Raw genomic sequence first — 144,179 nt, forward strand, 5'->3', positions numbered from 1 at the left:
AAAACAACTTTTCTTTAAAAGGGCATGTTAGATGTTTTGCCTCTATATACGGTTACTTTTAGGCTTGTTTTAATCTGGTGGATAAGGCCGCCTAGATCCTGAGCCTATATATTTTTAATGTTCTGCTCCTCAGTTGAAAACTATTCATAATTTGTGTTGTGTTCACACAACTATGCGCAAGCTCTGCACTGTGCTGATGACAGTAGTTTATCTGCAATTCTCTTCCCACCATTCTGTTACCCCAGCATTTTTTTCAGGTTGCTGTTTTATATAATTTTGACTCAACAGTGTTTTTCTTGGCTATGCAAGAGGTAGCCATCCAGGAAGCAGGGCCTTATTGCAGGACCTCAGCTGACATTGTAGGTGATGCTGAAACAAGAAGTACTGCAGTCAATAAAAGAGAACTGTACTGACTGGAGCTGCAGAATAAAACCCCTGAATGGACCCAATGCCAGATTTCGTACTAGAATATAGATACTAATTTGGAGAATGTGGTGGGTATGGACTGGTTATTCCATAAGGTCCACGGGGTCTACAGCAGTGACATAAAAAAGACAATCCTAACAACGAAGCAGATATTCTTCAAAAATAGGTTTCAGAATAGCTAGCAACAAAACTAAAAATTCCTCAGAACCAATGGAAATTTCCATTTAATATTTAAACCCAGGGTTTGATTCTGGATGAAGCAGCTATTCAACACCCCCAGCTGTATAAAACCATGATTCTGAATCAGATGAAGGGTAACTGTGCCCAAGCGTCAAATGGACTTATTTAAACAGCACAGCAAAGCAGGAGGGTGTTCGTTCAGGGGGCGGCATTTCTCTTGGATTTTTTTTTTTTTTAAATTGTGCTAATAAAACCTTAAGAACCTTTCATCCCATAAAAGGTTATGTTTTCATTCATGCTGTTTATGCTTTCAAAAGGGACAGTATGCAAGTCCCGATACTTCATCATATAGGAAGCACTTAAAACATCCAAGGCTGCCTCTGAAACAAGCTTTCAAGAGCAAGAAGTTTTGCCAATCCCATTAGAATTTTTCTTGAGGAAAGTGCTCTTTTATTAACACCCTCCCCTTTCCTGGAGAGGGTAAAAATGGCCTCAGTATTCTCATGGGAAAAATGAACATTCCCCCAAAGCTTTGGAAGATATAGCAAAAAACAGTGCTTCTTGCCAAGAATAAAATTGAGCAAGTCTGAAATGTTTAGAGCTTCTGATTAAACCTTCAGTGGCATGTTTCCCTTAGACAAAGCATTTGTCATAAGTAGCATGTCTGCTAGAGTATGATTTATGCCACTGGACTGAAATTGGCTGAATAATTTATGCTGTTTATTGTTCAGTAAAGATTTTTCAAAAAAAAGTAGAACAAGCAGTGCGAAAAAATGAGAGAGGGACAAAAGTATGTATTGAGGACTGTTGGTAGTCTTAGGGAAAAAAAAAAAAAGTTATTTTCTGCATTTAAAGTTAATAAAGTGAATCTGAGGGGAAAGCACACCTTACCGTGTGGACAATTCTAATAGGTGAACATTGTCAGCATTTTCAATGAAACCAATTGGCTAAGAAAAGCTGCCAAATAGGTGTGAAATGAGGTGAAATTACTAGGGAAACACTTTCTTTTAAGGTACTTTGCTTTGTTCCTTGCAGTGCCTTGCAGCAAAAAATTTAATTTAAATACTGAAAATGGAAAGGCAGCTATATTGATTTAAATTTGCTAAGAAAGTCTCGGAATCTATTTCCTCTTTCTCAGAATAAGTACATAATGTATATATAAAGATGTACATGTGAAAAATAGATATTACATATATAATACCTTCAACTTTTCTACTCTTTATGTGTGAATCACAGTTTGTTAGAACCTACCACTATGTGTATTAGCATAAAACACATAACTTGAATTGTCAGTTTATAAAATTTTCAGAATGTATGATTATGGTTCTGCTCTTACTCTAAATTTTTACACAGCTTGTATGATTTATTTTATCTGTGGAAACACTGGTTTTATGTTAACACATTTTTTTTTTTCACTTTTTTAACACATAAATTTAATACCCCGAGCCTATTGCAGAGGCAGACTTGCGGACAAAAGGATGGATGGATGGGTGGATGGATGGATGGATGAGTGTGCAGAAGGGGCGGGGGGGAAGCATGTGGCTCAATTCAGCTGAAAGTATTTCACTGATAACTCACTGTATACTGTGGCTAAAAATATTTGAAATGTTTACAGGCTGCATAATATATATGTTTGACATATTAAAGCAGACTCCTATCAGCTGCTCAGTAACCATTCCAGTGAAACTCCTTAAAAGAAATCAAGCAAAATCACAGCCACCAGTCTGCTGTGCTGTTTCTAATTTGAAGGCAAATTCATCTCTGACACACAGCAGATTCCATGCAGGTGGAAGCAAGCCCCTCACTGCTCCTCTCTCTGCCAGTCAAATTATGTCATCAGTGAAGGATCACTGGTTTTTAATGATACGGTGGCCTCCATACTGAGAAGCAGGTCCTCGCAGAGCAATATGCATAGCCAATAAAATGGCTGTCACCAAATTACAATTGACACTTAACATCACTAAATCTGCAGTGTAATTCCTTGTGACAGTTGTGTAGGTATATTAGAAGAAAATAATTTACTTCAAACCCAGCATGTAAGACATTTTCCTGAGTGTAATTCATGTCACATTTACAGTAGCCAAAGCAAGCAGTCTCAAGGCAACCTTAATCTGTGAAGAGATCATAGATACTAACATGTTCATTGAAGTATGATTATTTATGCGTGCAATAAACAAAGCTAGAGCAGTTGTTCGTTGTAGGTTTTAATTGTTATTGGGGATTTTAATTGTTATTGGGTTTTAAATGAATATTAGCCTCTTTTGCTTTAGGGATTAAGAAAACTATAAATACAAAGCAACATTTCAAACGGAAAACTGGCATCGGCTGGCAACGTCTCGACTTTTTTCTGGACCAGAAGCCAAATACAGGCATACAATTCCTTACTTCCCCTCCTTGCTTTCCCCACATAACCCATGGCCGTATGTGAATGTGAGTATCTGCATGCTTTAGCATGTGTTACAGCATTAGCATACGCTATGGGCATTTAACTCCAGAGATGCTAATAGACACGGGGAGCATCAGCACCACAGTGGACTTCCATGCCTCCTGTTCCTCTGGGTGATAGTGCTGTTGAACAAAAGGTAGGAGAGACAAAAACACTCTCCTCCAGCTTACCTCTTTTGGTACATTCGAATGGAGCGGATTTAGGGGGGAGATCCTGCTCTGTCCTTATAAGCATATATAAGTGTGACAGAGTTAAAGGTCTTCGCTCCTCAGGATGAAGTGGTTTGAATGCCTGGCAAAATGGGACTGCAAAAAATTCATTCCAACTTTGTCTCCAGGCAATTCACCTTTGGCCCAGTGATGATATGAGTCTTTCTGCTGATGGGGAAGGTATAATAAGTCAGGTCAGGCAGTCTTCGGCAGGCAGAGCCCTATTTGTTAACAGAACGAAGCAGGTGTAGCATTTTGCACTAGATTAGCTCATCCCAGCATGAGAATTACCTTACTGGAAGTCCTCAAGGTTACACATGAAATATATGAGGTGAGTGCTCGTTCTGCAAACGGCCCCTGTGCACAGGTAAGCAGGTTTGTTTTAAAAACCCAAACATGAGAATATGAATCAATGGGTGTGAATTTCCCCCTTCTTACACACCAGCTGAAAAAATTGCCTCCAAATGAAAAGGTTGCCGAGGTCTCTGCTCGCGTGGCTGCCCTCCTACGCTGGAACGCATCAGGCCAACACGAGGGTGTCCTTGTGTCATCCTTTGCTTTACAAACCATCAGACAAAAACTGAAGACAATTAGAGGCCAGCACTCAGAGCCCCCACTTCTTTGTCCCATCCGCTACCGGACATGAAAAATTAGTAAGGAAAACAACCAAAAAAACAAAGATGCAGAGTGCAAAACTCCTCCAACATTTCCAAACAAGGCTGAGAAAATGCCCAGGTCTTTCAGCAGCTTCCCAGTAGCTCAGCAAGTCTCCTGTGAGGGACTGTGGCTGGGAAAAGGGTCACTCTGAGGGTATGGGTTTTCTGCTGCTGCTGCTCCCACCCGATGTCAGTGGAGACGAGGGGCATCCTCAGCCCGCTCAGCTGCGGTTGGAAACTCTTTGGAATACACCAGATCAGCAAAGATGACCCAGAAATGTTCTCCATAGCCACTGGCCTTTGAGCACCCCAGTGTCAGCCAAGGAGGCGTTAAGTTTTGGTGAGGCTCTTTTAGGACTGCAATGTTTGGAGGTCGTGGAAACCATATGAGAGTGGTTCCTCGCGGGGCAGTGGCTGCCTTTGAGCATCCTAGTGATAGCATGGGATTCCGCTGTTTCAGCGAGGCTGCTTGGTGCTGCAGCCCGACATGGCTGTCAGCGTAGGCAGCAAAATAGAGGACTCCATGTGTTTTGAAATTAGAAAACAGTGTGGGATGTGGTGGTGCATATTTTTTTTTCTTTCTGTCTAGACGGGCAGACCTGCTTCAGGAAATACCGCTGTTTCCGGAGCATCTCTGGAAAGACCTGGCTCCACGGAGCTCCAAGGGGAGTTAGAGTGGTGGCATAAGCTTGGGAAGAGTTTTATTTTTCATTCCAGCAAATCACTGGAACAATTTGACAACACAGATTCTGAAAACAATTTAAGTGGCACAGAATTACAAGTAATGGCACTTTGCAGAATGTAGCCCTCAGCTCTTGAAGTCAATACCCACCAGGGTCCAGATGTAGTAACTTTTATGGAGCATTGCATACCAGTGGAGGCTTTTTTTAATCTGCTGCCTTTGTTGTGTTGAGCACAATAGCCTATTGTATTTAAGATTTCATTATAACAGTTATTTTACAGCTGGCTCCCAAACTATCTATGAGCATCTCTTTGGAGCTTTTATAATTCAAATAAGTCAATGCTCCATAATTTACCTGCTTTTTCAGAGCTACTGAGCAACTGCAACTGGTATTGAATCTAATATACAAAAGTGTCCAAGTGATATAAAGAAGGTGAATTTCATTATTTGTCTGCATACAGTTTGAAAGTTTCCTCTCACAGAGGGTTGTCCTGTAAAGACATTTGCAAGCGGGGCTGTCTGTGGATAGCAATACCGAAACTGTGCACCCGCAGCAGTGAAGAGGCTGTCATCAACGTCAGACGGCCAAAGCCCACTAGAAAAGAGCTACAGGAGTGCATCCCTGCTTGGAAGGATATTTATTCACATGCCTAGAGACTAAACACAGGTGTGAAGCGTGAGCCCGAAGTGAGATGAAGGGAGATAAAAAGGCAGAGTGGTATGAACAGGTACCTGGAGCATCTGCCTGGGACCCATCACTACAAGACCAAAAGAAAAATACCATGAGCCAGAGAAAGATTCAGGAAGTGCACTTGAGTGTGAATAATTTAGCCGTCAATAATGAAATGCACCATAGTCTTTAGCAATAACTGAAGAACTTGGACTAAAACCTTAATAAACTCATCATAAAATGCTACAATCCAGTTTACAAAACACATATTCATCTTTTTATTGGCGTAGGCTTGTGGATATCCTGGCAAACACAAGGAAAATGATGCAAAAGCTTAAGTGACAGCAGGTGGAATCTAATCTCTCTGCCTTCCCATGCTGCCAAATAGGGTCATATCATCGCTGCCTTCCAACCTGAGCTGATTTGTCACACATTACCTCATTACCTCCCAAGCCTCATTGGCAGAACTTCTACCCAAAGATACCTTCTTCGGTTGCTGAGATTAGTAATGTTGCAAGAGGAACTTGGGAGATCTCTGGTGGGAATACTCTCTTTCTGAAAGATTTTTATTATCCGCTGTCAGGGAGAGGGTCTACTGTGCGTATACATGTATACACAGGCTGCCATTGCTTCTCCATCTCTAATCTGCCTTGTTAAAACCCACAGACACTCTCCTGAAGTCACTGATTACACAAAACTGCTTCTGACCTGCTCCCTAAGTCTCGGTAAAACAACTTGTCCCACTCTTAGCCGGTATGTCTTCCTCTCTTTCCCCCTCTCCCTTCATATTGTAAAATATGACTCAAATTGCATTCCCTTTACAGCCTGCTATGCCTGACTGCACCTCCGTGAAATCAAAACTGCTCCAACATGAGCTTTTATACAAGTTTAAACATGGATGGTAGGTGGGAGTTTTAGCTTGCTGTTGGTCTACCATGCATATTTCTCTGATTTTCTTGTACCTCACCTTGAGTTAGTGACAGTGGGTGCCTTGCTTTGGGATGATCAGTTTCTGTAGCCTGGAAATTACAAGGCTGGTCTGAATTTCCTAACTGTTCTGTGTCTATTTCTCCTAAAAATAGCAACACGTCCTGTTGGACAGTACGTTCATATCATTGAGGGAAATGGCACTGTTTCCCAGAAGATATTGAAAACTCGCCAGAGACACGGTACACCCTAGAGTAACAGAATTTGAAAAACATGGGAGCATAGATGAATGTAGTATTAGAAAAGTTTGTGTTTCTGCTCAGACTTACAGAACATGGGGGACAAACAAATTACGCCTCGCTCTATAAACTCAGGGTCATGAGTTTGGTTTCATCTCTAAAACTTCCCTAGAAGTTCAAACTAATTTTACCACCTCCACAGACAGAATGGGCATAGCAAAGCCTACTAGTCCTTCCAGTTCTAATAGTCTTACCAGTTTTACTAACCCTGCTAATCCTACTAGCAGTCTAGGTTATGCCTGCTCAGCCCTACAGCCCTGCTGCATCAAGTAGCCTTATAATAACCTATTTTTATTTTTATATCAACATCAGAACAGATTTTAGAGGCCATTCATCTGATATCACATGAAAAACAGGCTTAAGTGCAATTTGAGTAACCAAAGGAAGACTATGCCAGACTAACTGGCAGATCTCTTGGAAAGGATAACTGGCTCGCTTGGACAAAAGAAATGAGAGAAATGGCAACTAACTAGGCTTCGACCAAGTACCTCATAGTGTGACCTGCAAAAATCATTGGGGAAGCTGGGGGGGGTTAGGGCTAGTGTAAGAAGTGCTTCTCTCTGTTGAATTCAAAGACTAAATTGGTTTAATCTGAATTATTGTTTTGGAGGGAAGTTGTTACTGAAGTTTCTTAAGACTCTTTCTTAGGAACAAACTTACTTAAAACTCTCATTAAAGTTTAGAGAAAAAAATCGGTATGTGTTGATAACAGATGCTTTGGTGGCACCTCCAATGGGAGATCAAAAGATAATTTTGAAAGATCTGCATGGCCCTGCAGGCTGCAGTGAGAATAATGGGATAAAATATGGTAGGAGGAGGTGTGAGGTCACAGGGTTAGGTACTTCACAAATGAGTCTGTTCAGGGAAAAAATACGGCCACTTGTTGAAGTTTATGTATACTAGACAAAAATTCATTATACGATATATTGGTTGAATTTTGACAAAATATTCCTGCATTACAGTCAGGAAGAGATTGTATTGCATTAATAAATGGCACCAGTTGTGCGCTGGGTGTAGCATGGCGGAGAGAGGGGCAAACCCAAGATTTGGCCTCAGCCATCCCTGTTCTCTTTGCAACTCACTGCAATCTGCAGCGCATTTTCAAAATTCAGGAGCTGTCATTCCAGCAGCAATGGATAAAGGTTCTTTATACTCTTTCTCTCATCCTACTGGGTTCCCACATTAGCACAAGCTGGAATTTGGCACAGAGGGGCTGCTTTTTGCAGAGATGCTTACATCTATTTTAGGAACATCTGCTGTAATAAAAAAAGTGTGGCACATACTCCATGACTTGCCACATAATCCTCATGTGGCAAATAAATGAATATAAAATAAATCTGACAAAACTAATAAACTACAGCAATGCCAGGAATAATAATCAATAATGTAACTCCGCTTTTAAGGGATGAAACATGAAGGTCACATTGTGGCTAATTGCAAACATTGCAACCCAAAACATCACAGCTCATTGTGAGACTATAATTTTAACTTCATGCTCAGTCAGATCACATCAATGGTACGAGGCTCAGTGACCTTCTGCTAGTTGGCCAAGATCTCAGACAATAGGCCAATGTAGCCATCATTATACCTTCTAGCGCAGTGGCTATTAAGGAAGGCTTGTTTTTCTCAGGAGTCATCAAACAATAATTGCTAATTGAAACTACATCACAAGGAAGTGAATTCTGATATGTGACAACGAATGCAAATATTTGACTTAAACACATTAAAGGCAATTTAATAGTTAGGGATATATCTGTGATGACAGATATTAGAGGATGCTTTAAGACCTGTATGTGAAGAAAATTCAGACAGCAAGTTTCCAAGAACTAATACTGCAGAATAAACGAATGTGCTTTCGTGTCTCAGATCCTTTTGGCCTATCTTAAAATCTTGGGGAAGCGGTTCAGCAAACAGAAAATGTTCGCAGAATCTGTAGGCACTCAACATAATAAATATTAGATGAACAATGCACCTATGTTTCTGTCTTTCACCCCTGCAACCTCTCTGACCCGCTAGAAAAAATAAAGTCAAGTCATATTTTCCTTCAGTTTTACAGAATGTGCTCTGTACAGTATGGGCATAAGGGTTAGCATATATCTAATAGATAGCTGAATGTGTCAGATAGATGAATCAGCCTTCTGTGACCTGATGCTATAGTGAATTATTAGATTGTATGATATAAAATGTTCAGACATCCAAGGAATTTTTGACTATTCCATAGTAGCAGCAAAGAATGAGAGAAGTCTTTTGTCATTACCACTAACTGCAAAAAAACCCTGGGAACTGTACGGTATACACCTATTATTTTGTTGCATTCTACTTAGAGAACAGGAAGCATTAGTTATACAGCATGTGTCTTTTAAAGTTTCCCATAAAATAGCTCCACACTGTGATGCCAGAAACTTAATCATTAATTTTTGGTTTTTAATTTTCTGTTTTGTTATCCTTCAGAAGTCATGAAGACAGCTTGGTCAACGCCAGCTAATAAAAGGCCGGTCAATTAATGTTACATGTTGTTTGTATATCATTGTATGTCTTAAAGGTGATGTTTGCAGTAAGCTTTCTAGCAAGAACACACGGCTCCACACTGGTGACCTGTTCTCTGTACCTGAGCACCCTATTCTGCATTTCTTTACACATCAGCTTTCTATGGGGGTCCACCAACCTGCTTGTAGATTAGATAAACATCTCCTTATTTTGGCTTGCTTGTAAGAAGGCTGAGGGAGCTGGGGGGGTTTACCCTGGAGAAAAGGAGGCTGAGGGGAGCCCTTCTCGCTCTCTGCAGCTGCCTGAGAGGAGGTTGTAGCAAGGTGGGGGTCAGTCTCTTCTCCCAAGTAACAAGCGATAGGACGAGAGGAAACGGCCTCAAGCTGCACCAGGGGAAGTTTAGGTTGGATATTAGGAAAAACTTCTTCACCGAAAGGGTTGTCAGGCATTGGAACAGGCTGCCTGGGGAGGTGTTGGAGTCTCCATCCCTGGAGGTATTTAAAAGAAGGGCAGACGTGGTGCTGGAGGATATGGTTCAGTGGTGGACTTGGCAGTGACAGGTTAGCGGTTGGACTCGATGATCTTAAGGGTCTTTTCCAACATTAACGATTCTATGATTCTGTGATAAAGGAGTTGTCAGAGGGAATGAGTAGATACTTAGACAACGGAAACTCAGGGAAGACCAAGGGCAAAATATATTGCACCAGGCAAGTAACCACTTAGCACGTGTGTGCCTTGCAGTCTCCTCTGCTCTCCTGGGACTGGGTCCTGCTCGCTGCTAAGTTTGCTCTTATTCCAGCAAAACCTTGGCATCTGCCCAGCCTTAAGAAAGGGAAGAAGCATGGTAAAGTCAAAGGGGCGGTATTTACATGTTAAAACGTAACCTATAAGACATAAACATAGCTGTAAAATAAAGAATTATTTGAATCAGGCAACTGGATGCATACCTGAACCTTCTCAAAAGAAAAATAAGGGATATCTTTATTATTAAATCCTTGACAAAATCGCCCCCAGGGTATAGAGCAAGGCCAGAGAGCTCTTCCATGCCATTGTGGGGATCTACCTTTGAACTCTCCAACAGCTGGAGTGATGGGGGGTAGAAGTGCATTTCACTTGATTACTTCATGTGAAATCTGTTCCTATAACTCACACAAGTCAGAATGGGGATCCTGCTTGCTGTGGTTTAAAAATCATCCAAAGGCTTAACAACAACAACAAAAAATAGAGTATAATCCTGAGAGATAGACATCAGTTCTCTGTAAAATTGTCCAAAGTGGTACAAAGGAGAATGTAAAGCCTGTTTCAGATGGTGCAAAAGAACATAACTGGTAGGTGGGGATGAAGATGAAATGGAAATATTTAACATTTTTTCCTGGTAGAAGCTCTCTGTGAAGTGCAGGAAATCCTCAGACTTACTTTTTCAAAAAATTAAGGAGAGAATGGGTGCACTTCTTTTTAATCTCATCCAGACTTTTCAAAATCTGCATTTTTTTTCCTCTTTCTTTTCCTAATAATTTTAGAATTGATTAGTCTTATTGCTCTTTCCTGCCTGTCTTGCTCTTCATTTCTATTGTGGAAGAGATCTTTGTGTGACGCAGGTAGTGCCCCGAGTGTTTGATCTTTGACCTCCACTCAGAGACTGTTTTATGTAGAAAAGCCCCGTGATTATTGCCATTACTTTCTTTAACCTACTTTTTCACCTTGAAGTGTAAAGGGTCACAGCTAGGGCCTGTCTCTTATTACAGTCTTTAGATGAAGCGTATACTATGAAAAGAACTCTGTTTTTATTTCTTAGGAATTATGGCTTTCAAGCCTTTGAATTCCATGAAGATAATTACTGTTTTGGCCACCTTTTTGTCTGATATTTGATGCTGCTGAGTGGAATAAATTACCTATCTAACAAGGAGGGTTAATTGGTAGTTGCAAGCCAATGTGCATGCTCTTTGCTAACTCCCTTATTATTTTTCTTAAACCTTCATGTGAACTATCGCCCCACAGACCGCCTTGTTGTTTTAACCCTTCCCCTCATAACAGCAGCTGCGGATGACTATTTAATTTCAATTATCCCAAACTGGACTGGGGTTTAAAACATTTATGTGCCCATAACTATGGGATTCGTAATAATCTGAGCCTATCATGACGTGTGTAAAGGGAAGAAAGTGGGACTTCAGAGAACTAAATATTTTCGTTGGGGTTTTTTTTCTCATTAAGGTCCGTGAAACAGGCTCGCCACCTGTATGTTGACAAGGAACAAGTATGTTACTTTTTTAATTATTCTTGTTATTATTACTGTTATTAAATAAGTGGAACCAAAAGCGCTTCTCAGAGGTAAAACACCAGTGCCAACTTTTGCAGACAAGTGTTTAGCAGGAATGAAAGCTTTTTAGGAGCTTAGCCCCAGACAAAAATGACCTAAAGTAGCTCAGTTAATGCCATGAAAAGCAAGATACACATATCAGAAAACGCGCTTGGGGTGCAGGCTGCCGCCTGCGTCGTTGACGTCATTATCTAATATTTCCATGTTTTAGCAAGCGCCTGCCATAGGAAGGGTGGATGGTTGGCAGCAGTTTCATGCTGCACAAAATGAAAAATGCCCCACGCTTGGGTGTTCTAATAACCATGATATTATTAAAACAATTACAGCATTTAATATATGGGATTAGTCCTTCTGATAGCGCCATTAGCCATCACTATACCCTGTAATAGGTGGCTTCATCTTTGTTATGACATGATCTTTCCTACTGTTTATTGACTTTTCAATGCAAGGAGGAGGGAACATTCCCAGCCCCCCAAACCTTTAAGAAGCTACTGTAAAGCTGTGGTTTTATTCTCAGCTGGAATGTTTAGAAACCCTCAGAGCTAAATACCTCGGTGTACTGCTTAAACACCAACAACAGCCTTATGGGGCCTTGCCCGACTTTAAACACATCTTTTTTTGTTGAGAATATTGCATTCTGCCACAATTCTGTAGGCTAACCCTGGGCTCACATTAAATATACCAGCTTCATTGAAGCTTACTGAATTGGACTGAGTTGCTTTTTGTTTTATTCTCTCTTTACTTCACCCCCGACTGAGACTGGACAGCCTTTCTTCTAGTGGAGCGTGCTTTAAAGCATCCCAAAGAAGGGAAGGGGGTGGAGAGCCTGGGGGAGGGGGGCAGGCTGGTTCGTAAGGAAACCAAAAGGTGCAGCTTAGGCCCATAATTAGTCTTGATCCTTAGAGTCTAAAATATTTTAACGCCAGGTTTCTGATTGCAGCACTGCAAAGTGGATTTGGGAATGCAGAAAAGTAATTAGGTCTGTGCATTGAAGTGTGGAGAGCATTTAAAAGTGAATGGGTGGTTACTACATTCTTGGCAGGCTGTTTTTTATCTTTTCATGCTCCGCTGTTGTTAGAGATGATGGGTTTATTGCAGTTTTAGCACTTTGGAGGTGGCTGTGTTTTTCTTAACCGAGCCTTTCACTTTCTGTCTCTTAGTGGAATACTTGCGGCAGAAGGAAGAGCAAAGAAAATGTGAAATCATAAATATAACGTCACCCTGAAATCCCCCAAAATATTGTTCACCCTACAACGGGCCACTTGCAAAGAATCCAGGTTTAATTAATGACTCATTCTGTATAGAACCAGCTGGAGACAATGGTCACCCCAAGGAGAAGAAAAACAAAACATTTGATTCTCTGGCGGGGTATGTTCACATCGTCATCGGTACAAACCACCAGGCAGAAAGGGCTGGAACCATCCGCCTGCTTATAACTCCTGACTGGTTTCTCAACGTGGGTGAAACCAGCAGGCAAACAGTGGGATAGCGTCTAGGAATTAGCAGCTGTGCAGCTACATACCCATTGCAATTCTTAATAATGTGTATTATTATTATTATTATTAATTATTATTCTTAATAATATATACCATTAAGGATATATACACTTAAAATAGCAATATATCAATATATACATTTTCTTGTAAAATGTGTCATCTTTACAGGCCTGGCTGTTGAATTTGCTCTTCAGAGGGTCACAGCTGCTAACCTGAGATAGTCGAAACTTCATGTTAAAAAAACAAATGTTCTAAGAATGAGACAGGAATCTGTGTGTTTCCAAAGGGGGAAGTACCTTCACGGGCTCTCTTTGCTCCAGCTGCAGACTGCTGCATTAAAAAGCTATGACAGAAATAAGAGGAAATACTGGACTATAGAAAAATACAGGAAGGGCACTTACCAACTCAGAGAAATTGCTTAAAATGTTGGGAAGGATCTGCTGAGGTATAAGGAGAAGAACAGATGGAAGGTGTACAATAGAAATCTGATAAACAGATAACCTTGGGGTACCATAATTGTATTTTTTACCAGATTATTCTGTTTAACTAATTCAGTTCTCTTTGTCAGGGACTCAGATGGTTTTTGAAAGATATTTTAGGCTTATTTTCTTTCTTTTTTCTTTAATCAATTTTTAACTGATCCACTCTTTTTCTTCTGTTCAGGTCACCTAAAAAATGTCATTTCATCTTTGGGTTCACTAGATACTTATTCGCATAAAAGCTTTGTTTCATTTCCAGATAAGCTTTTAGAGGGGATCTAGTATATTTTACTTCTCATTGGTATGATGCCCAGGAAATGTTTGATTTAAAAGTTGGTCCTTTCCTGTAGGCAATATTTGTTTCAGAGGTCTCTCGCGTATGTGAATACATGGTAGAAGGGGCCCAGCTCTTGCAGGATATACTTGCTACCTCTTACCTCTGTGCTGGGAGGAAGGACAATGCTCTTTCAAACATGGCCTAACAGGTTGTCTGCAACTAAGAAAAAACCTTTGCGTGATTTTGGGTTTGCACATGTCTATTGGTAGGTTTTAGCTTTATAAAACCAATGTCAGTTTCAGAAAATTTAAGATCTATCTCCTACCTCTGGGAACCAAATATCAACACCAAAGATATTCCTGTGTTCTGGGATGAGGGGGGGTGATTTTGATTTGTTTGGAATTAATGACATTAGTCAGGAGATCTCAGTGAGTGCGGCTTTAAGACCCCAGTAAGACACTGGGTGAACCTTTGCTGGATGACATTGGAAAGCAATTTTCCTGGTTCCTTTGAAATGCATGCATCTGAAGTTCTTCTGCACTTCTCACTACTAATTCCATGTCTGAATCCTTTACACAAATTCTGCATTGCACATATTACTTCCAGAAACGCCGAGCCTTATGAAACAGGTTCCAGGAACAACGTTATGCGCTGGTGAAACAATTGTGACACAACACTTCCAGCTCTGAAGCATCAGGTTTCTAAATACTGTGTCTGGACAGATGAAAGAGAAATGCAGAAATGTCATGTTTTCATGAGGGAGATCTAGTGGTATTCTACCAATTCCTGGGAATTAGTAAAGCCCAGGAAGCACCTGCCTGGCAGTCATGGAGGTGAGTGGAGTGTGCTCAGAGCCGGGGTACCCGCACTCTGCAAAGAGGCACTGACTGCCCTTCAAGCTCCTGAATGATTTTTTTAAGCTCGGTGACACACTCATTGGCCACATTTCAACCTCATCTGAACAGAAAAGAGGCACATAAGTCTGTTGGCTCACCCCTAATTCAGAGCTTACTAGCCTAGAGCGCACTTTTGCCTCAGTATTTCCCATGTCATATATAAATAAATCAACTAAAGTTTTGAGAACCACCACAGCAAAATGGCTTTTGTTGGTCTCTAAACTTCATCTTCATTCAAATTATGTCCTGTTCCTGCAAGCCAGATGAAATTCAGAGGTGGCTGAGGTCCTGGTCTCCAAACAGCAGCAGGACCAGTAGTAATAACTGACACCAACAGAACAACACTTGTCAATTCTGCACCATTTTTCCTATTTCAGTGCAGGTGCCACAGCTCCTCTGACAGTGAGGACAGTCACCACTGGAATAATCTCCCGAGGGAAGTGGTTGACTCGGCCATGTTGGACACCTTCAAGAGTCGCCTGGTCAGGGTGCTGGGCCATCTTGTCTAGACTGCGCTCTTCCTGGAACAGTTGGGCTAGATGATCCCTGAGGTCCCTTCCAACCTGGGATTCTGGGATTCTGGGATTCTGTGTGTTTTTAACTTTATTTTATCTATTAAAGCAACAGCAAAGCAGTGCTCTCACCTGGCTGTGATTTGGCCAGAAAGAAGTTGGTACAAATTACAGCCATGACATCATCAGTTCCCTGAGTCGTAGAAGTTGAGGACAACTTTCTGACACAGATGCGTTGGAGAGAGGGAGGAATGTGGTAATGGAGCAATACAAGGGACATGCTGAGATCTGCACTTCTTGGTTGTACCTCCCAGTGCTGAACGTCAAGCGGTGGAAGCAGGAATCATAGTGACCCATGCACCAGATGACCTCCTTCACAACTCCAGGGACAAGCCTGCGTGTTCCTTACAATGAGGTCCCTTGCAATAAGGTGCTTTTCCTAGAAAGGTTGGACGAGATGATCCTTTAGGTCCCTTCCAACCTGGGATTCTGTGAGGTTGGAAAGAAACAAAGACAAGTGTGCAAGCAGGCTGAAAGTCTGAGCCCATCAAAGGGAAAGACCCAGGAGCAAAGAAACTGGAAAGATATGACGGTCATGGAGGGGGGAATGAGCATTTATTTCTTACACCAATCAACATGATGTAGCACGTGTGAAAACTTGCTTGATGCTCTCCAAGCAGACCGCCAGTAAAACCTAAGATCATATCAGCCTTTCCGTCCCTTGACAGCTCACACCTCCGGAGGCCACAAAAGCCCATCAGAAATGGGTGAGAAGGAGGTTAGGCCTTTCAGCGGAGCCGAAAGCCAGTTCCCTTGACTGACTGATAATCTATTGTTACTGATGTTTGAGTTCGGTATGGGAAAAAGGAATTAAGAGGGACAGTTTGTTAAAATGCCAAGAACAAAAGAAGACAGCGAAGAAATAGTGACCATTTAGAAATGTTTGAAGAGGACACGCCTTGCACCGCACTGGAGGTCTGTATCGGTGCTTTGTTCCGGCACTGTTGGGATGAAGGTGCACGTGCCTGACATGGCAATGTCGTGCAGGGTTCCCAATCAGGTCTCACCCACCTTTACATACAAATAAAAAAAGTGGGTTAACGTATCGAAACATATCAAAGAGTGCTTCCTCAGACCTCTGCTCCTACCCTGACAAGCGAGGTACCCCAAAAGTGGTGTAGCAGAGTGGTCTGATGCCACCTTGGGTACACAGGACAGACCAAAGTGCCCCTTGGTGACACAGGCTGTGGATACAGATGTCCCAAACACAAAATTCCACATGTTTTGCAAGTCTCGGAACTCAAACCCAGAGTCTGATTTCACACCCTGCCTTTCACTCTACATCAGCCAGAGCCAAATCCCGACTCCCAGCACTCCTAACCTTGGAAGAATCAGGCCATATGTCTGTATTTTGCAGGGGCAGCCTGTTCGATTCTTTTTAAGGAGCCATATGTTTTGTATTATATACGGCAAGTTATAGAATAGCTGAAATAATTTATCATTTTCTTTTAAGTTCAAAATTAAAAAATGTCTCATAAACAAAACTTCGGGTGTTAATTTAACTTTTACATGACACAAAATGTGACTGTAGGATAATATTTCTAAATTAAATGCACACTTGTACATAAATATTATTTTGCAACCAGGTGGTTCAGAATAATGTTCAGCTTTAAATTGCTCAATGTATTTATTTATAGAACTTTTCTGAATTGTGACATCTGTTAAAAATGAGTGATGTTAAAATAAAATAGTTTTAGGAATGTAGGAATGGTAAACTTTTTAAAGTGATGGTTAATTAAGGAAATTGAATTTATTAGACTTGTGATAACAATCACTAAGCTTAAAAACCCTGAAATCCTTCTTAGCATATGTAAACTCTGAAATATTTTGAAATAATCAGCAGCAATTTTCCAATACCTATTGTTCTAATTACTTGCTACTGCGGAAGCCCAGGTATTAACTGGGTTCTGAAATTATACTTGAAAAGTTAGGAAAGGGAAAATATTTTCTTATGCTATTTTATGTTGGTGTAGCGATTACATTTGTAAAGGGGTCAAAACAGAGCTAGAACTTCCAAGAAGCCATGAGTTTCCCATAATTAACTAACTTTCCTTACAATCTAGGCAGAAATCCTAAAAATTATTATGATTTCTTTGTGCAACCTCATAGATTTGCCTGAAACTACCATAATCATGACAGATTGGTTGCCCTTGCAAATTCTGTTACAACATCAGTTGAATATCTTGTGCAAAATGATCATCGTCAGGTAATAGTAACCCAAAAATCTGAAAATAAAAAAGAATATATCTTTCCACTCTTGCTTTTAGCTATTTCTTCACCCTGACAGTTGAAAGAAAATCAAGTTTCATTGATGACTGTCATTAGCCTAGGATGGCTAGATCGCAGTTTTGTGACAAGTTTCAGAGAAGTCCCCCAGAGAACTTCTATTTTTGCTAAGATGCAGAACCTGAAAAAAGATCTTCTCACTCTTTTTATTTTCTATCCCTGCTCAGCAACTCTTCGAGTCCCATGAGAATTTCTGTGGTTTCTTCTGTCAAAATCTCAGGAATCTGCTCTTCTTTGCCTTTTTTGACTTCCTCACATGCAGGGTGCTATATAAGTGTAAAGTATGATTATTTCTTTAAGAGACATGAACAGAAGTTCCAGAAGACTGACTCTTTTCAAGCCTTTCACAAGGGTTTGGTGAGGATGAATTACATGCTTTTTTTAATCTCTACGAGAATACAACAAATAAGGAAGAGATTCCCACATCACCCTGCATCCACAAACACTCTTAATCGTCAAATAATTAAAAAATAATATTACCTGTGATTTGACCAAATCCAGATCTAGCAAAAATAGAGAATTACCAACAGCTTTGAAGGTAAATTCTATAATTCAGTTTTGATGCCAATAGCCAGACAACAGGAAAAAGAGCTTGCTATTGGAAGTCTAGAAGTTAGGGCTGACATCTGGCTAGAAATACGCTGGTGCCCAGCTACTCAGACTGAAGCATCAAGTCAGTGCCGTTCGGGACCTGGCATACTCCTGTCGGCGCGCCCCATCTTGGAACTTCCTGGACCACATTTGTAAACTACGCTGAAATCGCCGCTTTTTGAACATGCTTAAAACCACAGAGGTGTTAAGACCTTTCTGAAAGGGCAGATCTGGGTGTACGTTTAAATGACTTTTTGAATTAGCGCATAATCATGAAACTGGATAATGAACTGATTTCTTTACGGAGAAGAGGCATAGGACTGCACCACCAAACGGAAAGCTGTATTTCATCTGCGTGCACCAATGATGATCAGATTAACAGCCCATGTGCTGCACGGCTCTGAGTGGGCAGACTGCACGTTATCTGAAAAAAACCCACAGAAGTCACCAGAAAAGTGTGCTGACCAACGGTCTCCTTAAACTTCATGCCTACTCCTCTTCCCCTTTATCATCATTTCACTTAAGTATTTTCTATTTTTATTGGATTAAAAAAAAAAAACAGCACAATGTGGTGACACACCACAAGACAATGTATTTTTTATTTCCCAAAATTCTTGTGCCAGACCCTGCTTTAATTGACAGTGGCGTAAGTCATGGCTAAGAATTAATTGCTTAGCATTTGTGCTGAGTAGGAACAGACCGCTCAGGATCAAATTCATCAGCATTAAGACTTCTAGCAGCCACCTTTTTTTAATCATGTCTTTGACAGTTCAGTGGCAAAATTGTTAAGAGATGTGTGGAAGGACTGGGATTGATAAGGTACATCTAAAGCCAACCAGTTTATTTGCTTTAATTTAATTGTTATTGCCCTTGTCACAAGTTAGCTGTGGAATATTAAAATAGTATAAAAATTTAAGTAAATGCCAGCATCAAAGGAATCCCAGCCCATGATTGACACAAGATACTTCCCTTGCGTGACTTTCACTTCGTAAACAGCAGAAAGAAGAAAACCTCCCGAGAACGCTGGCAACTCCTATAACTCAGAGCAGCCGTCAGGATTCTCCAGTTTAAACTGGAACAAGATTAGCACTAAATTAAGTGAGGAGCAAAGGTGGTTTACAGCTATGTCATTCCCTCCCCTGAGCCTCGCTGCATTCCAGCCAGTTGCAGCCTATCGCTGGTTTTGATCTTTTTCCTTGTGGCTTTGCTTTTTAAACTAATTTGCAGCCCATTGACAGGGAATGCCAATGGATACAAAGCCCCATTCCTGACTTTTTACCTCCTCAGTCATTAATTCTTCATGTGATGTCACCAGGCACAGAGAATATTCCCAACACTGGTGGTGCCAAGAGTAGGACATCTTCTACACCACCAGCAAAGGATAAAATAACCTGGGCTGAAATCAACAGCACCCTGAATCTGTGACATCCACACACCCACACGCATTGTGCCCCCAAAGCTCATTTTCCCAGCTTATGCAACGCTGTATCATACCAGGCTGAGCCCATGCGGTGGCTTCAATAACTGGAAACAGAGCTAAAGGCAGGAGGGTGATATCAGGTCTTGACTTCATTTATTTATTTACTGTTACTGTGCACAGCAACTATACAATCAACCTTGAAGTTTCTGTAATACAGGGCAGCTCAACAGCATTGCGTGCAGTGGCAGGAGGACAATAACCATCCCTTCTGTTGTCAGCTTTGTGGCCTGATCATAGCAGAGCTGTAGGCTGGGTAAAAGGCCTGTTTACACTTGAAGTGCAGATGAAGAATGACCTGCAGTGTGCACTTACCTTTTAAAGAGGTGATAACTTATTCTTCTAATGATAAAAGGTGATTTATTTGGATATTTTTCATCAGTTGAAACTAAAGTTATTTGTTTCCTTAATAGTTACTGGGCTGGGAGAGGCCTGTGCATTAGCAAGCTACTAGTTGCCAAAAATATTTGCTACTGAATGCAAAGAACAAACCAGATTAAATTGTACATGTCTGTTCAAAATGAATTGCACATCAACAGGGGTGTTTTAGGATGATTGAGCTTTAAGTTGGAAAAGGAGGAGATCAGCTCTCTGTATGGAAAACTGCTCATGCTACTCTCCGTATCTCTGTGTAATATCTTACCTGTCACAGTTTGTGTCACTCATTTTTGCTGTTTAGTCCCATTTACAGGGGCTGGGACAATATTTGCATGGTGAACCCCTAGGACCCATTACTGGGACATATGCTCATGCAAATGGGGGCTCTTTGGCTCGTCCCAATGGCAGGAGAGAAGATCTGTGAACAAGCCCACGGCAAAGCTGGTATAAAGTTTGAGATAAACAATCAGATTTAACCACCTCCTGTTTACTCCTAGAGCAAAAAAAAAAAAATGCCATTTTCTGGATCCTGTATTTTCTCCTGTAATCTTTACAAGTGATCTTTCTGTTCTCGCTAAGTGAAAAGATTAAAAAAATACAAGGATATGTGGGGAGGTGAGGTGAATCATACAGAGCCTTTCATGTATGTTATGCCCCAGGTGTGTAATACAAAATGCTTTGCAGAGCAAGCACTTCAGATTTGGATTTCAGTGTGAAGGCTGCGCATGTATACTTTACTGAGGGTTTTAAACTCCCCGTTTCAAAGGAAAATTATTTAAAGCTTGGGAATACAGCAACATGTTAGCCTAAGGTTTAAAGAACTGCCACTCCACATCAGTAGATGGAGATTTGGCCTTTGGTCAAAGACTGACTTGTAAATAACCTATTCTTCTATTACTATTTTTTAAACTGTTTCTGTGACTTTTATGTACATTTCCAGAGGGGATGATCAGTTAGGGTTCCCGTTTTTTAAGAAGCCTCCATCAGGACATTTACTGACAGTGAACACCAGGGTATTTCATATTTGAGAAGTTGTCCTGAGGCACTGGGTGACCTGATCCCTTAATCCATTTTGGAGGACTGTACTCAGCTAACACGCCATTTATTTTATGTATTCGCTCTGCTAGATTTACTTTTATGTGGGTTTCTTTTGTTCAGATCCCCTGCCTTACTCTGACAGAAGCCAGTGAAGTTTTGATCAGTACAAAATCAGGACATATTGAATCCTTTCGCATTTGAAAAATGGTGCCTCTGTTTAAATCGAACGTATGATTCATTCACTGCTGATGCAGGGTTTTACTGGACCTTGGGCAAGCAGTTCCTCTACCCCATGCAGTCAGAGGAATGCACGTCTGCCGGTCCCATTAAAACATCAGGCCTTTGCAGCCTTTCCCACAACCACCCTGCATAAAACTTCAGGTCGCACAGCTGCAATAATTCTTCCTTGCGTTTAATAGGAGAATAAATATGTGAATAATGAATCTGAGGAAAATATTTTAATAATTACTATACAGTAATTTTTTTAATAATAGTTTTGCCTAATGACAGACTTAAGTTCAGGTAGCTGAAGCTGTAGTATGCAAGATCCGCTTTATTAAATGTTAATTAAAAGCAGATATAGAAACCTTTCTGTTACTTATGATGGGTGTCATAGAGGGCAGCAGAAACACAGGTATCAACAGAAAGCAAGTTTATTTTTAAATAAAGTGATAAAGTAACTAAGTTTATTGCAGTGTTTCCACTCTGCTATCCCCCTGCAAATCCTGTGTCATACTCATCAACCTAAGTGGTATTGTTTTGGGTTTATATTGGTGTTACTGAGGTGGTATTTGGTCAGAGGTGTGTGTAAATCAGGCAGTTTGCTATAATCTAGTGTAAGGGAAAGTCCGTGGGTTTGTTCAGCAGCTGAGTGAGTTTCCGAGGCTGCACCAAGAACAGTCTTATCAGCATTCAGCATCAGTAGGAAGAAAAACACCAACCTGTGAGAAAACAATGAGTACTCTGAAAGGGAGAAAAGGGATTTCTTAAGCGAGCTGAGGATTTTCTGGTTTTTCTGTCACTCTTCCTTTTCCACTTGTAAACTGGATCACTATCCCAATCCACCAAAAGATTGCCTATCACTATGTGTGTGTAGTTCCTCTTAATTTTGGCAGAGGCTGTACGCATGAAGGAAGTGAAGGTTAGACCTCCACAAGAGGTAATTGGCATGAAGGGCTCATTACCTGGATCAGGGGCTGTTGTCAGTCATGCATCCCTTGGCCACGGCCGTTTCAGCCAGTATTTGCTGCTCTGCAAGCAGCTAACCTGCACGGGCATGCGGTTCTCTCACGTGTCATCTAGTAAAAATACAGACAGACAAAACTCTGCTACTGACAACGAATAAAATTTGCCAAGTTGCTGTGGGAGGACCCCAGTGCAGCCCTGGTAGTTATATACTCGTATGTAAGTCATGTAAGAAGTGGATAGATGGGAATTACCGGCTTTCTCATAAAGCTTTGTTCTGTGGTGGATGCACAGTGAAGGCTGTTAAAGCTAAGTATTTCCAGGTGACATATCTACACATGCGGTACAAATCTCTCTGATTGTCTTCTAGACTCATCTTGGTCTTTACCAAGCTGCAGGGGCCCATACAACAATTGAAATTAGACTGGCATTTGCTGTAGCTGTGTTACATTCAACAAAGGCTGATGGATCAAAATTTCAAGTGATTCTAATATGTCCTAATTAGTTCCCCTGTGTTTGGATATGTCTGATCTGGCACCTGGGAGAGCACTGAGGGCCTTCATTTTGAACATGTTCCTCCAGTAATCCTCACCTACTAGCAAGGTGTTTAATCACATCCACACCTGAGATAGTCCATTAACAGCTTCAACAAATCTGCCCATGCTTTGGAAAAAATCAGAACAGTTATTGTTCATGAAAGGTCTCATCTTTGGTAGCCCTGATGGCTGAGGTCATCCAGGTAGGTATGGCAGAGCCATCGGGAGTCCAACATTCCCCAACTTTGTACTAACGCAGTTCTGGCCTTCTCTTGAATTGAACTTAAGTATTAGCTTGGTTGCAGGGAGAAAGTCCCTTGTTTTCTTCTGCCATCACTCACAGTGAAAAAGGTGCTAAAGAAGGCCTTTTCATTCTGGGATGTTTCTGTGTTGAGTTATTCAGACCTTGATGACTGATTTTCCATTGTGGCCAAACAGTCACTGCAGATTTGAGTGAATATGTCTCCAGCAGTTGGTTTGCTCCCAGTTACTGCAATACTCAAATGATACACAGTCATTTCTAAATGTATGTTTATACAGTCATTTCTACAGTATCTTTGTGAAGTAAGAAGGTATTACTATTCTAACATTCTAGATGGAGAAATGAAATGCAGAAGAACCCCAGGTTAATCACAGAGGTTGTAGCAGCTCCAGGAACTGAGTCCAAGGAATACTTTAAGGTCAAAACCACTGCGTTATCCTAACCTAGCCAGGTTAAAGCTGGAAGCTTCATGTGAATGTAGTGTAAACTGGCAAAAATTCAATATATCACTTTAATTCACTAGTGCAACTTCTGTTTTATTATCTCCAAAGATAGTTCTCATGGAAGAAACCCTTATGTTTTGTGATATCCTTTGTATATTAAGGCACTTGTATAAAAACCCTCATCTATCTCAATGCATACTTATTGCATAATTCTTAAATAGCACTTTCTTCATCAAGTATATATTATGTCTTCAATGATGGAATGAAATTATATAATTCTGCAATACAGAACAATTATGAAAGTGGCAATGTGATCAAGTAACAGCACAATATCGTGTGCTCTTAGCACTGCAGTAGACCTGAGATCAGGGAAATATCCATTTGTTGAGTATGTCAAAGTTAACTTGAATGGGGAGCTGGTCACATATAAATGAGAGTGTGTAGCACACAGTTGTTCAGCTTAGCTTGCAAAGGGACCAGGACAGTGTAGGAGCCTGAAGCATATTGACAAAAATGAGCAGGGAAGAAAAGATCCCAAGTTTTGCAATTGCTTTTGAAAATGTAATCAAGAAGGACATTCACTGTGCCACAGAGAATAGGACTTGGCAAAGGGCACAGTGAAAGACTGCTCCTAGCTTTTGAAAGTCAGGCCACTTGCTTAGACTCCAGAGCCTACTTCTGAACCACCAGCTTTTTGAGCCTTGTCCAGTATCTTTAGCCAACAAGTACAGCACAGAGTGGGTGAGAGTGTTGATACGTTTGAGTGTAGGAAGGCTCTACAAAGGGACCTGGACAGGCTGGTTCAATGGTCGGAGGCCAACTGTGTGAGGTTTAACAAGGCCCAGTGCTGGGTCCTGCCCTTGGGTCACCCCAACCCCAGGCAGCGCCCCAGGCCTGGGGCAGAGGGGCTGGGAAGTGCCCGGCAGAGAAGGCCCTGGGGGTGCTGGCTGACAGCCGGCTGGGCATGAGCCAGCAGTGCCCGGGTGGCCAAGGAGGCCACCAGCCCCCGGGCTTGTGTCAGCACTGGCGTGGCCAGCAGGAGCCGGGCAGGGATGGGGCCCCTGTGCTCGGCCCTGGGGAGGCCCCACCTCGAATGCTGGGCTCAGGTTTGGGCCCCTCGGGACAAGAAGGGCCTGGAGGGGCTGGAGCGTGTCCAGAGAAGGGCAGCGGGGCTGGGGCAGGGTCTGGAGCACAAGTGTGCTGGGGGGCGGCTGAGGGGGCTGGGGGGGTTTAGCCTGGAGAAGAGGGGGCTGAGGGGAGCCCTTCTCGCTCTCTGCAGCTGCCTGAGAGGGGCTGGAGTGAGGGGGGGGCTGGTCTCTGCTCCCAAGTCACCAGTGACAGGGCGAGAGGGAACGGCCTCAAGCTGCGTCAGGGGAGGTTTAGGTTCAATAATAGGGACAATTTGTTCACCCAAAGGGTTGTCAACGTTGGAACAGGCTGCCCGGGGAAGTGGTTGAGTCACCATCCCTGGAGGTTTTTAAGATGTGTAGACGTAGCACTTCAGGACATGGTTTAGTGGTGGACTTGGCAGTGGTAGGTTAATGGCTGGACATGATGAACACAAAGGTCGTTTCCAACCTCTATGATTCTATGGGATATCACACCTATAAGAGCACTGCAGGAGAAAGCGTCATTCCTCCTGGTCCCAGCTCAGCCATTACCCATGTGGAGTCACAGTGATGAGACACGGAAGGTGCAAAAGAAGCTAATAATCACTCCCTGCCACCTACAAAGAAACCAAACAGTGTTCATCTTCTGTGTGCTGCTACAGTAGTCAGCTGGGAAGGGTATCAAAAGTCATATTACCAAACCTAGAAAACAAGCTATAGATTACTTATTTTCACGTCTGTGTAAACATACGTTCTCTTTCCTGTCAGGAAAGTAGTTATAGCACTTTGGAGAGAGAAAAAGCTCTTCTTGAACATACAGTAGCCCTGGAAAGGCCCTCTGAGAATAAATTATAGAAGCAACTAAGTATTAATTTGATTTTGAGAAATTTAAGCCAACTTTTGAAGATGTAGTGTTTACTGTAGCAGCTGTTTTACTATTACAGCAACATACAAAAGGTGCATTAATAAGCTTGCTTAATCCCAGAAAGAAAAATAAATATAATATGGCAGGAGCTCCAGACCTTGCTTTCTGTGTGTTTTCTTCAAAGTGTGGGGTAGCTCTGCTTTTGCACTCACCTTGCACAGGTGCTGAAGCCAAATGTCATGGGAATGAGGTCCGTGAAAAGGTGCAGATGGGAAGGGGAACGGTAGCACTCAGGAACATCGCTGTTCCTACGGCAGTTCAGGCCCAGGGTTGTGGTACCACTCTCAGATGGTCAGAGCTGTCAGATCTCCAGGTTCTACCATATTTTGCAAGCTGACAGCTCTGCTCAATCACCTTTGCTTGACTCCATGCCGGTCTAACTGGGCTGCAGCAGGTGAGGTTGCTTCATGTCCAGTAGCATCAGAGTACCAGCAGAGCCAGCCCATGTCTGCCTGTGAGTCTCCATGCAGAAATACCTTCAATAATAGGGGTTGGTGTAAGGCTTGAATGCAAGGCTTAATAGCCCTTCTGAAATGTTTGGTATCTTTAATTATACCCCTGACTTTTCCAGATATGCATATAAATGTCTAATCCTTTTTAAATCCTATTACTTTCTTGTCCTCCAAGAGCCTCTGTGATAAGGAGTTTCACAGTTTTTATATATCTTGTGTGAAAGATTTTTTATTATTTATCTTTCTTTCATTTTCCATCTTTTGGTTTTATTAAATACCCACTCACACTCTCCTGATGGCCTGAAAGAGTGGAAATGCATCAATCTGCATGTTCCTGAGCATTTATTGCTTTGTGTGTTTGTACAGTGTTTCTTCTCATGCCTCTCCTGCCTAAGGTAAACAGTCCCAACCATTTTCATACTTCAAAACAAGTTTTTTTTTTCCAAGGTGCCATGTAATCCTGAATACCCTTTTTGGGATCAACTGGACATGACCATACCTACCTCCCATATCAGAAAGGTGAAATAATTCAGTAACAAATAAACACCCACAGAGCAGCTGACCCAGAGTAGGTGTACCCAGTAGATATAATCAATTCACCTCTGGCAAATGCATTTATTTGCCATAGCTCAGGCACTTGCAACTCTATATTTAATATAATACATAAATATATATATCCAGATATTCTGTTACTTAGGCGCTACACAGACAGCCAGGATATCCCCACCAGTAGTGAAACTGATGCTTCTGGCAGGTCAGTTGCATCTTCCCTAAAAAGCCCCTAATCAATCTCGATTTTATTTTTATCCTGTACCAACTTCAACAGGAAGCAAATCCAATTATTGTGATTTTTAAAATTGTATTACAATAGGCCTGGTTAGACAGGGCAATTAGATCTCACTGGAGACACCACCGGGTGCAACAGGCTGGGAATATTGCCCTGCTTTTTCCCTTCATGATTGCTATTGCTATTACTGTGGAGTTAAAGTTGTTGCCTTGTTATTTCCAGTCAATCACCTATGTCTCTTTATTCATAATATGCTGCAGGCAAACCTTCTAAGACTGTCCAGGCATTTTGTTTTTATAGCATCAAGTTCTACGTTATCAGAGTTGGTAAGTGAAACCACATGTAATAATAATAATATTGTCTTCTACAAGGAGGTGGGGACTACGATGTTGTTTGAGAATAATAATTTTTTACCATATGTGTAACTAATCAGAAGCTAATGTGACAAAATGTTGTATCCCTGAAGAGAAACAGAGATAACAATGAGAAGGTCATAGTTCTCTCTTTATTCAAAGAGTCGCTCAGAAATTTTGACCTCTTACATTCATACTAGTCTGTTTTATCTAATCTAATATTTCCTTCTATAAGGTTATAATCTAATGTATGAAACTGAGTATCATAATACACCGGACAAAAATTCCTCAACAAAATAGATTTTTCCATTGTTTCTAAATGACTGGAATTTTACTCTTATGCTTTGATCTGTTTCTGAAATTCAGTATAATTTATGATGTTGCCATGAATTTAAGATTCTAATTACCATGTTCTGTCAATAAACAGTTGTAATATGAAGTATTAGTTAAGTTTCAGACATCTGCAAAATATATTAGTGCCTGACTACCACTATGTTTCACATGGAAGTAGCAGGTTTGCATATAAAATACTCAAATTAAAAATACGATCAAGTACAGTAGTGTTTATATCACTTTAAAAGTTTGGATTCATGTGTGTGACTCAATTGGACATTCCTCCTTTTTATGTTGTATTGAACTGTACTTTAAATTACAGAATTAAATGCTCAAAGCAGAAACCTTGTCAGTTGCAATGTCACTGAATCAAATGCTGTAAAGATGAAGTAGCCCTGCTGTTATTTCTGTCAAAGCCTTCTGGCTATACTTCACATTTGGTGCCTTTATTTGTTCCTCTATTTCTATTTTTGCTAAATAAAATGTTGAAGCAACAGCATACACTGTGAAACACAGACTGTAAATATAAGCAGTGAACTCAGGCAGAGGTTGAACATATGAAACCAATGCCGCGTGATTTGGAATTTTCCCCAATTTAGCAAATAAAAGTGGTAATAATTTCCAAAGGAATACAGGAACATGTATATCAAGACCAAACTAGTGCTGTTTTGGCATGTGGGCTATAAAACAGTTATAAAGCAAGGTAATGGAGTCTCAGACTAACATCCCATGCCCAAAAGCCTCACAGGAGTTACAGGATGATTTCTGGAGTACTTTCTGGTCTTTCATAGGTCCCTGAGTCTTTTTACCTCCCAGAAACACAATTGTGAGTTGTTTATATTTCTGTTTAATGTTATTCTGAATATACACAGAGGCAGTACTACTCAGAATGAAAGAATATCTTAAGATATTATGTTGTTACTGCATTATATTTTTCTTAGGTTACAAAATGCTCTTTTAGAAAATGTTCTAAATAATTATGCTTCATTTTGCAAAATAAAAATAGCATCTTGCATTCAGTTGCTATGATTTCTTTCAAGAGAAGAAGCTGTTGTGTAGTAGTCAGTGAACAAAGAGCTTTGCAGATGAGCTGATTACTCTTTTACTTCATTTTTAAGATGTACTTCTTCCAGCCCTGGACTGAAGTTTTAAACACCACTGGTCTGCTCATGCCTGAATTTCACGGCCAAACGACCTGAGATTGTACACCAAAATAATCACGCACACCGTAGGATACCTCTGCTTGGAGCTCCTTGTGCTTTGTGGGGTTTGGCACTGAAACACTTTTTCCTGGCAAATTTGCCATAGTCAAATAGGACAGATTTGAGGGGCCTGCCTGCCACTACTGTGGATTCTGCAAACAACCGCATTGCACAGGTTGCCCATAGCATAGCGTAATGCATAGTACGTGCCCCCCAAATTCGCCTAATTGCGTGTTTTATCTGTATGTCCCAGAACCTTCTAGTAAACAGGTGATTTGTCCAGTCCTCCTGTTCCCCTGGGAAGCCAAAAACAACATCACTGATTCTCAGTGGTCTGCCTGGAACTACAGAGGAAGAATGCCGTACTAATTAAATTGTCCCTTGTCCAATTTCTCCATCTCTAACAACCTGGGACTTCATATCAGTTGTGGTTCCTGCTTGCTAGTGCTAGCAGTTTCTCTCAGGAAAGCAGCTTTGGATACCTAAGCTATGCATCTCGCATGGCTTCCAACCGGTGGGCTTCAAAAATAGGTGATATTTTTAATCTCCATAATTATTGTTCTAATTTAAGATGGTATATTTGACTAAATTACAAACAAAGCTTGCAACATGATAGCTTCAGTACTTCATCTCTGTTGATGGAAGCCTTTAATATTAAATGACATGGTTTCCAAACTTAGAACTGATCCTTATTTTATACCATGCAGTCTGCAACATTTGGCTACCAGGTAAATTTACCTCTGCAAGCTAGGTGGAACCTGAATTTTCCAAAATCCTTGTTTATCCTATACTTTTGAGCATTACTCATTAAGAGGCATGCTTCCTTTGAAAACACAGGAGTTTTTTTTGTGATTGGACTGAGCGTCACTTCCCCAAGAATCTGTTGAGATAATTTTTCCCTGGATCACCTGAAATACAGAACAAGGCATTCAAAACCTACAGCAGCACTTTTAAACCCGGCCTATTCTTGTTTTCTCGGTGCTAAGAAAAATTTGTGCTCAGGAAGATCTCAGACAAAGGGATAGCTTAAAAATATTCTCAAGCATGAGAGATGGAACTGAATGCACTTAAAAAGAAATGAATTACAGAGCAAAACTCCTGCCTACATTTCTCAACCTAGGAAAGTTATTGTGATTCAATTCCTATTCTACAAGCTGGCTCAGCTATGACCTTGACCCCTTTATCTGAAGCTTTAAGAACTGAATGCATCTAGAGTGGATGTGGCTTTCTGCTGGCCTGGTAAATTAGACATAACCCCCCAAAATATATTCAGGCACATATTTAGATAGATGCAGAAACAGACAGATGGCTGTAACTTAGCCTATGATCAAAAAGCAAAAAAGAAACAGTCTCAGAAAAAAATATATATTTTATTTTTTAACAATTTCTTCTCCACCATTATTCCTAGCCAATTCTTATTCTATATGTTCAATATTCCACAGTCTTCAAATACAATTATAATTTATTAATAGTTAATTGATTCTTAATTCTTTTGCGTCTTCTGGCATTCGTAATAACCTGAACAATAGCGATATAATCGTGACCTGGAAGAAAAGAAATCTCTAGTTAAAAAATGTTTTATTTTAAATTTTAAAAGGATAGCTTCTTCAAATGAGAGATCTTTATTCACTGCTCAAGACACTCTATGGTAGCACGTGTTATTTTTAATCAAGATATCCTTTTATATTTGCATTATAATCTTCCGGCTCTTACGCCGTGAAAAAGGACCATAACATCAGCATTTAGTGGCTGCGCTTTGTCTTCATTTATACATTTCACCTTTAAATATTTACTTGACAGCCTGCTTGAATTCAAATATACCTGCAGTTGGGGAAAATAAAGTGTGCCATATAACTCAAGCCAGCCATGATTTGTGGAAAATTTACATGAGCAGATTGACATAATTTATGTTCCAAGTTTAACCCAGAGTCAAGAAACAGCAGGTATGAGTCACCCAGTATTTGCCTGCGTGTGGTAATGCTCAGTGCAGAAGACATGATCCCAGAAGGAGTTTTCTCTTTTGATGTTGCTTTTTGACCTCACGGAGTGTGTGAAACTAAATCCTTTATAAAATACAGTGAATCTATAAAGAGTTCTGAGTGTATTTTATATGTGTCCAGTTGGTGTTTGACAAGCAGACTGTATTTCCCTCCCTCTTTAAAAACTGCTGAAAGAGCTTACACAACGGAAACTCTGCTGGAGGGGAGCACATCACCCTGTCAAGGGCGGTGTGTATATATTAAGAAAGAAGGCAGCTTCCTGGCAAAGTCCCGGTTCTCCACTCGTCCTGCTAACTTTTAAGGGGACGCCCCTAGTAGAGCAGCGCTTGCGAGGAGCAAAACCCATGTGCAGCAGGGGACGGAGAGCTGTCGGCGCTGCCTTCTGAGTTCATCGTTCTACTGACATGGGCATCGCTTAGGATGTGAGGCTTTCCAAAGCCACCTCTCCTTGTGCCCGGTTATTGCACCTCTTCCTGTCAAGGGTTGTAGCAGCAAGTGTTTAAGAGAAGGCGGACAAATTTTAACATGAATTGTTAATTAATATCCATATCGTGGATATTTTTAGCAATATTTTGTCTTCCTTCTTTCATTTTTCCTCTCCATGAAAGAGTTGATAGAAAAGTCAGCAATGACAAGTAACGTAGGCAAGTTTGTATTTTTACCTCAGTTATGATGCACTTTTAATAATTATTTCTATATTGAGGAGTGTCAAATACATAATCTGGCATCAAACTCGCAGAAGCATTTTTCAGAGCTCTGAAGCTTTGGAAACTGGATGCCTAAATATGAATTTAGGTGGTTAGTTTCAACATGCAAATTTGGGAAATGGGGGCAGGAGCTAGGGTATGTATTCTGCTCACAGTGCACAAGCTCAGCCAGCTCAAGGAGCAGAGGAGATGGGGATTACTAAAGTGCATAAGGAATCAGAGGAGGAAGATTATTCTTATGCCTATAGACTTGTAATAAGTAAGTACAGCTTGTTCCTGTTTGAAAAGAAGAATCAGTTCATCTTTTCTTTTTTTCCCCTAGATATGTTTGTGAAAATCATAATGTAGGTAATGTCACTGCCGACACAATGCCGGCATCACTCTTTTGTGAGTTCTTCAGACCCAAAGGCACATTAGCATTTCAGTATGTTGCATTCAGATTAGATCTGCAGAATTATTTCTTATTACAGCGATCTAACTGAAGTATCGCCTTGGAGTTTTGAATCCTCCAAACTCGCGGGCTGCTGGCACACCCTGACCGTTTGCTGCTCTGACTCTCATTTTCCACCGTAAGCTGCGCTCACTTAAGTGCTGCCAAGGTTCTTCAAAGCATTTGAATGAAACTCTTCATAAAACAAACAAAAAATCCATTACCAGCAGCCACCAAATGCTGTGGGCTTGACAAACGGCCAACCTGGAAACCTGAAGGAGGTTCGCCAGGCTGAAGAGCGGCTCTTGCGAAGGTGCTGTTTACTTTAGCGACGTCTGCGCACGCTGCAGCATCACCCTTTTGGAAGTCCAGGATCAGCCGGGCTGCTAATTAAAGTACAGCATCAATCCTGTGTGTTTTAGAAGGGATTTGTAAATCCAGCGCTGTCAGCCCGCTCAAGATCTGAATTCATTATTATAATGATGCTTCAAGTTGTGTTGCCTGAGTCAGCCGCCTTGGCCCATCCGAGCTGCTGCTCCGTGCAGCTCCGGCTTAGAGGCACTTGCCACTGAAAGGCTCAGCAGCAGTTGCTCTTATCGCAGCGTGCCCCAGCAGTAGTCACCCACCGCAGTCACTTTGCTGAAAATTGAAGAGAGGAGCAGAGCGATAGGAAAGTCAGAATAAATTTTATACGTATTTAAAGCTGAAATTACAAACCCTCACATACATATGCAGAACTCTAAGATATTGACTAAGTAGATTAGTATTGGAAAGCGCCTTAATAAAAGAAATCTTTGGCAAGTTGTGTCGAGATGCTGCAGAAACCCACAGGGGTTAAAAACTTTTTAAAATTATTATTTAATAAGAAGGCTGTAGCCTTTCCTAAGGAAGTGCTCCCCCCTCACAAGCCACAACGGCTTAATGCGTTCAGTCTTCACAAGAACCCTGGCCTTTCCCTACAGAAGGTTGTGTTGGTAATGGCTGGTATCGGGTGCTTTTTAGCAGCAGGACTAACTGAATGGCCACTAGTCTCCATCGCATTTCTCTGTCAGTACCAGGCTGTGCGTGGGGTTGCCATTTTCCCTCTTGCTCATTTAAACCTAGGTGCTTCTCTAACTTCTCTTGTAGCACCACCATCTAGCACCGCTTGCAGACCTCTAAATATTACCATTTTAACACTGGCCCTGCCAAAATGAGGCAGTCAAGTTTTGTCTTCAGGCAGGTAACATCGTAAACGTGAAGGTGGTTGAAAAACGCGACTCCTCCGATGCCTCTATGTTTGGGGAAGAGTAAACCAGCCGCATCTCCAGAGCCAAAACTGCTGTACAAAATTGCACCACTGTGAAACCCACACCTGAATGTTAGCAGCAGTTAGGACTAGGGGAAGTTAATACAGTTTAAATTTAATGTATGCATCTATCTCCCTGGTCTGTCATTGTGCAAAACAAAACTGCAGCAGGCAGAAGTAGAATAAAGAGCCGAACCCCGTCTGCTGTATGCACAGCTCTTGCCTCCTTGAAGGTGGTAGGACTAATGGAGTGAGTAAGGTGAACAGAATGTAGCACAAATATTTTGCTTTGAGTTACTTGCAAATACCATGTCATGAAAGGGGAATTTCACACCTCACTTATTAATATTGTAGCCAAGAAATAAGAAATACATTTGCCTTCAGCGGACTCAGTTTTCCCAATTGCTGGTTCAGCTGAATCTCCCCTAGAACAATATTTATATAGGCCCTACAGATGAAGAAATGTCTTATCCAGTCCGGATGTATGAATTTCAAGATGCCTTTAATACCCAAATCAAGCTGTGTGTCTTCACAAAGAAAACTATACTATTTATGATGGCATATATGTGGAATTTAAGGAACCTAGAGATTTGTATGAGGAAGTGAAATGATGGTAACACCTCTTTCAGTCCTTGAAAGACGGATTGTATGCACAACAGATGTCTTTTCTGTGAAACATTGTTCAAAGGAGCATTGTACTACTGGGCCCCATTTGATTGCCTCTAGCTATCACCCTAGCGAACAGGAAAGAGGGGCTGCGAAGCAACTCAAGCATGTATACACCAGTAGTAGATAAGTATTAATGAAACCAAACCTTCCCTTTGCAACATGCAAAAAAATAAACAGTCTTATCACATTATTTTAATAGGAAATTATCAATTACATTGGGGTTTGGGGCATGCTAGTTAAGACACTGACATGCCCACAATCTCACATTTTCTTCCATGCGTTTTTTTAAGATGTCACAAAAAATGATGTGTGTGTCAGAAAATGGTTTTATCCTCATCCCCCAGAGATAAAAGAATTAAACCTTCCTTTAAGCACCAATGAAATCTGAAAGTGTAGGAAGAAAGATCCATTTGCTAACAGTATATTTTCCATGTCAAAAGTTGTGTTAAAGAAATATATGTATGTATATATTCAGCCCCACGAACCTTTGCAGATTTTTGTTACCCTAAAGTATATTGAAATATTAACAGAAATTGCCTCTGTCATTACTTCCTGTTAAAATGCTGTAAGGTTGCTCATTCTTCTGGTATTTTAGTGAACAACAGAAGATTCTCCTCCTGGAAAGGAAAACGATTCTGTTTAGGTCTGTTAGCATCCTAAGGGAATCATGCATGATAATATTTATTTCTTCTGGGAGACTTTCTAGATGCAAAAGAATGGGGCTTGGCCACTGGGCAGTGATAGATGGGCAGCGCTGAGTCCAAGCACCATGTTTTATGCCACTTGCTACAGTAAAAGCATTTTTTTTTTCATGTAGAGCAGCTATTACACAGTGTAGAGAGTAGAGAGACATGCAAAGCTCTCTAGCTTACTGCCTGACACTCCTCCCTTCCATTTCAGCCTTTTTCAAATTGTTTGGATGAAAACCGGGTTTTTTTCTGCTTGCAATTTTTGCAATTTTCAGTACTTGAGAAGGGGCACTAGAGAATGAAATCCTACCAGTTTCATCTATAGATCAGGTACAATATTGTAAGCTTCACCATAATATTTTTATATTGACCTGGAACACATATTTCTGAGCAAGATTTGTCTCCCTTTAATACCTAAATGATTTCCTCTCTTTTTTGCACCTTTATGTAAAAATTTCAGGGTTTTAAAGTACTTTGCTGATTCCCTGAATGCAGGTCCATGGAACAGTAGTATTCAGCAGCTTCTCCTGGTAAGTGGTAATTTCCAGCACTGAACAATTTGTGATATAATTCTGGGCTGAAAGCAACCTCTACTGCCTGAGTCAACATAAAAATTTGACTGATAACACATTAAAAGGTAGGTTGTCTGGGACTTAATTATATAATGTCTGTCTTTCCTCTTCCTGTTTGCTGTCAATTGTAATGTGCTGGATTCTAAGGTTAATGGTTGTTTTTTAAGTCTACCTTGAGGCTTTTGTAGTTTTTCTCATATTTATGCTGGCCTTTTCCCTTAATTATCTGTAAATTATTATTCTTGGCGAGGCTGCACTTTTCCATGGTGAACTGTTTACCTTCCAAACAGGCTTTGCTTCCTCCTTATCTGTGCTGTCTCGTTGATACTTCCTACTCCAGCAGCTCTTTTCCTCCCTGCATATTGTGCACGAACCTTCTCCTCCTCACCAGCCATATCCTCACCTTCACAGCTCACTTCTCTCTCTTTCTCTCTCTTTTTCTGAATAACAAGCCGTTTCCTTTCTCGTTTCCTCCCACAGAAGACATTTTTGGTTCCTTTCCCAAAAAAAATCCCTAGCATTGAATAATGCCCATTCCTGTCTTTCCCGTGGGCAGGTTTCCAGATGTGTCTCATCTGGCCAGTAATTCGGGGGCAGGTCTGGATCAGGAAATCACGTTCATTGCTCAATTGGCATTGCTGGCGTCCCTGGGCTGTGGGGACAGGGCTGGTGGTGCTCGTCACCCCCAGCAACAGGTTCTCTGGTTCATGTTTTCAAATCGATTGCAAGAAGTCTGTCGTATAATATGAAACCAGGGCTTCCTCTTTTTTTATTGCAAGTGAAAAGGCTATTAAACTGGGAAGGAAAATGCTGAGTCAGCTATATTTATGCAGCTAAAATACATTTCTCAATTTATTGAATGGTAAATGTATTATCCAATTACATTCATATTCTTAACAAAGTTACAGGTCACTTGGAAACAAGTTCAATGGTTCTGGACAAAACCAAGAAAGGCCTCTGAAGTAGAGGATTTCTCATAGATAGAGCTAAAACATACTGTCTTTCAAAGTGTATACAGAATAGCTTTGAAAGAAATTTTGTTTACTCTGCTTTATATTCTTTTAAGTAGTTCTGGTTTGGCTTTCATTTAAAAGGCCAAAGGGAATTAAAATTTCCTAAAAATAGAAATAAATAAAGTACTTGTTTTCTGAATTCTGGTTTTGAATTTTTGCTTAAGTTTCCATCTTACAGGAAATGTTTAGCTTTTTTCTCTGTTTATTTAAATGTGTTAATTTACTTAACAATACTAATCGACAGTGACTAGGTAAATAAACAAATAAATAACGCAAGGATCTTACACAGCCCAAAATGTACCTTTAACTTGACTGAAACGTTACACTCGCAGCATTAAGCTGTTTTGATCTTCACCTTCAGGAAGCCGACAACGGAAGACCTGAGTGTATGAATAAATTATCACCAGGTAGACTTTCCTGTGAACTTCCAGTGCAGCAACCACTCCATTGCAACCGTGCCTGTACGTGCTCAGAATATAATACAGGGTGATTTGCGTTGGTTCTTCCCCAGAAGAAAAAGGGAACTCTTCATCCTCCCATTTACTGTTGGCTAAGAGTAGACATCCAGGGGGAAGTTTATCACCTAGGTCAAGAACTTGCCTCCATTTGCCTAACCCTTAGGCTTTGCCCCACAGCCAGCACCCTGCTGTCAGCACCGCTTGTTGTCCCCAGCCCCAGATGTCCCCCCACCCCAGAGCACACAAGGATCTCCCTCCTCCCGCTGCTGGTCCAGCCTGCGCCCAGCAGCTCTTCTGAAACACCATGACCCTAAACTAAAGCATTTCTGAGCAGTAATGCAGTTTGAATGGTAGCGAGAACTTGTAAAGAAATGCACTGATAAAAGAGTCAGCTCGTGGGGAGTTTGGGTCAGCTTCTGCTGTGCTAAAGGACAAGGTTTTTTTAGGAGAAGAGTTGTTGTACTTCCAACATACGGCCAGTGGGCTCTACCCCCCAAGAAGATAGGCACTGAATTAATTAATATTTCTTGGAATGAGGCTCGTTCCCCAAATACCGTCAAAGATGGCTGCTTCAACTGGAACAAGTTTCAGACATCCTAATTAACAAGAGACCTGGGGTTAACGCTCATTTATCAAATCTTACAGTGTTTAAGACTGAGTTGGAAACAGCTCATTTTAATAGATAAAGGAGAAGCAAAGACCAGTCAGGAGGCCAGCTTGGATCCCATGCTAACTCAAATGGGTTACACCCTTGTAAAACCAGTACACCAGCATCAGCTCAGAGCCTGTAATTCAGTGAAACTATTTTTTTATTTATTTAAAGAAATTACATATCAGAATGACATGAGTTCTGATGAGTGATAAGTTTATGTTTCACCACCTGTTTTCTCACAAATAATATAGATTACCTTGTGTAAGTCCTTTTTTCTCCCCACAGTTTTCATGGTATCATTACCATGCATAAACCTTAGAAACAGCCTGAGATCCCTGAAACTCACTGTAGACTTGGGTCAGGTTTGGGCCTATATAATATCCCAAACGAAGCATCCTACACTTTGCCCAGTGTAATGGCTAACTACTGAACTAAGCAGAATTTCAGCAGGTTTATACAGGCCAGCTGTTATATTCATGCTGGCTCTGGGTTTAAATCTTGAACTAAGAAATACCTCCAGTACCATTTGTAAAAAAAAATTACTATTTTTCCATTATTTTTCTGGCTTGATAATTGCACTGAGGACCATTTATATCTGGATCTTGCATGACTTTTCTGATTATTCCAGAAGACCAGGGCTTGCAGCCTTTAGTATGCTCACATGGCTTTGGTGAAGAAGTTGGTTTCACAAAGACTGCAAAATCAGTCCCCCAGTGCCTGCTGTGTCCTATTATTTCTAGATGGGTTTTGTTCTCTTTTCTTTTTGTTCATAAGCAGGGTTATGTAAAACAAATTATTTAGCATTGCAGATACTAAAATCGCTTTTAAGCAGTGCTTTCACTTTCAAAACGTGGTTTTTTTTGGATGCTCAGTTGGTTATCTCAGCCTATTTAGGAGGATCTAAGTAACACTCTGCCTAAACTACAGATTGAAAGACAGTGATTTGCTTATACTTGTCAAAAAATCCTGACTATCAGCATCATTTCCCACAGGACTAGTTAAAATGAGACAACTTCTGTGAAGTTATTCTCCACCTCTACTTTCTGATTACACACAGGTCTAGTGTTCTGACTGCTGTACACAGCGCTCTGAAAAATGTTGCCCTTGCCTTTGTTTTACACTGTCTAGGACTGGATGCATTCACTTTAAGCATACTGGCCTTTATCTACAGCTAAAGAACAGTGTGTCTCATCAGCTGTTTAAACACATATTTCATCTGTAAAGTCTGCATATCATCTCCTTCTTGCCCTGTGCATTCAATCCCCTCTCCTTTAAAGGCTGTCAAATTCTAAGAGCTGTTGGTGGGGAGAGAAAAAAGGGAAGCAGAGACCTTGTCCAAAATCTGTGAGCAAGTTATTTAAGGCCCCTTCTATCATTTCAGGCCTATAGCTTCACATGAGGTAACACATTCTCTTCAAGTCTACTGTTGCTTTCTGCCTTCTCCAAATTACCCACTGTGTCACTATTTCCCACCACTTGCTCGTTCCTACCAGACATGGTTCCACCTATCTCCCTGTGCAGATTCAGGTCTCCGTGGACTTGCAAACTGCACAAAGTAAGAGGTTAAGAAGGACTGTACAGACTCAAGCAGTGTGCAGTTCCTCTCCAAGAGCAGCCAGACTCCTACAGAAAGGCTCTAGCAGAGTAAGGAGGGGCACCCTTCACCACATACACACAGGATCCAGACTCCAGAATCACCTGGGTGACTCTGAGACCTGCATATTTCAACATCTTATAGCCATTATCAAGTCAATCCACTGCAAATTTCACAGAATCACAGAATCCCAGAATCCCGGGTTGGAAGGGACCTCAGGGATCATCTAGTCCAACCTTTCTAGGATGAGCACAGCCTAGACAAGACGGCCCAGCACCCTGTCCAGCGACTCTTGAAGGTGCCCAACGTGGCCGAGCCAACCCCTTCCCTGGGGAGATTATTCCAATGGTGACTGTCCTCACTGTGAAAAACTTCCCTCACGTGTCCAATCGGAATCTCCCCAAGAGCAACTTGTGTCCATCCCCCCTCATCCTCTCCATGGGACTCCGTGTAAAAAGGGAGTCTCCATCTTCTTTGTAGCTGCCCCTTAAGTACTGGTACGTGGGGATGAGATCCCCTCTGAGCCTGCTTTTCTCAAGGCTGAACAAACCCAGCTCTCCCAGCCCATCCTCGTATGGCAAATTTATCAAATTCTACTCTGGTTTCCATTATACCTTTGGACTTCCCAACACTTTGTAGCAAAGAGTTCCACAATTTTGTGGAACAAAACAATTGAGATGCTTCAGTAGTTTCACTTTAACTAATAGTTTAACTATTCTTCCTTTCTCCTCCCACAAAAACAATTCAAAAACTTCCACAGTAAGATTTTTATTAATATAATTCCAAAGCATTATCACCACCTTTTTATGTGTCATCAAAACAAATCATTTTTTTATCCCCTTTGATGAACAAATTACACATGAAAAACATTTCTTTGTGTTAAATGTTGTAGGAAAAAGATACTTTAAAACTTTATTGAGCAAATTTAAAAAGGGAAAAATCCAAAGACAATAACATAATGTTTTATAGGAGACATCTGTGTTTCTGTACTCTAATTCCAATGTCCGATTCAGATGTTATTATCCCAATGACGGGAATAGGCTGTAACAGTGGTTGTACAGAAATACCTGGCTGTGTGGCAGTCCCACACACCTCGAGCAGTCTTACACATAAAATCCAAGTTCCCGTGACACCAACACAAACCAACAGCTTTCAGGAGTTAGTCTAAAAACAAAAGGTTTCTGTAGGAGCCAAACAGGGATGCATAGAAAAAAACTAAGAAATAGCAAGTAATTCCCATTATTACACTTCTAGTTCTGGTATCTGCCATACCCCCTGCTCTCAGTAAAGGGGAATAAATCCATTGTACATAAACTATCTGAACAGGACAGAAAAGAACACTGCCCACTGACTTTAAGGATACTTGAGAACAGGAGATGATAGATGAAATTGTCTACTCAGGCCTTGACATGGGCAAGACAACCAAAGTTGCAGGAAGTTTCAAAATAGACAATTTACCTTAAGAGTAGCTTCTACAAAACTCTAGGCTGTTTCTACACAGCTCTAGGCTTAAGTCGTGTCCTATAATATGCTGATTTTCTCAGCTTTTAGATGTTTTTATTTAATGTTATTGTGGATATCCTTACCTTTAAAGTTTTCTTCCTTTTTTTGATCTGTTGGTCTTTGTGCAGCACTGAGGTTTTGCATAAGGACAGGAATTTCTCTGTTTGTTGTAAGTTCTCTGCATTGCAGTTTCACTGTCAGGCCACTTACTTACCTTAAGGGACTGACTTCCTCTACACCATTTATTCTTGTATACATGTTTGTACTTTCTGGTCATCCTCTGCATATGGATCTTTATGCTTCATAAAGTCAATGAGAGTTTTGTCACTGACTCCAGGGAGAACAAGATCAAGCTTTAATTCATTTTCCCTCTAATCTAATCGATCTTTTCAGTCTCCCCTCACACTGTCACATCAGATCTTCTGAATTCATTCCTTTCTCATTATTTTCACCGCAGCTTTGTTGCAATTAGCTGCCTCTGTGATTAGTAGAAGAAAAATCCCCATTTATGCCTTGCAGAGGTTCAGTAATCCGATCCCAGCTGGTTTTATGGAAGTAGCACCACTTTGCTTTTATTTTCATGTCTGAACCACTTTCCAAAATATTCTGGAATTTTATTGTCATAATTTTAGAGAAGAGAAACTCAGGCACAGAATAGTTATGTGATTGATCCAAAGTTTCTCTGCAAGTCAGCAAATCAAATAGAAACATATCCACCGCATCAGGTTTACATCTTCTCTAATCTTTTAGAAACAGGACTATGTTTCCCTGAATATTTTTCCCCTTCTACTTTATGGATAAAAGGCAGAAATAACACACTTTCAGCTAAATCAACTAAGCTAATTTACAATGATGTACTAACTAAACTGACCCCTGACTCCTTCTCCTCCCACCAAATATACAGTGAGTTTTGTCTGTGGCACTGTGGCAGCAAGAAATTGTGACAGAAGAAAACTGTCCTCTAATTTCAGTATACATTAAAAAAATTAAGGATTGTATGACAGTTTTCTGTGCACAAGGAACTGCATAAAGCTTTTGTCTTTAGACTGCATGTATCTTTTCGATCTTAAAATTTAGGAAATGTGTATAATGTGGGCTTGGGGCAGAAGGTAATGAAGTGCTCAAATTGTAGTGCAATCATTTTCCTTATCACCAACTACAGAGTCAGTCCATTAGTTGACTGCCAGCAGGGCCAATCATGCTAAATCCATGTGTATTAATGGATTTGGAGTAAGGGGTCAGGAATCACAGACATTCAGATTTCTTCTTTCCTACCCCCTCAGTGATTAGTGTGGATTTAGCACCTGGGAAAACATCCTTAGCTTTACACCAGTTTGTCTCGAAGGGCAGCGTGGCACAAAACACGGGCAGTAAAAATTGCTTGGCCTTTTCAAATGGAACATAATTTACAGGAGCTTTATGCAGCTTACCGAAGGTTTTTACTTTAGTTTTGTTCACAAATAGAGCAAATGCAGCAAAAGAGGTAAGAAGCAGCATCTGACTGGCAGTTCTGCCCACAGCTCTCTCCTGCAGCGACAGACAACGCCTGATAAACGTGTGGCTGATGGCACAGTAATTGGGTACCGGTGCTGGTAGCAGCCACGGGATGCGACGAGAGGAACCACAAAACACGACCCATGGGAAATGGGACTAAGCTGTTTATGATAAATCCACTGCGCAGAAGAATGTGAAAGTATGCATGTAACTAAAAATATTTTTAATCAAACCCCAGATGTTGTTCAGTGTGGTCCAGGATTACAGTGTGTTACAGATTCGTTGACTTGGCTTCCACCCAGCGCCTGAGACGGCGATGCCTGAGTACCGGTATAGGTAACTGCTGACTCGGTTTCTCCAAAAGGGTTTGCTCCAGCTAGAATTCCTAAAATTTCTATGAATGTGAGTTACTATCACCAGCATCTCAGATTTGGGCTAAATCACAAAAAAAACCCACAAGTGTAATGTGTGTTCATTCTTTCCTTTTAAAGCATGAGCAAAGGAGAGGTGGTTTTCCCCATCGCTGCAATAGCTCAGTGACGATGTTCACTGATGGGGTCGGTGATGACCCCCTCTGAAGTCTGTCTTCTGCCCCTTGTTTTTAAAGCCCTCCTCCCTGAAAAAGTGTCTTATCTATGATGCAAACCCTTATTCAGGGTATTTTCCTCTCTCTTTATGGAGGTGGGTCCATCACCCAGAATAAAATTAATCAAACCAGAGGGTAGGTGGCAAAGGGTGACTCAGAAAGCAAAGAGGAGGAATTAGAAACACCCAAATAAGCTCACCCATTAGGAAGATCTCTGGAAAGGATCCTAGTTCTGTCCATCCTGTAAGGAGACTTTATTTAGTTTACATGAAACAGTTCGGGGATTACCATAATACAAGCATTAAATTGGCTCCAAGCTCCTCATCACTGTAAAAACGAAGGAACTTGTGGTCAAAATTGAAAGCAAAATAATAGTCTCGTTAGGAAAATATAACATAAAGCAGTTACAATTACAAAACTCAGAGGTGTCTAGCTTCAGCTGAAACGTTGGCATCAATTTCAGAGCCAGAAGTCTGGATTCAAGCACAAAAAGAAATCATAAATTTGCTGTTTATGAGAGAATTTTAAACACAAATATAGAGAGATGCTGGCGGGCCACCAAAAACCCTATTTACCCCCTCACATTGTTTTTTTTCAGTTGATATTGGTTTGTTGATTACATCTCCACAGATAGCTGCAATGGAGAGATGAAAACTGCAAAAGGGAAGGGAAAGGAGAGGAAAGGAGCAGCATGTCATTAAATGCATTTTTACTGAAAACAAGGAATGTTTATTTGGAAGTCTTATAGTAGGAAGCAATGCAATAGATTTCTGGGAAGGGAAATGGAAAGAGGAGTTAGGAGAGAATGAAGTCAAAGTGTTTGTAAATACTTCAAGTGCATCCCCAAAGTAAGACAAACTATTTCTATATCTGTCTCACCTGCCCTTAACACTTCACCATGTTATGGCTGTAGTATCTTCCCATCACCACCCCCAAAAAACCTGGCCTTTTCCCAGTATCCAGCCTGATTCCGCCTTTCTGCATCTCAAGCTTAAAACTAACTTTTCTGCCCTCTGTGCTCAAGGAGGACAAATCTCTGAGCTCTCTTGCACCAGGCCTTTCAGTAGCAGAAGACTGTGGTAGTGTCCCTTGGCAGTCTTCACTTCCACAGGCTGAACACCCTCGGTTCAGGGTTTCTTCATGGATCATGTTTCCCTGACCTGGTCCTTGCTCCTTTCCTCTGGACTTTCTCCAAAGGCCCTCAGTCATGTAGGGACTGAGATGAGATAAAGGGCAACAGCAGAAGCTTCTTTAATGCTGGGTGGAAAGATGGCTTCATGGGAGGGATCCTAGATGTTTAAATCGTTAGGTCCCTCTCGGAAACTGAGTCTCCAAATATTTGAGGTTCACTCATTGCAATTCATGACAGCAATTTCAAAGGCTGAAGATAGAAAGCATTTATATGCATGTGTATGTTCTGTCTGATATGCAACATACAGCTGTTCTGTTTTATGTCTGAAATAAGGGGAGAAATCATAACAGAACTACTCCCAGCAAGCATAATGAATTCCCTGACACACTGGGGTTTTTTTCTGACAAATAGGAATTTAGGAAAAGATCGTTTATCAGACTTAAAAAAAAAAAAAAACAGCCTAATTAATTTTACCAACAGAAAAAGTCAGCATGTTTGCGTGAACTTTGCCAAGCCTGAATAGAGCTACTAGTCCATAAAACCAGTTTAGCGGTTCAAGAGAGGCCAGTTTAGGACTTTACGCAGAGAAGTGTTGCCATGAAGGTAGAAGTAAAGCAAGACTCCTCTGTCGCTGCTGCCTGTTAACCTTGCAGTCTGTTCTTCTTTGCTACTTATTTATTATTTACATGGTCTGTACAGTCTTTCCTGAAGATTTCAGAAAAGTCTTTGTAACTTCTACCTCCTTGGAGGATTGTTTCTCTATATTTTCTCTTCATATGTTGTGACCCACTCTGCTTTCATAAGGTTATTCTTTCATTTCAGAGACACAAGTTTTCTGTTTTGCTTATTTCTATGAAAAGCAAAACATGAAAACCTTTTCTAAGCTCATCGCCCTTTCTTTGTGTAAAATAAAAAAACAAACCAGTCATTACTTCGGATATCAAAGGGCTTTGATTTTAGCATAGCAGCATAGGCGCTGTCACCCAGTAGAGAAGGGAAATTTAAAATTAAAGCACAAAAAGTAATATGGGCCCAAACCACCACTGTGATTAAGCTTTCTTGCACTGAGCACAATTCCTGTAGCAGTACAGCTGCCCCTGCTTAACTCAGTTTAGGAGGTATTATTCTGAGTGCGGTTAAAACACTTTCACCTAAATTCAAATTAAGGGTCTCAGTGCTGCAGATTTTTGAGCGTGCGTCCACCCCACATCTGCACAGCGCTCAGTTCTAATTATATGTTTGGGGTTCGGCTTGCGCTGCTTTGTCAAAGAGGTGGTTACCTCATGCACGTGTTCAAACCGAGGTTCAGTCCTGGTGCTCCGCAGAATAACAATGTGAAAATTTACAGGCTAAAAAAAGGCCCATGGAGTTTTAGTAGGAAATTTTCTCTTGACATCACTGTCTTGAGAAATCCTTTATGCACCAAAATATAGTCCCAAAGAGGCGGAACGATAGCGATAGCTGATGAACATTTTTTTCCAAATGCTAGTTTTCTTGTTTCAAATATGGATGTGCTGTTGTTTCAGCTACTATCAAATCTCTGTTTTCCATTGTGATAGCATTAAGTGTTAATGTGGGAATAGTTAAAGGAAGCACTTTTGTTTCCACAATTAGAAAGTTCCCAAAGGCAGATATAATCACTGTGGTCTTCTGGGGACTGATGTTCAAAACTAGCGAGGTCTGTGGCTTCTCGAAGTTGGACTCACAATATTGCAATACATCTTAGCCAATTTATTCTTTTAATGTCCTCTGAGATTCAAGAGAAGTTTTCTAAGAATTGAAAACAGAAAGAAAGCTAAATTACATTTCTAAAATCTCTATCATTGAAAGTGATTTCAAGGAGCGTGGAAAACAAAGTAGTGCGCTTACCCCACTATCAGATGAGCATGTTTCTCTACCACATGAATATCTTGACTATGTGAGTATGTAAGTGTCTGAGTATGAACCTCAAAATTCTGTTTTTTTAAGAAATTTTATGTGAGCTAATGAATCCAATATGCTGCTACTTTTTTTTTCTTTATTTTTAGGTGTCATGAAGAAGAAACAGTGTGTGATCCTTATAACCCGGTAGGAAAAAGTTCCAACAGCTCTTTTGGCTCAGTTTTCCTGCTCAGCTGCAGAGCAGGTAGGTTCTTCCACACTCGCAGACCGGTCCTTCCTGCAGCATCCACCCCTAAACAGGGTGTCACTCTCTCTTAATGAGTGAGATCTGAATGTACAATCCAAGCTCGGTTGACCCTTGGCTTCCTTCGCCATTAAAGCATTCAGTTTCATGAAGTGGTGGTGGCTTTGAAATGTGTGCCGCTGATCTTCAGGGACAGGGGAGAGCTCATCAAACTCATTGCACTCGACAGCCTATTCTAATCGGAAAGTTGAAACAGAGTCTTGCTGCCGAATTGAAATGTCTGTAAATTGCTGTCTAACAACATACAAATAAATAGACATATAAATAACTGATTTGTTCAGGCCCTCCAGTAAATCACTAACAAGCCTTAATTTAATTTGCATGCTACTTTTCAGACTTCTCTTGATGAACCTCATCACAGACAGGAATTAAAAGGGATTGTTGGCAGAAGAGAAAAAAAAAAGAAGACTTCTTCAAGACACTCAAAACGCAGGAAAAAGCTTGAAATTTCATATCTGCAAGGTATGTCTGGTACTCATGCAGTGCTTAATCCAGTTGAAATAAGAGGAGCTCCTGAAAGTTTATTACCACTAAATGTTCTTTAAAAGCATGGGCTTATTACGTCAAGAGACAGAAGAGGTGGAGATTAAATGAGGCATCTGGTCTCCTGGGTCTCCGAAGTCGAAGGGAAATGCCCTCATCCCGTCAACCACTACCAGCAAAATACACCCACACAGAAAAAGAGGCTTTTTATTCTTGAGGTAAATATAGATCCAGTTTTCTCTTCATTGTTCAAAATGTGTGGGATTTTATAGCTTAGTGCTAGACAAGCTCAATACCTGACTGAAATAACCTTAGAGAAAGATACATATTGAGGGCTGAATTCAGACTGCTCTGTGAAAGTACATCTGTTTTATATGAGACACACAATCTGTCTCATTCCAACCTGCATTTCTGGGTCACTTGAGACATTTAAACTGCACTTATAATTAACAGCTATTTTTAAACAGCGAAAAAATAGAGCACTGGTAAGGTACAAAAGCATTAAAATTGCCCCAGTTTTGCTTTTCAATAGGACACACCACTGCAATATGCTTCAAGATCAAAGAGAGCTCAGAAAAAAGAGACAGGCCGATCAGTGGGGATAAATTGTTCCCATTATGATGGTGTAAGAATAGGGTTCTTTCAATTGAAACAATTTAATAACCACATTCATTACATTGGTGTCCACATGGTTTTATCTGAGCAGTTTTTGCATAACTGGGGAGCAAGTTCAATTGAGCTTATTCTCTAGAAATTAAGATGTGCAGGGTTTGACATTCAGAAATTAGGCACTAATAGTCAGCAAAGCAGTTGTCTTGAGATTCCCCCTGGACGTAGCTGGATCTGCCTACCACTAATTATGTCAAATGCAAATGTATTCTCTAAAAGACACACCAAAAAATTTCCTTAGCTCATTTGCAGACAGCTAAGGTTATACCAGAGCAATGACAGCTATCAGAGCACAGTCTTTTCCGTGTTTATAAAATCACTTCAAGAAAAGCAAAAGTCAAGCAAGTGCAACACTGCTGTTTGTAAACTTCTCCCTCCACCACCAACAGCAGAAGTGCTTTTAAGGGCCAATCTTTAACAGTCCTAAGCAAAACAACTAAGCAATGTCTCCAGGGTGACATTTCCAGTAACATTTTTATAAGGAACAAGAGAGTCATTGATAGATTTCCTTCTTCCTCCAGTGCTGACTTCAGCAGCAGGCACCTATGTTTTAGCAGAGAGGGAAATGCCCTGCCAGCCACCTCGGCTGACCGTGATTGAGTTTGCCAGTTCTCAGCTGCACGGCAGAGCGTGATGCGTGGGGCGAAGCGCCGCTTGGCTTGAAATACGGCAGGGGTATTAAGAGCAAATCCGCACAAATGCTCCTGAGAAGAACCAAATGCGGAGCTTGCAGATGATGTATAAAGCCCACCTTATCCGTTTCCGTCCTCTAACCTCGCTGGTAAATGGAACATAGGCAGGAACATTTAAAAGACATTTCCCAGTGTACACTGGAGCCTTTCTTGTTTTCTTGCTGCTGATAAACCCGTGAAGGGTTAAGGACTGTTGAAGCATGCATTGGGTGGCAACTGCATAATAGCAGCATTTCTTCCCTCTCCCTCTGTCCCCTTCTTTTTTATCAGAAGACAAAGTGTAAAAACTGCAAAGTTATCCTTGCCTCGGTGAAAGCTTTTAAATGGATGGCTTTTCCAGAAGCAACAGTGCTTCTCTTACTTGGCCGTTTCCCCAGATGGGATTTGCAATATAAAACCGTGCATGGGTCCGGTGTTGAGGAAAGGGAATAGACTTGTACAAATCACTGGAAAGATAAATATGCCATATAGATCAATAAATAAAAGCTAGTCCCCAAAAAATCAAACTCCGGCATTCCAGGCCAATTAAGATGTTATTTACTGCTTACGTGATTGCTAGTTTGATGCTCACCTTATTCATTTTTACACTATATGCATTTGTTCTGTTGAAAGATATATAACTGATTTGTAAATAGAAAATGATATAGATAGATTTTATGTCTCATAAAACTGTTAATCTGTGCTCCATATTAAATATATACTGTAGTATTTTTTTGTATTTAGACACAGCTCTAGTATAATTAAAATAAAGTATGCTGGCTTTATTTTTTCAGTAAGTCGTTTCCAAGCATAGAGCTCAAATAACAGTGCAACTGCAGCATGAAATGTGGTTATAATAGCCTGAGACCACATTTCCTGAAACTAAAACATGGGAGATAATAGTGTGAAGGTACAAATTAAATGCAAATAAAACAGATTCCCCATTGTTGCTAATCCCTGGATTGGATTTCAGTGAGGAAATTAGCTGTAATATTTAACCTCTTTGTATAGTAATCATTGACATATTATCAGTTACATTTTCGGAGTTTACATAGGAATTATTGCACAGGAATTTAAGAAAGCTGCGCATTCACCTTTTACACCCTGAACGGACCTGTTCTGTGGTAAACAATATAAAATGTCTGACACAGAGACAGACAGTCAGTTGTGATAAAAGAAAAATAAAGGGATCACTTGGTAATGGATATGCTTTTGGTTGCTACCACTTCACTTTCTAGATGTATCCTAACTTAGACCTTGTCTTACACTAAATAAAAGGTGCACTGGTGCAACTGCCATTTTAAAATTAATTTATCAGTTTAATAAGCTTATTAGGAACTCACTTATTTTTATAAAAATCCAGCAAAATTTAGTAACTAACCAAGTTCATAAATCAGTATAAATCCAGAATAAGTTTATTTAAAAGTCCACATGAAACATTTGCATCATTTTTATGAAATAAATGTACAATAATTTAGGTAAATGGATACACATGTAATTGATGCATGGACAGCACTGTAAAATTTGAGGCAAGCATCAGGATGTTTGAGAAAGTTACACCTATCTCTTTAGGAGTTCATCTAGAACAGCTTATGTTAGCAAGTACAGCATCACGGAACCATGTGATGTGATAAATTTGTTGCATAGCTTGTGACTGTGGGGAGTTTGATGTACAGTTGGAAAATATACCCAAGGGAATTGGGCAAATCACTTTAGAGACCCCTCTGTCAAAGATCTACATACTAATATTTGAAGGGGCAATTTTTCTCCTGTGGCCTTTCAAATGGAATTACACAACAAAAAAAATACTACAGGTTGCATTTTTCTTATTTATATTGACAGAACAAATTGCAATTTTATTTCTTCTGGTTGTTAGGTTTTTCCTGACATTTTTGTTTGTGGTTAGGTCAGATCTATGAAATTCTGAAGTTTGACTTTGACCTGTTGCTCCAGCTCTAACGTGTAGACTCAGTTCTCATGTCCATAGGCTACAGATGACAGGTGAATCTTGCAAATATGTGTTTCACCCTTAGCTGAACTAGTACAAAAGCACATTAAATACTGCAAGATCTCATTAGAGTGAAGAAAATATTCTTAGAAGCGTTTTAGGGAAAGTTTTTCCATTCTCCCTTTCTCTCCCCTTCCTTGACACACTAAAGATCTCAGATCATTAGGACCTTAATGAATTATCCACTGTCATGTTCCCACTAGCAGAGAAGAAGGAATCTGGTCTAAATCCACTACAGTCAATGTCTACTGGCATCAGTGTGATCAGACCACTCAAGACATCTGCTTCAGTTCAGCTGAATATTATAGTGTGAACGTCGGTAACTGAGAACAGGCAGGGACTGACAGATCCCCTTGCACTTTTCTTTCGCACCACTGAGTCATGTATTGTCTGCACGAGCATGGGGACAGCTGCCTTGCAACCTTTATGTTAGGTCCCACAAAATGGACCTGGTCGCATGAGCCGTGGCACAACATGGCTGTGATTATAGGCTTTGGTTGACTACAGGATGTCACCAAATATTAATTACATGTCCACTCTCTCTTTTCACTTTAAATGCAGTGCAGATTTCACAATGCAAAAATATCTGTTTGAAGTGCCTCTAAAATACAGCGAGTCTTTTATTTTTGCCTTTCATGTGGAAAGAGCAGCTAGCACTAACATCTGAGGTAGGTAGGTGACATACAGAATGATAAATAAAAGCTACTCCTGAAACATCAAGCACTAGCATTCCAGGACATTAAAGATATTATTTGTTGCTCAAGCGATTGCTAGCTAGAGCTTCTGTCTGACTTGCAAACCTACTGCAAGACCTTCCCAAGAAAATCACCGTATCAATGATGCCATTGTTATTCATATGAAGAAAATTCCCCACAGATAGATGAAAGCATGTGAATCCTGCACACAGTGAAAGCAGAAATAGTGGTTTAGTTGAAGAAAATGGCAGTGCCCAAACAAACAGGGTGTTCTCCTCCCTGAGGAAATGTATCTCAGCAGTCCTGATGCCAGCCGAGATGACAAAGGAAGGACAAGACTTCGGTCTACCCTAGGGATGCATGGCTCAGTCTCCTTGTCATCTTGCTGTCAAAAGCTTCTCATACACCAGGACAGGTCCCAGACCACTTTGATGACAGAAATCTATTAAATCACATGAGTTAGAAGCCTCCGGTGTGCTCCTCAGCCAACTCGGTTTCTGACTGAACTTGTGGGTCTGGCCTGACTCCAGGGCTGCCCCATGGACATCCAACCCACAGTCAAATTACCCACAAGCAGAGGCAGAGGAGCATTCACCCTAGGTGCCATTGCCTCTCAGAATAAATTTCCCTGATGTTTCTTGCAAGGTATCTGCACCTCTTGTGTCGATTGAGGTGTTGGTCTTTTCCCAGGTTCCAGTATACCCAGTCACCTTCCAGTTTCATGAGGTAGACACCGATGATTCCCCTTCTTTCTTCTGCTCACTCACCTCTTCCTTCTGTACGATAGGATGCACTGTGCTTTTTATTGCTCTTCTGTAGAGTGGTTTGTAGTCTGTTGCAGTAGGTTGTGTTCATGGATTTTTTTTTTAGTTAGTGGTAATCATTTACACATTATCTCTACTGTCTGCAGTTGGTGCAATTGGTTACAGTATGGTTTTTTACATATGCTTTTCTACCATCCTTTAAAAGTAACCATGCCTCCATGCCTGTGAAGTAGTAAGTGAAGTGTTTTTGAGCGAATTCAAGCCTAATCTTTCATTTTTACGACAACTGATAGCATGAGGCTGAAACTAGTCCATTTGCTGTGAGTGGTGCTTGACTTGGGTGAAAGAGGAAGAGAAGGTAAAGGGGCCATGGGCAAAACCAGTGATCCAGAAGTGATCTGTAAATAAATGGGAAAACTTCTGGCAGCTGGCTTGGATACTAATAAGTCAATTGGCACATTATGGGAACCTGCCACATGCATCGTTTGGATGTACCTGACCATGGTGAGGTACAAGTGCAAACAGTTTCTCGCTCTGCTTCTAGGTTCACAATCTGTTCCATACCTGTAGCAATTCAGCTGCAATTAGCTAACAAGTTCAAAACTTATTAGGATTAGGACAGCCTTTCCATGACCAGAAAAGTTCTGTTTCTTGGAAACTGGGGTAGAAAAAAAGCAACAAAAGGGATATCCTTGCTGTTATGCTACTATTTTTATAGGCAGCTGTGGCAGTGGTAGAATCTGGACGCATCTACAGCTCTCACAGAGGTGATTACACCAACCAGCCTCGCCCTTACAGGCAAAAGAAACTTTGTTTTAAAAGTCTGTGACTGGAGTTTCAGACTCGTGGCAAATAGCTGTGTCATCATGTTCCAAAAGGCAAAGGAAAGTCAGCCTAAGTCACCTGACAATATATAAAATATGAGGTGAAAGTTTTGAATTTTTCTTTTAATGTATATTTTTCCTTTTTTTCCTTCAGGTTTTGTTTCTTCCTATCAATCATCACAAATGTCTCAGAACAAAGCTTTCTGATATTATTACTAGTAGTACCAAACTGATATGGACTTACATCTCATTAACCTGCTACATAGCTCTGCTGAACGCAAGGGAATTTGGCATTTAGATTGTCTCCAACCTAGGGACAGAGGCTGTGAATAGAAATGTCTTCTCCACCACTCAGTGTCAGCTTCAATGTTGTGGCTGTTCAGTTTTTGGTTTATTTCTATGTGATTTTGAATGTTTTTAAATGGTAATGTGAAGACAGGTTTGTCTACCTGGACCTAAATCATGGTGCCTTAATAGTTTCAAATGCCATTAACATAATTCTTTTAGTTCAGGCCTGGTGCTGTGAAGCATTCACAAGCCTTCTGTAAGGGGGAAAACATTTAACAGGGACAACAAATTCCCCCAGAGAGGTAGCGTGCACTTATGCAGCTTTCCACTGGCCATGCTCCCTGCCTACTTATAAGGGAAGTGTTTTTCAGGGAATATGGATGGAAAACAGCTAGCCCAGCAACGGAGAGGATATGAACCAAAAGACTGGCTATGCATAAAGGTACAGCATTAAAATAACATTTTAGAGGTCTGAGATGTCCAGACTGTAGACTTCAGTGTGGGATGAAGGATAGCCAAGCTAGTTTTCAGTGGAATTATTAATGAACCAGCAACAGCTTATTCCCTGCAACGCTGAGCTAAGGACTCACTTAGCCAAGGTGCTTCCCACCCCTGGCTTGTTGGCAGGGACTTCACCCTGCATGGGGCTGCAGGAGGACATAGTTAGAGCTTGTCCGCACCCCAGCTCAGACCCCTTCCAAGCTTATTTACCTCCACACCCTACTGCAGTCTCCTGTGAATTAGGTGTGTATGTTACTTGCTGGGGGGAAACCAGTCCTTTCAGAAAAGAGAAAAATGGAACAAAAACTGTTGCACAAAAAGCAGAACCTGTGTGAACAAATAAAAAAGCAGTGTAGCAAGCATCACGGCTTTGGTTGCATGAAAAATCAGTCACTGAGTTTTCATTTGTCACAAATAAATCCGTCATACCTAAAACTCACCCTCTCTTTTCATTTTCTGTTTTACATAGATGTTTCCCCAAAAGAAAAAGACCTTCCACTGTGGAACAGAAAATCAGTGTCACCTCTGTGCATGCTTGAAAAATATTTACCTCCCTTTTGGCCAAATACTTATGTATAAGTAATGAGGGGACAAAGAAATCCTGCTGCCATAGTACTTAAACTCATGGAAAATACATGACTGTAATTAGCTGTGCTGAAATACATGACTGCAGTCAAGCTGCTTCCTATCCTTGCCTTCCTCTTAGGTGTTTGCATCTTTTTGCATCTCCCCAGCACACAGCAAAGCAGGCCACTCTGAGGTCTTTTGAATTTGTGATTATCCATTCATTTTCATTTCAGGGCTCCTGCCGCTTCCCTTGGTGGTAGATACAGCTCTGAGTTTCCCATCAAAACCCTCTTCAGGCCAAGAAGCAGAAAGGCATGGGGTTTGAAAAGAGGAGGAGACATATGCTATAAACACAGGACGACCTGTCTTTATGGGTCTTAATGACCCATTTCTACCTCCTTCCAGCACACCTTTCCTGCTCCCGCTACAGCATCTACTAGTTGACCATGCAACAAGCTAGGAAAAACTAAGCCTGCATGCCCACGGTTGGAAAGTGTTATCAGGATTAAGTTCAACTCACTCTTCGTTTCTTCAACTGTTTTGGCTCTCTTACCAATCTTGTACAAAACGAGCATTCGCTGCTGGTGTTGTCCCTCCTTGGATTGCTCTCTGGAGTTGGACATACTTTTTCTCTGTGGGTGCCTTTAAATTTCACCATCCAAAATCTTCAGTATATAGAAACCTCATAGCCCTCATCCTTCCCTACCTTTCAGTAGTCCAACCACCCATACATAATTTAAGTGTAGTTAAGTTTTCCACTGATTCTAACATAAATTTGAGCAATATATTTTTAAAACCCTCTCCTTTTTCTCCTGTTTTATGTGTTTTGCTATGCCAAGGTTTGAAGCAGAGTGCTAAGGAGCATGACACCACTCCAGTAAAACTTTCAGCCATAAACAAGCCCACTGCTTTAGCCACAGGGTAACCACTGACTGTGTGTTTAAAACTTAATATGTACAAAGTCAGTGCCAAAATGCTTAGCATCTTGCAAAAGTGAGTTGTAGCCCAGTTGTTAGGAAAGCGCCCACTTTTTCACTTGATATTGTTGATCACTCATAGATTGGCCAGTCTGGAAGCCGTCCTGCATGCTGTTCTGTCTTCGTAGACCCTGGGAGGCAGCTCCCCTGGCACTGTTGCTGTAGTACTCCTAGAGTGACTGTGGGTAGGCATTACCTTCAGGAAAGGTTATACCTTTGCTCTGAGAAGGTGCCAAGATCACGAATTATTGTCCGGGTGTCTTGTGGATCAAAGTTACTGAACATCTACCCGCCGATCTCCAGGGGTGACAAGATTAGGCACTCCATCTTCGAATCAGTGCAAAACACTCGCAAGACCTTGGAATTTATTTTTTTTTTTCTTGGACTTAATCCTGAGGCTTTTAGTGGAACTAGATAGAAGCGATATTGAACAAATAATGCCAGATAGGCCATCGCATACATGCTGTCACTATATCTGTGCACATTGTTTATGTACATCTGGATGTTGTAACTACTGTATCTGTAATTGTACTAATATTTCTCTTACCAGTGGTCATTTTAGGTGGAAACACTTACTAACTTATATGGCAGATGTGGGGTTGACTCCATTAGGTGCTTTAATAAGCTGAGTTTGACTCAATCCTATGCTGCAGCATTTTCTACCATTATGGACTCTTGGTATTAGTGGTTTTGGATCATTGGTCACCGTGGTTAATAGACAGATACCTACTCTTTAAGTTAAAATTCAGAAACTTCTCCTTTTCAGAGCACTTTAAATCAAATTTCAGTTTTATAAGCTTTTTTTGTTTGCTTAATTAACTTAAGAATTGTTTTCAATAAAGAATTTTACAGGTGCCATTGTGTAACAAAGTTGTTTAAGAGTATGGGAAAAATGCAGTACAAGAGAAATGCAAATCTGCATAAGCCTCATTGTGGTTTAACCCTTTTGGAGCTGAGTATAGCATAAAGGGCTTGACTTCTTTTTTTTCCCCCCCTGCAAATGTATATAGACTGCACACAGACTGAACCCCTCACTTATCCTACAGCCTTGGCAATAATGTGTTCAGTTAATCTGCACAATGTAGAGTCATCCCCTCAAAAAAGTAATTCACTTCTTTAAAAACTAGGAGGAAAATAAATATGGCGCAGTAAAATTGTTGAGTAGAGGAATCTATCTGGACATTTCACAAAACATTTCATTATGCTGATAATTCCCAGAAGTGCTCTCAAGAGTGCTTTAAGCTGAGGATTACTGCACTGGATCTGATGGACTTTTTTTGTAGCCCCTTTAAAAGGCAGTGAACCGTTTTTCTATTTTATTTAAATAATGCCCCTTAAAATGGATTTTTAGAGGTATAATAACTCCTTAAGAGTCAGTTATGCTAAACAGTTTCTCTTGATAGAAATGTTGTAAAACTCGTTAACTGCACAATTTCAGATGCCGGCTTGGTGAACACTAACTGACATGTGAATGGCCAGAGTTTGTAAAATAAATTGAAATAGTTGTTGTATCACACAGCTAGCAATGCACAAGCTGTAGGCCACAAGGGGCTCAAACCTGACAGAAAATTACTTCAAGATGAATGAAAAGTGCTTGTTTCTCTTTATTAGTTTTTAGAGAACAATGAAAATGTTGAATTGTTTACAGAAGGGTTGATTAAATGTGGTCAGTAGGGCCATGTCCCTACTGCTAACTGTTAGCCTTCCCAGCCCCCAGCCCCTTCCCTCCACCCCATGCATCTTCTTATAGACTATTATGGTCACACATCTGTGTGTGAAATGTGCTCATTTTGACATTCCTCTGCTGCTCTGAGCTGTTGAGGCCTTTGTTAGGTAAAACACTGTTGTCAAGCCTAACAAGCAGGTCATGCAATTTGCTGGACACTGCAGCAGAGAATAGCCCTGCTATGAATTGCTTCGGCATCTAACAATGCTCGGTTCAATATCGAAATACATATGTATTTTTTTCCTTTGTTCAGCCCTGATACTTTCAGTATTTTGAAGAAATACATATTTTGGTGTTTTTTTTTTTTAAAAAATGGGTTTGACATCACAGCACACTGTTTGTTTTATTCCTTTGTTGTTAGATATATTACAATGGGAGGGGGAAAAAGAGACTTTAGCTGTCCTTTTTTGACATAAATTCACTTTCTACGTGGTACTAAAGGCACAAAGCGGAGATGCATTGTGCCATACCATATTCTACCAAATTATTTGGTCTTCTTTCAAAGCAATTCAAATTAAGGCCACTTTAGGAGAAGTGATATTTGCACAAGATGGCAACAACAGAAAACACCCCTTTGAGGAAGTGACTTTAAAAACAACTTCTCAACGTTCAGGTTCATTTAGCAGCAATCAGGAGAGTAAAAACCACCGGATATGTTACTATGGCTGTTGAACAAAATTGTCTTCTTTTTTTCTCTCCACCCTATTCCATAGCCTTCATCCCTCCCCCCTCTTCCCCAGAAGAAAAATCAACTGCTAATGTGCAAGGGTTTGAATGCTATTTGTGGCAATCTGTCACTTTACATAGTGTTCCGCCCTGATGTGAAAGCAGGATTTTCTTTTTTTTCTATCTGCAGAACATGCTTTTCCAGGCCTATTATGTGTATAAACAATGGCATATGTAATTACCTTTCTGGGGTGGCAATTATTTCTCTGCATCAACAACTGAAGTTAAGGCAATCCATCCCGCTGCCCCCCACCTCCAAATAAAGGATATCCTAAATATTAAAAAAAAAAAAAAAGCCAAAAAACATTTGGGGATCAAATCAAGGCTGCTTATGTCAGCCTGGGGAGGGACAGATACTATCACTGCAGCCTTTAAATGTCAGCATGATCTTTTTTTTTCCTAGCAGTAATTGCTTTACATTTTGTTTCAGATTGAGTCATTTCAACCTTTGCCTACAAGCCAGTTTTTGCACCCCACCTCCTTACACTGAAAACTTTTGCACTTTTGCTAGGGCGGATTTCCTTGGCAATTCTGTGGGTAAGAAAATACCATACCTGTCATGTCAAAGCTGTTGGAGGGTGCGAAATGCCGACTTTCTTGCCTTGCTTCAAGCTACAAGAGGTTATGCAGGGTGGTGGGTTGAGAGAGTGAGGGATGGAGCGTTTTTCTTTTCTTCCCCCCATTATGTGTCCATCTTGCTGTGTATGATTACAGTCCTCGGTGTCACTGAGGAACATCCATGCCTTCGGCCGGACATCCATGGACAGATCTGTCATCGTTTCACTGTATCTGACAATTTAACCTACCTCAAGGTTTCCACTGTTGCTTTAAATCAAGGGTCTGATCCTACGAAGCGTTATGGCTAGGTCTGTGCTGAGAGTTCAGGTCAGACTACCCCAGACTCCTTAACCACACTGCATGAGAACCTCTGTTCAGAGACCCTGGGATGCTTCCCACTGCCTCCAGTGAGACCCATACATGAGTAGGGCTGGCATCGGGAGCGGTGCCCCAGCGGGGCAGGTAGCTGGGCACTGTAGCATATGTAATTCAGGATCATTAAAGCAGCTTCATCAAAATATCAGTGCAGATACCACCCAACCCTATGTTTTCAAAAGCAGTCTAAACTACCTTTTATACCTGGGGAAGTGGAGGGAATGGTATCGGGGCTAACATTAAAGTCATACAGCAACATGCACTTCTTTTTCACTATTGATGCGAATTAAATCTACAAAATGCAAAGTCTGTTTATCAGGAGCAACATATCCTTATATTTAAATGGGTGTCTTACATCCTTTCTCAAAGAGCTGTAAGTGAGGACTTCCCTGAGCAAAGAGAGTCTTAAACATATGGTTAATTCTCAGGAGCTAGGGCCAAACTGGAGTCGATTCTTGTAAGCTCCTTTTGCTCCTGACAATGTTGTCGTCAGTGTACCTAACAGGGAACTCGCAACACAGACGTGGTTAAGCAAAAGGTCTCCTAATGATGGCTCCTTCATTCTCTTCCCTATGAACACCCTATGCACTGGGAGGCTAGCTGGTTCCCGCTCCTGCTTGAATCTCCTCTGTGTGTTACATGCTTATACAAATTAAAGAACTAAGGGAGGAGTAGGACCAAGGAGAAGCATAAACAAAGCAAAATCTCAAAACCTCAGAGCACTGTCCTCTTGCTTATCTCATACATACAAGCATTTTATTGTTCATGAAGGTGTAAACTGGCACGCATCCTTGTTTTCTATTTATCTGGCAGAAGAGGCACTGCACAGATAGAGGAAAGCAGATGAACAGGTTAAAAACTTCATTTCCTTCCCTTCTCTGCTCCAGTTCCTCCGCTGAAGGGACGGTGAGCAGCAAACATACATAGTTACACGCATTCTCCAGTCCAGGGACAACACCAGCATATTAATTGAACCAAATGCTGCACGCAGCTTTCCCAAATTTATATCTGGTGGTGATATCAATGGAGGTAAATAAGAATTAGTAGAAGTCTTTGGTTTTGTCTGCCTGGTAATGGATAAAAGAGAAACGAAAATCTCCTACAGAATGGAAATCACAAATAGCTCTGCTGGGGAATACAAACACAGCTTTGAAACCTTTCTTTTTTTTGCTTTCAATAGCCGTGAACATAAATCACAAGAGCCAAGCCAGGGGAAATATTAATCCTGCCACCAGGATCTGTCTCTAACTCTCTTCCTCGCCAGTTTGAGTAGGTGGTTTTGGAGTTACCCCAAGTGCTGATTCCATCGTTGCTGAGACTGTTAATGAGCTTTCTCCACAAGAAAACATTTTCTTTTGTCTCAGAGACAGTTCTGAGCACTGCGCTCACCTCCCCGTCTGTGCAAATAATATCTTTATAAGGTTTGACCTGAAGTCTGTTAATGGAAAGGGGGAAAGGGTATACTGTGAGGTGGTAGCATCACCCTAAGCTGGTGGCACTGTAAACTGGTGTTACTTGCCAGCTAATCTCCAATTACAGCGTTCCTTTTCTATACCTCTTCTCCAACAAGGATCTCAAAACACTTTGCTTGCATGATTCAAGGCCCTAGCCTCAATATGCAATGGAAAAGTATCAGTATGCTTGTTTTCAGGTGAACACACTGAAATGCAGGAAAAAAAATAAATGTCGTTATCAAGAATAAGGTTGCTAAACCTGGAACTAGAACCAGAGGTCCAGACTGCAACTACATCGATTCCCTCTTTCTCTGTTTCATGCTGTTAGGGGGTAAGGAGTAGTACTCAAAAGTCACAGTTATACTGCTTATATGCATTTAGTTTGATTTGTTTGCAGGATTAAGAAACAACTCTGAAGCTATCCTTCTCTGCAAAAGCATGTAAAAAACCCTATTTTTCTGGCTTGTTTTTTTTTTTTTGCTAAAAACTTTTGTAAGAAAGAGAAACAAAAAGCTCTTAGAGACTGAAGGATCTCTGGTTCTGCCCAGCACGTTGTTTACTCTGACACCTAACTGGAAACTTCAGGTTACATCCCAACTGGCATATCACTACTGAACCTTTTAACAGAAATGTCAGCCTGGTCAGGAGCTTTGTGTGCAATACACAGCATTGTTAGTAGTCCTGGGTGAGGATGTGATGACTTCATCTTCCCTAATCTGCCCTCTAAAACTGGGAGTGGCCCCTGGTTTTTTTAAGTAGTGATTTTTTTTTCCCCCAGTCAATGTAGTATTATAAGGTTTTGTCTGGTGAATAGAAAAAATACTGTTTCTCACTCGTTTTTACAGTTTCATCTTCCATAAAACACCACAGGTGACAGTAAAGCTGCATTCCAGGAAGACACCAAAACTTCTCCTATGAGGAAGCCCGTAATAAGCACAGACACCTCACTGCTCAGAGTACGTCCAATTCAGCAGTCACTGAATTCAATCTTATCTGTCCAGATGATGGGTTTTGACGAACTGCATAAACCTGTCATTAAGGGGAGGACAGGTTATAGTCACTGCTCAGGATGTCACAGCTTTCCTCCTTGTTTATTGCAGATGGGGTAGCATAGCACAAGCAGAGGCAGAGAAGATGAAAGTAAGGTTAGTTAAACACTGAGCTACTTTGTGATTAAAAAGAGTGATAGTATCAGGCCAACAGTTCAAAGGTTCAGTGTAAATATTGTTCGTCTGTTTGGCTTTTCAGTTGTGACACTGGTTAGTGGAAAGATACCAAACTTCCATGTAAGACAAACTCTGATTTTACAGAGGAAAGCCACACACGTAAAAGTCGCCTACATTCCCTGATACAATAACAATTAAAAATTTAAACCTTTGACCTCTGTAAACATTTTTATTTCTGCTTTCCTTTTCCTGTGACCTGCAGGTGCTTTATGTCTTTCCACAGCCCTTTTACTCCAGTTTTCTTATCGGCAATTACTTACACAGTAATTCAAATCCAATTTCAATATTGACTACTAGGTTGTAAGCTCTGTGTCAAACGCTGGCTCTCCAGCATGTTCTGTTTCCATTAAGAACTTCTTAAGACCTAGGAAAAGGAAAAAATATCTAGCAAGTGATGGCGGTGAGTCAATTATGTTTGTGTGGCATGGTCCTCCAAGCTCACATTAAACTCATATTGCTCCTGGTACTTAAAAGGGAACATTACTATTAAAAATTAAGAGGTAAGCAGTGTCTACAGTGCATAACATAAAATTTATCTTTTTTTTTTTCATTCTGGCAGCAGATCACAGCTTTGTCCATCTGCACAGAGCATGTGTCCCTCTTTGAATGATTCACCAGCATTTGCTAGGCCAACACTAATTAGCCTTCTTTGGGACTGGTCTTTACCGGTCTTTGCAGGAAAGCCCTGGCTGAATCACGGAGGTCACTTGGACCCAGTATTCAGCCAGCTGCGAGGATGGTGCCTGGAGGAGCTGCTCTGGTGATGCTACACAATGGCGCTTTACTTCGCGTGCAGGACCGGCCCCGGCCAGGTCAAACTCAGAACCAAATACGTGATGATATGAGTGTGTGGATGCCACTGGAGTGACATAAGGGATGAATTTTTACCTCTAAAGTTCAGCATCACTGCCAGCATGGCCTTAACAGGATGATAAAGGTTCTCCAGTGAAGTCCCTGTGTTGTAACCTCTTGGACAGAGAGAACAGCTGGTTTGGTCCTGTCTTTGTAGGGCACCTAGCACAGAGGGATGCTGGCCTCAGGCTGCTACAGGGTGTCCCATTTCAAATATTTAAAGTAGCAGATGAGCTTCTCAGTTTGCTGGTATTGCAGAAAGTTAACCGCTGACAACAGCTGACAGACCATAATTAAAAATCTGTTCCACTGATGGCCTTAATTTCTGCTGTGGGGACTATGAAGATCCACCACATCACCAGACTGTCTCCCTGCTCTGTTCTGTAGCTTTCTTCTGTAACGCAGATACTCCTGACTATGAAACAGAGCTTATTTTGTGAGTTGGGGGGTGTCTTGCCATCTTCTGCTCTTGCAATCATTTTCTGCCTCCCCAGAGGTGCCTTCAAAGAGAACGTCCTTCTGCTTCTACATCACACCCCTCCCGGTGAATGCTTTCTAGTGTGGTCTGAGGGGTTTCTCAGATACCTTCTTCTGATCGCTTCAGTTTTGGTTAATTGTGGGGATTTAAAAAGAAAACTGTTCAGGTGACCAACATGTGGAAAACATCTCATATTCTTCTGCTCAGCAGCATCAAGGAAGTTGGTAATGGCATGTTGTGGTCTTGTGTGCAGCTGCTTGGCAGGCAGTTAGGAAAATAGCCTAATATGTTGGTATCACTTGTAAGAAGAAATAGTTTCATCTGTCAGGTTTGCAAAAAGTGCTCTGCTTTCCTTTCTACCTGGACACTTATTAGTGACTGCCCAGGTTATTTGCGTGTCACTAACCTCATCTGAAAACATTGGATTTTGTGTTCTGCATCTGCAATTAAAATGCATTTATATTGATAATAACAGAAAAAATCAGTCTGATCTGAATCTTGTACAGACATCCATCAGATGGCCTGGCTGCTGCTGCCCTAAATTCCTAGACTACTTTTCTGCTACCTGTAAGCCAAATGCCTTCCTCACTTTTAGAAGTCCTTATGAGAAAGGCAGCAGAACTCCACCACTTTCCAAAGAGATTTTGCATTAAAACTTTATGTGTTCCCAGAAAGCAGTACTTTCCTTCTCAGATGAAAGTTCAGGACCTCGTGGCATCTCCTCATGCCAGACATTAAGAAAAATACAACAATATTGTGAGACCAAGCACCTGGGTCCTGTAGCTTTCCTGCCATCTGTCCCACTGATGTTTTAAAGACAGTATTGTTTATTCATCTGAAGTGAAACTAGTTGTAGCACCAGCCAAACAAATACCCAGGAAAAATTTTTGTATTATTTGAGTAGACAGCCTAATAGATTGTACTGCATGTTAAAGTTTGTCATGTAAACAACCAGAAATTTTTTAAATTAAAATTATGAAGGAAGCAGTGATAATGATAGTCTGTCAGAGATCTCCAGTCTCACCCATCCTTTTTTCTTTACTAAAATCATACTCGGTGACTCCACCACCCCTGGCTGCCATTTCCAGTTTACAAGGACAGGGCTTGGGTCTCCTTCAGATACCAAATCTGTGCCTCATTTTGCCAGGAGAGTAGGCTGGACCCCTCGTAGACCCCCCTGCAAGGCAGCCTGCTCTGCCATCCCCTGCAAGGCTCCCGGCCTCACTGCCCTGCTGATCTGCTCCTCGTCAGGGGCGGGATGCTCGGCGTCTCGCTGACACCAGGAGCCACAGAGACAGGCCCTGGTGACAGCGATGGGTGGGCAGAAATGAGTGCCTCACAGAGGATAAAAAAACGCAATTTTATTTAAGAAAATAACCGTTTATAATTGGGCCTCTGTCACTTTAAATTTTAATGGTAATAGCGGTACTGGAACTTTAAATTACAGCTTTCAGTGGCTTCACGCTGAATCTCTCAATTAGTCTTCGTAGCTCCCTTCCCGAAGCATTCGTGCCATGACACTGATATCGCCGTTCAAATCAAAATTCACACCCAGGGGCCAGGCTGCGAGGTACGCCGTGCACAGACCCTGCCTGGCCCCATCGCTGGCAACCAGGCAGGTGTAAGGAGAGGTGTCTCTCCCACGCCTGGGTAAATCCTGGTCGCCTCGTGCAAGAAAATTGCACATTTCTGGCACTGAGACGGTGTCCAGCCCACCTGCCTTCTTCTCATGGTGTGGGCTGGGGGGTGCTCCTGCAGGCACAGCTTTTGGTGCACGGGGAGGCAGCCCTGGGGGAGGCGAGGTGACTCCGCTGGTAATTATCGCAATTCTTATTATTGGGGTGGCTGTCGGGGTTGCCATCACACAGAGGTGCTGGAGCAGCCCGAGACAGCAAGGTGGTGGGTGTCTTGCAGCTGAGGTGCAGAGGGAGAATGGCAAAGAGCGCAAAACTTTATACGGCGCAACCCAAGAGGATGGGGAAAAAGGAAGAAGGGAGGATGTTTCAGGTGCGTGGCATTCTGATGTAGACTAAGTCCGTATTAGGGATTTTTGCTGTTGTTTTTACTGCAAGCTCTGTTTTATTATTCAACTTGCCATCGCAGTATTTGTGCATACCCGATGCCCGGCCCCTTCACTGGCAGCTTCAGCCCTTAACCTAGGGACAAGCACAAAACTGGCAAAGGAAACGCTCAGTTCCATATAACCTGAAAATACGCTTTTAAACTCTAGAATGGAAAAGGGTCTCAACAATTATTGCTGTAGAACAGGCTGTGCGTGTAACCAGCCTTGAAAGCGCACGGGATCACTGGTAAGGAAGAAGGCAAATGTGCTGGTTGTAGCCTACATTGATGGGATCCAGAAGTGGCTGAGCCTGCAGTTTACAATAAGTGGGTGGGAACAAGAGACCACTTTGTCCTTCCAGTAACCCTGTCCAGATAACTGGAAATCTGCATACGGTAGCTTAAAACCAGCTCAGACAGGGCTCCTATCTATTCCCTCTTCCAGCCTGGATGAACAGCACAGGGATGGAGGTCACATAAACTCACTCTGTTCGTGCAGTTCAGAGCTATTTGCATAATCCAAGCTTTCATTTTAAACAAATTAAGTGCCTGGCACTTTATGGTTGTGAAGAAACCTCCCCGAGGTGTGAGTGAAGTATGGAGCCACTGAAAGCAAAGTCCACTGCAGGTCGAGTGGGAAATGGCAGTGCAGAGGAATGAATGCTTCATAATGTAAACAGAAGTGCAAGAGACGGGAAATTTTTCACATTTTATTAAATCAGACTTTTACAGTAGTTGTTGAAAGCAAAAAACACTGAATTATATTTAGATAATCGTTCCATAAATAATGTGTGTTTTCACAGCAGTCACAAAGTCTGGAATTTATGTGCTAATTACAGACCCCAAATCATCTCTGCACAGATTTGCAATTAAAACTGAAATATTTTCATATACAATGTGAGCCCTGTATTCATAGCAACAGCTAAGAGACATGCTGGTTACAGTTTGCTCAGTAAATCTGAATATTTTATGTTTGAACACAATAGTTTCACTATTGTTGTCCTTAGGTTCGGTATTTTAAAAGCTGAAAGAGTTTAAAGCAGAGTGCCATATTGTGGATTGCTATTCCTTTTAGAAAAAATATTCTCTATATAGTAATGTATATGCTGCAACAATCCAGGGCAACAAATGATTATTGAAAGACACAGTGAAAGCAAAATTCCTGCGTATGGTTATCTTAATAAATATTGTAAAAACACATACTTTTAAAACCCTGCAGTGACAGCAAAGTGCAGGAAGAATGCAAAATTAGGGAAAACGTTGAATAATTCAGTAGCTTGTTATGTGATTAGATCTGATTGGCCCACACTAAGATGCTGCCCATAAAAATGATTTCCCATGGTAGAATTGGTCTAGGGGTGGGGGGTTTATGATGTCCATAAAATGGGAGAACAAGGCTTACTGGAACTAATAATATCATGGCTGTGCAGAATGATTGATGATCTTTAAAAAGGCCCAGATTGGTTTCATCTTTCTTCAGATTTTATCACTCACTCTTTCTTAGTCACGTGCAATCACTAAGGCCAAGAGAGGTAACAAGTGTTTGATGTATGATACTTGAGCCACTTTTGTCAGAACTGCATTTATTTTAAACTGCTCTTGTATTTGATACTCCCAACATGTAGATGTTCTTTATGTTTATTTTTCCTCCAGCTGATGAGAACAGACACTCCTGGGGTTGGGTCAAGAGGTAAGCCAAGCTCACGTTAGAGCAACGGTGCCAAAAATCACAGTAAAAATTAAACAGATCCTCCTTCCTTGCACTGGGACCATTTCCATTACTGATTAAATGGACAAAAAGCTGTACCAGGCTGACATCTTCTTGGGAGAACCTCCTATCCTTTATTATTTGCAGTACGCACACACCTTTCAGAATGTTACTTATGCTTCTTGGAATATATTATCCGTTTCAATTCACTCTATCCTTCACAATCTGCAGAGAGCCACAAAAGCTCCTTTTATGTCAGAAGAAATTTCAGATGAATAGGGAAAAAAATACTTAATTTAACCAATTGGGAAAAAAAGGGTCATTTCCACTTGTTTCTGAAAGCTTACACATCTCCTCAAATACGACAAATCAAGCCAGATATCTTAATCATTTGTTGGAAACATCCTTATCAGTAACTTATTCATAAAGATTGCAGATGTGTGAGCTGAAAAATGTTTGGCAGGGTCCCAAAGGGAAAAGAAAGAGTATTAAAGGGTTGATCAAATAGCAACATATCGGAGTCCCGCTCATCTGGAGAACTCTCCGTTATCCCCGTTTGTTCTAGCTGGAAGAATAACAGATAAATCAGCAGGATGTCAGGTTTCCGAGAGCCATCACTGAAACACAAGCATATGTGTGTATGTATAGGTACGACTAGAGGACTGTACGCATACCTGTGCCACACCTGTATGCTTGTGCATGGCTACACGTACGGACACGCGGGTCTTCTCACTCGCGATGATCTTGTCTCCTGTAGAGTTTAATGGTTTTCTGTTTTGACAATTTAAACACTGTCTCAACACTGTTTAACAAAATCAAGAGCGGTTCTTGGCAATTAATTTCTGCCATCAATAGTATTCTCGAACTGGGCAGCTCCCCTTGGAACAGGGAGCAGTAACAGCAAAGCCTGTGCGAGTGAAAGAGCAAGACAATTCATTAGACGACTCTGCAGCAGCTAAAAGTGGCGGGGGATGTCAGCCCGTGCTCCTGTGCTTCAATACTAATGAGAGTCATTGCATATTCATAACCCTAAATACAGTCAGCTTCTGATAAAAACTTTTGTCATCGAAGCTTCACAGCAAGAGCAAAGCATTGCATTCCTGGTGTCGTGGCACTTCCACCAAGCCAGCGCAAGAGCAAGATTGATTGTTTTGCAACGCAGCCTGACAAGGAACTGAGAGATACTGCCCCAAGGGTCCCGAAACTAAGCTTAGTTTGATTACAAGGCTCCAAGTAATCAAAGAAACAAAAGAGAGGGGGGAAAATGGGGGGAAGAATGTTGTTTTGTCTCGTTGGTGGGTTTTGGGCTTGGTTTCTTTTTTATTATTTTTTAAAGATAAAGGAGGGCCTAAAGATGTAGCTTTCCTTATTGAGTGTTGAGAGTAATTATCTGTTAGGCGTTTAAAACAGTTCATATCAATTTTTATCACGGAGGAAGAAGAACGGCAGGCACTAGCAAACTTGTTCCCGTGTTGTAGGAACACTGCTGCATGTCTTAATAGATACAAATCTCTAAAACTGTATGAAGTTTCATGTCAATATGAATAGCAAAGATTAGTGAACTCAACCTGTCAGATATTAAAATCAGCTCTGCCAAGTGTTGCACTACCCAGAATTCACTTCTTGCAGGTTCCTTTTCATTTTTGTTGTCAGTTCCTTCTTCTTCTCATCACTGTTGCTATTTTTATTATTAGTTTTGAGAAACTACCCGTCTACTTTGCTGGCAGTCAAATCCTGAAGGTACACAGCCCTGCTAGCCTTTGACCTCGCAATACCTGTCTGCTGGGGCAGCTGTTAGCATCCCCTGGAGTCAAAGAAGAGAAATGTATGTTTCAGCACCCACTTTGAAAAAGCCTTGAGCACTTTCTCACTCATAATGATGTCTTCAGCTGGAATGCCAGCACATTTCCACATCTTTTTGACAGGCAAACAGACTATGAAATATACATAAAATTAAATAAAACAGGACATTAACACAAACGTTTCAAAATCTGATTATAGTGTAAGATTGGGGTTTTTTTTTCCCCAGCACTTATAAAATCATGCATTTGGGGGAAAAAAAAAAAAACCAAAGAACTGCACAGCTCAAGAGAAATCATGAAGGATTAAGGATGGGGAGGTTTCTCTCAATTGTTAAATATCTCAGTCATATGTATACAGGCTTTGAAAATAGAGAAATCTTGTAGTTATGATTGATTGAGGTAACTGATTATCCACAGATATTTTAAGTGTTGAGACATTAAATTGTCAGCCATATCAGTTTGATTGCAGTAAAACATGAAAACATTGACTTTTGTCTAGTTAGAGAAATTTATTTTTCCCAGAATGACAATCCTTTAAGTAGAAACCAGGCAGCTTGCCAGCTCTCCATGTCATACATTGAAGTTTGCAAATGCAACCCATATTTTCAAATGTTTTTCAAGGTTCAATGAATGGTGCATAGGTCTTTGGCAAATAGTCTTGTAATAAACAGATTTCCATACACTGTTTCAATCTTCCTTAAGCCTGGTGAGGAGTAGTATTTATTCATTACGAATAAATGAATGGCATAGATGGTGGTTTGCATTCAAGGTGTATACGTATTCAGAGCTCTTCACTTATGTAAAACATTTCTCTAAAAGAAAGAGTAACCCTCCTTGGACTGAAGCTATAGGAACAAGTTTGATTAATATGTTTTACAAGCCTGAAGTAAATGCTCATCATAACTGTCAGCAAGCTGACAGCTTTCAAAAAAGAGCCTTTGTTCCCAGAATGAGTAATTTACGTGATCTTCTTTAAGATACCACACTCAAAACCTTAGAGGGAGAAGGTGTTACATTCAAGCGAAATCTACTCAAAATGTAATTGCTGTTAAGTCTGCTTTATATTCCGGATCCTTGATATGCACACAGTATTTGACAGGATAGCGACTTCTTTTTTTAATTTGTTGTTCTTGCTTGTCAGAACACCTGTGCCTTCTCATTAGGCAGAGGTGTACTCGACGAGTTTTGTACCCATGTGCACGGGACGGCCGCCGTTACCCAGTGCCCTGCATCACTTCTGTGCTTGCTTGTGGTTTAATAGGTAAAACCCGGGTGTAGAGAATTACAGGATACCTTTAAAATTACATTTGATTGACTGAAAGTGTAAGGAAGCAGACCTTGGAAGTCGGAGGACCACAGAGGATTGATTCAGTGGTACCCTGAGAAGCAAAGGGAACAACTACTCACTCTTTTCCAGGGTGTTAAACATTTTCTCCTAACTGGAGTAATAACACCTCTGCCACAAAGAATTAGGCAGTGCTACATGGTGTCTCCAGCACTAACGAGCAAGAACATGTCAACTGCTGAAAAATAAAACTGAGGTTATCCATTAGCATAGGAAAATATTTCCTTCCTGACCTCTTCAGGCAAAAAGGTTACCGTACAGCATGAAGCATTAGGTTTGATTACTTTTAGATAGGCAGACTTTGTTCTCGGTTGTATCATTTCGAAGCTGGAAAAGAGCATTAGGCTTAAATAGTCATATATTTATCTGTTTCTATGAGCATCTACAGTGAATAATAACAAAGAATTAATTCAACCCTTTTAAAAAATCCAGTCAAAATATTTGACTGAATGGTGCTGGATTCCAGTTTGATTTCAAGACAGGTAGTGGAATTAATCTTTATTTCTGTCCATACATATGCCCATCTATTTTTAGTCTGTGGGTCTGCATAGAGCAGAGGAGATGCCTTTAGTTGTTCACCTACCTTGACTCAACTAGTCTTCTCTTTTACAGGCTTTGGGTGAATCCAAGGTGAGTCGGCCTCAGACTGAGGTCTAACAATATGCTTTGAAATCCAATACACTAAATAAAACCTACGTCCAAGTTCTGTCACCCGAGTGACAAAGGTGTCCTTCCCAAACTGAGGTGAATGAGCCTGGTTGTGCCCTACACCCAACAAGTCAAGGTTAGTATGACAATATGACACTGATGCCTGTATTATTTACAGGTTTAGAGCACCAAAAATGCTTATTTAATTGCTGGTTGAGTTATTGCTATTCTTTTAAATATGGGATTGCCTGAACACAAGCTAGCTTAATGCTCCTCACAAGCAGATCTTGCATGGGCCTCCACTGGCACTACTGACATACTTGTAGGCTCTATAGTCTGCTGCCACAGGACAAATCAGGAAAGCTGAGCTCAGTTTCAGGAGCAGACACAGCCCCAGCTTGAGCATGGACAGACAGACATGTTGCTGTGTAGTGTGGGGCCCTGCAAGGAGCTGGCAGAGGCAGTCAGAGCTCAACAGCCACCTCGATTACCCCAACAGCTTTCCACTGGCCAAATTAGTTTTACAGCCCCTCGAAGCAACTTATTGGCAATAGCTAGCTCTTACCTTCCCCTTCTCAATCAGCGGTATGGACACATCCAGAGTAACATGGCAGAGGTGGTCATCCATCCTACCATTTGCTAGTACAATTTTAATTCACCTTCATGCTCAGGGGAGAGGATCGATGCACTACAAATAATAAAATAATACCCAATTTAATACAAGGTAGGAGTCCATTCCTTCCTACACAGCAGTAGTTCCTTAAACACTCTCTTCAGATTATCCTTATCATAAGATTTTGGAAAGTCCAGGGGGAGGTTATTCCTTCTTCACTTTTACCTCTTTTGCCCTAATTCAGCTCCTTTTTGCAGAACAGGCATTGTCTGAGTCCTTTCAGGTTTTTCTTCTCCAAACCCTGCATTATCATCTTCTTTAGAAGAACTCAACAGTTTTCCCAGCACAAAAATGGGTCTGGGTTTTCACACCAGTTTTTAAAAGAAACCCAAAACCCTGAAGTTAGTGGCATTAGTGCCTTTCAATCACTAAGAAGGGCAGTGGGGAGTGTTATATATTATTATTATTACTACTGTCTTAAAAAGACAATGTATATTCCCATCTATACATACTGTACTTAATAATTTTCTAGCTTCAGATTTCTGGAGAGAGATCATTCAGTCCTGGTAATTTGCTATTACTGAATCCCTCAAATTGCTCCATCATTTTCAGGCCATACATCAGCCTGTTAAGGTCACATTTTTATTTCCTGTGAAAAGTGACCTTGGAATAGAATTTAGAAACAAAAATACATTAAAAGAGTGGGGCAGCTGATTCACTGGAAAAAGGTTAAGTTCTGAGTGTTGACAATGAGGCGATGCAATAAAAGTCTACAAATATTTGAGGGTTTTAACAGTAATCACGGAGAAAAAATATACTGACTTTGTCATTAGAATATTTATCCTGATGTATCTATCTTACCAGAAAAAAATGAGCTCGGTATTTCAGACACTGCAGTGTGGCAAATGGTGTTAATTTTAAATCTGTAATCACAACCACTGTAAGATAGTCAACTGAGATAATGGGGTGAAAATAAGAAAATAGAGGGATATGTCTGGAAATTTTATTTGAAAGCATAATCCACTGAATTATGCTGCAGCATCCCAGACTAATTTGCAGAATCCCCATTAACTAGATAAAACTCCAGTGAAATGTGTGGCCAGAAACAGCCCTTCTTTGATGTGGGGATTAATGAAGTGGAGAAAGGAAGAAACAAAGGAGCAGGAACATTCAACATCCGACCTGGCTGTCCAGTCTCTTTAGCACATGGTCCTGTCTACACATGTGCCACTTGCACTGGTAATTAATTTAATAATATGATATCTCTTCTAGAGATCTCTCGCTATTTTTGTTTCTCATGGTTACTTTGATCTTTTATTCTTAACTGCTCCTGACCTGTCAATGTATGTTCTAATCTATTTATGTTACCTGGCAGAGCTTCAACTCCAAAATTTCTCTGTTATGGACAGCTTACTCCGCATGAATGGCCCTCAGTTGCCTATAAACTAAAACTTCCGTGGAAAGGTAGACCCAAATGAGATTAAGTAAAGACAAATCTGTGGTAGAGCCATGTAATAGTTTCAAGCGTATTGATTGCAGATTTATCTCCTATTTCACTATTTGCACTCAAATACCTTATATTTTGATGACACAAAGATGAGTGGTGGTGTTGGCATGCCTGAGGGGTGGGGTGCCATCTAGAACAACATGGACAGGCTGGAGATGCAGGCCCATGTGAACCTCATGGGGTCCAACAAGGCCAAGTGCAAGGTCCTGCACGCGGGTCGGGGCCACCCCCGGTACCAGCACAGGCTGGGGATGGGGGGATGGAGAGCAGCCCTGCGGAGAAGGGCTCGGGGGTGCTGGGGGGCGAGAAGCTGGACGTGACCCAGCAGCGTGCGCTGGCAGCCCAGACCCCCAGCCGTGCCCGGGGCTGCATCCCCAGCAGCGCGGGCAGGAGGGCGAGGGAGGGGGTGCTGCCCCCCTGCCCCGCTCTGTGAGACCCCCCCGCAGCGCCGCCTCCAGCTCGGGGCTCCTCAGCACGGGACAGACACGGGGCTGTTGGAGCGGGGCCAGAGGGGGCACAGAAATGCTCCGGGGGCTGGAGCCCCTCTGCTGCGAGGCCGGGCTGGGAGAGCTGGGGTTGTGCAGCCTGGGGGAGAGAAGGCTGCGGGGAGACCTTATTGGGGCCTCCCAGGGCTTAAAGGGGGGCTGTGGGAGGGATGGGGGTGACCTCTTTAGCAAGGCCTGCTGTGACAGGACAAGGGGTGATGGCTTTAAACTCAAAGAGGGGAGATTCAGACTAAATATAAGGAAGAAATTTTTTATGCTGAGGGCGGTCAGGTTGCCCAGAGAGGCAACCATTGATGCCCCATCCCTGGACACATTCAAGCTCAGGCTGGCCGGGGCTCTGAGCAACCTGATCTAGTTGAAGATGTCCCTGCATGTTGCAGGGAGGTTGGACTGGGTGACCTTTAAAGGTCCCTTCCAATGCAAACCATTCTATGATTCTGTATTTTATTATTCAGTTAAGGGAATGCCATGTGCTACCATCATTCCCTCTGCTTGTCATGACATAATGTTAACTAGTTGGTGCTGCGAAAGTGTTAATCACTACCAAACAGCGTACTTGTCCATTAAATAGGCGTTAGCCAAAGGCCACCCTTTTGATTAATAGTCCTAAGGTTTTCCTTCTCAACTTCAGCTGGTCCACAGTGACTCGTAACATCACTTGCAGATCAGAACCCTCAGGTGTCCGCGGCCCAGCGGTGGCGGTGGGCTTACTGCAGGTGACACCAAACCTGCAGCAGCGTCCCCACTGGTGCTGCATGTGCTTGGTCTCTTTTCATTAAAATGGATGGGTGGGTTTGGTCATTGTTTTGGAAGGCTGTGTTTGAGTTTGCAACATCCTTTTTGTCCACCAGGTTTTCTTACCTCGTGTCTGGGAAGGAGGAGGCTGCCTGATTTTGGCCTATTTTGTTCTTGCACTTTCCAGGGTCACAGTTCTGGTCACCTAAAGGTAAACGAGAAGCAGAGGGTTTCTATGGCCTTCACCTTTTTTGTGTGTGACTGTTCAAGCCAGCCATTGCCTGGCCCTGTGTTCTCTCATGGCAATCAGACAAACCAACGGTTTCTTGTAGAAGAAGCTACATGCTCAACAAAGATAAAGAGAAGTACTATGGACACTTCTGGCAGTGGGAATGGTTCTCAGATTCCCATTGTTTAACAATTCTTTTATTTTTCTTTGAAAATGCAAATCAACATCGTTATATTTGGAAGGTACATATTTAATTATATTTTATTTTTAACAAAATTCAAAATGTAATAGCCTATGAATTTAATCTTTTTTTTTTCTTTCCCTGAATCTTCATCAAAAAATTGTGCTAACATTGAAACAGGTAACAAATTTCAGTACTTTCTTACAACACAACTTTCAGCTATTTTTCTACCCTACATGTCATCATTTTTAATGATATTTTTCTTTAAAAATAAAGCATTCAATTCATCAGACAGGATATCTTTCTTGGGTTTTAAAGCACAAAGAGAAATTTGGAAAAAAAATTAGAAAGCCAAGCTGTACCCTGTTTTTAATTCCTGTAGGATATCTAGTTTTAAAGTGTAAAGCTGAGGAAGAACAATTATTCTCTCCCACAAAAATTTTCAGGAATTCTGGCACATTCTTTTAGGTTTTTTGCTATCATTATCGTACTAATCACATAGGCAAATAAAACATGTTAAATAAAAGTAACTGAGAAAAATTTTCAGAAATAAAAATGGCTTATTTTCTCTTTTTTCTTTTATCCTATTCCAGACTCATAACCTGCTCCAGCAAATCATACAAGCCTCTCCAGGAGCCAGATCTTGGCCTCCCCTTTCCTTTGTCTCTGCATACACTTTGCTGAAATAATCCCACTGCCAATTGATTAATGTTTTCTTCGCTACCACTTTGTACCTGCAACCAGTAGAGTGGCATAGCAACCGGAGCAGGTAGGCATGTAATCCAGTTATCCAGTGGCACAGGGAATTAACCATTTGCTCATAGATGGGTCATTCATATGGCACTTTATATTTAGTTTGTATTTTTGTAAAGTAAATATTTATATACATTGTTCATGTAATTTATTACATGTGTCCATGTGTGTGAAATATATGAAGGTTATTTATGGCCTGTGTCAAAAGGTTATGAACAAATTGAATTTATGGAGAGGGATCACTATTCCCTTGTGATCACAGCAGTAGCTGTTTTTCATGTGTTTCAAAAAAAAAAAAAAACAGACAGCAGTCTTAGCCTGTTTGGTGCTTACCAAAACCAATGGCTCTTGAGCTCCTGGCAGTAGTTCTTTAAACTAAGCGAGGTTATCTGGCACTAAAACAGACTAGGAGATGTTGCAATATCAGTTATTAAGGGGAAGAAACTTCCACCTGTGGACCGCAAGTGAGCAGTGTTTGCACTTCAGGAGACAGTCACCTGGGAATCTGAAGGTCTTTCCTTATCCTCTCGTTCTGCTGCAAGGGGTTCTCCGTGACGGGGTGCAGAGTCCTACGATAAATGCTCCGATGCTCTTGTTTTGAGGGAATGAGAGAAGTATTCAGTTCGGTGAGCATTTTCTCCTTCTGGGCCAATCTCTGGAGTGCATTCTTGAGCCAGGTAAAAGAGCTGTTGGGTAATACAAAAAGTCACCTGACAGCACAACGCGACATCACTTCCTATGATGAATATAGTGCCAATGCAGAAAAGTAATAATTCTATCCCCAATTAATTTTCTTCCCCCTCCATTCGTTTGCCAGGAGAATGACAGACCCTCAGCAGACTACCAAACACTATTTTAATAACTCTGATATTCATCAGTGAAAGGAACTATGAACGTTACCAATAATTCTGCTTGCTGTGGTAGATGTCTGTAAAGATAATCTCTAGCAAGGTATGCACAAAGCCTCTTCTGTTGTATTTTTGGCCCATACTAATAACTTTGTATTTGCATCAAATCATATTCTGCCACCCTTCATGAAGGTCAAATGGGATAATACCGTTTTCACATTAAAAGGTGCTTGCAAGAAATACTGGCATGTTTGTTATTTCACTGAACATTAGCAAGTCTTCTGTAGGACACGCTAGCAACCTCTTGGTTTGCCACTGCAACTTATGGTCATTGGATGCATTAAAATGTAGAGGAAAAGGATCCATTTCAAAACTACTTCTAAATTATTACATCTTTAGGATTTTAACAGGATTTTAACATTTGGCTCCAAAAATTCAGATGCTTTATTATATTTTGATACACTTATTTTTACATAAATTTTGAAATTCCCTTAGAATGATTCCTCGTCTTTTATAATCAAGTCACGTGCTTTTAACTAGCCTGTAACCTCATCTATTGCACAGTAATTACAGACGATGCAACAGCTTACAGTATTTACATAAGCTGTTGAGTCACAGTAAATAATCAGCAAAATCTTTAATATCATCACATTAAATCTTGAAGTTATTACTTCATTTTTATTCAGTACTTACATGTATAAGCATTTGGGGGAGTGACTGCAAAGACTAGGTGATGACCTCAAGATTTCACCTAGCACTGATAGATAGTCTGAGGTTTCTTTTTTGTTATTAGACACTAAACGACCCCATCATCAATTAATCTGAATGTTTGCTTTAATATAGTTCTTTTATGACTGAAGTTTGAAGATATTTCCTCAAACTAGAGATATTTTAGTGGTTTAATCTCATAATAAGTATTAAACATAACTTGACAATATAGATTATCAGACTGAATGGTTTTAATAATCTTAGAGTTAATTTGCTGAAAAATTATAATTACTTCTTTTTTAATCAGAGCTTGAGTTCGTGAAGGGGGGAAATTAACTTTCTAGATATGGCCAAATCCCTGTTTCTCCAATACAGAGGAAATTCCTGTTCAACGTAGTCTTGCCTGAGTGAGGGATGAATAGGGATTTGACTGTGGTAAATATAGTACCCAGAAAAAATTATATCTTTTCCTGGTGTTACTATCAAGACAGTTACTATTCAACATTGTGCTTCATACTAAATTGGCTTTGCCAGAGCATGCTAAAGTTCATAAGCTATTGGTACCCACTTTGTCCTATTTGTAAAGAATGGGGCAAAACCAATTCTTGGTTACTATAAGTCAGATATTTTTATTTTTTTCTTAATTTTCCAAAAGTTATGACACCAGGCTGTTTGTAGCTTAGCTACCAGATGCATAAAAAATCAAATTAGGAGAAGTAGCCATTTTTTTACTCTGAAGTTTATGCGATAAATTATTATTCAAGCAGTGCACAACAGCAGAGATCTTCCACTGAAGAGCCTCTGAGGCAAGAGATGTGGTTTGGTACCAGGTCAAAAGGCTTGCTTATCAGAAGGCCCCAAGGAAAGTTCTTCTAACAGAAACACCAAATTTATTTGAGGACCGGTGTCTATCACCATCCAGTACAGTTATCCCAGAGTTTTACATGGAGGAATTTTATCACAGAAGGTCATTAGTAATTTATATTATGAACATGAGTTTGATTATGATTAGAAAATTCTTTTCTTGTCTTTTTGGTTTGGTTTTCTTTTCAGCGTATGAGGAGCAGATAAAGTCAGTATTTGGCTATTTAACACTGGTTACTGTAATGAGTAAGTCCTCAGACTGCAGGTGGATGGCAAAGGGGTTTTGGCAGTGCATTCAACATGCTGAGAAAACCCATTTTTTCCGGCTAATATTTTCCATTCTAAGTCAGTCTCATGCCAATGTTTGCGGTGACTGTCACAAAAATGCAGGGAATAGGCTGACGAGTGATCCTTTAGAAATCAAACCATATGAAGAATTTCATTAAAATGCATTGTATACAGACTCTGGTTCTCTATTGTTCCTCACATTACACAGCCACTGCAACATGGGTTTGAAATTACCAAAGCTGAACTTTGGTAATTTCTGTGTCAACATGGTTATAATGAGCAAAGACCATGTCAACATGGGCAGCTTATCCCACGCTCCAACCCCACACTGCTCGCAGCCCCACCCAGATGTCTCTTGGACCCTTAAAATGCAAAACTGATGTTTGAGCTCTGGCCCTCTGGGACGTTGGCTGGCCCTCAAGATCTGAGCCCTTGTACTCTGCGTGGTATCCTCTGGCTGTCAAAAATTGCCAGGACTCATGTCCAACTAAAGGAAGTAAGTTGCCATTGGTGGGAGGTGGTGCGTTGCCTTTCCTCCTGGACGAAGAGTTAAACTGTTTGCAAACAGCCCACCCCTAGTACCCGAGGTCCTGGCACAGGCAGAGCATGTTGGCACACGGTGTTTTCCCTGCCCCTGCTTCCCGTGGCTCACAGCTGGCACAGGCAGCAAACTAAACTGCTTTTAAATAGCACAGTTTTCACAAAAATTAAGTTCATGTTCTATAACAGTACTTTAGACTATTTTTTTCTAAAGGCCTGTCATTTAAAAATACCTCATATGTATGTATATATGTAGAAGAAATCATATACATATATAATCTCTTTGACTTAAAAAGTAAGAAATTGTATATATACATATATATGTGTGTGTCTGTTTATGATGGCTCCTAATTTAGAGGGCTATACAAAAGGCTTGTCAGCATTTTGCTACAGAGATAGCAGTGGGAGAGAGAGTGGCCTATTAATATCTGGAATATCACCTGCCATCTGGAGAGGCTCAACCCACGCTGGAGATGTAAGGTTTTGTGTGATCCCAGACCTCAAGCTCAATCAGTCAGAGGCATGTCATGTGGTTTTAGCCAGCATTTTACACCCATTTGGCATAAGTATAAAGGCCTACACAAGGTACAGAGCAATAGGGAATTAGTCCCACCGAGCTTAATAAAAACCCAGGGAGGGGAAAAAGGTCATAGTTCATTTGTGGAGCCCTGAGATAAGTAAGTTTGTTATAACTTTAAAATGTTCTGGGACACGTCAATATAAAACAAAAGAGCTCCAGAACAGCCAAGAGGAAAGTATATACACAAATAAAAACACATGGAGACACTTAGGAAAAAAGCTAAAACTCATCTTCTGCAAATCCCCAAACACACACTCCCCTGTTCTTCCTGCAGCTCGTGAGGAAAGGTTCTGGGTTGCCTCTCCAGATGGAGAGCTCAGAAGCAAATTCCCACTCCAGATTTCTTCCAAAACTGTCATGTTATCCCGCTTTCTCTAACACCTACTACAAAATATTTCACACTTGTTCCGCCTTGCTCAAGGTACAGGGGTGAAAGGACAACAGCATCACTAAAGGTTGTGCCCAACGCTGCAACTGACGCTTCCAAAGCAAGCCATCCCCACTGCCCTTGCGCTACTTGCTAAAGGGTGTTTGTTTTATGGGCACCATCCAAGGAAGAGCAGCAGCAGTACAGGTGCTGACACCTCAAATTCAGTGTAAATGGATGGACTCGTGGGATTCCCCTGGCCAGCCTTTCTTTTACAATTTTCTCTTTCGTGATACATGATATTTTGAAGATGGAGTGCTGATGCTGTTGCACACAAGTAGCCTGTGGCAATGGGTGAGGAGGAGGCTTTTCCAAGCCTCACACAAGGAAATGTATTAAAAATGTAAACCATGCTCGCTGTCACATATTTGTGTGTTCAGGTGGCTTATTGGGATGTAGCATATTGTGACACCACAAAATCTATTACATACATCTGTGGTTGTTCAATGTCATACAGCTTTCATTAAACACATGTTGGCTGAGGCTCTCCTGTCCTTCCAGATTCAGCTGGGTTCATGCAGACCACAATTCTCAGTCTAGATCCTTCCTTGTCCTACTCCTTGTAAAGACTGGAAAAGCCTGGAAGCTCTTTTACCCCACCTCAACTAACAGGGTCTCCAAAGGCCCATGGACAAGCTTGGAATTGCCACGACTTTGTGCCTGCCCATGCAGGGGGAAAACACTCCAAAGAGGTTCATATTCAAAACATAATGTGACAGAAAAGAAAGGGACATTACAGAAGCTGAATATGCTTCCTGAGACCATCCTCCATGGCCTGACCTTCACTGTGAGCACCAGGTGGGAGCACTGCAAGAGCAATGCAAGGTGTCTGGGGTGCCCCTTAGATGCAGCCTCCTTATCTTGAGATGTTAATTCAAGTATGAATTACAGCAGCCAGTTGAATAGAATAGAATAGAATAGAATAGAATAGAATAGAATAGAATAGAATAGAATAGAATAGAATAGAATAGAATAGAATAGAATAGAATAGAATAGAATAGAATAGAATAGAAACAATATTTCAGTTGAAATTCTACAGTATTCATTTTACAACAACCACCTGGTCCAACTGCCTGACCACTTCAGGGCTGACTACAAGTTAAAGCATGTTGTTAACGGTGTTGTCCAAAATCCTCTTAAACACTGACAGGCTTGCAGCATCAGCCACCTTTCTAGTTCTAGTGTTTGACCACCCTCTTGGTAAATAAATGCTTCCTAATGTCCAGCCTAAACCTCCCCTGGTGAACCATTCCCACACATCTTGTCGCTGGATCCCAGGGAGAAGAGACCAGCACCTCCCTTTCCACCTCCCCTCCTCAGGAAGCTGCAGACAGCCATGAGGTCACCCCTCAGCCTCCTTTTCTCCAAACTAGACAAACCTAGAGTCCTCAGCCACTCCCCACAGGACATGCCTTCTGGCCCTTCGCCAGCTTTGTTGCCCAGCTTGGGGCGTTCTGCCTGGATTGCTGGGTCCAGGCTGCAACACGTGGGGTCTATCTCAAACTAGTAGACCTACCACAACAGTAGACCAAGAAGAACCATATTGGAGTTTGTCGTCTGTTGTTGGCAGGCCCGTATTTGTATGTCCAAGGGCGGCTCCTTAAAAAATGGACATTGACTTACGAGACCACAACAGAGTTGCTCCAAAGGTCAAGGATAAAGAGGCAGTGTTGGGCATGATATGAAAATGGTTAATAATAGATTAAATAAAATAAAACAAGTTGACCTCTTCTGCTCTCCAAAACTGAGACAATTGTTGGCAATAGATTCACTATACTAAGGCACAAATTTCCCAAAGGAGCCCAAGGGCTGTCCTCCTGCCTGCTATTATTGCTGACCTGTGCAATGACCTGCCACGTAAAGCGGAGCAGCCACCAAGCTGCCCGGTGCTCGCCGTGTAGATGAGCACTATGTCCATCCCGGTGGCAGTTATTTACAAATGAGGAGTGGGTCCACCACAACTAGAGATTAACCCTGCTCATCCCAAAGCGAATGTCACATCCTCTACTCAGGGGTTAAAGAAGCAAGGTGGACGTGGAAGGTGTTTTAGGATCCATGAGATAAGCACTTTAATAAAATATACTGATTTGGGGAAATTAAACTCATATTATTCTATTTTTCCTGAAAGATGGCTACTTCTACATTGTTTCTAGACGTTGAACAAACCTTTATCCCACCAATAAGAAATGTAAGCAGCATTACATTTCTATCCACTGTCACATGGAGCAATACAAAAACATAAACTGGGATACCTTTTTTACTTTGGATATTAGATTTTTCAGTACTCCCACCACCCCGCAGAAATTATATTCAGGCCGTACAAAATATTTCAAACAATGGTAATGGTGGGGGGGGGGGAAATCTGTTTTTCTTTTTTTTTCTAACTTGGTGTTAACTTAACGATATGTGACATTGCTATCAGTGCAGTGCAATAAAAATGAAATGGTACCCAATGTGCACAGACACTATGGAAATTTCAAATGACAACAGCAACAACAAAAATTATACTTTCCCTTTCCTTTCCTATGCCCTTTGCATTAACGTAAGGATATGTGACTTTGCTATCCATGCACTGCAATAAAAATGAAATTGGTGGCCAATGTGCCCAGACAGAGCCTTCAAATAAAACAAAAATAAAATTATACTCCTTTGCATCATGTAAAGGATACATGACGCGAGGCACAAATTTCACTTTGCTGCCACATCACAAATAATATGCCAGCTGAGAACCTATATTTCTTTCTCATCATGAGGGAAGAAAAAAAGGGTACTTTGGAACAATTTTTTTTTTTAATTTCTCTTCATTTTATAAACACTAAAAAGCATGTTTTAAAACAGTTTCTTATATTAGACTCATATTGTGTTTATACATTTCCTAAATGACTGCTTTTTGGTAACATGTTTGTGTCTAACGTTACTCATATAAATAAAAATATACAGTCATTTTATGGGATAATAGGCAAACAGACATCTGCATGCAACATTTCCCTCATTAGATGTTATCATGCTAGCATATTTTTATGACTTTGCTGCAAAATACAATGTGCTGATTTGAAACCTTCTTAAATATAACTTATTATGTATGTTAACAACCCAAATGCTTTAGTTATGCTTGGAGAATTGTTTAATAAAGGAGTAGTTAACACTGCTGTAGAGCGAGGCGATGTGACCTGGAGGAATATGCCCGCAGTTACTAAGGGAGCATGAGCAGCAGCTCCTCATCTATGATTATTGAACTGATGATGGTCCACCAGCCCCTTCTTCGAGGCAGCGGGCTGACTATCCTTATCTGCAGCATCTAAACCACGCTGCAAATAAATAGGCACTTACCAAGTGCCTTAGCATTATTTTTCCACCAAGTATTTTTCATCATTAAGGCGAATGTGCATGGGTTTTACCAAAAATAGCCAGCAGAACGGAGAGCGAGTTGTCCAAAAGACCATGAGTTTTGAGAAAATGCTATTTGGGCTATGCTTCAAAACAACAATGGCAAGTGAAAGGCAGTGGTCTGGTGGACTCAGAGTAAGGAACTCTCCCGGTTTAATAGGAAGGGGCTTTGTCTTTGGGTGCTGCAAAGCAGTTGCTATAATGGTTTAACATAAGCACAACTGTCACAGTTAAAAACCCTCCTTGGAAGAGGAGGAAAGTGATGAGAGTTTAGCCACTGGCAAAATCAAGCCAAGAAGCCAGTAGCACATGAGCAAATGAGGGTGTCTGTTGGTTCTGATTAATTCGGGATGCATACGGCCAACAAAGCGAAAGTCAGGGAATCAGATGGGTTGATAATCTGGCTGCAAAAATGTATAAACGCACTGCTCGATCACCATCACCTCACGCTACAAAAGTACCAGGCAAGCCAAGCTGCAGAGACCAGAAACCGCCAAAGAAGTGATTTACCCACCGGTCAGTCTGAACAAGCTGTTCTGCTCTGAATGTATTTAAAGGCTTTCCTCTTCATGATTGTGAGAACAGAATGAATCCTCCAAACTATTAGTGCTTTCAGCTGGGTTTGATCAAATTGTTACACCCTCCATGCCTGGGCTCCGAAAGATGAATACATAATTGAGAAATTCTCTCTTCTAAAATATTTCTCAAATCCAACAACAAAAGAGTTTAATCAGAAAGTTACTCCCTTTTCAGGGATAGTTCTGCCATAGCTGTTTGGATAAAATGACTGGAAATCAGAGCTACAGTCATTTAAATAATCTGTTAAAAAGCTATTACATTTCCCTAATGCTAGTCATTTTTAAATGGTTCTTGGTCTGATTCATGAACAATACATGAACAGTACATGATTCACATGGGCAATTTTTATTAAGCACTTATCCCAAAAAGAATGTCAGACCGGGTGAAATCCTTTGTATATTGCAGCATTTTTACATATTTTTTTAAAATAGCATGCATTAAGGTTCAACTTCCCATAGACCAAAGTTGACAGAGAAGTTGGGCCTGCCGCAGAAGATCAAGGAGCCAACAGAGGCTGAAAGATATTATACAGATAATTGTAAAGATCTTGCTGCAGTTCAAGTGCTTTTGAAGTTCTGTAATGACTTTTTGCTATCAGAAACTGTCAGGTTTAATTGAAGTCAAAGCTTGCTACTTAATCATGAGATCCATAAGTGTGTAAATATTAGTGCTGCTGCTAAGCAATGAATCGCCTTAGTATTAATTAGAAAAAAAAAATGCTTTGCACTGCTTTAAGGGCATGGCATGCAGTGGGCCACGCTGAGAGGTACATTGGTGTATTTGTGGCGAGGATGGGGAGCTTCTGCTTTTGATTCCCCTTCTAACAGACTCAGATTAGGGCTTGGGTAAGTTACTTTCCCTCCCTACAACTGTTTCTCCATTGTCCCAGCTGTACGGTACAGATTAGATAAATTATGACCCACCTGGCTGGGAAACTGCAAGGACTGAAAATTTCACCATAATCTGAAAATTTCCTATAGGTCACACTCTTCAAATATTCCTATAGTTTGAAGTTCAGCATAGTGCATAATATGTGAGCATAAAGGCAGTCACCTAAGGTTTTATAACCCTGGTAGCAATCCTACACATACTTCCTATGCGCAGTCAATGTGGGGATGATTTTAAAAGACGAGTTATTGCTAATTGCCATTTTGAAACGAACAATATATTGCCGGTTGAGCAATATGATCAAAATCCAAAGCATTGTTTCTGCTGTGTTATAAAAGAAGTTGGATTATGCAATTCAGTGCCAAAGTGACTTAGATCTGCTTAAAGAGTTCTAAATTATGGTAAGTATTTAAACTGATAAGCAGAGATTTAATATGGGCCACAATAGGATTAATGAATAAATATCAGGGTCTTATGTTACCTATTTACAATCACATTTAAAAGCAGAACTACAGCTCTTAGTTATACTCAGGCTACCCTTCATACTGGACAGTAGGCAATGAAGTGGCATGTCTACAGAGCCTCTTGCTTGAGCTGAAGAAATCCTGGGACACAATTCTTCAATTTTGCAGATCATCTGGTTAAAGTTCATCCACTTTTCAAAGTGTTGTGGAAACCTGAACACACATTTCAGCAAACGGCATCCTACAACATACCACAGAGTGGCCCTGGGGCAAAAAAAACCTGATGTGGTCAGGATCCTACGTGAAGTGTATTTCTAGGACACACTAAATTTTAATACGTCCCAGTTGTACTTTATTTTGGCAAATGATGCTTCTTTTATTGTTGAGTTCCTCAGGCCCATAATCAGGTCCCTAATGTGTTCAACAAAGCATCAGGATACATGAAATATCTTACCAGATAATCCTCTTTGGAATCCACAGTTCAGTTATTAAGTATTCCTTTCACTAATCTCTGTAATCCTCCGTTGATATAGGTCAGTAAAACAGTGGCTAAACCCCATATGATAAAGCTAAGTCTAGGTTTTGCAATAGTTCCGTTTATATTTTTTGTTATTTTTTTCTCAGCTGTTCTTACTTCTGAAGGGTGGTGACCAGCGTCACAGATGTTGTATATAGCAGCTCCCAGGAACCATGGGGCTTTTTACGCCAGTACGTCAGCCAGGAGTCGAGATCCACCAGGAACCTCGAGACATATTCAGAGAATGTATGTGAAAGTCAAGACCGGGATTATATGCTTTTTGATAACTGAGATGACATTAGCTCACTAGTGTTCACAGCCACTGGATTAGCAATCAGTGTTAAATCTTCACACGCAATGAAAGTTAACAGTGCTGGTTTTATATTGTCCCAAAAAAATCATCGAGTCTGTTTTCTCCTTTTGATTACAGTTCATTTAAGGGAAGAACGTTACTGCATGCTTTGAAAATGTTTTATGTGTCTTTGGCTGATAGAACACACAAAACGTTTGAATAGGCCCATTTATTTGAGCAGACGTATTAAATAATACTTTAAATGTGAACATGCGTGTCATAAATTTTGTAGTCTCTTTAAAGTAGGATAAATCTGTGTATTTAAAATAGCCTTTCTTCAAAGCCATCTTTTTCTTTTTTTTTTTTTTTTCAAAGTCATAAAGGAAACTCTGATTTGTGCTGCATGAACAATGCCAGCATCATCATTTTAATGTTATCCATATGGGCTTCTAATAATAGATAAGAGACTACATTTGTATTGTATGTCTTAGAGACATTTAAAATCTTGATAAGGAAAGGCTGATTTCATTGGCCCCACAGTTAAAGGAAAGCAGACCCTAATTAAAATAATTCTGTTCTGAATTAACTAGTTTGACATGTGCTAATTGACAGTTCCTGTGAAATGGTTCTAATTAAAGTCAATATGTCTTTTTCAATTAAAAGGAAATTAAGAATATACTAATATACATTAACAACTTAATCTGCCTTCAATATCCCATACATCAGCTGCTTTTTTTCTAATGTTATTGGAGAACCATCTGACATGCATCTTCTACTGTTTGGTTATGGTATCTCATTATTACTCAACAGGAATGCAGGCACTGGTGGATATCCCCTAGAGCAAGATGAGGCCTTGCCTAAACTCCACGCCTGCAATTCCTTGTCTCTTGCCTGATAAAAGGTAAACTCACCTTTCCATACAGAAGAAAACAAAAGGCTTTTCTCATGACCAGCAATCGCCTTGTAATTGCCGCTGGGGCAAGTATTGACAATTAGTCAGTGAATTCGAACTTCTGATGGAAGCCTTAGAAGTAGCGGTGCACTGCTGGGCTGTTCCTTCATTATTTGGCCCAGGCAAAGGCAGAGTTTTGACTCTTGAGAGACATCTCTCATGCTCTTTTCAGAAGTGAATGCAGGGCAGGGTTCTCTGGTGGGAATGCTTTTAATTGTATATACAAGAAGAAAATAGAAAACATGCCTGCTTGGTAGAGCAGTGCTGAAAACCATCCTATTGTTGTTGCTGGAAATGTGACGTGGCTGTTTATAGCCGCAAAATTAAGTATTCAAATGTGCAGTTGACTTTTTGCTACCAATTCCAAGGCTCTACTGCTACTGACTTTACTAACTAAAAAGCTCCATTAAAAATATCAAGCCCCGTGTTAAGATCACTATCCTGAATGCATAGGGAACTATGCAAAAGATTAACATCTTGTCATGTGATCTTTGCTATTGATTTTTCATAGTTTTTTTTTTTTGTTCTGTGGGAGATAGTGATAAAAAGCTCAGCTGATACATTTTGGGGAGACTAGAGTCACCAGGGGAACAAGCGGAGTAATTTACTTAAAAGGTAATTAGATAGCTGCTTTAAAAAAAACCTGCCTCATATAGGCTGTTAAGAACACAATCTCACTTCTATTATAAATTTTGTATTTCAGGGAACACAACTTCAGCTATGAATATTCACTCTGCTGAATTTGTCATAAAGAGAATATATTATCTAGCCAGATTTTACCAAAGTTTGGCTTTGCTCCAGCAGTCTATAACATTTTTGTTTTTTTCAGATGACTCTTTTAAATCATAACAAAAACATGTATCTTTTTTCAAGGAGAAAATTCAGCAACTAACCATTTACTTTCACCTGTGACATTATGAGACAAATTAAGTGACAGAGAATAGATTTTTGTCTCTCCAGAAACTGAACCAGAGGGTTGTTGGGAGCGCAGCTAAGCTTCAGAAACCATACAAAATGCTCTGGGAAGAATTGGGGGTTGTGGTGAGGTGCTGTTTTTCACTTTTGTTTGAGGTTGTTGGCTTTGTTGAAATTTATATTCATTTTAAGAAGCAGTTCATACTACTGAAATAAAAATGACCACATTGCGTATTGTTGTCTGCTTCCGTTTAACAGAAAGAATACAGCCAGATTTTCAGGACCATGTGACCAGTCTTCATATAGGCAGCTACTTAATTTTTGCAAAAGTAAACGTCAATGAAAGGTTTAAAACTTTGTCCCAAAGGGTCAACCACACAGCTCGCAGTGACTCATCTTAAAGCTAAAAACAACTTTCTTAATCAGCCCCCTTAAAACCATATAGACCACTTTTACGCTAAGTTTCGGACCTAGCTTGGGCTGAGCATCTCCATTCTCAGGCTGGACCAAGCTTTTTGCCTAGTCATTATGAGACCAAGGACTTCAGAAAGTTTCTTACCCAGGTTCCCCATGTGTGCTGCTGGTGGGTTCCTGAGACTCTAAATGAAGATTTTAAAGGAGGAAAGAATTCAGAAAACCTGAGATAAAGAAAAGGAGCGGCTGAGCTTGAACAGCAGCTCTTTGGTTCTGCCAAATGGAGTTAAATACCCAGCTCCCCTTAAGGACCTGGAAAAAAGAGCCTGATGTGTTATTTCAATATAAAAAAAACTCTATTTGACCAAACCAGGTGCTAAGCTAATCAGGTCCTAGAGAATCCACGTCTTAAGGAAAAAATACTCATACATTTACAACAGAAACTCAAATCGTATCTTAATTTTTTTTCTTTTATTTTAAACACAGAAATCTCCCACTGCAAAATGTACTGGACTCTTTGATATCATAACTTTTTGTCCATTGTAAGTTTTTAATATCTCACTATCTAAGCTGGGGCAGTATTTTCAGAGATCATTTATATATGTGTCTAGGACTATATATATGACTCACAGATGCCACTTTTTTCTCAGCGTCAGATTTTTAACCATTGCCTCAGTATGGTGCTGGTACAGATGCACCACTGAAGTAAGATGTTAAACATGTCTCTAAATTAGTAAATAAACAAATCTCTGGGAGACAGCAGAAATTCTGACTACTTGCATTCATTAAAATTCCATGGTACTTTGCACAAGAGGAATGCTAATCCTGGAGCCTAAACTGAGACCCAATCCCACAGGCCCTTAAAATGTGCTTAAAATAGAGTAAGACCACTTGCAAGGTTCAGTTTACGGACCCAGGTGACTGCAGCTCAACAGTATTCTGCCTGTCCAAAACGCTGCTTGTTTTTCCACTGGCTGCATTATTCTTTCTTCTCTCACCCCCTTTCACTGTGGCTTTGCTGTAAACTCCTAGGAACTTATTTCATATATTCTATATTTCAGCTGCATTTCATGCACAAGTGAGAGGACGAGGATAATTGTACGTAAAGCACTCAGAAAATTATTTTCCTCTTACTCGCCTTGCTAAGCCTGTTTCAGTATTTCAACTCCCTGGCCTAAAAGTGGGGAGAAAGGGGGAAAGAAGATGGAGCATAATTTAAAAAAAAAAAAAAAAACACCCAGTTGGCTTGAATCTGAAAACACTTATGAATGAGTTTCACTTGACTCATAAAAGTAGTCATATTGATTTGAAAAAGCCACTGTTTGCTGGAACACGTCAGCGTAGTGCATTTCCAGGGCATGTAGGAATCTTCTTCTCATAATGCAAACATTTACAGTGAGGTCAGTGCTGGTAGCTCTGGAGTACTCCTTGCTCACGCAAGTAGTCTCAAAAACCAGCGGGGCCAGGTAGGAAGAGAAACTCGTTGTCCGTGTAAGGATCCTGCTTTATATAAATACTTTACTATTAAATAAGCAGTACCAATACTCTCAAGAAAAAAAAAAAATCACTGCATGAATCATAGTAAAATTGTGAGTTACCTTCCTGTGGATCAGGGTCTGGATGCTTTTCGGTACAGTCTGACAGCCCTGAAAATCAAAAAAACAATAAGACCAACAAAAACAAAAAAAAAGAAATCCTGTTCCTACGAACCTTCCAGAATGCAGCTATCTTTGTCTTTGTATAAATAATTAGTGAAGCAGTCTTTCTGTTTACATCCAGCCTAGCTAGATAGAGCTGTTTGTGTGGGGAAGAAACTGCTGTGTTCTTGATGCAAGCCAAGCACATCCTATAAATTCTAGAGTCCAAGAAAAAATTTATCTTGGCAACAGGTCTGCTCGAGAAATCAGCATGTGGGACATGGGATGCTGTGGTCCATGTAAAAACCTCTGGTTAGCAAGATTTTTCTCCTCAAGCATCTGTCTTTCTTACCACTCTTCCTTCTTCCCCCCTCCCCTTTCACAGCACTTACTGTACATAGTCACATTTTCCTAGCCGTGAATGCTGTGCAAGTTATACTTCCTCTTAATACATACATTATGGAATGTGTTTGTTTTGCTGTTAGAACAGATAAACATATTTTCAACATGGATTTGCTCAGGAGCTGAAAAACAGAGTCATGTGGGGTGTTTTTAATATCTTGTTGGCTTCACTATTGAGAACATCTGGCCCCAGGCAGCCTTCATTTGCATACCATGCCCCACATATTTTCTATTATTGTTAATTGAATATTCACATTTCAGTGTTCCTGATCCTGACCCCTATTTGTTTCACACATTCTATTGTACTTGGTGGCATTAATTTTTCTGGCATTATTATTAATCTATCATGCAAATAATAATTTTGTTAAAATCATCCCCTTCATTGACAACAAAAATTACTTAAAACTGGTAATGTGTCTGTCGCTCTGTTTTATACAGACAGGTAGATTAGTACAGAAAATAGCCATGCCTAAGGGGGTGTGTCAGTTTCCATTATAAGCTGCTATATTTAAGTACTCAAATTTTTCTAACTTTTACTTTTAAGTCTTTACATTTCAGGCTAAGCTTTGTGGTCTTTACCTTTATTCCAAGGTGTCTATTTTATGTGAAATCAAGAAGTTAACTAGAAAAATATACTTTTTTTAACCACAACAAAACTTTCGTCCGAAACAGCTACCTGTAAATAGTTAAAATATGGCAAGGAGCAACTTTCCAAGAATCTTTCCTTCCACTACGACAGAGAAATCTGATTCGAACTGCGCCTTGATCCAGATTTTGACGGCTGTGTTCAGATCAAACTGAGGGCACAGCCAGGGATGACCGTGATGAACACGTGCATGGGTTGGACAGCTGCTGAATGGAAAATGAGCAGAAGCGGTAACAGGTAAGGAAGCCTGCACCTGCCTTGATTGCCTTCTGCAGTGTATTCGAAGGATCAGAAGAGCTCCTTGTAAATCCAGCAATCCCACTGGAATGCCCTTCGAAGTGTTCTGCAGCTCCTGGTAGGTATTAAAATGGCCATCCAAAATCAGGGAATGGATAGGATTCATGCTACCTGAAACGACGGTTTATTCAACCTTTGCACTTTTGTGGGTAGCAACGTGACTTCTCATGAGCCAAGGAGATGCTGGAAGCATTCGATTCTGCGTGGATTCATGCTGGGACCTTCCAGTCCTGCTCTAAACTGGACAAACAGTTGCAGACACATAGCACACCAGTGTTACTTTATGACCCAAGACTCTGAAGCCCCAGAGGAAAGTTTTTCTTCTAAAAGTCCTCCACGATTTTTGCTTGCACTGAGGGAAGGTATATTTAAAAACCAAAATCGTAGGTGCGTATGGACTTTATTATAGTGTGTTTAAATAGTTGGTAATCAACAAAGCTTACACTGGCGTTCATGCTTTGGAAAGCAGTGGTCAGATAGTCACTAAAGGTCATCTCATGTTTAAGACAACAGGACACTTTTATTCATGTCCATCCCCAGCCTTTCTGCTTACAATGCACACCTGACTGCCAGGCCAATGTACACCGACGCAATGGGGCTCATGTAGGTGCATCCATCTATCTGTATGCTAAATATTAAAGGAGTGAGACGTCTGATACATCTATAAAAAGAGAACATGCTGAAGTGCTGCAGAGATCAGTGAATGTGCCAGGCAGAGTCCGGTAAAAGTATATGAAAAGTGCCCTGTAGAGAGCACTCATACTTCTGATCAGAGGTAATATCAAAATGGATAGCAGTGAAAGCAGACTGGCACTGTAAAGCTCTCTAAGATGTGTGGGTACCTTTGTTCCACTATCACAGAACTTGCACCTCTGTCTAATGGTCTGTTAAATTTTTTGGGTGGCTAATTTATCTTCCATGCTCATGACACCCAAAGGGAAACCACGCTGGTGACCAACGTGGGAAAAATAGGCCATATTTCAGGCAAAACTCAGTCTGGTTTGGAAGTCAGCGTGAGAGTGTCCACAGGCTTCAAAGGGTGTTGGCTCAACACCCATGGCACTGCAAGAGCAGATCCCTCTGCAATACAAGAGCAATCAAAGCCAGCCTCTAAGTACCGATATCTCCAAATCTAAAGCTAGAAATCTCATGTCCAGCACCAAAGTATAGCTGGGTTTTTGTGTGAACTGAGCAGCTTTTGCAGAAACTCGTTTTTTCTGAAAACAGGCACCTAACCCCTATGACTGCGCATACACAAGCAAGTTTGGAAAGTTCGGTGTAAGGCAGCGAAGACAAAGGAAAAACAAACAGGCAAGAATTCAGGGGGAGGAATGGGTGTCCTGAAGGGATCACCTTTTCTGCAGGCATTGCCATTCTGCTGGTGTAGTCCACCTCAGATATACTAAATACTGCTCTAACCTCTGTGTCATGTTTGTCTTCTTAAAGCCATGGGAATACTGTGAGAATATTATATTTTTTTGGTGGAGAAACACCACGCATCTATGAAGCTAAAAGTTAATATAATCTCAAAGACATCAGATTAAACATTGCAGTGGAGCTTCGTCATGTTCTTGTTTGGGTAGCTGAGTTAACTATTATGGCCTTGATCCATGAAATGCCTTCCCAAGCCAAAAAAGCAGCCCACTGACATCAGTTAAGCATGAGTCTGTCTATGCACAGATCAGATTGCAAGACTGGAGCCCTGAAGTGGTCTTAAAACAAGGCCAGATGATGGTCTTACACGAGACCTCTTACTCAGCCCAGTTGAAATCAATGGGCCTGTTGGATGAAAAAAAAATTATTCGCAAATGAGAATGAGGAATTTCCAATCTGACCTTTCACGTTCCACATGGTTTGTGTATACACTAATTGAAAATGCAATGTAATTTTATATTTTATAGTTTGAATCATATAGAATCAGCATAATTTATGCAGGATCCCACATGCCTGTTAAGTAGTCAGAATGCTTTTCATGAGGAGAAAGTGTATATAAAGACAGATCTGAGATATCTATATGTGTATGCGTGCAACGAGCAGACCAAATTTACTGAGAATAACTTACTGGAAAGAAACTCTCTAGATGTGACATTTTACACCAGTTTTCAGAACGCAAGAGGACAGCTCTTATACGTATCAATAATTAAAAGGGGGTTTTAAATTCATTTTTTTCCTTTTCCTGTTTTTCAGTAAACACAAAATTGCAGTTTGCCGGGATGGTGGGGAAGCATTATCCTGCGGTTTCTAAAAGGCCAAGCTCAGCGATGTAAAACGACACAGGAGCGTGTAGACGAGTTATGTTTGAGAGCATGCAGCGAGCCGAGTGTGTGTCGGGAATGCCAAAGCAGGAACCAGCTTGGGTTGCAGCAGAGATGTTATGTTGCGTGTGTTTAGGTTGGTGCGTGAAAGGTGAGCTCTCCCAGCCCTCTCATCACCACAGCTGTGATTAAAACATCGCCTGCCTGGGACGGAGCGCAAGGTGTGCCCGCTCTGCAGGCAGCTGCCAATCTTTCAGCTAGCTGGTTTGCAGGTTGAGAGAGGACACGTCCCGTTTTCAGCATGTGGGCGAAAGATCATGCTCTGGCAAATTAAACTGGAATGAAAACCGAGTCTTTTCTCTGTGTTTATATTATAACTTCCTCCTTATCTCTGCATATACCGCACAAGTGACAGCTCCCAGATCCGGAGAGCCCTTGTGTCAAAGTCTTGTTTCCCACTGCCGTACAGAGTACATGCTTGCTTGTTTTGTCCTTGTTTCTTGAGAAAGTATCTCCTTATTGCCCATGCATCTGAAGTGTACGTGCATTATTCCAGCGAGAGCCAATGTACAGTCATTGACGAAGCTTAAATCCCACTCTACATAGTCTATGGAAAACATCTGCGGATTTTAATTAAACTCATGCATTGCAACCAGTCAGGGCTAGAGCCAAAATCTTTTAAAGAGTAGTGAAAATGCGGCAGACAGAGGTGTACAGCAGAGCTGTGGCCTAACAAACGAAAATGTCCTAAGAGCCTATATACAAAGTACATGCACAGGCAATTACATTAGTGCAGTCCAAATTGTACATGACAAAGAAAGTACTCAGGGTTTTTGAAGAACAGCATTTTCAATCCTTTGCCAATGTGTTGCCTACAAATATCTCTATTTATTTTATACACCTGCTATTTGGCCTGGGATGATCTGCACAAATTGCTTTGGCAAGAGAGACTAAAAAATAAAATATATAAAGGAAACAAGGTCAAGAAATAATACTAATCTCCAATTTTTAAGACTTGCCCCAAATAAAATGGCAAAGTAAGGAAGTAGAGCACAATGTTTTAAGCTTCAGTGCTAGAATATGGATGCATGTAAAGCGTACATTATTATTACAGAGTGTCTTGTGATCCTTCTCTGTGTTTCTCTTTGCAGCCATAAGATGAGGGGGTGATCACCAGTGGGAAATGCAGTATCAGATTGGGCTGTAATCTGTCATACTTGGAAACCAGTGTGAACAGCGTGGTCTTACACCCAGAGTAAGAAAGGAACATTAAAGTTCTGATTGGGTAAAATGATCCCCAGATAAGAATAAAGCAAGGCCACTCAGTTCTTGGCATGTATTTAGATGTATTTTGACGCTTCTCATAGACTAACGTTATACATGTTCTTAAAATTTTGCTGTTGTGTCTTTGCTTGCTTTTTTTTTTTTTTTTTTTAAAAAATACATTTTAAAAAATAGGTGGATATTTGTGAATTGCTCAGGACTCTTTCTAAGTATTCAGTGACTTACTAGTGGTAATTTATAGTAAACCCAGTCTTAGAAAGTCATGGTCCTCAGTAACCCCGTCCTTTGTAATGTACGGCCTTTGGTGTAACTTACTCCGAGGGAGGAGGCACAGCCCTTTCCAGAACACACCACACACAGGCAAGCCCTAGCACATTTTATTTCAGGTCAGTACATTAAGTACCTTTTTACTGACACCACATTTGAGCTAAGGTAATATTTGTTAGTATAGGAAGAGTTCGTAATGGTTTAATCTAGAAAAATAGTTACATATGATTGAGGTACAGCTCTTTCAAAAGACGTTAATGATGTATTCCCTTTTTTCCCCCTCCAGAGTGACAAATTATAAAGTAAATGAATCAAAGCAGAAGTTAGGGTCACCTTGACACCTACTTTTCTGTCAGCCTTGTTGATGGCAACAGATGTGTAGAGTGACTGCAGACCACCAGGTGCTCCACAGGGCAGGTCAGAGATGAGCATTCTACTCTAAATTCCCTGTATGGTGTTGGCTGTTGGAGTAATAGTTTGGTCTTCATGATCTTGTCACACAACAGACTTTCTAGTCAGGGCTAACCTTTCTTGTATAGAAAACATAGTTTTAGCAAAAATGGTTGAGCATTTACCTCTTTATATGCCTCTTGTGGCCATATTGATTAGAGGCATTTGTGACCTTAGCTGCCTGGGACAAAGGACATGATGTCCAAATGAAGAAATTTGCACATTTTACTTGGAAAGCTTCTCCCTTTTCCATCAAAGCAAAGTCTGCACTTGGCACCAACAGGGCCATAATTTTACCTGGATTTGCCATTATTGACCCTTCCAGTGTTGTATAACCTTGACGTGTAGAAACAATTAAATTCAGGTTTTCTCCCCAGAATGAAATGTGCATATGGCAAATCACAGTTTGAACATTACTTACATATATTTATTAACCTTTGACCACTAGCCAGGAACCTAAGAGAAGCTAGAAAGGATCCCAGAGAGCCTAGTGTTTCTCCTTAGCCAAATCTTAGTATACCAAGCCCAGCCTAGTATCTCTCCTTAGCATTCTTAGTACACCTAGTCCAGTCCTTTGGCAGAATTTCTAAGGTTTTTCAGGAATACAGGATCAAGCTGTTCCCTGCAGCCTAGGGGCTTGTGCTGTCTCTCTCAGCTACTGTCATACATGAAATGATATCACAACCTTTTGAAACTTTTTCATGTCTTTTGGGAGATGCGTAGGTACTACCATAAAATGTTATAAAACTTATCTTTATTTGACAGGGACTTTGGTTTATACTGCTCATAGAAATATCTAGCTGTAAAAAATGTGTGGGACTCAACTCACCCACCTTTAGCTGTCTAAAATTTAGTTCCTCTCATCTAGAAGTATTTACTTCCCTACACAGATATAAAAGGGCAGGAAACAAAGAGCAATACAGTAGAGCTGGTGTCCGGATTTCAGGCCAGGTGCCCAACCATCTCCTCTTTGTCTGAAGGAGATTTCTCCAGCTGGGTAGGACTATGACAACGTACTGCAGGTGTCTTGCCTTCTCTCATTGCCATTTTAAATTATTAATTTTTTAAAAGGTTTCAGGTGTAGAATGCTTAGAGGTAGAGAGCAGTTTGGAGAATATGATACAAGGGGTGATCTGACTTCTACGCTGTGATTTGCTTCGTGAACAGGGTGGAGGGAATGAGGATCATCTTCTGCAAGAAAGAGATTAGGTCTGGCACATATGTTCACATCCTAAGTATTTGATCAGTGTGTGAGAGAGGACTAAGGACAACCTTGGCCTTATCCTCTCAGCATCTTCAGGACCACTTTGGAAACCAAAGTGACCACGTTTCATCTAGTCTGTTGTTTGAGAGATGTTTACTGGAAACCATTTGTGTCTTTGCGCAAACCAACAAAGCTGTTGCCACCACATAGGGGCTGCATGTACCTTATATTCTCCATTCCCAGAATCAAGGCTGAAAAAATAATTTTCACTTTTTCTGAACAGAAAAAAAACCCATGAATTTAAAAAGCTACCTGCTACAAATTAGTCAGTTATAGTAACCCTCTACAATATCTTTCTTCACGTTGTGAATGTTTTGGAAGCCGAACCAGATTTTTGAAAAAGACTAGGAGGATAAAAAATATATAAAGTAACCTAATTTTACAGTGTCTGGGGAAATCCTTAGCCCTGAGTTGATGCCTGTCTCTGCTCTGCTGCAATTCAGATCTGTACGTGCCTCCCTGAAGCTGACATCCAACCCCATGTCTCCAAAAACATGCAGCGCTGTCTTCCATGTTGATGCTGTTTTATAACTGACTCAGGGATTAGGACGGATCCTCTGATGTTTTGGGTGAATGACTGAACTACCGGTTTATACAGAGCCTGGCTGTATTCCTAAGCCATCCCACCCTGCCTCGTTCCCTCTCACTTTCTGTCCCAGCTTATAATAAAATGCTCTCAGAGAAATAAACCAGGCTGGGACAAAGATGGAAAAGCCACCCAGAAAGGTTACCCTAGGCTTGGCTCCCACGGCTGCTCACGGGCCAGCTCGCACCGCTTACTCCCTCAGCAAAACTACCAAATTTTGCTGGCAGGCGAGGATTCACTCCATCTACAGATGTTTTTTGCAATTATAGTACTGGAGACATTTAATTAGTTGCATGCACTTACACATAGGTTAATAAAGAGGATAGATGAAGAGCCAGGCTGTGCATCAATGGCAGAGTTTGAGTGATCTTTCTCACAGGAATACTGGCCACCTCTGCCACTGGGATGCAAGCAGGGAGACTTGCCTTGGATGTTCATCCAGAAGGAAATTTCACTGCTTTGGGGTGAAAAGAGGGAGGCCAAGGGGAAAGGTTCTTTCTCCCAGTTTTGCTTTGCTGAACGACTGTGGAAAACTACCAGAAGTGTCCTTTCAAAATATCCAAGTCCTACATCCACAGTGACCGGGCATATCTACCTGTGTGTATGAAAAGCTCTCCCCCACCCCTTTCTGGCAAAAAAAAGTTTTTTTTTTTTCCTACTAGGAAAATGCAGGGAAGAATGAGTTGTCAGCAAGTAAAGTATAGAAAAATGTGAAGTATCAGGAAGTTATGGCCTGAAACTTTCTGATTTCCTCACAGTGGTTAATGGCATCTGTATGTTTTTTACCTTTTCCTCAGATTATTCAGTGTAGCGCTTCCATTGACAAAATTAATAAACACCATGCAGGCCGGCTGACAACTTGAGGGCGAACAGCAAAGCCTGTCTTTTCTCACAAGGTTGCACGGCCCTGCTTGAGATTTTGCTGCCTTTTTGTTGGGATGTCATTTGGCTTTGTTGGTGTCAAGCGAGGGACACTCCGAGCATTATTAACAACTCCCAGCCACTCAGATGCCTCTGAAGCAAAGGTTCCATTATTCCCCTAGAAATCTAAGGGGACTCCACCATAGGTGAAACCAGCCTGCACACCATGCTGTCCAAGCACAGAAGCACCTGCCCCCAAGAGAAGTGAGGCTGACACTGGCTCAGCACACCAAAACTCGCCGTATTCATCCAAGCAAAGACCCAAGTGCTTTTTAAGGCTTTATTCATGGGAAAGGGATTATTCTTCCTGTCAGCACTTCTCACCTACAGGTCTCACCTCTTTAGTTAGCAGTAGGTGAGCTTCGCTCCTTAGGTGAGATGCTTAGACTTCCAAAATGTTTATTTGCTTTCTCTGATTCTTATTCCCCCAACTTCATACTTGCTCAGTGAAAATAATGGACGGAGATCTAAAATGGAATAAGTAATTGCTTGATAGCTCCGTGCTAACTCTTTAAAGTGTTATGCAGCTGCTGATGTATGTTTGTGCTGGCATCGCGGAGTGGCGCCCTGGGAATAAGGAATCTGATTTCAGAGAAACAAGAGCCAGCTTCAAAGAAGTGAGCTGCTCTCCCCAGCTGATAGAACTTTTACTGAAGGAAAACAACAATGAAGTAAGAAACACACCAGCAATATCTCCTGTTACTCCTCTGCAATCCTTTTCAAAACTTTCTTCTCGTTTATCTGATTATGCACTTCCGTTTCTAAATTCTCCCTTGTGGTGGTTTTACCTTTTCTGTTAGTTTAGGTGTTTGATTGTAGATTGCAGTGTGAGACCACATTACTTCAAAGCACATTATATTAGTTATTAAAGGGGGGGGGGGAGGAACTCTTGTAATTGCAATATATCCTTGGAGGTCTCTCCAGAATGGGAAACCAATTTGAGGTCTATTAGACAATATTTTGTTTTAAATATAGTTTAAAAGGGTATTATCCTCTAACAATGAGCTACTCCACAGTTTTTGTTCACTGATGCTATGGTATTTAAATATTACAGCTAATCTAGTTCAATCATATTTAGCCAGAAATGAGCTGGTTGAAATAAACACTTTGGCCACCAACATATGTGCTCAGCATTTCACGAAGAGGCTGAAAAACACAGGGTGCAAGAGACTATGTTGAAAACTTGTGTGTTTTAAAACCTACTTTTTCAAACAAAGAAGAGGAAAAGAAGCAGTCTTTGCAGGGCCCAGTCCTCCTCCCATTTCACCTAATACCAGTTTGTCAGCTTACTTTAAGAAGAGTAAGTCCAGATTCTCACAGTTATAGATATAGTCACTCCTGTGGTGAAAATTCCTGGACTGAACAAAATCAATATATCTACACCGGTTATGTCATTCTGATTTACACCAGCCAAAGAACTGTTTACGAGCAGACCTCCCAATGCACGTTATTGACGTGCGATAACATCTCTGCCTTTCACTTGCAGAAGATTTTTCTTTTTTCTCTTAACTTTCCAAGCACAATTTCCTGACACTAATAGGTTGGGATATTTCCGTGGGAAGGCTCTGTGAAAGTTGTTCTTTGAGCAGGGAGAGAGCAGCACCGGTTTGTTTAGTTATTCTGAGTGTATGATGGATGAAATGTCAGAAATAATTCCACAGGCTGCTGATGTCTAATCCCAGAGGACAAATGCCTGCATTTGAAATCCCACTACAGGTTTAATTTGCCCAAATGAATCCCTGTTGCAACACCTTTTGTTACTTTTGCAAACAGTAATAAAGTAATGCTGACAAATTGTAAACCAAGAGCAAAGGGTTCTGGAATTATTAAATATCACTCACAACTAAATCCAGCTGGTACATTTGTATCAGTAGAAAAAGCTTTAGATTTTAGATGGGAAATACTTTCTGTAGTCCCAGTCACTTATGACATAGAACATCTTTGGACTGCAAAAACTTTAGTGGTACTTGAGACACAAGGGCACTCGGGAGCCCAGTCAACACTTAGCACATCATGGTGGAGAGAAAGATGGTGGGATGGTTTCTTTGAATTTGAGGATGTGACACAGTGGCTCTGGCAGAGAGGCAAGACCCTTCTGCACTTTCACAGCAGTAAGACAATATATTCAGCACAAACCAGAAAACCAGGTGATTTTCTCACTCCCAGGGTCACATTAAGGGGCTGGAAGGAATAGGTGGCCAGAGGGACCAGCAAAAAGAGATAAGAGGAGAAAAGACTATGTAAATTTGAATGCAATTCTGATTCTACATTTGAGGCCCACTACCACAGACAGTAAATAACTATTGACTTAATATCATCTAAGAGTTAGTCTTCCCTTAACTTCTATGGCCTCCCAGAGGCTAAAACCAATTATAAAACCTAGACATTAATTTTAAGATCTACCTGTCCTTATTTATTTCTTAATAACTGAGTCCAAGGAAAGGAAAAAGAACCCAGCCCTGATTTTCAGAAATGTTCTCTGGTTTTCCAAGGATCGGTGTGCACTTGTAACTCACCAGGTGGAATAAGAAAGGCTTAACCTCAGCCTGCACAAAATGCACACACGGAGAATTAGGTAGCCGTCTGTTTCCCTTGCTGCATTATTGGTATACAACTATCCTGTAAAGACCGTTTCTATCAGCTCACTCCTATTGCAAGAAAGAGTACACTTACAGTGTGAAATCAGACCTTCGCTGTTGTGGATTGCCTCTTAGGGAAACGACCCCAACATTTCATTCCTTGCTGGGCGGTCAGACGGTGCTTCTCCCTCTCTTTATTTACCAGGGATGAATTTCACTTACAGTGTAAAAATGCCAATTTAAGAAGTATACAAATATCATATAGGTTCGTAAAATCACCATTCCATGTAAGTAATATAACAGCTGCCTCCCTGGAACAGCAGTAATGCAGAAGAGTGTATTATATTTTATCTGCCTTTTTCTTTTTTCTGCAAGGGTGATGCATAAAGATCCTAGATAAAAGGAGAGGTGCTTCACAAGGTCCTTGACCAGGCAGAAGGTGGCACACAGATTTCACTTGGTATTAAGAAGCAAGCTATTCTATAAAAGGGTTTGAGATCATATTTTCCCCACTGTAGCTTATGGATATTCTCATTATGCATATAGATGTCTAATCCTTATTGAATCCTACTAATCTCTTGGCCTAAGTTATACCTAGTAGCAATAAGTTCAACAGGTTAATTACAGCTTTTGTTTAAAAAAGAAAAAGGGGGAGAAAAAGCTTCCTTTGATTACTTTTTTCCACCTTTCTGCTTCATTAAACTTTGTTTCTTGAGTGGATAAACAGAAGAACCTGTTTTACCTTCTCAGTGTGATTCATTATCTCGAATAGCACTAATATATTCCTTCTTACTCATTTTTGGCATTGGAATAGTCCCAATCTCTTAAATTTCAATTTGTATGAAAATACGCACATTTTATACGTTTTTGCAAGGCATGGTCCGTGTTGTGCGGGTCAGCAGAAGGCAGTGAAACCACACCACGCTGTCATCCTGGTCCCAGGACTGTGTGTTCTTAAATGAAACAGTCCTTAAATAAAAGACAGAAGCAATCCTGGGAGCAGAGAGTGGAACCGAAAGGATGCCCTGAGCCCTGGAGCCGTGCGCCCTTTCATCTTCGCTCACTAGCCCAGCAAATCCTGAATCCTCCCCTTGACCACAGCCATCTCCCTAAAGGGTGGGAAACATGGGTTTGAGCCGCCCGAGGCAGAAGGGGAAATGGGACCCACGTGTCCCTCTTCTTCTGTGGCTGCTCTGACAATAAGGCTATTGCATTACAAGAAGGGGGCAGGCACTATCGCTTTCTATCTCCCCTTTCCAAAGTATTTTAACAGAAAACAGTGATTCCCTTCTCAGCTCGTTGGGAAACAAAGAAATCGGGAATATAAGACCTGCACTCATGGGGTTGTTTGGCTCCCAAGTGAATAGAGGCATCTGTCAGCTGTTTTGAACCCATTTTGAGGTGCTGGGTAGGAAACACAGGCTGCTTATTCAGCATTCTGGATTGCACGCCAGGAGGCATCTGCAGCAGTATCAGCCTCGGAGGCACTTCAGTCCAGGATCACCTCGGTGTCTTCAGAAGACAGCGACCTAGAGCCTGCCTCTTACACACCTGATGGGCTGAACTGGCTCCTGGACACCCCTGTCCTCTTCACCAGTGGTAGCAGCAGTCTCGACTGCCAAAAATTTGAAAGGATGAATGAAATAAGGTAAAATCCCACAGTTCTGCAGGTTTCAAGGCAGTAGAGACAACCAACGCCTCAAAATCAGATTTGAGACCCTAGCAAGGAAATACAGATCTGACTTTCCATTTTTATGTATTGTTCTGATGCAATTTGGGTGCCACATTTCCTGCTCTCACTGGACCCTCTGTACTTAGCTTTGCCTGATCATATCGCACTTTAGCAGAAACTAAGACATACTTCTTTCATTTATTTGGCACGTAGGGTTCAGTTGCAACTATTTGTAATACTTCAATGCTTATTGCTAAAAGTTATGGCACATGTTTTTAGAGCTTCTCAGAGATACAGGTCTTATTACCTCATTCTTTGGTGCTGATGACATCAGCCATGACAGCAATTTCACTGAGAACATAAAACAAAAGTGTCAGGAACTCCTCAAACCATATCACAACACTGGCACATCAAGCGAGGTAATACCTCTGGCAGTGGCTGTCAACCAGTGTTTTAGATGACCCAAAATAGTTTCCAAAGTATCTAACTCATAAGCTTGACTTCCAAATACCAAGAGAACTGGCTTTAGCTGAGTATTTATTCAGCTTCATTGAGTTTTTCTGAACTCCAATTCCCTTTCCTGGTTCTATTTATGCTTTCAGTTGGAGTTAGTGTGTGTTTAGAGGGGTTAACTCGTCTGTGTCCTCACCTAGCTGGGAACACCAAGACCAAAATACAGTTTGACATTCAGTTGGAGAAGCTGCGTTGTGACACCTGGGGAGTAGGTTTACCTTTGTGCCTTCCGTTGGTACTGCAGGCTGGGCAGGTGGGCGCCGCTGGAGGCTGCAGGCTGCTCCTCTTTGTCAGTCCTAAGGCTTGTTTGTCCTGGGATCCGTGTAAAAATCTGTGAATCATGGTCTCTGTTGCTCTGCTTGAAAAGCAAAATAGAAGTTTGTTGTTCAGCGAGGAAGTTGTTGATCATAAGTCCAATTTTTATATACTAAACATCTCAGTTGCCCCTCTTTTTTTCCAGTGACTTTTTCCACAAGGTGGAAATCCTTTCGTAGCAATGACTGTCGATAAGGCACGTTACAAGAAAAGACGTGAGGAAATAAGTGTTAGACAGTTTGTTCTCGGCTTGCAGTGGTGTGTAAACTCCCACAGCTCCTATGTCTTCAAAGTCCCTTGCAAATGCTAAATAACTATCACCCTTATCCCTCCTCACCAAGGCACATCACTTAAGGCTTTAGCTACAAGTCGGCACGGTTTAAAAAGCCTGATGGCATGGCCTGGAAGCCCAGCTACACTAAGGGTCTCACAGCACAAGCTCTGGAGAAGCTGCTCCAGGGCTCCAGGGTGCAGCAGGTGATTCTGGAGCATCTCCCTCGTGGGGAGCGAAAAGCTACAGGCCGTCTCAAGAGCACAGCCATCGTGTGTGCCAGAGCCAGCTGTGCAACTTTGTGGAGCACCTGAATCCTATCCTTGCACCCAGATCATAATGCTTTCATGAAAAGTGGGATCAAAACATCACTAGCGTTTTAATCTAACAAGTTCCATCACTTACTGGTGGTGCCATGTGTATGAACTACAGTGTTAGTACTGCAGCTATACGTTGCAAGGTTTACAAGCACATTATCTTTCTTCTTCTTGTAATTACCCACAAATCTCAACCATCCTAGAGACCATGATCTACTGCAGTGTACTTCCTAATGGGATATGCGTGCCAGAGAGGAAAATGCTTCTATAGCAGCAGAGAGCTGTGTTTTTCTGTGAGGAAGACCATGATTGCAAATTAATCCTTTGAGTACCCCTGATGTAACGTACAGACCCAGCAGAGCAAATAAATCTCACGTGGCTGACAAGCACTGCGTTAGGGACCTCAACCCTGACAATTGTTAGGGCCCCTTTCTGCTGATGACCATAAGGGACCGAGTCAGGCAGGGAACCTGTGGGCAAGTTGAAGGAGGAATAGCCGCCTGCTCCAGTTATCCCTGCAAAGTGCTATATCTCTCCAAGCGATTGTGGATGAGGCATTTTGGTTCCTCTAAGGAATCACAAAGTCAAAATACGCTGCTCAGTCATGCCACTAAAGGCACAGGCTAGATTGACCCAAAAATAGAGCCAAATTGTTTCGTGTTCTGACTCTGATATATTTCATTTCTTTGCACTAAAGAAATGAACTAGAAAGAGATGCAAATTTTTATGGCACTAAGCGTTTCCTTCACTTTCTTTCATAATATGCACCATGTCCTGCTACTCAGTACAAGTGCAACATACGCTGTTAGGTGGGCCCATTAATTATGGTATCTCAGTAGACCTCTAAAATGAAAGCTACTGCCTCTGGTGGTTTAGGTGGAACAGAGATATATAACCTCCTAAAATATCTGCAGTAGCCCCAAGTTAGCAGCCAGTATTTTTTAATCCTTTTAGTTATATTAATACCCCATTTTTTTCTGGAATGGAGTTTGCCAATATAATTTGCAATTATTACTTTACATAATAAATTCATCATTTTGAGCTCCTGACTCTGAAAAGCAAATCACCCTGAATATATTATCTGTGGGAAATGAATTTGTTTGTGTGTTTCACCCAGATATATACAAAATATTCCTCCCCCTGGGGTGGAAGGGAAGGGTGGGATAGATTTTAATAAGGCAGAAGAAGAATCGAGACAATTTTTATAATAAAATCCTGCCTAAGCCAAGCTCTCGCAGTAACAAATCCCCTGGCAGGAGGCCTGTCAGTGGACTGTGTCCAAGACCTCAGCCTGAACGGCAGCCAGGGGCTCTGCAGAACAAGCCCAACGCGGCTTATCACCTTTCCCCTCTGACTCCTCGCCCCGCTCGGCCGGCTCGGGACCTTGTGCCAGAGAGCCCCCCCCACTGCTTACAGGCAGCCTGCTTATTCCTCGGGAGATGCTTCGAAGGGCACATCCAGGTTGCCTAACCCCACCTTGTCACTTTTCCTGCGCGCAAGCCAAAAAGCAGGAACCTAAGACCGGCTGGCGGCGGCTCTGGGTTGCTTAACTGTCAGCCCGGACTTAATTCACCGCCTACCATAAGCCCTATCTCGAGTTTTAGAGTGCAAAGGCATACTTAAGCCATTGCTGCTAAAAGTCTTGCACTCATCGGCTTTGTGCGACGTAACGATGGATGTGAATGTCTCCTGTTTACCTCAGCCTCACAAGTTAATTTCAGTAGCTGCGCTTTCCTTTATTCTTCCTGAGACTCAAAACCGCGCCGGCAGCTTCGTGCACATTCTTTCCCTTATTAGTTCAGTTCCCAGGCTGACATTTTTGTCTCTGCTATAATTTTCATTTAAGCTAACAACTTACTTGCTGGGCTGCTCGTTTGAGTCAATAGTCGTGAGGGTTTGCCGAGAACACTAGCCAGGAGGCAATTGCTCGATGTTGTTTTGTCGCTGCTGTTGTTTCAGAAAAAGAATATAATAATAATTAGAAATAGCGAGGCAGTGCGGGTGCTCCCGTGGTCAGATATCGTTTCTTTCGTGTTAACATGAAACCACACGATGGCTTTTACGGTGTATCGACATATTCTGCGGGTTGTATCCTGCACCGATTTGCAGGTCATGTTATTTCATTTACTTAACTGCTGTTGTGCGGAGTGAAAATTGGTGAAGAATTTGACCTTTTTAGCTCTATAAGCATTTCACGAGGAGCTTTAGAAATCCTTCCTACTTCTGGTCTAATTCCATCGCTTATTAAATGTTCATATTCGGGCTTGTAATCTGGCTTGATAAAATCATTCATGTGTGTCTTTTCTTCCCATCGACACTCTGGCATGGCAAATGGGCAGATCTGAGTACAACAGTAAGGTCTTGAGTCGCACACAATGTACATCTGCCTCTGTGCAGACCGGCGACTGCAGGCGAACACAGTATTCAGTAAGTGCATTAGGAAATATTTTTATTAGGTGCTTTTTTTTTTTTGTAAGGCACAATGGACTACAGTCGGGTTTTCTTTCTTTTTTTTTTTTTTTTCTTAAGAAATAAGGCTGCCGCTTCCATATGTGATATTAAAAAGCTGCTACACCCGTATCTTTTACTTCTGTAGTCAATGCTGAGATCTCAGCCAAGGGCACAGCCTAGGCATTTGCATGTCAAGATGAAAATAATCCATTCTGATCCTCTATAGAAAATGTGGTAATAGTGGAAGAAGCTCAGAAAACATTACCCATCTCTCTGTGCCATGGGAGTCTTGAGGGAATAGCATTCCAGAGAGGGGTGTGATGCTGCAGTGCAGTGCTGCCTGAAATGCTGGGAAGAGCAAAAAGAGGAATTCAGACACAACAGAAGTTATCCTGACAAAAATTGCATCTATGCTGATGGGAAAAAAAAAAAAGATAGGAAAAAAAAAAAGCAAAAGACAGAAAAAGAACTGCTGAAATAAAGACTGGCTTCATCCCATCTAGTGGTAACATTTAGCTGAGTTGTCTAAACTCAGGGTGTTTGAGATGTCTAAACCAGGGGTGTTTTGACCGTAAATACTCAGTGGGGAGAGAAAGGATCCTGAGATACCTATTAACGGTAGGTGTGTTGAATTAAAACATAGATGGATTGGGAAGACACTGAAAATAACAATTTATATGTAGATTTGCAGAGGGGTATGCACTGTTGTGTGTGGCCATCAGATCTGTGCTTCTAAAACGTGTTAGGTGGCTGGGGCTGACCTGGCTGGGCAAGGTGCTGCTCCCATCAAGTGATGTCTGCCCACTCTTTTTTTCTGTGGAGACAGGCACATTTCTCCATTCAGAAAGCCTTTGGACAGTGGGGAGGAGCACAGCCTGCCCTGAAGTCCTGCAGAGCTCCTGCTTTCCAGAGCGCAGAGGCACAGGCGGCCAGCCTGCGGAGGCATCGTGCCTGCCCGATAGGCAGGGCTTCTCCCGGCAGCTACCTCGGGTAGTGGGTTGTGGAGAGCACCACGTGCCTTGTCTCCATCCACATCCTCACCAGCGGATGCCCTTTTTCCTCTTTGTAGCTGGAGGAGTAACTTAGCCTTCAACTAATCACAGGAGATGTGTTAGTGCCGCCTTTGGCTGGGACGGAGTGCAAGGACAGTCAAATTTTGAACCTGCACCACCCTCCTGAGCTAGTTCCTCCAGGGATTTCCTCAAGACTCAACACCAACTCTAGGCTCCAGTCTCCAGAGCCACAGTCGTTAACTGATGTTGACTTAAAACTGCTTACAAGTAATTGGCACGGGTTGTGAAGTTCAAACATATACAAAAGACCAAGTTACAAGAACGCAGAAAGTAAAGCAGTAAAAAGAGAAACAGTGATCACATAAGCCCAGCCCTCATCTTGTGCTGCCTTTTGTCTCCTTGGACCATCAGCCTTTCCAGCTGAGGCCCCACTACGCTTGCACATCTGCAAACGTCAACAATCCTGATTTTAAACTTGGCTTTTTGAGTATCTGTAAAGCACTGGAGAAATGCTCCCACAGAGCTCGCTGCCACAGAAACGTTCGGGATGCAATGCAGTGTGCTCCTCCCTCTTTTTCAGGTCTTGAGGAAATAAAATGTCCTGCTGGACCGAAAAGAAATAAAAAGGAAGGGGAGGCCTGGAACTGGAAAAAGCAAATAATATGACATAAAAATTGTGAAAGATAATGTGCAAGAAATGCACGGGCTTAGGAAGAGGTCTGTTACAGAGTAATTTTTAAAAAGGAGAGTATTTGTATGTATTAATGGGATAACAATGCTGATGGACAGACATTGGGATTGTGGTTTTCGTTACTCTTTGGTTGTAATCCCCCTCATTTTAAATGCCGTCTTTATTTATTGCTAGAACCTTCAGAGCAAGTATACCCAATCTGTAGAACTGAAATATGGGAGCCAGAAAAATTAGTCTCTCTCTCTCTTTTTGCCTCTGTTAATCCTCAAGGATTCCTCCTACCAAACTCTCATTTCTTTCCTTATTCTTCTCCAGAGCAGAACTGCTCCCATGCTCTTCTTCCTCAGCTCACCTGAGAATTATCCAGGGTCCTAAGTGTTAAGATTGAGATCTTTTCTGCAGCAAAATCCTATTTAAATCTCCTGGATATTTGGTAGGAGGCAAAGACTCAAAATCTGCAAAAATAATATGTGCTAAAATTTGCGGAAGGAATAAAATTAATGCATATGCCATGGCACTACCCTGTACTACTTCCCATCTGGGAGGAAAGAAATAGGCATTTCAGCTTAATAATATGCATGGTTCTCCCATTAGATTCCAGAATCTCTTAATGTAGATACACATCATTTTCTGGATATCAACAAACCACTTGAAGTATTATTTATACTCAAGGCTAGAATGATTGCCATGAGAATAATTGTGTAAAGGCTGGAATAGGAAAACAAAATTAACATTGCTGAATGGTATTCAGGCCTCAGTGATTTGGCAAACTTAGCAAAGATCACATGTCAGTTAAATGACAGATATGAGCCATTGCAAAAAATATAGTGGTATTTCTTGAAAATATCTGATAGAGTAAAGGTTAATGTTATTAACATTCTGCTTGGTATGTAGTTGGTGTGAATGCAATATGTTCTTTATGATTTCTGTTTTCAAATATCAATGATACTTGATTTTTTTATTAATAGTGTATAAGGATGTATTGATTTTTTTCTTTGTAAAAATAATTAAAGCTGTTAAGCTTGGAAGAAAAAGATCTAAACAGATTAAATCCCAACCTACATACTGAGCCTACAAAACTAATGCTTCCATCAGTCATTACAGTATTTTACTCTTCTAGGTTAAATTCAAATTCATTTTATGCATTTCTCTGTGGAGTTTAAGAGCTGCTTTTTTGCAGGCAGCCTCTCCCCAGCTTCACTGGGATGTATGATGTTTTAGATCCCTCTTTGTGCCCTGAATTTCACAGACCTTGCGAAACCAGCAAACATTCCGGAGAAAGAGGCAGCGTGTACCATCCTCTCCGCGGCCACGGTTCGTGGGCTGGTTTACCCTGCTCTTCCTGAGGCTGCCATGCAGATAGCTTTAATTTGCAAATGTCGCTTGTATAACTGTAGGGAATTCATGTGCAAGTGATACACACGTGATAACCTCTGAGTTGTTGGTCGTGTGGGTTAGCCTGTCTTCACCCGGCTGCCTTTGTCCATCTCATAAACACAGGCTCCATCATCCCTTCCTGGTAGCTTAAGTTCCGCACCCTGCTTTTCATTTGCTTTCCTGTCTTCCCTCTCCCCAGTCTCAATTTCGCAGGCTCTGGTTTCCTCTCACATCCCGAGGAGGGAGCTGTAAAGGGTGCTGTAATTTCCATAAGTACCAATGACTCCAGAAATTCCTCCAGTATGCGAGTGTCTCCAGTTACTTATGCAGAGTTTAAGGAAGACAAGTAAAAATATCTTGCCTCGTTTCCTGATATGTTAGAGCCGTGCTCCTGTTACAGGAGGTGGTGAGCTGGGAACATCAGGCGTAAAGCCCTCTGCATGGTGAGGAAGAGGGAGATGGCCACCAAGAAGAAAATGGTCACCAGAAAAGCTGCTATAATCAACTCCCAACCACTATTTCAGAGCAGTGGGGAAAATAACCTAGCAAAATTCATGCTGGGCTGACAACTAGTGAGTTACAAACTAATGTAAGGACAGGGGAACGATGCTGGAAAGGCCCACGCTCAACATCCTAAACCAAATGCATCGAACCCATTGGTGTCCCAGCGCCGCTCGGTGCGTCGCTTTGGACGACGGTCCCATCCTGCGGAACGCAGGCATGCTGGAGGCCGATCTGGCGTGCTTGTGCACACCAGGGCACGCAGCGCTGCCAGAGGCGGTAGCCCCCGCGCAGGCTTTTCCGCGCCCCTTCGCGTCGCACAGCTTTGCCTGGCAACGAGCGACGTGCAGTCGGTGGATCTGTAATGAGCACTTTTTACCTTTCGTGTTTGACCACGTTGCATCAGGTGCCACGGCACGTCATTTCCACGAAAGACAGGCACGTGGCCAAAAGGTAAGTGAATTTTCTATTCAAACCATTTGTTCAGTTTTTGACCCACCACCTCCTCCATTCTGACCAACCTTTTAATCCACTTGATTTTAAAAGTACACGGGCTTTGATTTTACCCCTTGCTCACCCTTTAAATCTAATTTCTTATCCCCTAACTCAATTAACGCAGCTTAGTTAAAATTGTTACAAACATCTTTTTTGGGATTATCCTCTTAATCATAATTTTCAAATGAATGGAATATTCAATGATCTGTACTCATGATGTAATCAGAAATTTTAAAAAATCCTATGAAAGCTATTTAATAATATTCTAAACTACTCAGCATTTAATTAAGGTTATTAGAAGATTAGAAATGAGATAGAAAGATGAATAAGGAGTAAAACTGAAGTCTGTAACCATTGTTTCTTAAATGAATGACCACATTAAGGTCTTCCAAATCTAAAGTGGTAATACATCTTTTCTCCCACAAGATCCCGCTTTAGAAACATGCTTTTGTGTTTGGGAGGGGAAGGGGAGGGGATTAAACTCTTTGAAATTGTTCTATAAATAATGTGAGTCCACCGAGTATCAGCCTGTCCCTTCACCGAAGCCAAAATAAGCACCCAAACACCAGGATCGCCTCCCCAGCCAGAAGAAAAATCCTCTCCTCCCTGCAAAACTGGATGCTGTGTTGAGGCTGTTGCACATCTTCCCCCATGTGGGAAGGTGCACTGCTTCGGCGCCCGTATCAGAGGGCATCACGTACCCTGCCCCCCAGACCCGACGGCGTATGGTGTACCCACAGCCCTGCAGTCCTGGCTGCATCGGACATGCAGATGCACGGCATAAATCCTGCCTATAGCGGTTTTCACCTAGGACACTCGCACAGGTTTTGAGCAGCCTCAGTCTGGCCTTTCTCTTTTTTTTTCTTGTTTCTTAATTTTGTTTCCCTGTAGCCATTCGAAGGTGAAATGCACCTCGCACTAAACCTATTCTAGGGGGATTTGGGATTGGATTGTGCATTTGTTCTACAAATAACTCCCACCCCAGTCTGCCAGTCATTCCCCTTGCATAATTTCCACAAAAGCCTGAGGGAGTTTTTCATGGAAGAGGACTTGAGGGTCAAGCACACTTTAGAAGAGATTCATTTTACTTTTTTTTTTTACTTTTTTTTTTTTTCTTTTTTTCCAAAGTAAACTTAAACAGCTTTAAAACTGTTCGGCATTCCCAAGCTGAGATCAGAGCCAGGCACAAAAGGGCAAATTGTGTCCCAGGGTTTAGGTGTCTAAGGCTCATTTTCAGCAAGGAAAAGGACCCCTTGCTGCTCTTAGCCCCAGCGCCAAATTTTCACCGAGGTCAGTGTGCGCGGACTGAGGGCATGAGCCTCTTAAAATAATTTCAGCAAAGTCAAATACTCAAAAGCTGTGTCATCACAGCAGATTGCACTCTGAGAATAGCAGGAAGGAATTACACTGCACACTGTTAAAATGTTAGCAACCACATTTCATTTTTGAAAAGGCAATTTATTTGTCCTGAAATAAAGACTTGATTATATCTCTTATTACTGTTACAAGAACTTGATATATCACAAAGTGGAAGAGTTACAACATGTACCAACTCTCAACCAGGAAAAATGAACCTGATTCATAATTCACTTTGAGAATGTCTAGTTAGTCAATCAAGTGATTTGTAATCATAAAGGCTGCCAGGAATTGAATGAATAATGGACCGTACTAAAATCCTCCGATTTTCTAGTATTCTTATTTCATTATGTGACTTTTATTGGTATTTCTGATAGTTGTCTCTCTTTCAGCAGAACAAATTAAACTATTCATATTTACTGGAAGGAATATATTTGACTGTTTAATGCGCATAATGAATACACAAATGGAGTGACCACCCTAACTAACAACCCAATGTGAGGTTTTTCTCCACAGAAGCTAAACCTTTAGGATGTGAGGCTTGGATAGAAACAATCTTTCCCTCTTCCCACCCCCTCCCCGTTTTTCCTCTTGAAAGGATTTGGGGGGTAATCAATCCTAGCATACATCATATGGTTACAGTACATTTTCTCGAGTTGTTTTGTAACTACAGAACTGACATAATTCATATAGTGTGGCATCTGTTAAAGAGCAACTGCTTTACCCTCTTTCTGTAGCTGAGAAGCATCTTTACACTGTATAATTATCTAATAAGATGTGACCTCCAGCTCTGTATTTTTACCAGTAATCTGGCAGAATCAGATAGTTCTAGACAGAGCTGAAAACAAGAAACAACAGCCCTATATATGAAATTGTGCAGAAGTTGTAGCTTAATATGTGTTAATTATATTCAAAAGTGCAGATTTTTAATGTTTAGTTCCTTTTTCAGACTTTTGCTGCAAAACAAAACTTTTAAACCGTGCAGCTAGTGTTATACAGAAAGTCCCTTAACTGCAGATTTCTATTACACTGAAATTTTAACTCATTGTTTGCTACACTATTTATCATTACCTTGTGCGTTTCTAAAGATATGTTTTCTATATCCTGACAACTGAATCAGACAATGTTGTGATTTTTACATGATCGATGCACCCACGCTGTGAGCTACGTTATTCCTGGCATTTCCCCCTACCTACAGAGCAGGTCCATTAACAGATTTCTGCCTCTTGCTCTCATTTACATTTATACTGGTGTAATTTGTTTTTGCACGGTGGGGGGGGTATGTATGACAAAGAAAGAAGTGTCAAGTGATAAAATGAAATTTGTTATATATTTTAGTGATATTTTAGGCAGAAGGATTTTACTGTCCCTTTATTTGCCATCCAGATGTGAGGTTTAGACTTTCCCATTAAAACCAAAGGTTATTCTTCATTAAAGAAGTACACAGGACTTGGACACAGCTTCACCTAACAGTAAAGAGCAACCAATCTGGGACGAGAATGTGGCAATGGGAAAACAGTTATTTCAGGAGGCTCTGGATCAAGCTTGCAAATAAACCTGAATTTAGAAAAACAGGATGTAGTTAGCCAAACTGGAATATAGCCAGGATGCTGCTCCTACTGTTACAGGCATTCTCATGCTATTTTATAATGATCGCAGAGGATCACCGCCTGCATTTTACACCTTCTCTAAAACTGTTGTCATTTCAAAGGGACGATATCAAATGAAATGTAAACTGCAATTGACGTGTAACCAGTAGCAAAAGTAATGTCTTGGGACATTGTTTATTTCCGGTAAAAACACGGCGTTCTGAACTTAAATCTATGGAAATGTTCGTAGCCCAGACAGGGTGCCATCGTGTCAGGGAATGAGAAAGGATATTTGAAAACTGAAATGGCACAATTGATGAGATAATTTTGTCTCTGTTAATGAAGCTGAGAAAAACGACAAAAAGCATAGTAAAACGCTGAAATACTTTTGCCTTCACTATTGAGAAGCTAGGGAAAATCCCCAAAACATTGCTCAGAATCACAGAACCACAGAATGGTTTGGGTTGGAAAGGACCTTTAGAGGTCACCCAGTCCAACCCCCTGCAGTGAGCAGGGACATCTGCAACTAGATCAGGTTGCTCAGAGAGGAAGATAGAACACAGTTTTGGTAGAGGAGTATCACAGTTAATTTTAATGACATTTCTGCCTGATAATGGCATTTCAAAAAATGGCTTAGAAGGCACAAAAAAATAAAATACACAAGGTCAAAATGTAGCGTTAGTCCAGCGTGCCGTATAGACTGGATGTATGCAGAGTACTTTTCCCAACTAAAGTCACTGTCTGTGTTTTTAGCTGACGGGGGACCACCATGGTTGGTCAACAAAGTTCATGGCAAGCTCTCTAGAAAAGAATGACCAACAGGGACCATTTTCCAGTCACAGCCTCATGTACATATGCTGTGGTTGTCATGTTAAAAATCAGTGGATTTAGGGATGAGACCGCCGTGATTCCCTTCCATGGCCATGATCTCCACCGGCAGGCATATATGGTTTACTAGTGACGGCCTTCTTGATCTCCTGGAGCACAGTAAAGCTGAAAAGCTGCTTAGAGCCAGAACAGCGTTTCTTTAGCGTTGTTTAGCATGGTGTAAATGGAAAGAAATGACTGGTGCAGCTAATTTTAATAGCTATGCAAAGCACTGGAACTATGTAGGATCCCACCATTTTTAATACGTCGTCTGTGATCGTAGTAACGAGGCACTGGTGTGGTAAGCCATGTGCTTTTAACTTTTTGCTCACTTGGAAAAAATGAAGTATCAATACAGTGATGGCTGTAAAATCTGATGCAAGAAATCCCTGCTCACTCATTTGGTGTTTTCATTCATGCCGTTCGTGGACAAGCAGAAATTTGTTATTCATTAAACACTGAGTTCTAACTAAACAAACAGATATAATTATGCTATACTTTCCATGTTTTTGCAAACTACAGAACTTTGATCTTCGATACAGCAACGCATACAGCAGGGAGGTGAATTTTACTGCTGCTGGTAAAAAAGCCCCATAATGGCAGAGGTTAATGGGTGGGCAAGAGACCATACTTCCTTTCCACATACTGTTCAGAAGTGCGTGAGTGTTAACCACTTGAATGCCATTTCATACCTTAGGCAACCTCAGTTTTCTAGGAGAATTAAAAACAAATAAATTCCTGGGGAAGTTGCAATTAACCCTCAGCAGGCTTTTGAGATGCCCACAACGCACCAGCGGTTGCTTATCTTTGCCTGCCTGAATGGAAAAATCAAATTATTTGCCGGGAGAACATGTTTCTGGCAAAGTGATGGTGCCCAGTTTTGGGGTACCTTGGCACACCAGTTTTTTCCTAACCCTTCATCTGGCCATTTGAACTAAATTACTTAGAGGTGGGCTGATGCCCTCCATCTCCCCGCCTGTGCAAGGCACTGCAGGTCCCCACGGCTGCCACGTACCCAGCAGCTCCCTGCTGACCCACACATACAGCTATGAATGCGTGGCCCTCAGTAACAAAAAAAAAGGCTACTCCCCGCTGCTGAACACACTAAAAATAAACTGTGTCAGAGGTCTGACTGAATGTTTACCTTTTCAGTCAGGATCTTCCCTTTAATACTATCCAGAAGTTGGGCCCAGGGCCTAGTAATTGTCTTATACAAAGTATATAAAGAGATGGATCCAGGCTTAGCAAGACACAAATTCCTGTTGCGCCCATCAGAGGAGACTGCTTTGTTTCTCATCCCCGCGGGTTTGTTTTTCCCTCTACCTGTCGATTTGGGCTGACCAAAGCCAATATTTGCATCTTCCAGAACAGCAGGGTTTCAGCGCTGCAGCAGCTAAGAGCAAAGTCCAAGACCCTCTCGATTTGTCAGCAAGCACTATTAAACACTGTCAGAAATACCTTGTTTTAACCTGTCTGAAAGATTTTATTTTAAAACAGCTGCTCTCGCCTTTGTCTTGCTTCTCTTACATTAATACGAATTTGAAGTGATGGATAATATTTCAGGACTGCTCTAGCAAAGAGTTTCGATGCTCCGCTGTTTAAAGAGCTGATGAAATTGATATATTCCTTTGAAACACTTTTCCGCCAAATCAGCATTTTCTTTGGAAACCGTCCTGTAGGATAATTTTGGGCCAGTTCACAGCGTGGTCAGTTACTGGTACACTGTCTCTGCACTACCGCATATGCCGTAGCCCCTTCAGCTGTATCTTTCATTGCTGGGTAGCAGATTTCAGGAATCAGGCAGCTCCAGGATGAGCTGCCAGGTCAGGTAACTACTGCCAGAAACGTGCTTTGGGTAAAAACTTTGACCCTGTAAAGGGCACGGCTCACCACTGCACTGAGCAGCATTTCTGCCTGCAGCCCCTTAGCCCTGCGGTATGTGTGCTGGACACGGCAGTATTCAGTCCCAGCTGCTGGGGTTTCAAGTTTATCCTGGTCTCTGACCTGCACCGCTTCTAAGCTGAGCCTGGATTCATGGGTCTGGGATGTCAGCGACCGCCTCCCCCGGCAGGTACCACACAGGAGATGATTTTTGGCCATTTAGGGAGCATTTGGCTTGGTTGTTGCACGCAGCAGTTTGGCTACTCCCTCTGCCCAAAGGGATTGGGGTCCACCGGTGCCCACTCCCCGTCCCTCCCAAAGGAAGCTCTGACAGCTCAGGTCTAGCACAGTGCCTCTGCTCCCAGCAGCTGGGCTGGACTCAGACTGTGCTCCTCCAGCAGCAGAACCAGAATGCACAACTTACTGCAGCCCACCAAGCCCAGCAGGCACCCAGAACTTTGCATGAGAGATATTAACCTCCAGCCACACATGTGGCCCAGAAGGACAATTGACCAAAGTTTAATATTTTTGGTAGTGCACAGCCCTGTTCTCTTGTGTGTGCTAACAAGGACTGGGTACAACCACCTGTAGGGGACACATCCGTCTGCAAGCTCATCTCGGATAGCTCATCTTCTCAGCACCTGCCCCAACTACAGCGGGCTTGGGTAAAAAGGCACCGGCTTCATCTCATCACGTGTTTTCTCTTCATCCTACTGCCCTCAGCAGGCACCCAGCGCTGGCTGAGAGCTCTGCATGGGCCACCACAGGCCACGCTTATGGTCAATGTCCCCTTCGGGGCACCCTGAGAGGCACACAGGCTCCGACCGGGTTTGCTCCAGTGGATGCACTGCTCTCCTTTCTTCCTGCGGGGTGCTTGGGAGCCCACAGCACAGTCATTTCTCCTGCTGTCAAGGGCTGAGAAGTTCAATATTTGACATCCAAATATTTGTGTGAATCGGACTCCAAAAAAACATTAATGTTTAATATACAGGCTTTAAAAATAAGCATTTACTTTCATTTATGTAACTAAAATAAGTCTGTTTTCAGAAATGCACTGAACCCGCTGTTACATCTGTGGAATTACTGTGTTATGATAGAAGTTAGACTAACACGAAAATAGGGCGTGACCAGAGTCAAGCCCAGTGTTTGTACCCAATCCAGCAAACCCTAAGAAACAATCAACCTTTGTTTTCATAGAATTAAGTTTTCCTATATTAGTGGGAAGAATGTTTGACAAACATATTATTCAGCCCTATTTGTTTTTCTTAGATAAGAGGGTAAGGAGGGAAAACCTTGGAGGAGGATTCCAAATTATCTAAGCAAGAATAGATATGCTCATGTACAGCCAGTGAGAATCCCACGGGGACTCAAAACCTCGTGTGGGCAGAGCCTAAGCAATGCTCTACTATGTGCAAATCCAGCATTGGCACAGGTCTGTGTTTTGCCCAAAGATGAGCTGATCCCAAGGTCACAGCTGGAAATTGTGTGTGGTCCGCATGCGGCAGAACCTTGGGGTGAAGCATTCAGATTTCAGCTCATCTGAACTGTGGATGCCAGAAACAGGAACCAAGTTTTTAAAAGTGTGTCTTAGCAGAGCACAAATAGCTTTTTTTTCCAGCTCTCGCCTGTTTTCGCTCCCTGGTGGGGAGTGCTTCTTCACACAAACTTCTCCCGATCGATAGAGTGACAGCCCTAATGTATAGTGTGTGTGTGTGAGGGTCATACAGCTGTCCCTTCAGTAGACATTAATCCTACATCCAGAACTATGCGAGAGGTTAATGTTTGCTAATCTAACAGACTCTGTTTCTCTCCAGTCCTGCAGGGATGAAAGGATGTGAGCTTCACTTAAGCTTTTTAAGTTTGGTCTGTGATGGATTCTGCCTGTTTTATTGCAAACGGGAGGGATGGGGGTGGAACTCTGTCTCCGCTCCTAACTCAGACTTCCCAAGACAAGAATATTGTTATCATCATTTACCAAAAGCAAAACTTTCCTTAGTGCCTAGCAAAGGAGCAGAAGGATCCCCGTGTGTGAGCTGAAAAGGATCGGCAAGGAGGAAGGGGCAGAGGGGATGGCAGCGTTTGCTCCCAGGCAAGACGAACCCTGCGCTCAGAGCCAAGCCTCCCTGGGGCTCGGCTACCCGAGCAGGAAAAATGTGAACTGTTGCATTTTGTGCCTTTCCTTTCAAAGTTGCTTGACAGTGAAAAACCATCAGGAGTGGGAATGCCGGGCAGAGTGAGTCTGTGTATGGCAGAAAAGGCCAGGGGTGGGGTTGGTCCCTGTTACACCAGAGAAGCCTTTGAAGGGAAGCTTGCGGCATTCCCCGGGACACCAGCGTTTTCCAGGCTGCCGTGCCTGGAGGCAGCCACCCCTGCTTTACTGCAGGGTTTCCCCAGTAGGGATTTCTAGGGATTCCCAGGAGCGAACACATAACCCTCTTTATAACTACTGTGATAGTTCCTTCAAAAACTACATTAGGCGGAGAAGGGAAAAGTTAGACTCTACACACCGCAGAGGGATCTCATGCAAGTAAATAGAAGAGCATTGCTCAGGCAGGGCAAGGCATATTTTCTGGCATGATATCAATGAAATCGTGCTGTGACCTAAGTCCTGGTATTTGGATTTGACTTGAAATTACAGTAAATTAAAATAGGAAGTAGCAGGCTAACATCCTCCCTGGGGGGGTGGGGGAATACATACATATATATATATATAAAAATACTGTAATTCAGAATTTCCTAGGTTTACAATGCAGTGGATCTGTGCTATCCAGCAGGATAAATTTTCCACCCCTTTGAAAGTATCTATTGAGCTACTTTCATCACAAGGCAGATACAGAAGTGAAGTAAATGCTTCTCTACCCTCGGTGCTATCTAACAGTGCTGTTTCAGCGTGGCACAGCTTTACACCAGCCCAAGCCGGAATGACACTACCACATGACAACATTACTTTTTACTATAGGACTAATTACATCTAAAGTTTAACCTGAGAACACTAAATCAATACAATTTTTAGCACTGCATTGTGGAAACAGATTAGCACAGCTGACCCATGTCTGCTGTTGATAAAGCAGGTCTGAAAAGAGCAGTGCTGTGGGCAGAATAGCAGCAGTGGGCAGAATAGCAGCATGGGATCTCCTCTCCTCCCCTCACCCTCCCACAACCTGCACTGAAAGGGGTGCCCAGCTCCCTTTTTCCCACACATCCCAGCGCTTCAAGGCCTGATTTTCCGACCAGATTACCCTGAAAGCATGCAGACGAATTGATCTGGGAGAGTCCTGTCCCACCCACCCCCACATCAGACTGGTGACTCCAGGACCTGACATAAACCGCATTTCTTCTCGATACCCCAGACAGGCAGATGGATCAATAACAGATTAGCTATAGGCGGCCCGGTGATTTTAAGAAAGAATGAACTGCGAGGTTTACTCAGTCCTTCTGTGATTCCTGCCCCTGTTGTTGGGCACGAACACAGCATTTCTCTGTGACCGTCAAATGACAACAGCTCACACTCAACTGCTTGTTGAAATTGCTCTTGCGACTAAGCAGCTCCCCCACTCCCAGGGCTCTGCAACCTTTTTTGTAAAAAGGGAGTGGGGAGCGGAGAGAAGATGGACTCACTTTAAGAATCAGTGGGTTTAGAGCACAACAAGGAAAAAAACTTCTTTATGGCTTTCCTGGGACTTCAGGATTTTGTGTTTCTATTTTTACAAGAATGGGCTGATTTGTCTTAGGCTATTACTGTCTATTACTGCTGGAAGTCCCGGGGAAAGGTGGGAAGCAGAGAATTCTGGCAATCTGCCTAAAGAGAAATCAATGAAACAAATTAATCCTTCGCAGGCTGCAATGACACAGTAATCCATCATTCAGAGCTGCTTTTATACACCAAATCAGAGAGCAGAGGAAAGAGCCCTGGGGGACATCACAGACAACAACTTACAGCAACACTGGGAAAATACTAAGGAATCAGTTTATTTAAAGAGGATAGATTTCAGTTGATTGCCTATTTCGTTTTATAGAGATTTTTCTTCCGTAGTGCTGCGAAGCTCTGGTCAGATGGCTCTATCTGCTGAACACTGGCTCCCTGGATCCCCTCTGTGGGCTTCCAGGAGGGTTGGAGGGGGGTAACAACAACAACAACAACAACAACAACACACACACAAAAAAAAAAAAAAAAGGGTCTTTATCCGTGTCGGGCGAGCGGCTGATAAAGACTTTTGGAGGTGAGGAGGCAGCGGAGGGTCCCCAAAGCCACCCTGCCGGCTTTGCGGGATCGGGCCCCTTCCAGCTCCCTGGCATGGATGCGGGGCTGGGGCCGTGGGGGAGGGGGGTTGGGCAGGATCAGACCCGCTCTCCCCCCGCCCCAGCTTCGCGCACACACACCCCCTGCGGTCACCTTTTCGGGAAACCCACGCGGGTGGGGGGGAGGGGGCGGTAGGCGGGGTGTACGGATTTGAAACCGTCGACCCGCGCTTAAAAGTCACCTGGTGGTACCCAAAGGGCTGGAGGGGGAGCAGAGGGAGGGGGGTCGCCGGGGCTGACGGTCACGCCCCCCTCACCAACAGAAAAAAAAAAACCACCCGTGGAAGGGGTGCCTGCGCGGGTCCAGCCTCTGCGCCCTTGCCCACGGTTTGTCCCTCCCCGCGTGGACGTGACCCACGTTTTGGGAGCGAGGCAGAGCCGGGAGCATCCCACATCCCCCGGGGCGACCACCACCCACACCCCCGCGGCTGCGGCTTCTGCCCCCTCACACCGATCCCTGCCCAGGGCAGCGATTTGGCAACACGCTGGAAATAAGCACAAAACGCATGAAACAGCAAAAACTGCCGAAACGCGGGCACCGGGGTGATACTAAGAGGGCTTTTTCAATTTCTTCTTGTTGTTGTTGGTTTTTTACTCCCCCCTCCCCTTCCCCCTTTAAGGGCAAAGGGATAATTTTGGTAGCCGGCTTGCGTGTTGGTTTCACCACCCTGGACACTTGGGAGGCATGTTTTATTCTGGCTTTCCCTTACTTTGAAGAGATGGATAACGTAAGGACCTGGTGGTGCTGCTGGGGTCAGGAGAAGTATGCTAATTGGGGAGCCTAATTGCTTCAAGCAGTCTAAGCTCTAAACATGGAGAGCGCCGTTGATGGAGTCAGTCTGTTCCTAATAAAATGAAGAAGCACTGAATTAAATTCCCAAGAAAGGGACTATAAAAGTTTCCACAGTGTAACTAAATGACTTCACCTATACTATTACCCCTCAGATGACATCTTGAAAGAAGGCAGACTCAATACAGCCTCCATATTCATAAATTGGCTGCGCTTAGGCCAGTAAATCTGGACTGATTTAAAAAGGCTTTTTCATCCTCCCAATCAAATGAAGTCATTGTTAATTAGATGTTTTCTGTTAACAATGTCGCTATTCCCTGCGTTACCTGCTTACACATTTAGTGAACTTCTTACAGCATCTGGATCAGCAGATTTTTTTCCCCTTTTTTTTTTTTCTTCTCCAGTGTCAGGCTGAAAGGTGGTTTCCCTTTTGTGACTCTCCTTTTCGGGGACAATATCGTTCATTCTGCTCCTGGAGGGATAAATATCGCCTCTGGGCATTTTTAGAAGTCAACAATGTCCCCGGCGGGGCTGTGCGAAGGGGGAGCCCTGCGAACCTCCTGTTGCGGGCAGAAGCTTCCCCGGGATCCCCATTGGGGTGAAAAGCACTCCCAGCCAGCCCAGGAGAGTTTCGGGGTGCTGATCGCCTGTAGAGGGGCCTTCTTGCCCTGCTTGGGACCCCCGCCGAGAGGGGCACAGGCTTGGCGACAAGTGTGCAGCGGGGCGGGGGGCGGGGGATGGAATGGAAAAGAAGCCCAAACTCCCCCCTGGTAGCTCGGGATGCTTGCAAACAAAAGAAAACCCACCGGTCCAGCTCCTCGGGCTCTCCCCCTCACAGTGAGAGGCATGTTGGGGCGCGTTTCACACGGTTTAAGTGGTTTATAAAGGGCATGCTTTCTGTCTGCTCGGAGGACCTTGGGGGTGGACGAGGCTTTTCCCCGCTAGAACCGAGGCGCGACCCAGCCCTTAGCTCAGCCCTCAGGTCTCGGCGCTGCGCAACCCCCAGCAAAGCCCACGCGTGATAAGAAGGGCACGGGAGGCACCCCACAAGTCGCGATGGGACGGGAACTTATCCCAGCGCCGGGTACGGGAGGTGCGCGGTGCTTAAGCGGCTCTGCAGCGGGTCGCGGGAGAAGCGAGGAGATGCGCCAGGCAACGGCGAGTTGAGCCGTCCCGTTTTTGTGCTGGCAGGAGAAAGCAGGAGCGTCCTGCTCAATTAGGAATAGCAGGTGGGGTGGGTCGTGGTGGGTTTGGTTTTGGTTTTTTTTTTTTTTTTTGAAGCGTTTTGCACCTAAGCCGGTGACCTCCTCAGATTTCCCCCGCAATCCTTTGTGCCATTTAAGCCCGTCTTCATCCTACTTAGAGTCAGTCGTGTGCTTCATGTGTCTCTCTCCCGGAATTGGCTCCAAATAAACGGATCACGAATGTAAAACTATCCCCCCAAGACATATGACTAAGAATTGTCAAGGAGACTTTGGTCCACTATCCATGTCTATTATGCCAGTCACTCATCATGATCCCTTGTGGTGTGTCATACGTCATCATGACACTGATCCATGACACAGTTTAATGCTATTCGGGGATGCTCCGGCATAGCACAGCAGTCTCCCTCCACCCCGCACCTTCGCAGCTCGCCGCAAACGCATCCCCTGGATCCCCTCCTAAAGGACTACTGCACGGCTTAAATCAAAAGCCACCATCCCGGGCACTTTCTGCCCAAAAGCGCAACACTCCGAGGGTTTCTAGCTCTATCCCTGTCTCGGGGTTGTTGGTTTTTGCCTTTTCTACCCATTCCCCTCCTGGTTTTTGCCTCGGGTCCCTCAGCCCCGCGGCTGTCCTCACCCCCACTCCCCTCCCAACCTTGGGCTGAAGGGCAGCAACCGCTCATCCCGGGGAGGGGTCGGGCGTCTCCATCGCTTGCCGTGGGCTGCACCCCGCGTTAGCACTCCTGATATTAAACCGAGAAAGACGCCTGTCCACAACCCAGCTTTCTATTCCACGCGTGGGTGAAAGTCAGCGTCTCCGCGCTGGATACACGCAGGAGAGGCCAGCGGACGGGGTTGAGCGGAGCGAGGGGATGGGGGGGGAGGCGGGGGAGGGGGGGCGGTGTCTGGTCCTTTTTCCACCTCCGTGGGTCGTGGGAGTGTGCGTGGCCATCGACCCACCCGGAGTCGGAGCATCCTGCAGGCTCCGGCCCCGGGGCGGCGGGAGGGAGGCAGACAATAGCGGCGGCTGCAACACCTGCGATCTATCACGGCAATGAAATATGTACAGTAATGTGGAGTAATTGCTCTTTCCGCTTCCAGAGGGAGCTCAAAGCTGGAAAATCAAGGTTAGAGTCTTCCAAACTGTAAACAATTTCCACAGGGCACATCCGAAGCGCACGCAGATAGACAGGGAGACAGACAGAGAGAGAGAGAGTTCCCCGTTTGTCTCAGAAGGGACTTTAAGATTCATTTAACACCGTGCGAGGAGGATAAAGACTCTGTCAACGTGTATTAATCTGTTTAGCCACAGCACGGGGCTGAGAAACTTTTACCTGCGCACAACGAGGAGAAACCCGGAGGGGAGGGGAGGGGGGTACAAGGTGAGCGGGGACCCGCGCAGGATCAGCGCCGCAACAATTTAATTCGCCGCAGACCACGGGGCTGTTTAGCAAATATATAATCTCCGGCTGGAAATAGCGACCTGCCTGCGCACGTTCACGTGGGGGTCTCACGCGTGTCGTGCGCGGAGGGCTGCGGGTGGGCTCCGGCATCCCTCTTGCGGGGGGATTTTCGTGGTCTGGGCTCGCGTGGAACACCCAAGTGTCCGGTTGTAGCGTGGGATGTGGACGTGGACGTCCACCCCCGCGCAGGCACCCTTCTCTCCGAGTTTTACACACACACACACCCCGTGTAACTCCGCGCGTATCCACACCACGCGCGTTATTAAATGCAGATTCACGGATTAAACGCGGTTCACGGTTCGCTAAAGGCTGACGCCAAAAATCTAAAGGAGGTTCGAAAGGGGCACACGCCAATTAGGAAGTGCGTGGAGCGCCGACCCCCGTGGAACGCGGCTGGGGTTTGGGTCTGGGGGGAGATGTTAATTCCCCGATGCGCTGAGCTCGGCCAGCACTCAAGAGGTCAAAAGCCATCCTCATCATCATCATCCTCCGTCCTGGGTCGTGCCCATCCCGTGCTGCCCCCTCACCTGCGCAGCCCGAGCAGCAGCCCACGCACACGCGGTCCCTGACGCCTGCTCCACACAGGTGCACCTTCCCCTCTCCCCCTTCCCCCCACCCCCCGGAGCCGCCCCCTGCCCCACAGCCCCCTGGTCCCGTCCGTGTCCCCCCCCCCTCCGGCCTCCAGTAGTGTCACATCCTGCGCATAAATAAATCAACGGGAACAAGCTGCAGGTTCGTTTCCTTCGGGGAAAAATAAACAAGTAAAAATAAATAAATGGACCCAGCTTTATTGCTCTTTTAGCAGAGAGATGGCATGTCTCCGCTTATAAAAGGCATGGGGGGGAGGGGGTGGCGGGAGGGGGGAAGAAGACAGTACGTTAAAGAGTCACCACCGTCTCCCTGACAAGTCATTACGCCTTTATCCCACCACCAATTAACCACACCTCGCGGGGCTGCCGCTAACCACTAAATTGGGCTGGAAACGAAGGGATCCTCTCTAGTCCCGCCGTGTGGCCGGCATGGGGAGGTCCCCCCGCCAGCCCCGGATCAGACACCCTTCCCCCTAGCCCCCCTCCTCCGGGTCCGGGACCGGGTCAGGCCGGGGCGGGGGTCGCGGGGGGCCGAGAAGCAGCTTCGGCCCAGGGATGCTCCTTCAAACCGCAGCGCCTGGGCGACTCCTCCTTGGGCTGCCAAAACTTTTCCCTTTTTTTCCCCTTTTTTTTTTTTTTTAAATTTTGTTTCCCTAAACTCCTGACCCAGCTCCGGAGCCCTGATCCATAGCACAGTCCAGCAAACAATTCTGCTTATCTCCTTTACAAGAGCAATTTTATGCTGTTCGATGCGACATATACAGCGATGAATATGCATTGAGAACTGCAAGGGGCCGAGAATGCGTTCGGTAAAATGCCACCTTCCCCACCTGTCCCTTTTCTGAGCTAGTTCTAACAAAAGGCATCCCGGATGCTTTTTGTGGCAATGAATTACTTCCAAATATTTGGTACACAAACTTAGCGAGCCTAAAGGAGATTAATTTTCCAGAGTAATCCAATTAAAAGATTTCTAAACTAATCTTTTTGCAAAAAAAAAAAAATAGTGCAAGGCTAAAGAGGAAAATCGTTTTTATGAAAGTGATTTATTGCACCAGTTTGGTCTATAGAAAGAGGCTTTCCTCGCTTAGAGATGACCACTCTTTCCCCCGCCCCGCCCCGAGGTCGCAAAGATACCCTGGAACGCATGTGGCCGAATACTATTTATTTTATTTTTATTTTCTGGAAAGACCGTCACCCAGGAGCGAATCTTGCCCTTAACGCGCCAAGGAAGGGAGTTTGGTCGCTTACAACTACCCTAGACTTTTTAAAGTGCTAATAGATTTATGGTCTCTTTTCCGACGCCCATCCAGAGTAATTAGCACATATGTTCTAAATAGATGATAGTTTTGTGAGCAATAAAGCAATTACCCATCGCTAGAGCTGACAGTTCCTCCAACTAAACTCCAACCAGCAGCTAATTGGAAAAGTCATTTCAGCTCCATTGTCTGCAATTAGTCCTGCTAAACTATTACACCCAAACTACCTGGTTTGAGGTTTATTTATTCATTTCTATTTGCATTTACAAACGTTTACCGAGTCACGCTTAACTTTTCCTGGCGACGAGAGCCTCTGGGGTTGGGATTGGGGTTTTTTCCCCCCTCCTTTGGCATCCAGGAGAGCCACTCTCCCATCTTGGCGGTGCTGGAGGGCTCAGCGGATCGCAAACCCGTGTCCACTCTGCCGAGCAGGGGTGATAAACCCGTATTTTCCCGGCCAGTGCAGCCAAGGGGGCGGGCGAGGGCGATGGGGAGGATGATCCTGCCAAAAAAAAAAAATCCCTAATTCCCCTTCTACCCCAGCTCCGTATTTAAGGACAGGCTGGGTGACACACCCCCCCCAGCACCCCATCTCGCAGGTGCCTCTTGGCTGGATAGCCCGTGGGGGGGGGGGGGTGTGTGTGTGTGTGTGTTTGTTTGTGTGCCCTGTCAGGGGACACGGTGTCACGCCCCCCGACCCCCCCGACCCTTGCCATGGCTCCGGAGGATGGGGAAAGGTCTATGGGTCGGAGGACCCCTTTTCTGTCCGCCCCCCAAAACTGCCCGCTCCTCCTTCTCCAGGGTGGAAAATTAAACAAGGCAGTGGGGGCTGAGGACTTGTGCACAGTGAGTGGAAAAAATGTGTTAAACATCGGTTTGACGCCCCACCGGAGCTTCAAAATATACACCGGCTGGATTTCTTCTACTTAATTTAATCTTTATTGGACTGGGGTTCTTCTCGCCATCTATTCACCAGAAGTCCCAGTAAAACGTACCGGGGCGGGGAGGGGGTAATAGGGGAGAGGACTGTTTAGTCCTTCATTTGCACCGCAGCCTTTAGCAGGTATTTAAGCAGGGAGGCACTCCAAAGAGTTTGAAGTAGGTCTCTTAAGTCAAGACTTCTGCCCAGGGCTTGAGCTGGTCCCGGAGTGGAAAAGATTTGTGTGTTGGGATGGGAACTTGTAGCCTTAGCAACAAAGTAGTCACTTGAAGGAATTTACAGCGAAAAGCATCCCAGACTGAGAAAGAAACGCCAATTTCTGAGCGGCCAGGAGGAAAGAGATAGTGCCCTGGCTTGAGCCTCTAGAACAAAGGTTTTTCTATTTGCCAGCGGCCCCCAATTTTGTCCGCCTCTTTCCCCCCCTTTTCTTATTTTTTCCTCGCTTAAGCCACCCCCCAAAAATAAAAAAAGGAAAAAAAAAAGGAAGAAGAACAGCCTTGGCAAGGTGACCCCCAGAAAACCGCGGGCACCCCCATCGCCGTCCGCACACCGGCCGGGCTCGGGCGGCCGGCAAAGCCGAGTCTGTTGCCCACCGAAGGGGCGACAACCCTTTCTAAAAGCCACCCGGGTCTGCCTCCCAGTCCTGGCAACCTCAATAAGTGCAAATTACCAAAATTCCGGGGTCTGAGTGTGAGAGGGAAAATCATGCCGGGCCGCCTCTCGGCGCTGCTCCTCCAAGCATCACCCCCCGGGAAGGGTCCTAGCCGCCAGCCGCGGGGAGGGGGTCTCAGGGGCGCGGGTTGCCCCCACCCAGCACTCCCGGGCCCGGGCAGGGGGTACCCCGCCCCGCGGGGTGCGTGAGGGGCACCCCTGTGTCTCCGCGGGCTCGCAGGGTGCGCGCATGGCGGGCGCCGGGTGCGGGGGTCTGCCCACTCGTGTCCCTGCATGCGCGCACCCACGGGCATGCACCCCTCCGGCCAGGCAGCCCCCGCGCAAAAGCATTTTCGTTGCTCCCTGAGCACACACACACCAGGCCCCCCCGCCCCTTTCTTCCCCCCCCTTTTTCCATTACGAGCGATTAGATGGTGTCTATTCAAAGTTGCTGATCCAGAGAGAAAATAGGAGTAGATAAAAGGAGATTTCAAGTGACCTCCTCGTCCCTTTCACACCAACCTGAGCCCCAGAATAGCCAAGGATCAACTCGGACAAAAGCCCTTTCCTTTTCCCTTTCAGCTTCAGAAGATTCAGTGCAAGGGGTTAACAATAAAACATATAACTCTAGCCCCGTTTGGTAGGATCAGGCAATTTTGTATACCTTATTAACGACACCGTTGGATATGCCCCGGCTTCGCTCCTAGGAACGTGTGAATAGTAAAAATAATAATAAAAATTATAAAAAATAAATTTAAAAAAAAAAAAAGCCTTGCGGTGGTAAAATACATAGCAGTCATTTACAGCTTTTGTGTTGGGCTGGAGCGATTTGCTGTGTTTATTCTGTTCCGTTCAAACTTTATCTAAAGAGCATCCCCGTCCTCCCCACGCAGGGACAATACGCTGTAATAAACATATCTTAACTCCTGACACTTTAAGCGAAAATGCTGGGGTTTATTACTCAGATCAACTTCTGATGAGGTAAATATGATTATATCGCTACTGTTGCTACCAGCCCCGCTGTTGCATTTTCCCCAGCAAAATACTTGTGCACCGTTTTATCTCGGGTGCAGGGGAGAAAGTGACATAAAATACTTAAAACGCCTCGGAGCCGATCTCTGGTCTGCGGAAAGTCCAGCTCGGATCTACTCCTGACGGACTAATCCCCGCAGTAAAAGAAATGGGATCTCTGACAGGTAACTATTAAGGAAATGATTATATACTGCCTTCGATTGCGTTGTCAGGACAATCTCACAACTTTCAAACTCGTTTCCAAACGTCAGCTCTTCATCAAAAGCTCCAGCCCAGTTCGGAATGATAAATAACACCAAATTCATCCCTAACAGAAGCCGGGGGTTTAAACTACAGTCAGAGGTGTTTCAACGCAAAGCCTCGTGTTAATGGCTTTTGTAGACTTTTGTTTCTCTTGGCTTCGGCGCTCGGATCACTGCAGCTTTATTTGTGCCGAAAGTAAATATTTGGTCCCGGATTCACCAGTGTGTCGAAAATGATTCCCAGATTTGCCTTACATAGGAAGTTTTGATTTGCATCAAGGGGTCATCAATTTCTTTTCCTGGAGCTCTACTTGGGAATTGCCACGCTCCTTTATGCTTTTAGGCAAGTGGCCTTCGGTTTGGGTGCTTTTTTCCCCTCCCCACGCAGGCGTGGGTTTGTTTATCTTGTTTCTGGGGTTTTTTTTGTTGGGTTTTTTTAAATACTTCCAGGCACAGATTTAATTTTTCCCCCCTTTTTCAATCTTTTTTTTTTTAATTAAAAAAAAAAAAGGCAGGCTTTCGGGATCTCAGGCGTTTCTGTTTGGATGGATGGCGAGCGCAAAGTTGTGATTCAGCGCCTTGCTTTCGGGTTGGCACCGGAGCCCGGTACTTTTGAGCGCTAACAAATGACAAACCCCGGCTCGGCGCGGCCCCGCTGCCGGGGAGGCTGCGGGGACGGCAGATTGCCTTCCCGAGGGGGTGGCGGGGGGGGTGGGGGGGGTGGGGGGCCGCTGTCACGCCGCTTTTTTGCCAATCCTGTCTAAAATAATTCCAGGGAAGCAGGCGGCGTGCGCGGAGGGGAAGGGCGGCCGCGCCTCTGGGTTAAGCACAAGCGGAGGGCGAGGGGCGAGGGGACACACACACACACACCACCCTCCCGGGGCGGGGTGGTGACACCCTCCCCGGGGGTCGTGGGACCCGCTGCGATGTGCAGCCCCTCCGGACAACGCAGGGATGTCGGCCACGACCCCAGGAGGAAGCTGGGCGGGGGGGAAGAGTCCGCTCCCACGAGTAAAAAAGGGAATAAAAAAAGAGTAAAATAAAGCAGGATATGCGTGATGGTGTGGCCTGGGGCATGTGGGCGTTGAGGGGGGGCTGTGCAGGGGAAGGTAAGGTGGAGGCCCCTCTTTCCCAAGGCAGGTTTCGGTGGGATGTAGTGAAACGGCCTGGGGGGTGAGCTTGGGCGATGGGGGTACTTGGAGGCAAGCGGGGAGATGCCCACCCGGGAGGCCCAGAGCGGGGCAGGGGGGTCCATCCCCCTCGGCATCGGGCCTCCTTTAGGACGAGGCGAGGGGCGAGGGTCGGCACGAAGCACCCCCGAGGTCCAAGACCCGTAGGAAGGCTCCTGGCAGGTGGTGCGGAGTGAGCAGCCCCTACCCCCGCCTCGGACGGACCAGCCCAGGACCACCATCCCACCCCCGGCTGACCAGGGTGATGCAACCCACCGGAGACACCCTTCCCACAGCATTTGGGGGCGGCTTCCCCTTGTAAAGCACCACCACCACCCCATTTTGTGCTGGGGTCCTCAAAGAACTTGGTTGTCCTTCAGGTGGGGAGGGAGGAGGGGAAGGAAGGGGGGGGGGGGGGGGAAGGCGGCATAAAAAAGGGCAAATGCAGAAAAAGGCCTGGGAGAAAAGGCCGCAGCACGGCTGATGGGAAATGAGGCCTGGATGGGCACCGGCGGCTGCGGAGGCCTGGCCTGGCACGGCCGCCCCCAGCCCGGCTGCGGGGGTCCCGGGGGGCTGCGGGGCCGGACGACGCGATGAAGGTTGGGGGAAGGCGGTCCCGGTGTGACTGGTCACACCCCGTTTGCAACGGGCCCGACCCGGGAAAGGGGCTGCCCCGACGGCTCCCACCGAGGGTGCACGGGGAATGGGGTGGGGTGGACACGGCAGAAGGGGCCCCAACGCTACTCTCTGGGTTTTGAGCATCCCGGCTTGAAGGTGTCTGCCAGTCAGAGCAGGGGACGGCTAAAAACGCTAAAAATTAGGAACAAGGGGGACATTTTTGCACGTCAGAGCTGCTCGCTGCACCCTGTGACAGCAGCCTGCGCGTTTATTGTCCTCCGCCTGCCCCGCTCCCTGCATGCTTGTGTGTATATATATACACACACATGTATACGTGTACATCCGTGTGTGTGTGAGCATATTTTTATATATATATGTATATATTGCCTTGTGGAGCTTGGCAGGTGAAGCAGGCACTTAACGTTTGTTTTGGTAAAGGCAGGCTACAGATCTCAGCTCCCAGCTTATGTGCAGCCCTGCCACTTACAAAATAACAATAATAACAATACTACCTTCCACTGGGTTTTATATTATACTCTACACAGCCCCCTCTCCTCCCTCCCCGCCAGAAATAGCATGTAGAAGTTGTCACCACTAATCTCCAGGTGAACTTTTCCTTTCCAGAGGGGACAAGAAGGCTGCAGAGGGGAGACAAGCCGTCCCGGGTTGGGTTACACCGAGGGGGGGGGAAGAAGAGAGACAGAGAAGGGGCGGGGGAGGAGTGGGGGGAGAAAATAAATCCACCCCAAACCATAAATCCCAAAAAAACCTCTGCCACCTTCAGATCCCAGCCTCGACCCTGGCCTGGGGAAAGCAGGGTCTAGGGGTGACAGAGGGAAAATTAAGCCTGAGCAAATCCCCAGCGCCGCCTGCCCTACCCATTCCGGATCCGCAGAGGTTAAAAAGCAATCAGAACTCATTTCCCAATTAAATGTGAGTTGTGACCATTTTAAAGTGTCCCTGTAATTTGTCCGGGAGAAGAAATGCCTCCCGTTGGTTAAGCTGAGCTTTAACCTGGCCAGCTGGGGCATGAGGCTGCTCCCGCCGGCAGACACCCCCGTCCCGGCTCCCTCCCCAGGCTCCTGCACAACAAGAGGGGCGCCACAGTCGGGATTTTCCTCGGGAATCCCGCAAAGTTCACCGGTCCTTCACGCATCTGCTATTTTTTTTTTTTTTAAACCCACATTTAATAGTCGCTTTCCCTCAGCACGCAGCAAATGCAAACGGCCATGCTTTTACAGCCAGGCGAGGGGAGAAAACACCCCACACACACATCCATACACACGCACGCACCCTAACACACACCCCTCGCCCAAACCAGCGCAATTTGATCGGGTTTGAGGTTCCTCCTGATTGCGGTTGCGCCCAGCTCGGCTGGGAAGCATCTGATTGCTGCCCCTTTAATCTGTTGACACTATCACCCCAGATAAACAGACTGCCATCGATCTTCTCATTAGGTGATCAAATAACAAACAGAGCAGGTGAAAGAGGAGAGGGTGAGGATGCTCGCACTTCCCTGCCCGGCGTCCTGCTGCTGCTGCTGCGCCGCCGCCAGAGCTAGAAGTTGTGCTCGGCGTTGGCGTGGGGTCAAAACCCGCGTGGGTCAGCTCGGAGAGACACGCGGGTTATTTGAGGGAGGGGTGGGGATGCAGTGGAAATACCCACACGCGTTTCTGTAGGAGGAAAGGGGGTGTTGGGGGGGGGGGGGGGGATAAAGTCTCAGGATAAAACGAGGGCAAGGCGTCTCTCAGCCCAAATAACGGGATGCCCAAATAACGGGACGCCGGGGAGGGGGGGGAGCAGCCCTGTGGGGGGGTGGGGAAGGTCTCCCCGCCAAGTGCCGCGGTCCCGCTCCCCCCCCCCCCGCCTCCCCAAAACGCCCCCCCTCCCCTTAAACCCCGAGGAGAGAAGCGGCGACTTGCCTGGGGTGGCCCGGGGACCGGGGCCGGGAGGAGCCGGGCCGAGCCGGGCCGGGGCCGGGGGGAGCCGGGCTGCGACTGCTGGGTCCGTCCACCTTCTCTCAGGCTTTTCTGCCTCTGTCTGTGTCGGTGTCTCTGTCTCTCTCTCTCTCTCTCTCCCCCTCTCTCTCCGTGCCTTGCTCTGCCTCTTTTACTCCCTGTCTCTTCACAGTCTGGGGAGTAAAATCTAGATGATATACATACCAAGCTTGCTTTTTTTGTCCGGTTTAATCTTATTCGTTTCACCTTTCCACTGACCAAGAGACAGGACCGAGAGTTTATTTGGAGAGAGAGGAAAGGAGCCTACTGTTGCATAGTCAATAACATCCTTTTTGTCAATGCAATATACAATAGAGACGGCTTGGCCGAGGGACTCATTGAAAATCTCTTCATTATTTCGGGACAAAATCAAGCGTTTATTCTGACCTCAGAAATGATGAAGGATTCTCCTCTCCAGCCGGCTCCCAGCCTCAGATTTCAGAGCTGACAGGAAAAGAAAAAAAAAAAATGTGATCACGATACATCAAAGTTGAGGGCTTTTTTTTTTTTTTTTTTAAGGAAAGCAACATCTCTTTACAAAAAATAATAACAATAAAACTTCTGTCATATATTTCATCCCCTTTCCCCTTCCAGGTTATTTTTACCCCGGCTTCCAATCTGACTATAAACTTTTTATGGGAGCTAGGAGGGTAAGGTGTCGAGCTGGGGGGAGAGTGGGGGTGTTCTGTTTTGTTTTTACAGTTATTTTCTTCTTTTTCACACGCGGTCTTTCGACCCAGAGCGAATATCAGACCTCTGGCAGAAGAAGGGGGAGGTTTCCAGAAAGGCAGGCTTGTGAGAGAGGCAGAAATTGGAAGGAAGAGGGTTCTTCCTTCCAGTGCGGTTTTCTATTAAAAAATAGAGAAGGGAAAAGGGGGGGGGGGGGGGGAGATTTTTTTTTTTTTTTTAAAGGGTGTGTGTGTGAAATGCCGCAGACAGGCTCGGCAGCCCCCCCGGGCCCCCCGGGTTCCCCCGGGCCGCCGGCCTGGTGCCCGCTAGATGGCAGCCGGCGCCAGCGATTCCCGCGCCGCGCCGCCGCCGCCGGGGCCGCGGAGGGAAGCGCAGCGGGGCGACTGTGCGCGTCCCCCACACGCACCCCCCCGCTCACCACCCCCACCCTGACACCCGCGCGCAGCAACTCACTTTGGGGGGGGGCGGGGGGGGGTCCGTGGTGGGTGGGGGGCACGGGTGTTTGGGGTTGTTCTAGCCTTGCCCCCCCCCCCCCCCGAAAAAAAATCACAAAAAAAATTAAAGGGGGGTACGTGATTTCCCACGCGAAGCCCAGCGGGGCGGTGGGAGGACAGTGGACATATTAGGTGAGGAATAAGGGGTGAGGGACGGGCGGCAAAAATAGCCCAAAGTGGAATGGGAGCGTTCGGAGATGTAAATCTGCGTGGACGTGTGCGTGTGCGTGGTGTCTGTGCAAGGGTACACGCACACGCACGCACGCTCCTCCGTGCCCGGAGCGTGTTTTCTTCCCCCATCATTAAAACCCCCGTGGCGTGGCTTTTGCGGGCTGGAAGGGAGAGAGAAATCCCGATTTAAGGCGCGGAAGGGGGGAGAGGGGAAAAAAAAAAAAAAAAAAAGGAAAAAAAAACCACCAACTTTTCACGGGGAGCCCACATCGTTCCCTTTTAATCCCCCCTTTCCGCCTATCGCAATGCATCCTCCTCTGTCGATGTGTGTGCGGGGGGGGCGGGGGGGGGGCAGAGAGAGACCGTAGACGACCCATACTAATCAGGTCTCAAAGTAAATAGCAGCGCAGGGCGATCTCAATGTAAATTGTGCTTGTCAGAAGAATCCCCTCTCCCTCCCTCTACCCTCCCTCCCTCGCTCCCCCCCTCCTCCTCCCCTCCCTTCCCCATCCCAGCCGGTAGGTAGCGGAGAATTAAAAAAAAAAAAAAAAAAAAAGGGGGGGGGCAGAGAAAAAAAAAGCGGTGGGGGGGTAACCAATGGAGTGAAGGAGGCTTGGCTAACCTTAGCCTCCCATTTTCTCTCCCCCCAATTCAGGGCTCTGACCAGTCCGTCGCCTTTGATTATCAGTTGCCAGCAGCCCTTCTCTTGGCTCCTTGACACGAGCTCCATATAAGGCAGCGATCTCCATAGAAACGTGTCAGTTTCAATAGTAGTGTCAAAGTTCACTATATACAGACATTCGCGCAGATCCCCCTTTCGGAAACATTGCTCTGCTAGGCTTCCCGTTTAAACGCATTCATTTTTTGGGTCTCTCTCTCTCTCTCTCTCCCTCTCTCCCCCTCTCTCTCTCCCCTTTCTTGCATATTCTATTAGTTGTGTGCTCCCCCCCCCCCTTCATCTCCCTCTTCTCCTTCCTTTTCTTCTTTTTTCCACCCTTCCTCCTTGTGTCTTTCGCTTCATTCCTGCAGGAGAAGAGAAGAAGAGAGAGGTGAAACTAAAAAAAAAAAAATCTCGGAAAGAAAGAAAAAAGGGGAAAAAGCAGAGAGAGAGAGACGGGGGAAAAAAAAAAAAGCCCGGAGAGAGAGAGAGAGGACGCGTTCACATCTTAATACCGTTATTATTGTGACCATTCTCGCCTATTTTTTTATTTTGGGGGAGGGCTTCGCTTCTGGCTGATGAGTTTTTACCCGAAATACTTTTTCTAGGCAAACAAACAACAAAAAAAAGAACCTTTTTGGGGGCGATTTCCACCGATTTTTTTTTTCCCCTCGCAACCGGCATCGTGCGCTTTCACAGGAGAAGAAGAAGGAAGGGGCAAGAAAGAGGAAAAGAAGAGGATTTATTTACCCGACCTACTTTGGATCTCTCTTTTTCCTGCGCGTGTCATTATTATTCCCGTTCTCTATTTTTACACTTCGCCGTGAATTCGTCTCCTCTGCGAATTTAGTCACATCCGATTTTTTTTTTTTTTGCGATTTTTTTTTTTTTTTTAAAAAAAAAAAAAGGGAGAGCGAGCGAGCGAGAGAGAGAGACAGAGAGCGAGAGAGAGCAGCTCGGGAGAGAAAGAGCAGCGACCGGCAACCTCCTCCTCCTCCTCCTCCTCCTCCTCCTCCGCCGCCGCGACAGGAGATCAAACTGCCTCAGCTCCCCGCCCGCCTCCGCCGCGCTCCCCGGCTCCGCCGCCCTGCATGGCTGACGGCGCCCTGCCCTGGACCTGGCCCCCGGACACCTCCATGCCCTGATCGCCGGCCGACGGCTCCTCTCCGCACCTCCCGCCTCCCCGAGACCCCGCACCGGCACCGGCACCGGCGGCTGCGGCGGGAGCAGCCTTCGCGGGAGCGGCGGCGGCCGGGCCCCGGCGGCGGCGAGCGGCGAGCGGCGACCTCCTCCTCCTCCTCTTCCTTCCCCTCCTCCTCCTCCTCCTCCTCCTCCTCCCTCTCCTCCTCCTCCTCCCTCTCCTCCTCCTCCTCCTCCTCGGCGGCGCCGCGGCTTCCTCTATGCCTGCACATCCTCCGCGCTCCTAGCGCCCGGACCGCGTGTGCCTGTGCCCGTGCGTGTGTGCGTGTGCGCGAGTGGGGAAGCGGCCGTGTGCCGGGCGTGTGCGCGCGTGTCTGCCTGCGTGTGCGTGTCCGGCGTGTTACTCTCCTGAATGCCTCTCCCGACAGCCTTGTTTGCCGTTTCTGATTTTGCAACTTGAAGTGGTGGTGGCGGCGGGGGGGGGGGGGGGGGGGGAGGGCGAGGAGAGGCGGCGAGAGCCGGGGGAGAGCGGGAGTGCAGAGGGGGGACGCGGCCAGGCGGGGGTGGGGGGGTTTAAAGAGGGGGGGGGAGCGCAGGAAAGGGAAGGGAGGAAGAGGAAAGGGGGGGGAAGAAAAAGAGAGAGAGGGAGAAAATCCTCCGTCGCCCCCTCCCCCTCCCTAAAAAAAAAAAAAAAATTAGCAAGAGCGAGAGGAGGGGGGCTCACGGCGAAAAATAAATAAAATAAAGAAAACGGCAGGAGCGGCTGCAGCCGGCAGCAGCGGCGGCAGCAGGGCAGCGGCGGCGGCGGCAGCCGAGGCGGAGGCAGGCGGCAGGCAGGGTCCCCTCGCTCCCCGCTCGCCCCCGGCGCCCGGCCGGCCGCCCCCCGCCCGCCCCCCGCCTCTCTCTCCGGCAGCCCGCAGCGAGACGCGCCGCTCCCCAGCACTTTTTTGGGCCCGAGATATGGCAATGGTAGTTAGCAGCTGGCGAGATCCGCAGGAAGACGTGGCCGGGGGCACCCCGAGCGGCCCCAACCCCGCCGCGGCGCAGCCGGCCCGGGAGCAGCCGCCCCAGCAGCAGGGGGGCTCGGCCGCCCCGCACACCCCGCAGACCCCCAGCCAGCCGGGACCCCCCTCCACGCCGGGGACGGCCGGGGACAAGGGAGCGGGCCAGCAGGGCTCGGGGCAGAGCCAGCAGCACATCGAGTGTGTGGTGTGCGGGGACAAGTCCAGCGGCAAGCACTACGGCCAGTTCACCTGCGAGGGCTGCAAAAGTTTCTTCAAGAGGAGCGTCCGAAGGAACTTAACTTACACATGCCGCGCCAACAGGAACTGTCCCATCGACCAGCACCACCGCAACCAGTGCCAGTACTGCCGCCTCAAGAAGTGCCTCAAAGTGGGCATGAGGCGGGAAGGTGAATATTTCTTCCCTACTATGCTATCGCTCCCTCTCCCCGCGGCTGTGCAGGCGTGCGTGTGTGCCAGGGCTCTCCGTCTGTGTGTGCCTGCCTGTGCATACGCGCACACACGCGCGCCTCCATGCATATACATATATATGCACGCGCGCACACGCCCGGCGTGCATATATATATATATATATTTATATATATTTACGGCTCTCCGCGGCGATCTAAGTCTCTCTCTGCATTTCCATGCACATGTCAATCTCTCCCCTCTGCCTGCACTCCATCTGGCAGCTTTGCGCCAGGTTTTGTTGTTATTGTTGATGGTGGTTGGTGGTGTTTTCTTTTTTTTTTCCCCCCCTTTTTTTTTTTTTTTTTTTCTGCTTTTCGGTTTGTGCCTCCTGCCCTCCTCCCGCTCCTCCCCACCCCCCCTATACCCCGGCACCGCCGCGCTCGCCCCTTCCCCGCTCATTGTGCCGAGAATTTATTATTATTACGATCGCTCGCTAAATATTTATCATTTAGCCGCTCTCTCCGCTCCCCTGCGCCCGCGCGCGCGTGTGTGTGTGTGCGTGTGCGTGTGTTTGGATGTGGTTTTGTCTATTGTTGGCATGAGACCGGGGGGGTGGGGGGAGATACATCTCTCTCCTGTACGAGATGTGCTTCCATTCGGCTTCCTTTTCCCCCCCCACCCCACCCCTCCTTCCGCCCCATCATTTATTTTAAACCCGCAACACTTCTCGGTAGATCCATTTCCCGGCCTCATTTTTCCCGAAAGAAAGATGAAAGACGAGTAAGTAGAGAGAAAAAGAGGAAAGGGGGCGGAAAAAAAAAAAAAAAAAAAGAGGAAAGGGGGGGAAAAAGAAGGAAAAAAAAAAAAGAGGGGAAATGTGCTACTGTCTCTCCTCTTCCCTGTGCTTCCCCGTGCCCCGGAGTGTGCTTCTGTGCGAGATTTGGCCTTGTTTTCACTCCATGCGTTCAAAGGAAAGTTTGTGACTGAACCGGGTTTCTGTACTTCTGTCATTTCTTCCCCCCCCCCCCTTTTTTTTTTTTTGTAGTACGCTGCTCATTTTATTTCTTCATCAAACTCCACCCTCTCCTTAAAGCCTGCATACAAATCGCGATTTATAACCTATTTACCGGTCCTTCTCATTTTAGCAGAATCCGCAGCCTGCATCTGGCAGCGGGCTCCTCACCATTTCCAACTGCTCTGCTATTTTTTATTTTTTAATTTTTTTCCTCCTCCTTTCCAAGAGTCTCTGTGGTTTTCCTTGCGTTCAGGCTCATTCTCGCGTAGGAAGATTTCCTGCCCTCCCTTTTCTCCTCGAAATGTATTTTCTCGGTTTACAGTTAAAGTTTACCCTGTGACTGTCGTTAAAGATGTCTGAGAGTCACATCAGCGAAACAGTCAATTTTGCGGAGCGGGGATTACTACTGCCTTAATTGGTTTTAAAATTATATTTTATATGCCACAAGAAAAGGAATGAAGCTGCTCCAGATCTGAAAGAGCTCGCAAATATGACGACTTCATTGGTAGCTTCAGGGGCTGTTGGTAGGCGTCGGGGGGTGGTGGGGGGTGGTGGGGGGAGCAAAAATAAAAGAGGAAGGAGGAGGAAAAAAAAAACCCAACAAGTTAGAATTGTGCTCGCAGTTAATTGAAAAACAACTGCCAAGTTTACAAGCAGATTGCAGAGGGAGAGGTGGGCTGGAGGGCAGCAAGGAGCGAGGTCCGGCCCGGGAGGCGAGGAGGTCTCGGTGGGGAAGGAAAGAGAAAGTTGAGAAATTGTGGCACGCCGGAAAGATGAGTGATTTGCGTGTGCGTGTGTGTGCCAGCGAGCGTGTGCGTGTCTGCGTGTGCAGGGAACGAGCCTGAGTAGCCGTATCTTTCCCTGAAGTTACCTTTGTTTACATGGCATGCGGCTGCAAACGCTGGCACTGATGGAGTAAAACACACGCACACACACACACTAAAAAAAAAAAAAAAACTTTGGTCAGCTTTCGGGACTCGAGGCATGCTTACGCTCTGTGTGGAGATGGTTAATGAATCCAGTGTTTTTGCAGTTGCAAGCTTGTGCATTCACTGTGCAAGGCTGACTGCAGGCTTTTGCAGTGGCAACAGCGCACCAAAGATATTAATTACACCGTCCCCTTTTTTTTCCACGAATGTTTGGCTATTGTAAGTTCGGACCTTTCTGTTTTATTTCCCCCTTTCCCTTGATAATATTTAATCTTTCTCTTCCTTTTAGCAGGGAGAACTTTGCCGGGCGGGGGAGGGGGGGTCCTCTATGGAAAGCTTGTTCTCTGTGATAAAGTTAGCAGTGGGGAGCTGGGGGGCTGCGACCTGTTCCAGCTCGAAGGCTAACGACGCAGTGGTTTTGAAGAATACGGACGCATTTATTTTCCTGCTTTGTTTTATTTTATTTATTTTTTAAATTTTTTTTTTTTTGGAAAAGCGACACAGCAGTTCACTCGTAAATCTCAGTGCTACCAGGGCAATCGGCTGGGATCCACAACAGAGCTTGGCTATATTTTTAACAGCTGGCTGTGATTTTTAACCCCACTTTCTCACCACCCGGAGGACTTCTTTGATTTTATTCTTTTTTTTTTTTTTTTAACCTGCGGGGCTGCCTTTTGTTGCGAAGGGGGGGGGGCTGGGGGGGATGTGTGTGTGCGGATTTGTCTTGTTTGCTTTGCCTTTTTTTTTTTCCCCCCTGCCCCCCCCCCCCCCCCCCCCCCCCCTTCTTCTTTCTTTTAAATCTATGTTTATTTTTGTGAAGCCTGTCTGCATTGGGGGCTGGGGGGGTGGGTTGCAGGGGGGCGCTTGGCTGCCGCTGGGCTGGGGGCTGCCTGAGCTGGGGTCGGGGCCGATACCGGGCTGGGGTCGGGGGTTGGGGGTTGGGGGGGGGGCGATGCAGGTCGTCTGCAGCCGCCCGGCTCCGCATGCCTCTGTCTGTCCGTGCCTGTGCGTGTGCCGGGGGCGAGGGGTGGCGGGGGGTTGAGAAGGGGGGTTGATGGTGGGTTTGGAGGGGGGGGTTGGTGGAAAGAAGCCCGGCATTGTCTCCGGCTGGCTGGCAGCGCCGCCGGGGCGATGCCTGCGAGCCTCCTGGATGCACATTTCCTCTCCTTCTCTCCTTCTTTTTGTCAGCGGTTCAGCGAGGAAGGATGCCGCCCACCCAGCCCAACCCCGGCCAGTACGCCCTGACCAACGGCGACCCCCTGAACGGCCACTGCTATCTCTCGGGATACATCTCCCTGCTGCTGCGGGCCGAGCCCTACCCCACCTCCCGCTACGGCAGCCAGTGCATGCAACCCAACAACATCATGGGCATCGAGAACATCTGCGAGCTGGCCGCCCGCCTGCTCTTCAGCGCCGTCGAGTGGGCCCGCAACATCCCCTTCTTCCCCGACCTGCAGATCACCGACCAGGTGGCCCTGCTCCGCCTCACCTGGAGCGAGCTTTTCGTCCTCAACGCTGCTCAGTGCTCCATGCCCCTCCATGTGGCACCTCTCCTGGCCGCCGCCGGCCTCCACGCCTCTCCCATGTCGGCCGACCGCGTCGTCGCCTTCATGGACCACATCCGCATCTTCCAGGAGCAGGTGGAGAAGCTGAAGGCGCTGCACGTCGATTCGGCCGAGTACAGCTGCCTGAAAGCCATCGTCCTCTTCACCTCAGGTAAGGAGGCGGCCGAGGGGCGGGGGGGAGGGGGGGGCGCCGTGCAAAATAATAAACCCCAAAACCCCACACACCAGCGCAAAAATAAGAAAGAAAATTTATTTTTTTTTTTTTTATAAAGAAAGGAGGCGGAAGGCCGAGGTAGTGACAGCGCCTGAGGGGGTACGACCCGGCCTAGGGATCGACACACACCCGCTCAGTCCTACAGATGTTGGCATTTTAACCCCCACCCCCCACCCCCCAAAAAAAAAAAAAAAAATTAAGCGGAGATGGTGGAAACATGCATGTTAACAATTTTTCCCTGTGATAGATGGTTCGAATTAACTAGCGGGAAAGTGCATTAGCGTCGCCTTTGAACCGCTCTGGTCGTAGCCTATAAGAATATAATACGCCTTTCTATTATTGTAACCTGCGAGGGAGAAATTTATAAACATCAAAGGCGAACGGTGCGGAGGAAATATAGGAAATGGAAGCAAGGCGAGATAAGAGGCCTGGCAGTGTCATTTTTTAATTATTATTCTAATTATCGCCACGATGGGGGCTAATTGCCACTTTTTCTGCTTGTTTGTTTTTCCTTTCCCACCCCCCTCCCCTCTCCCCTCTCCTCTTACCCCTCTCTCGTCCCAGTTTCCGCCCCCCACCCCCAACCTCCCCTTTTCCAAACCCGTCCTCCTGGTCAGCAATAACTAAACAGCTCCGATAAATCTGGCTTAAAACTAGGCCGAGGCAAAATTAAAAGCATTCCTGAACAAAGATGGCAAATCGTTCAAAGGCCTTGTTTAACAGTAAGCAGTTTATAATCCATCAATATTTGTTGCCTTCCATGCATGAAAAATAGTATTTACATTGTATTAAAATGACTCCTAAATTTGCACAATATTGTAATGTAGCAAATGTAGTATTAATATCGATTTGAACATCAGATAATTTATTTAGACAGGAGCATCTAATTTGTATGCAGGGTGGTCGGAGACGTGTACTGTGACTGCCCCCTTTTACCTCCAGTGCAAATGCAGCCTCGCAGCCTTGGAGGGAATATTTCTTTGCAAAGGATAAAGTGCAGATCTTAAAACAAATGGAAGATTTACCGAATAGCCACCCCGACATTTTAATGTATTTTATCTTAATAAGTCTTCCTGATGGAAACATGTTTTTCAAAAGTGACAAAAGAGACCTGCCGGCGTTTATCAGGCTGATTTAACTCCACAGCCTGCCTGCAGACACCCAGACTTTCGCTCCCCATGCATTTCAGGGGACTCACCGATGCATAGGGACAGTTGGGGACAACCCCTCTTTTTTACCTTTATTATTATTATTACTGTTATGATGACTTTTTTTTTGCCAGGCCTGACTTTGAGAGATTCTTCCCGAGCAGGGAAGGAGGGGCGCTGGCCTCTGCCTCGGCCCTTCCACCCGCCAAAGGCCCCGGGAAGGCGATGTGCCCCCAGATGCGGACATATTTTGGGGGTGGGGGTGGGTTGTTTTACCGGTTTTCTCTCTTTCTCCTCTTACCCACGCACACACTCACACATCCCCCCTTTTCCCTTCCCCAAACGATCGACCTTGGATAGAAACGCGGTTAGTGGCTTTAGAGGAGACTTTCATTTACATATATTAGGAACAAACGTTAATAACCGGAGGTTTGTGAGGGGAGAAGCCCCTTCCCACGGTGGAGGGGAGAGTGAATGGGGTTGAGGAAGGGAACAATAATATTATTTTGGAGCGGGATCGCACGGGCCATCTCAGAAAATGGAAATACAGCTGTCAGGAGTAATCTACCCCTTACCCCCATCCACACATTTCCACTTTTTACTAAACTTGTTTTGATTGCTTAGCCAGAGGGGAATTCGTGGGAAGCCTTTCTCAAAGTCGTCCAACTTTTAAACAAACTTTGACTGATGGAAAAGACATTTTTTTTTTTTTTAAGGCGTATTGTCCCAAGCCCTTCGCTAAGGACTGAGTATTTAAAGCTGGCATGGGTTTCTCCTGTTGTGGTTTTTACATTCGGGCTCTGGATAGCGTGTATTTAATCCGTAAAATTCTGGACACCGTCCAACGACTGGGTCGTGACCCAAAACCTGCTCCTTTCTTGCCTCCTTTCCCCCTCCCCTCCTTTTTCTTCCTCCCCCCCCCCACCCTCCCACCCCCAAACTTTAGAGTTATTAATTCCTGCATCTACCTTTTCCTCATCATAAATAAAGGTTTCCAGGAAGGGACTGAGCCAGATAACATAAATCCAATAAATCTATCTGCAGCGCAATGAGAACTTTGATTTCTAGTTAGATGCCAGCTGATTACATCTATATTTTCTGAACACTAAACTCTTCTGAACGCGTAACATGAAATACATTCCCACCACTACAAAGGGGAAGGCTGGAGTGTGCTGAACAGTAATGGTTATTTATTTACATAATTTCTTTTCCATAGACTGCAGGAAGAAATATAGAGCTTTCCCGTATTGACACACTGCCATATTAAAAATAAAATAAAATAAAATAAAAAAGAAGTGAGGCATGCACAGGATTTTCACATTAGCCCACTTTCGGAGAGGGAATAATAATTCACCTCCGGTAAACAGGGATTGCATTATTTCCCCCACGGATTGCCCCTCTCTGGACGCCATAATCTAACCAAACTGCGCACCCCTTAATTACGATTGTTTTTAATCCCGATCTGAGGGGAGAGTTAAGCCTTTTCGCCGCCACCTTGAAGGATGAGGGATAAAACCCGCGTAAAGGCAAATGCCGGACCACTGGCAATAATTAAAGCTCAGTAGATATTATCGGCATGAGAAAACCCTGGGTGTTTGGAGGTCTAAGGCAAAACCCAAGGCGTATTTTTTCCAGCCCTGTCCGCCCCTCCCCAGGCTGCCGCCCTTCTAGCGAGCAACTTCGCCATCCACATTGTCCAGTGACCTGCGGTTAGAGGTGCACTTGTCGTAAATACCCGATAAATATTTTACTAACCTTAAGGGTATGACATATGGGGCATAAAAGGGGGCGGGGGGGGGGGAAGCCCTGCTAGGGTGTCAGTAAGACCCTTTCATATTGCATTGTTTGGAAGTTGAATAGGATCCTAATGCATAATGGGCAGATAATGCATGTAAAATAGCAAGATATATGTAAATATGGAGTGTGATTTGTGGCAATCAACATATGAACAGGCTTGTGTTTTTGATATATATTGCAAACAAGAACAGGCCCGAGCTTTTGATAGATATATATGTTGCAACCTGGTGCGTTTGATGTTGCAAAATATCATTGCATTAAAGGTACAGTATGGATTAGCGGGGCAGCCCTGGCTTAGATAATTGTATATCTGAGGGATGCCAAGTCCGCAGCTCAGGTCAAAGGTTCTCCCCTTCAGAAGTTCCTGAATTATGGCTTGTTTTATTTGTATTTTTGCTCGAGGCCATAGTGTTGTAGATGAAGGTGTTCAGAAATCTTTGTAAAGCCAGTTCTTGATACGGGAGGACCTAAACTTCAAAAATGCACTTGCGACAGATTTTTTTTTTCTTTTTTTTTTTCTTTTTTTTTTTGGTAGGGGTGGGGCGGCGGGGGGCTTTGACTAGTTTGTTATGTCTTTTCAGGGTCACAGTTCTACACGCACAATTTTATAATGTCCTTTTCGGGGGGCATTAACACGCATTAATTCATATAGCGATCTATATATTAGCAAAGCCTGGCTTTGATCTATGTTAAACCACACTGCCAGCTGTCTGTCTCCCTCTGATCCTGACGTGTTTTGTGTTGGGTTTTGGGTGTTTGTGTTTTTTTTTAATATTTATTATTGATCTCAGAAACAATGTGGATGGCTTTAACCATCCGGCCGTGCCCACCGCTTTTCCACGACTGCAGTTTCCTGCGCAAGTCCCTCAACAAGCAGCCGGTGCACGATTACCCCCTGTTTTGGGTTATGTGCTCACAGAGAGAGGGGTGCGCGTGTGTTTGAGCGTGCCTGTGTGTGTACAAACGCACAGATGCATCCCTACCCCGGTGCACATACGCTATACGCGCATAAGTGCAAATCCAGGGGTGCGGAGGGTTCCACTCTGGGATTAACGTGCATTTCCCCAGGTCGCACCGTTCTGCAAGGTGCCAGGGGGACGTTTCTGCCCGTATATGTGCCACATATAGGGAGGGAGTCTCTCAGGCCACATTTAGGCAAGGCTCACCGCTACAGCCGTCCCTAGCTAGCTTTGTGTCTGAGAGCTGCAAGGCGCCGGCTTAGCGCAAGCTCGGACTAACCGGGGTCGTTTTTTCCACCGGATTTATCGCGCAAGCCGCAAAGACGTGGCCGGTTTGCCATCGCTGGCGGCGGGGCAGGGACAGAGGGGACACCCCCACACACCCCGCTCCTTTCTCCCCGGCATCCCCCGGCTGGCTCCCTGCCCGCTGCTGCGGGTCCCAGCCCCTGCCTCCCCGCGATGCGCAGCCATGTCAACAAACTCCCTCTGTCTCCCTCTGCCTGTGCGCGCCTCTGCTTTTTACCTTTTTTTATTAATTATTATTTTCCCCAATAGCCCCTTTTCCCCCCTCTCGCCCCCTCCCCCCCGGTGTTGTTTAAGGGGGGGCTGGTCCCGGTTTCCTGCATGCCGGTGAGGACCGCGCGGAGTGGCCGGGGAGGGGAGGGGGGGTGTCAGGGAGGAGGGGTGCGATGGGGACTCGCGGCAGGGGTTGGGGTGTGTAAGTGTGGTGTGTGGGCACCCCACGGCATCCCCCGTGGAAACACCCACGAGGGCACGGAGAGACCGCGTTACTTATTCGGCGGCGGTGCGGAATGGGGGGGGGTAGTTTGGGGGAGGGGTGGGGTTGCGCCTTTGGGGGTGCCCCCCCCACGCTGGCGGCGCTTCCCCGTGCGCTTCCCCGCCACTAACCATCTCCCCCCCCCCTTCCTCCTCCTCTTCCCCCCCCCCCCCTTCCTCCACCTCTCCCCCTCCTCCTCCTCCTCTCGCCCCCCCCCTCCACCCCCCGCCGCCGTTCCGCGGCTGCCTCCGCGGGCGCGGTGCGGCGGGGCAGACGCCTGCGGCCTGTCGGATGCTGCTCACATCGAGAGCCTGCAAGAGAAGTCCCAGTGCGCGCTGGAGGAGTACGTGCGGAGCCAGTACCCCAACCAGCCCAGCCGCTTCGGGAAGCTGCTGCTGCGGCTGCCCTCCCTGCGCACCGTCTCCTCCTCCGTCATCGAGCAGCTCTTCTTCGTCCGCTTGGTAGGTAAAACCCCCATCGAAACCCTCATCAGGGATATGCTACTGTCGGGGAGCAGCTTCAACTGGCCTTACATGTCCATCCAGTGCTCCTAGAGCCCGGCCCGCACCCCCGGCAGAGACGCGGCTGAGCGGCGGAGGCGGGAGCGATCGCACCGAGGGGCATTCGGGGTGCAGGGGGGGCCCGGGAGGCGGACACTGAACAAAAGAAAGGGCCGAGTAGGAGCAGAGGTGTGGCCGTGGTGTGGGGAGAAGGACGGACCTCGCGTCCGTGGAGGTTGTGGTGTTTCGCTTTTTTTTATTTTGTTTTTTTTTTTTTTTTTGGAGTTTTGTTTTTTTTTCCCGGAGAGGAGGAAAAAAATAATATTAAAAAAAGAGGCAAAAAGCAAAAAAAAAAAAAAAAAAAAGAAAAACCACAAAAAAATATGAGTATTGAGGGGATATTAATCAAACCTGAAGGGGATACTGGATCTTCCAGGATTTATTGTGGACTGTTGTTGATATATGCTGTACAGTAACAAACAAAAACAACGCGTTGAAACTGAACTGAACCTTGTGTAGAATGAAAATCAACCGAGCAAACAAACAAAAACAAACAAACAAACAAAAAATCCACACGCAAACACTTACCACAAGCATTGTTACTCATTTTGTAAAATAT

General features: G+C 43.7%; 1 protein-coding gene and 2 long non-coding RNA genes across 11 annotated transcripts in view; 1 reads left to right on the forward strand and 2 right to left on the reverse strand.

Moving 5' to 3' along the window:
• Window positions 1-63,948: 63,948 nt before the first annotated feature.
• LOC135310621 (uncharacterized) lies at window positions 63,949-100,964 on the reverse strand. Of its 5 annotated transcripts, none has more exons than XR_010370690.1 (7): window positions 100,933-100,964; window positions 87,540-87,587; window positions 83,486-83,593; window positions 73,776-73,964; window positions 72,242-72,320; window positions 69,320-69,442; window positions 63,949-68,140 (listed from the first exon to the last, which is right to left on the reverse strand). It is a non-coding gene; the product is annotated as an uncharacterized LOC135310621 (long non-coding RNA). The 5 variants fall into 5 exon arrangements; XR_010370691.1 differs by having other exon boundaries at window positions 63,949-65,524; window positions 65,634-69,442; XR_010370689.1 differs by adding an exon at window positions 100,509-100,552 and having other exon boundaries at window positions 63,949-69,442; window positions 100,933-100,962.
• Window positions 100,965-100,990: 26 nt separating this feature from the next.
• On the reverse strand, window positions 100,991-105,677 carry LOC135310622 (uncharacterized). Its single transcript, XR_010370694.1, has 3 exons — window positions 104,334-105,677; window positions 103,476-103,564; window positions 100,991-101,072 (listed from the first exon to the last, which is right to left on the reverse strand). It is a non-coding gene; the product is annotated as an uncharacterized LOC135310622 (long non-coding RNA).
• Window positions 105,678-133,846: 28,169 nt separating this feature from the next.
• NR2F1 (nuclear receptor subfamily 2 group F member 1) overlaps window positions 133,847-144,179 on the forward strand; it is an 11,972-nt gene continuing 1,639 nt past the window's right edge. Inside the window, exons 1-4 of one of the 5 annotated variants that reach the window (XM_064438962.1) lie at window positions 133,848-134,654; window positions 137,788-138,315; window positions 143,334-143,521; window positions 143,606-144,179. The exon at window positions 143,606-144,179 is cut by the window's right edge and continues 1,639 nt beyond it. In XM_064438962.1, coding sequence (XP_064295032.1) covers window positions 134,204-134,654; window positions 137,788-138,315; window positions 143,334-143,521; window positions 143,606-143,614 — 1,176 coding nt within the window. In that variant the 5' untranslated portion in view covers window positions 133,848-134,203 and the 3' untranslated portion in view covers window positions 143,615-144,179. Of the gene's footprint in view, window positions 134,655-134,692; window positions 135,436-136,240; window positions 136,819-137,787; window positions 138,316-138,942; window positions 139,195-143,333 lie in introns of those variants that run through there. The other 4 variants (XM_064438963.1, XM_064438961.1, XM_064438965.1 and 1 more) reach the window with 4 other exon arrangements.

The sequence above is a fragment of the Phalacrocorax carbo genome, chromosome Z (assembly GCF_963921805.1).
Source record: "Phalacrocorax carbo chromosome Z, bPhaCar2.1, whole genome shotgun sequence".
Classification (NCBI taxonomy): Eukaryota; Metazoa; Chordata; class Aves; order Suliformes; family Phalacrocoracidae; genus Phalacrocorax; species Phalacrocorax carbo.